Genomic DNA, 121896 nt, shown 5'->3' on the forward strand with positions numbered 1-121896 from the left:
ACTCTGGGGCCGTTTGAGCAGCACAGCCTGATAAACCCATCCAAACCTTCAGGAGTCTCGTTTTGTGCCTGTCCAAGGGACTGCCCCAGCCCATCAGATGGCGGAGAGCAGCCTGGAAACGTCCCCTGGGCTCTCTGCATCCTCCCCATCAGGGCAGAGCAATCCCACTGCTCCCAGCACATCCTGAACATCCTGGAAAACGGGGAGCACACATTGCACCAGCCTCACTAGAGCCCAGAGGGGTTTATATGTCAGATTTAAATCAAACACGTCCCAGCCTAGACCAGCAACAGGCAGCTCCAGTGTGGAGTTTGGGTGCCTGGAGCCTCTGTGGCAGGAGAGCAGGTAGGGAACATCCCAGAACTGGACCACCCAGAAAGACTACAGAGCACAAAGCACAGGTACCAGCTTATTTGCCTCACCCTTGTTTATTTACCTCCAGAGACAGAGCAGGAATGACAGAATTCGGTGCTAGAAACACCATCGCTGCTTTGGGGCTGGGAAGCGCCCCTGGATTCCCAAGCCAGCATGGGGCCAGGCGAAAACGATGTGATTCTGTTGGCTGGCTTGAGCAGGGAGCCAGGAGCAGAGAAAAATGGGCATCAGCCACAGTTTAAAAAAATCAGGAAGCATAAAATAGCTCTGAGCTGCTTGGAGCCGAACCCAAAAGCTGAGGGAGCGGATGGCATCTTTGTTTAATGAAGAACAGAAATTGCTCTTTTCTGCAAATCCAGGACAGCACCAGCAGGGCTGGATTTCAGCAGAATTCAAAGGGCAGCAGGCACGCTATTTTTAAATGATAAATAAAATGTAATAGCCCGGCCTCGGGAGCACAATCGTCTGTTTTCAACGCTCCCCTGTTCCTTTAATTCTTCTCCATCAGCGCAGATACATCGAACCGCCACAAATCCCTGCCGCCTCCCCATCTGCGTGGCACAGCCGGCAGCGCAGGACCTGCTCCGGGCTGCAGCCAGGTTGGGAAGCAAATCTCTCCCGGAGAGCAGCGGGGGAAGGACACGACTCTTTCCCCTGGGCGCTGTCTGTGATAAGAGGAGAATTAAGACCGCCAATCTATTTCTAATGGAGAGGTTACGACGGGGGCATTTTGGAAGCAATTGAAAGGTTGGTAAAGGGGCTCAGCCAGGAAATGTATGGAGTCTCATTACCTTTTATCTTCCGAGCGCATAAAGTTTGCAGAATCTCTGTTTAGGTTAGCGGGAAAGCTTGGAAGAATTATATGTGCTGCCCGCACTCTTATCGAGGCGAGCGAGCCGCGCTCTATCAGCCAGCTGTGGGGCTGGGCAGAGATAAAGATATCCCCCTGGCCAGCAGGGACTCGGGATAAATCATCCTGTCCTCGCCCTGCCATTAGGCCTTAACCTCTGCCTGGCCCCTCCCTCGCACCCCTGAGCCGCCAGAGCCGGGGCTGGGGATGTTTCCATCATCCTGGGGCTCTCCCTGCAGCCAGGGAGAGCAGGGAATGCCCGATGGACAGCGCAGCTGGGAGTGCCCTGCTCTACAGGGCCGCGGCTCACATAGGTGCACCAGGAGAAGCAGCCTTGGCATCAGCTGCTTTCCAGGCTGGATCGCCTGGCTGGAGTCCGAGGGGCAGCCGGGGACCGGGGGCTGGCTGGGCAGTACCCGTTTTTCTGCACCAGCTCCGTGGGTGTCACTGTCCCTTTCTGCCTTCACGCCGGCTGCCCTCAGGTCCCACGGATCCCACGTCCATCAGCTCCCCCAGCACCCGCTGCTGCTCCGCTGGAGCGCTGGACACCATGGAAACATTCGGCTCCACCATGCACACATTTCCCGCCAAGGCCTCTGACAGCCCCAGAGCCCCCGCGAGATGTGGGAAACCACACGGGCCAAATGATTGCGTGGGGAGGTTCAGGCTGGGTATTTGGGAAAACGTCTCCAGCACGGTCAGGCACGAGAACAAGCTGCCCAGGGAAGTGGTGGATTCACCATCTCTGGAAGTGTTCAAAAGATGAGTGCACGTGGCGCCTGGGGACATTGGCTGGCGGTGAACACGGTGGGGCTGAGGTGATCTTAGAGGGCTCGAACAGGCTGAACTCTTCTGTGGTTCCACGATCCTCCCCCACTGCTGTGGCAAAGAGGGTTTGCTCCAGCCCAAAGCCCTGCTGGCAGGGTTGGCACCGTGGGCACCGTGGAGAGGGGACAGCGGTGACCGCCCGTGCTGTCAGAGCAGCCCAGGCCCTGGTGGGAAACGTCACTGCCAGCACCTGGGGAACGTCACGGCCGTGAAGGCAGCACAGAGATGTCCTCAGGTGCCAGAACCTGCTGCAAATCTCAGGGTGTGCATACACAGACAGACAGCCACTGACTGCCTGCAGCACGTGTGACTCCGGAGCTGGGCACAGACTGCCCCCCACAAAAAAAACCCAAAAAATTCATTTTGAGATGAAAAAATAAATTCATTTGAGGCCACCCAGGGAAATCTGTCCCTTCCAATGGATCCAGCAGTGGCTCCGAGGCTGCTCAGGAGGCTCAGGCAGAGCTGGATGACCACAGCCACGTTGGGCTGCTGTTTTTGCCACCAGCCGGGGCCACCAAGGCGTGAAAAGTGGTGATGCACATAACCCACGTCCCAGAAGGCTCACTGGTTTGTTTAAGCACCGTATTTACGCCCGGGGAAGAAAACCGCCCGCGTGAAGGAGGACAAATTAAAATTCAATTTCGTCTATACCAAATAAACGCTCTCATCAGCGGGAGGATGGTAGAGATATATTGGTACTCACATAATTCCTCAGTGGATTTTATGGGCCAATTGATAAAAAATATTCTCACGAGAGCCATGCACATTATTTCTAGAGCTCCAGTATTTTACTAGCGAGGAAATGTAGAGATGTGTGATTTACACACTGCGTGCAGAGGGCTACCCCGGCACGGGCAGCACAAGCTCGAGAGCTCCCTGGGGAATTCTCCCCTGGAATCAGGGCACAACGCCTCTGTTTGGCCTGTGGAGAAATCCCAGCCTAAGCCAGGATTTTTGTGGGTGTCTGCCATGGGCTGAGGTGGCACACGGAGCGCACAAGTGACGTGGCCAAGTCACACCTCCGGTGCCCTTTCTGTGTGCACAGAGCCCTCCCTTAACTGTGGTCTCAAGGGCACGAACAGCTAAATAAAAGCAAACAAAAGTGATTTTTCTGAGCTCTGAGTTTCCCGTTTCTTTGAATCCACGAGTCCTGTCTGTGAGGAACAGAGCTCATTTAGTTAATTAGTGTCATCTGCATAGAAAAGAGCACTCTGAAGCCCAAACTCAGGAGCACAAACTTGAAACTCGCAGGAAATCTCCCCTGAAACTTGGAAATCGGGTGCTTGGCTGATAACAGCATTTTTGTATTTCACTACACCCCTGTTGTCTGCCCCTGCTCTGCTGCCTCTGGCAGATCAGCAAAGCCCAGGACTCCAAGGAAGCTTTGCTGTGGGATTCTCCTCACCCAGCTCAACCTCTCACCTCTGGAGCTGGGAAGAAGACACAGCTGTGACAGAGGGCTGTGCCAGGAAATATTTATTGGGGCTCAACATCCCCCTGTTTTGTTTGTTGTTTTTTTTTTTTTTTTGGGGGGGGGTGTATTTATTTATTTATTTGTGAAGCTTTGCATTAATATATATCATAGCTCAGCCAATGCTTTTTGGCATAAATTTATAATAAAACAGTTCAAGATGGTTAAAACCAAAACTGATTTCATTACTCCTGACTGTACCTGTCGCTGTGATCAACTTTGACGTGTTTTAGGCCACTCAGCAGATTTGTCTCTGCTCATCTGTACTGACACGTGTAGCTATTTTATTAAAAACCTAATCCAACTACAGAATAAATAAAAAAATCCAATAGTAATACTGAGGTCTAATTAAAGGTAAGAACCTGTTGCCATCCCTCTAGATTGAGCTGTCTTCGTTTTGCTTCACAGATTTTTACTCATGCCCATCAGCTCCTCAGGTTTTTCCAGGTGTGTGGACAATTCCAGGGGAGGGATGGGGGCCCTGGAAAGTCACCCCAGCAATGGTGACACAACCTGAGCACTGCTTGGGCAGCTTCTGGTAGAAATGCAGCATTTGATTTTGCTGTTTCCATCTTGGGTGGCTTGAATCAAATCCCACTTTCCAAAAGGCATCTCCGTGCCTTCAGGGCGCTCACCAGGGAGCAGGGATTTTTGGTATTTCTCGGGTATTTGCAGCAGCAGGAACGGCTGCTGCATCCCTCAGCCAGAGGTACCGAATTTAGAGTCTTGTGGGAGGCAGCTGGTCACGGTTTGCAGCGCTGCCTCGGGGGCTGCAGCCTCTGTGTCTGCCACGAGAGAGCCGAGGGTTTGCGAGCTGCTAACGTTTGGATCTGCCAAATCCCAACGGATTGTGCAGGTCCATGTGCAGAGCAGAGCCAGCAGATCAGACACCGAGGGTTTCCAGGCAGAACACTCGGTTTGAAATCAGATGTTGCTGCTCTATCAGCTTGGGTCACACCTTGTACTCTCCCCCTGGCCTCCCGTCCCTTCCTTTAAACTGCAGGAGGAGCTTCCCAGAGCCCCCAAACTGTGAGAAGACACAAGGATGTGACCAGGCACTCACAAATCGCTGCAGTGAGCAGAGACTGGAGCCTCCAGCGCCAGCACCACGTGGATTTGCACCAGCTCCCTCCAACACCGTGTGCCTGTGCTGCCTTGGGAGACTTGGGGGGCTTCTCTGGCTCCCCAAACTGCAACAAACACACATGAAAAGGCATCCCAATCAATAATTTATTACACTGAGATGGCAGCATAATTAAGTAACCGGGGGGCTTTGGGCGAATATCTGGTAGCATAAGGTGCGATGGGATTTTGGCACGGGTTTTATTTAAACACGTTGGATCGATTCGAATCAATCTGACATGTACACACTTCAGGGCATGGCTAGTTTCAAATCAATTAAACTCCTTATGACTTTATGATTAGAAAGCCGAGGTTAAAAACATTAATATAAAATGGCAGTTTGTAAAGTGAAAAGTAAAATCGCAGCGTAACGTTTCATGAAGATCGCAGGAATCGTTATATAAGCTTCATTAAACAAACAAGGTAAGAGTAATTAGGCTGTAAATTGAGCACAGTAGTTAAAAAAAGACGAGACTGTAATTAGGAGGGGACGGCCACTTAGCTAAAGATAAGGAAATATGGAGAACTGTGCAATTTCAAACAAAACCACAATTGATTTCCTCGTGGGATGGTGCCTGCAAACGAAGCCTTCCATGGCAGAAGATGGTTGGAGCCAACAGATGAGGACAAGCAAGCAAAGAACCTGGTGTGAAACTGGCCTGGAAAGAGATAAAAACCCCACATCAGGCAGCAAGGTACAGATAGTGCTGGTATAAAATAGTGAGTAAAATCCTGATTTCTATCACTGTGCTCTGAAGCTGTGATTCTGCAGAGGACTGAGAGGGTGCTCGGGTCTTCCCTGTGGGGAGAATGTTCATGTGAGTCCCAGTATCTTACACAGGACTAAAATGTGGCCATAATCGCCTGGAGGGGTGAGGAATGGGTTCAGTGTGGGAGTTTGGGAGCATTTCTAGGAGAAGACCTGCCAGCAGATTTTGCCTTCTTGTGCATTTAGTGTAGGAATTGCCAAATTCAAACACGCCACCCCCTGCTAAGACAGTTAACAAAAACCTCACAAGAGCAAAATCCATCTCGCAAGAACAAAATCCTTCCAATGAGCATTTAGAGCAAAGATGATTTTGCTGCTTCTCTGGCTTGGCACAAATGATCCAAACAGATCCAAACCGTCCCCAGCACAATCTGCGTCCTCATGCGGATTCAGGCCAGTGCAGCCTTCCAAACGCTGTGAGAGAGCCTGGAAGTGATCCTCCTTCAGAAATACAGATAATGACCTTGCATGAGCTTTATCTGCCCTACCCAAAACAAATCTGGGTAAAAAAACAAACAAACAAACAAACAAACAAACAAAAAAAAAAACCCAAAACCCAGAAATGGATGAGAACATGGAAGGGGCTTCCCAGCAGCTCCCTCTCTCACCTGCTGGGCATGAATCCCTTCTGAGGGCACTCAGCCACAAGTGCCAAAGGGCAGGGTCCAAAGTACTCGAAGTTATGAGAAGAACTCATCAGCCTCAGTGATCTTTGCACAGGGCCAGGTGCCAGCAGATCTTCACTCTTTACTTTAATGGGGTTGGACACGGGAAGCCCACGCACAGCTGTGGGAACTTCACCTTTGCTCACACCCTAATGGATGTTTCTGCGGAGATGTGGAGGCTCTGAAGAACGAAAATGCGAAATGTAGAATAAAAGGAGTCACTAGAAGGGTTAGAAGGGACCCTAGAGATCATCTAGGACAATCCTAATGGATTGCAGGCAGAAGAAGGACTTCCAGCAGACTTCCAGCCCAGGTCAGGTATTGTCCTCTGGGGTGGTGTCACAGGAAACCCAGTGTTCCCAGTGTGCCCAGTGTGCCCAGTGTGCCCAGTGTTCCCAGTGTGCCCAGTGTGCCCAGTCTCAGAGCCAGGTGAATAATAACCTCACATTGCAGCCCAGGTGTTTTCATCCTTCTCCTCGGAGAGCCCCTGCCACCCACCCGAGCCCACACAGCCCAGGGTGGGCTGTATGTCTGTCTGTCTGTCTGTGGCCAGATGGATTCACTTCACACATAAAGGCATCTGGTCTCCTCCTCCTCCTCTCTCCTCCAGGCTTGCTGGGGGCTGCAGCACCGGCTCAGGCATCATCCCCTGCCCGGAGCGGTCTGCAGCAAACACGGGACCTGTTTCCCAGCCACGCACCCAGCCAGGCCACCAGAGCCTCCCAAACCCCACCACGGCACCCCAACAGCTCGGAAGAGAAGGTAGCAAGGCTCGAAACAAACCCCAAATCTGCCACTTTGAACTTCTTGGCAACGCGTTCAGAGCCTTTGAAGCTGCATCCCGGTCGCACCTCCCTCCGGGTTCAAACGCCTCCCTCAGCTGGCCAGCACATCGGGACAGCACATGGATGGGAGGCTGGCAGACCACCAGCACCCCAGCAGACTCACCAGCACCCTAAAAAACCCACCAGCACCCCAGCAGACTCACCAGCACCCTAAAAAACCCACCAGCACCCCAGCAGACTCACCAGCACCCTAAAAAACCAACCAGCACGCCATGAGACCCAGCAGCACCCTAAAAAATCCCACCAGCACTTCAGCAGACACACCAACACCCTAAAAACCCCACCACCACCCCATGAGACCCACCAGCACCCTAAAAAACCCCCCACCAGCATTTCAGCAGACCCAGCAACACCCCAGCAGACGCACCAGCCCCCCAAGAGACCCCCGGGCACTCCATGAGCAAGGAGCTGTGCCTCGGGGGAGAAAGCTGCGGGGAAGGCAGCAGCCAGGGGTTATTGCAGGGAATTAATGAACAGAAAGAAGGGATGGGGCACTGTGGCGAGGCTGGAGGCCCCTGGGAACAGACCCCAAAGGTTGGGGTATCCGAGTCAGGCCCCACGGCCAGGTTCCACTCGCTGCCCGAGGCTCGGCTGCTTCCCTGCTGGGCTCTGGCTCGCTTTCCAGCGGTGGGATCCATCACTTCTCCACGCTTTTCCTCCTGCCCGGAAAGGTGAGAAACTGCTAAAACCCAGAGAAACCCCTGAAGCCGGTGATATTTCCTGTGGCTTTGCTGCAGGCGCCAGAAGCCGTCTGAGCCCCGGGGAAAGCGCTGCGTGCGCGCCAACGGGAGGAGGAAAACCGCTCGTGTCCCACGGGTGCCGTGGCCGCGGTGGCACTGTCCGGCCTCCCCACCACACAGGACAGGGCAGTGAGCCTAAAACACCACTTGGGGGGCTCACAGAGACCCCCCCGACCTGGCTGTGGCACCACAGGGACCTGGCGTGGGGAAGGGGAGCCAGCAAGGGAGGATTTTACGAGCTGGCACGGGGCAAGGGACGCCGGAGCGCTGGCCGGGAGCCAGCTCGACGCTCCTGCATTTATGAGGGGACCCGCTGGCTTGCCAGGAAATTACACAACAGTTAAATACTTTATACGCTGGACTAGTTTATTAAGGAACTGCCTGAGATTTTTTTTTTTTATATTTTTTTTTTCGCAGAGGAACGGGGATGCTGCGAGCAGGAGGCGCCGAGGTGCGGCGCAGGCCGTGACACAGGCTGAGGCTGGGTGACACGGGGCTGCTGTGCTGCTGCTCCCAGGGAAAGGGTTCCATAAAACACGAGATGTCTCCCGGGAGCCTGCAAACAAATCCAGAGGAGCAAATCCCAACAGGCAGCTAGAGTTACACATCAGCGAAGCCACGGCTGCAGCACGGGCTGGCAAACCCACGTGGGTTTTTAATCTGCGAGCGTGGGCAGCGGTGGGCAAAACCCACCGTGGGATAAATCCCACAGGGAATAAACGATTGCTCCGTGCCTGGAATGAGCACGTTCCCCCCAGGGCTCCCTGTCCCAGCACCCCCGCCCTGCTGGGCTCTCTGGAGATGGGATCAAATCCCACGGTGCCTTCTCAGGTCTCCACTGATTTTCCACGGATGCAAACCCAGCTGTGGCTGAGCCTGGCCTCGCACCAGGCAGGCTCCAGAGGCTGCCGGGACGGTAAATGCCAGCGCAGCAGCCGAGGAGGAACCATCCCTGCAGGTGAGGAGTGACTCAGGTGCAGACCCCGCGCTCGCAGGTGCCAAAGCCAACACGGATAAACGACAAACAGCAAACCCTGACACCAGAAACGAAACAACGCGCCCAGTGAGAAGGGCACGGTATGGACTGATCAGAAAAGTCATCAAGGATGTTGCAGATTAACAAAGAAAGGAGGGGAAAAAAAAAAATCCCCGCAGTTTCTAATGGCAGGGAAGGAGCGCTGGGCTCCGCTCCGACACGATGTGCCAGCGGCAGAGGGGTTTTGCAGAGGGGCATGAGCACAGCCAGGGGGTTGCACACTCGTCCCTACAACCCAGCCAGCCCCAGGGAACAGCCAGGTTTTGTTCAGCACCCTCAAGCACAGCATCAATTGTCTGCAGGGACGGGGAACCTGTTCTGATTAGGCAGGAAAATCAGGGAGCCTGTAACAGCCGGGGTGGCTCCGACTGGGAACTCCTCAAAGGAGGGCGTGAAAATCAATCTCAGATTGGATATTATGCAGGAAATTACCTGAGACTGGCTATTAGGAGAATGTTCCTCACTGGAAGGGTTGTCAAGCCCTGGAACAGGCTGCTCGGGGCAGTGGTGGAGTCGACATCCCTGGAGGGATTTGAAAGTCGGGGATGTGGCACTTGGCGACGTGGGATTTAAGGCACGTGGATGTGTCACTTGGAGTCTGGCACTGGCAGTGCTGGGTTAGCAGCTGGACTTGATGGTCTTAGAGGTCTTTTCCAACCTAAATGATTCCGTGATTCCATGAAAATTGTCCCTGCCGAGGCAAACCAGAAAGGCGGGAGGGGCGCAGCCGCCATCGAGGTAACGGGGCCGTTCTGCACCTCCCGGTGAGGAGCAGCAGAAAATGAGTTTTCCGTGGCCACAACAACTGTCAGCACAGTGTTTGCATCTCATCCATCACCTCTGGAGGAAACGGGGACGGAGAGCGCGCTGACCTTTCCAGGGAAGCACCGCGCACCCGCGGGCCGAGCGGGAGCGCACGGCTTGGCTGTCACCCCGAAAAAAAGGATTTGTCTCGCTCCCCCCGACCTCGAGGGCACAGGAATCACGTCCCTCCTGTACTGGAAGAATGGATTTCCCCTTGGTTTTGCCAAGGATTCAGTACCATGCTGCAGGAGGCCTTTTGCCAGCACCTGTGCTCCCGCTCCTTTCCCTCCCGGCTTTGAAGACGAGGCCGTGGAGCTCAGGGATGCTGTGCCTCAGCTCCCTCTGCTCCTGGACGCTCCAGGCACACACAGCCCGTGGGCGCTAGATCATGTACAACTGCTGCAGTGTCGCCAGCAAGGATGTGGCAAGCAGCAGCTACGGCCACTCACCCATGAAATGTAAATTTAATGTAACTATTTGCAATGTAAAGTGCTCCGCACTTTGAAAAATACGCTATTATTTGTGCCTTTTATCGGAGATAGGCGGGGGGAATATATTCAGAAACAGTCTCTTGTGCGTGTTTGGTCCTTTCTGCCTCCAGAGTTAGGGAGTTTATATTGAAATTTAGCAGCTGTGGGATCTGTGGACCGACAGTGCCATCACCACTAAATCATCTCTTATTTAGCTAATGCCCTTCATCGCTCTCACTCGCCTGCAAGAGCTACATCTAGAATAGAAAATTACCTGCCAGGCTCCCAGCACACTGGTCAGGAAAATTCCTCCTTCCTTCAGCTCCTCCAAAATGCATCATCCTAATAATACCAACAATGTATTTATAAATATTTCAGGACTACTGCGTTTACTTTTAGGCAGTTATAATATTTTCCTAAGAGACCTTTTTTTTTTTTTTTTGGTCCGGTTTTCATTCCCCTTACCAAAATATGTGCACCTCCAAACAGCAATACCCATTGTGAAGGAATAGATGCATTAAAGACTGATTAATCTACCACAGTCAAGATATTTTATTCTCTTTAATATTATGGACTTAACTTCCTAGTTAATATAATATTAGAGAGCTTTTTTTTTTTCTGCCTTTTTTTTTTTTAACTGTACCTCTGCAATTATTAGCAAAGCAAGGAAAAAAAAGTGTTCACAAAGAGAAATATTTCAGTTCATTCAAAATAACACGGGTTGGTTTTGTCATTTCCTGACTTTCAAATTGATAGAATAATAGAATTAGAGACTGGTTGGGGTTAGTGGGTACCTTAAAGGCCATCTAGATCCAGCTCTTGTGGCAGGTGGCTGCAAGGGACATCCATCAGGTGAGCTGCAGGAATTCCCTGCATCGGCCCCGTGGCACAGAAAATTGAAGATTGATGATGTCAAAGGAGGTTTGCATCAGTTTGTGAGGCAAGAGGCAGAGAGAAACACTCCTGGGGGCTGCAGGGCTGGGGGGAGTGGTCTTACACCTCGTTAAGTTTCCAGAAAGCTCCATCTGCCGTTGCTGAGGGCTGCACAAGGCGATGTGCGGTGGTTTCCCAGGGACGTGGCTCCAGAAGACAGCAAAACTTAACCCAAGCACTCCCTAGCCACAGCCTTAGTGATGACTAATAGAAAAAAAAAAAAAAAGAAGAAGATTAAAGGGAGAAGAGCAGAACGTGGGTCAGTAAAAGCTGCGCAGGTGGTTCCCCTCAATTTGCTGCGCCACAAAGGACAGTGGGAGACCCAGAGCAGAGAAACCCCAAAACCTTATTGCCAGATCTGGCATAGGAAACCAAGGAACACAGGGCAGGGCAGGGCAGCAGAGAGTTATTATCCATATAAAATAACATATATATATATATATACACCATCATTTTCTGGCTTAAACTGGTGGAAATTGGGAGTTACCAAGGTAAAGCCTAAAGTAACAACTAAGCAACAGAAATATCCACCCCAGAAAGGCAGATTGTGCTGAACTGACCCCAAACCTGAGGCTGTGGGCGCAGAGGTGACACATCTGCACCTGCAGGGGTTTGGGGCAGGGCAGGCTGGGCTTGGGGAGACCCCGCTCGTGGACCCACAGCCTTCATCCCAAATGCTGGGCTGTCGCTGCAGGGACCGCAGGATTCAGACCTCCAGGGCTCATGCAGGACCTTGCAAGTGCCCAGGGCAGCTGTCCCCAGGGATGACAGCGGCAGTGAATGGGGTCAGGCTTGGACTCGGCTCCCCTCACCCCACAGACCCCACAGAGCTGGGGCCAGCCGGTCCCAGCACATCCATCATCTCCTTCCCGAGCTTCTTTCCTGCCCGCTTTTCCTTCTCATTCAGCGCACACAGGGATGGGTTAAAACACAAAGCCATCGATAGTAATTATGCTGAAGGTTGTCCACAGATAATGCAGCAAATAACACTGGATTTGGGGGGGAAAAAAAATATCTCCACTCTTCGCTTTAATAAAAGCATTTCAAAGCCCTGGAAGGGTATTTATAGGGTGTGTAAATGTAACTGGAGGGGAGGCAGAGTGAAGGGAGTTCAAAGGGTGTCTGAGGAAAGAAAAAAAACCCACTGTGTTATTGACACTGCTTCCTGCTTTCTCACACTCGACAACCTTCTTAAAACAAACTAGAGGAAACAACAGCAACAACAACAAAAAAATCTACTGAGAGCTATTTGAGATTAAATAATACTTTTTGACAGCTGGTAGGAAAGGGACCGGTTCTGCATTCATGCTTACAGCAGCATGCTGCTCCCAACCCTTGCTGGCATTGTGGAAGCATCTGAAAGCCCAGAGGGAGCCGTGGGTTGGGGCTGGCAGGGACACAGGGATGGCAGGGACACAGGGATGGCAGGGACACAGGGATGGCAGGGACACAGGGATGGGAGGAATATGGGGACAGGGATGGGAGGGACACAGGGATGGCAGGGACACAGGGATGGCAGGGACACAGGGATGGCAGGGACACAGGAGTGGCAGGAAGATGGGGACAGGGATGACAGGGACACAGGGATGACAGGGACACAGGGATGACAGGAAGATGGGGACAGGGATGGCAGGGACACAGGGATGGCAGGGACACAGGGAGGACAGGAAGATGGGGACAAGGATGGCAGGGACACAGGGATGGCAGGGACACAGGAGTGGCAGGAAGATGGGGACAGGGATGACAGGGACACAGGGATGACAGGGACACAGGGATGACAGGAAGATGGGGACAGGGATGACAGGAAGATGGGGACAGGGATGACAGGGACACAGGGAGGACAGGGACACAGGCATGACAGGAGGATGGTGGCTGTGGGAAGAGCTGAGCTCTTCCCTGCAGCACCAGAGGGCTGAGGTGCTCCCACAGGGTTCTCCCTTGGACCATCATCGCCCAGAATCACCCACAGCTCCGGGGGTATCTTTGTAGGATAAGTGGTTTTCATTCCTCCAGGCTGAGCTCGCTGCTCTCCATCTCGTGAGGACCCCCATTATTTTGGGGTGCAGCTCTGGCCTCCCTGCCACACTCGCTGCCACTGGGCTTTGGTGGGAGACAGCAGCAGCTGCTGGGGCTGCCCACGCAGGCTCAGCTCAGGATACATGGGAGACATTTTCCTGGCAGAAACTCGGCTTTAGGCAAAAATAAAATCACGCAGTGCCATCGTTTCCTCACGGCTTTGGAGCATCCGTGGGCTGGGGAGGGTTTAGAGGAAGGCTGAGGTCTGCCCTGCAGCTCCCAGCTTCTCCAAGGAACCTTCCCACTCCTGAGCCCCGGCCATGCCTGGCCCTCAGGAAAAACACCCCCTGCACCCACAGAAAAGCCTCGGATTTCTCCTTCAGCAGACTCACCTGCAAATTCATCCACAGCATTTTCTCCGTCAGGATGTTTCCAAACCCAGGGGCTCACCCCTTTTCCTCTGGTCTGTCTGGGGAATGGCCTGAAGATCCTTGGCTGGCAAGAAGCTTAGGTGAGGTTGTAACAAATGTTCTCCATTGTAGCATTAAGGAAAAAGAAAAAAAAAAGAAGTGATGGAGCAGGAAGAGAGTTAAATTCCTTGCAAGAACCAGGGTGGGGAGGGAGGCACACCTGGATGAGGATGAGGACTTTATCCCTTCGGTTCATCCAGCCCCGAGAGGGAAAGGGAGGCAGGAGCCCTGCTGTGTCCTGAATTCCCACCTGGAAACCTGCCCTGATCCCCCAGAGCTGACCTTCCCACTCCCAAAACTTTTTGCACTGGGTGCAAATGAAGCGGGAGGACTGGAATCACTGGGCACCAAAGCTGCACAAACACAGATCCTGTCGAGCGTCGTCTTCATCTTTGGCCCTTCCCTTAAAGCACGAAGCGCTCAAACCCCAGCACCCTCGGAAGTGCTGAAGGAGCAGAGCGCCCCGGGGTGTGGGGCATGAATTCCAAACGAGGAAATCTCTGTGGCCAGCAGGACCAGCCCAGGCTCTGCCCATCAGCTCTTCCCACGCGCTTTGGGGGCAGAGACACCCTCGAGCAGAGCGGAGGAGGGCTTGGATGTGCTTGGCCGAGCAGAGCAGCTCAGAAAGGAGGGAAAACATCGGGATCTGAGGCATTTTGCAGAAGCCAGTGTGGAGCAGGAGAGCCATGGGCTGGTTCCCCTCCTGCTCCAGAAGAGCCAGCCGGCGTGTGGGACATTTATTCATCCATTTATTCATCCATTTATTCATCCATTCCAGGTTAACTATCTTCTCCGTTTCTGAAAGGCTCCAATTCTCCTGATGCCTCGGGGAATGGTTTATGAGGAAACAGAGCCTTGAGGGTGGACAGATGGAGAAAAATCTCCCTTCTCACCAAATTGATGGCTATAATCTTTCATCCGCTCGGCGCGGGCCTGGGCTGCTGGCGTGTGGAGGTGGCACAGCTTTACCTGTGGAGAGGAGAGGAGAGGGAGGGGAGAGGAGAGCAGAGGGAGAGGAGCCAGACTGGCAGCACAAACCCAGACCATTCCACCCGAGTGGAGGAAGGGGAAAGGAGATGGGGGGGTTCAGATCCAGAGTCCTGAGCAGCCTCAGGCTGTGCCCACAGCGAGCACGGACACAGATTTAATTGCTGCCCTTGCCCCCTCCCTCTGCTGCTGCTGTTCTGGGGCACGAAGGAGCTTCACATCACTGCTGCAAATAAGGAGGGAAGAGAAACCCGCTGTCCTTGTTGTTAAGTATTTGTGTAAGAACACATCCACACCACAGGCTGTAACCAAAACTAACAGCGCTGGCGGGGACACACTGTGAGATCTCCAGTGCTGGCAAAGCTCAGGAAGGGGTTGAATAAACAGTTTGTGGGAATGATTTTGACACAGATCAAAGTGCCTGAGGGCAGGAAAATAGACCTTGCAAAGTCTGTTCCCTTCTGGTATTCCCAGAGTTCTGGGGTTGCTGGAAACACGACCAGCTCAAGCAGGTGCCAGTGGAATAAACATCTTCCCTCAATGGGAAACACTGATTAGCTGGCATTGAGCAAAACAAATAAAAAAGGAACACGCAAGGAACCATCAGATACCCCAAATTCAACCAGGTCTATAAGGAAGAGGCTGAGCCTGCACCAACCTACATATGGTGCAATGCAAGTGCCTGCACCCAGACCGGGTGACTCGTTTGACCATCACCCTTCTGGACCCCAGACAGTTTCTCAATCCTCCTCCTCCTCGCTCAGGGCTCACTTGTCACTCCCAGGCTGTCCAAGCTGCTCAGGAGAGCAGCCCCAGCCCGCACAGCTGACCCCAACCTGCTCAGTGGTGGCGCCCAGGGTGGCAGGACAATGGCCCAGCCGTGTGGAGCTCTCTTGGCAGGATCTCCAGCAGCAAAAGTGAATCCAGACCTGGGGTAAACACATCCTTAGGAGGCCTGCTGGTCAAGCCATGGGCTGGGGCAGCCTTGAGCCAGCACCCAGGGAGATCCCCCACGTCCTCCCCTCCTTTGGCTCAAGCCGCTCCCACGACTCTCAATTAACATTTAAGATTTCACTGAATAGCTGGGTGATTTATTTCATTTCTAGGGCCAGTAATTTATGGAAACATATTCTTAAAAATCAAACAGAATGCACTTTGCTAATAGCTGGGCCATTCTCTGACATTTCGCAGAGTAAATGAGCATTTGTGCCCAGTGGCGCGCTGTCCCGTGACTGAGCCCCTAAAAAGGGCTTCAAAAATATCTATTAGCCAAGCTCGTTAGCTTAAATGTCATTAAAATAAATTATATTTCTCTACACATAGGCCCCAGAGTGAACACCACTTTCAGCGGTTACAGGTCAAACGCTCGCTTGCTCTAAGGACTCCGTGCTGAAAATAGAAAGGGTGTTAAAATTAGCTTACACATCTGCAGTGGTACAGAAATGATGTGCCCGTGCCTCACTGATCAGCTTAAAAGCGTTAACGTTGCATATGCAGAATCCTCTTTTCCAGAAAAATCAACTTAAAGATTTCCTGCTGGTCCTGTTAACATTGTAGAAGACCTTTACCTCCATCGCTCAGCTTTTTAGAGTTGTTCCTGTACCCATTTCCCCTGTTTGGAGACCCAGCTTTAGGGAGCAATTCAAAGCGGGTTTACTTTGGTGCAGCTCAGTTTCCCCCCGTTCCCGCTTTCAGTTCAGGGGGGTGGTTTGTTTATTTTCCCACTAACCAGGCACAAGACAAACAAAAGTAGCACCAGCTCCGTTGGAACCACACCAACTCCACGGGGCTGGTTTGAAGCACTCCCCATCAGCGGGGCTGATTTACGGCCCCGCTGTGCTCCACGCTCCTCTGCCTCCAAGGGACCCGCTGCCCATCTCGGCCCTTGTCCCCGGCCAGGAGGTGGCAAGGGGCTCCCTGGTGGCCCTCAAAGCACCACAAGCAAGAGAGACACACACAGAGAGACCTGGAGACGATGCAGCAGCAGGCGATGGAGCTTCAGCCCGTGGGGCAGGCAGGCGTTCCCCGGAGGAGCAGAGGCGGTGATTTCAGCTGCGGCGGCTTTGCTGAACCCAGGCTGCCAAAAGGGAGCTTGTCCTTCTGTTTCTTGTTATGCCTCAACGCCGAGCTGTTTCCACAACTCAAATCAGTTGCATTTGTGTGATTGTAAAGGCTTGAAAGGCTGGAGAGGATCTTTTCAAAAGGATTGTAGTGACAGCCTGAAGGAGAGAAGGTTTAGATTAGACACTAAGAAGAAATTCTTCCCTGTGAGGGTGCTGAGGCTCTGGCACAGCTGTGGCTGCCCCTGGATCCCTGGTTGGACACTGGGGCTTGGAGCAGCCTGGGACAGTGGAAGATGTCCCTGCCCTGGCAGCAGAGATAGAGTAGGATGGTTTTTAGGATCCCTCCCATCCCGTGAATCCACGATTTTTGTTGGAATATGGAATTTAGTAGGATGCAGTGCCCTCACCAAGGACATGACTGGGGGGTGTGATTGCAGAGAGGTCCCACAGCCCTGGCTGAATTTGCAGAAGCTCAAGTGCCTGGTGAACAATCTCGACACGGCACAGCGAGCACAGCAGCCCTCAGAGCGATTTTCACAGCCAGCTCCTGACAGGCGGAGGCAGCGAGACCTTTTGACCCCGAAGGAACATCCTCCCAAAACGCTGCTGGGGCCGGTTCCCGCACCCCAACCCCGCATCTCGCTCATCTCGGGAGAGAAAAGCAGCGTCATTACCAAAGCAAATCCGCCTGTTGCTGCTCTCGAAGCGTCCCGCGAGTTGTGTTCTCCTTGTTAGCGGCACTTCGAGAACATTGCTGGCAGTGGAAGAGAAACCCGGCGCCGAGGTTCCCCCCGTGTCCGGGCTGTGACAGATTGCTCGGAGAAACAACGCGGTGATTGAGGAGCCGGACTAATCACAGCAATTGATATAAATTACCGTGTCAGCTACACCGATGCCGCAGTCGGCAGGTTCACACCTCATTAAGCTTCCAAGTGCCAAATGAATCAACAGGGTTCAGCAGAAGCGTTCCTAATTAATTGTTGTAGCAATAGGGGAAAAGTAACGGGAAAAGGGAATCAGAGCTCCCGGCGCAGGCTTGCGCGGACCGAAACTCTGCTCCCATTGAGCGCTTGAGATTAAAGACGCCCACGGATTAATCTCAGCCAGCAAAGAATTGCCAGGGGCTGCTTTTGGACTAGGGCGGAGTGAAAATTCAGGCTGGCGACTCGCAGGCGTTTTTCCTCGAGTTGCGCGGCGTGTTTTGCATGGAGCTCTTCTGTCGCCTGTGAAATCTCCGGGTTTCCATTTCCCACCCCACCCACAGCGGGCAGAGACCACTGCTGGGCACCTCGGAGCCTCTTGGAGCCGATGGAAATTGCAATTCAGCAGCTTATTTTTAAGCCAGATGTGTCCTTTTTTTTTTTTTTTTTTTCCCTCTGTCTATACTCCCCAAAGCAAGATGCAAACTCCCCAGCGAGGGAAGAGGCCAGGAAAGCTGTGGTCTCACCTCTGGCCAAGCTCCCAGCCTCTTCCTCCACGGACTCCACCGTGCCAGGCTGCTGGAGGGACACAAAGCCAAGCTCGGGACAGAACAGCAGCAGCACAAGTGAGTTGGAAAAGCGAAGCACTCTCCAGTCACGATGTCCTCGTCCTCACAGGGGGCTTTCCTCCAGCACACGGCAGCGCCCACAAGTCCCATCAGAGCCTGGAAGTCCTGGAGCTCAGGGAATGCTGAGGAAAGGCCGGGCACAGCCTGCGGGTTCATGGCATCTCCTGTGGCTGAGCACAGAGCCAGCATCCACAGGCGCTCCTTGCGGCATCTTTAGCATGGATTCAAGTCTTCAAGCCAGCAGCATCATCCAGCCCCCCGAAGGGGAGCCACAGCAGCGCCCGCGGAGCGGATCCGGCGTGCGCGGCTCGGGATCTCCGGGGGAGGTTTGGATATCTCCTCCTGCCTTCCCTCACGCACGTTCCGCCAGCTTAAAGCCTCCCTGGAGCTCCCATCTGCTCACCACACAGCTTGTAATTGCGTGTGTAATGCGAGGGGCAGCTCAGCGCTCAAACCGCATTCCCAGCCTCGGATGTCTCCGGGTGTTTGCACTTTCCCCAGCGCTGCCACTCATCCCGCCCGTTCTCCCTGATCTATAAAACATCCAGCCAGTATCCATATCCCAGCAGGGCCCTGACGGCTGGTAGCTGTCACTGCTTTGCTCCAGCGCTCAGACCCAGTTCCTCTGCGCCGCTGATTAACCTGTAACCTCGGCGGCTTGCCAGCAAAAATGTAAATTGGAGAGAAAAGTAGAATATGAGCGCAGATTTCGCCTCTTTCGCGCTTGTGCCTGGGGAGCACCAGTGACTGGCAAAGGAGCTTTAGTGCTGGAATCCTAAGGGGTGTGGGGTGCCAGGAGTGTAAGGGAGGTGCCCACAGTCACTCAAGAAAACAGCGATGAGTCAGAATTACCCGTCCTCATCCCTCACGGTGCCTGGGGTGGGATCCAGTGGAAATACCCAGCCCATTTCAAGGAACTTGGGGCTGTTTTAAAGCAAAATTTTTAAAGCGGCCAGGAAAAGCTGATACCGCAGCTCCAGCCCTTTCTGCAGGGCCTGGTCGGGTCAGAGCCCGTGGAGAAGGAGGATGTGGATCCCTGAGCAGCCACACGCCCGGGGCTGGGCATTCCCAGCACAGAGCTGCATTCCCTCCTGCATTCCCAAGGACACGTGCACCAGGGGCTGCTCCGCATGATCAATGAAAATATCTCCCCGTGACTCGCCAAAATCCAACAGATTCTCCCAATGGACTGGTCGGTGACTTTCCTCACGTTGAACCCCTTCTCCTACTGAGCTAACACATCACTGTTTTCTTTAGCTTCTTTTTTCCCCATATAAATCTCTACTTAATTAATAAAGCAAACAATTTTTAAAGAAAAAAAATAATACCTAAACCATATTTCTGAGCCTCAGAATTACTGTTCTAGCAACTAGCAGTATTTAAAATATATATATTAATTGCAGTTTGAGAAAGAGGTTTTGATAAAGTTGGGTCCAGAAATACTTGCATTATAAATATTTACATCATAAATATTTTGTTCTCTTGCACTTAATACTGCAAACCGGCGGGGTAACATTTCTGCCCTTGTTTTATTTTAAGGGATTCAAGGTGCAAATTGGAGGATTAGCAATCCAAACAGCATAGCAAGAACGCAAGCAGGCTCCCAAGCCCAGGTGTAAAAAGCCAGTTGCCGAAGAGTCTGTGCTCTCAAGCGAGGAGCCCAACACGGGAAGGCAGGATCCTGTGTGCAAAGTCTCTTCACACCTTAATTACAGCTCCTGCCAACCACTTCAGCTCTGGAGTGGGATGTTTTCTCTGGTGAGAGGATACCATTAGCGCAAGGAGCAGCATCCAGGGAAATCACCTCGCAGGGGAAACTCCTCAGGCTTCTGTTTTCAGCCACTTTGAAAAGCAAATTGATTAACGCACACACACACACTCGTGTGGGCGCGCACACCCCGCCCGTGCCGGCTTTGCACTGACACCCAACAGCTTTGCAGTTTATAATCAAAGTGTGATTTAGGACATTAGGGTCATGAAGAGCGGGGTATTGAGGCTCCACAAGCTGTTTCAGCTATCAGAATCCTGGAATATCCCGAGCTGGAAGGGACCCGTAGAGCACATCCAAATGCAGCTGTCGCTGCCCAGGACACCCCGAGAGTCCCACCCTGTGCCTGAGAGCATCGCCCAAAGCTGCTGTGGAGCAAATAGATTCGGGAAAGGCGTAGCACTGCAATCACTCATGGCTCAAACCTTCAGGATTCCAGAGCACGATCGTGTCAGCTCGGGATAGAGACTTACCCCAATATTTAGGCAGTGTTATTCCCCTGCTCTCTGAGAACCTCCACCCCCGGGACTGAGGGGGCTTGTTGCCGGACATCTGAAGGCAAAAGGCAACTTTGCACTGGCGCCCCATGCCAAATCCTCGTCTAATCCTTCCCACCGTGGATAAAGGAGTGGAGCCCTGCCAGGCAGCTCGGTTCAGTTTCACAGCTCCTGCAGCTCTTTGATGCTGTGTGGATGCAGCTGGGACCCCCCCGCACGGCGCTGCGGGATCACCTGGGCACAGCCGAGCCTGCACAGACTCTGTGCGACTCCTCACACGCAGAAAAAAAGCGCTGAGGCAATTTAAAACACCGCGAGGAACACACCATGACTTTAACTTTGACAGTGTTCTCCCTCCGGGTTCGTTATTCCCGGGGTTTTACAGCCCCTGTGCGTGGCTCGTTTTTGTGGCACGCAACAGGTCCTGGGCGGTTTTTATCCCTCGGATATTTTCCAGTCGGGCTGCCAGCCTGATGTGCTGAGTTACCTGCTGGCAGCAGCAGGAGAAGGAGCAGCACATTACCCGATTGCCACCCCTGATCCATCACGGGCCCGGGAGCCTGACACGGAGAAGCAGCTGTGGAGGAACAAAGCTCCTTGCTCAGGACAGCAACTACTGACAGCTCAGCCCATCCTCTCCTGGTTCCCCCTGCTCCCACAGTCCTGAGCAACTGCTCAAATCCACAGCACAAAGCGTGGCACTTGCTTTTTTTTTTTTTTAATGTAATGTAATGTCATCACTGGAACCCAGATTCACAGCTCGGATGCTTTGACCTTGTCCGCTGCGCTCCTACGTTCGGATTTCGAAATTCATCATCTAATCCCAGGTAAGTGCTTTCAAATTCGGCCGAACGGGGCATGAATCTTGCCGGGTGGGAAGCGCAGGTCTCTGCAGCCAGATGGATGAAGCCCTGCTACGCTCCCCGATTTGTTTCAAGGCTTCAGCGGCAATTGCCTGCTCTAGTTCGAGAAGGGAAGGCTCGCTGTAGGGTAATTAAACACGTGGGGAGCTCAGGAGAGCCGCCTGCCAGCACCTGGCAGTGGGATTCCCCCTTCCAGAGGCACCTGCGCTAAATGGTAATTCCTTCCCTCCATTTCCCACCGCGCTCCCGACGCTTCTCCCGGCAGCTCGGAGGAACAGATGGAGCAATCACCCTCCTCCTCTCCCCGGCGCGGACCCCTGCTGCTACCCAGCGCCTAGCGCGGCTGTAATACACATAATTAGGCAAATCAATGGACAATGCAGCATATTAGAGGAGGTGGAGCCGCATCAAGGCGAAACGCGGATCCCTGTTTATTTACTGCGGGAAATGGGATGTTTCCGCGTGATTGCCAAGCGTCGCGGACGGGAGATGAAACGTAATCGCAGCCCTGGCAGGTAGGGAGCAGCCAGCAGCTCTCTCACCCGGATTGCTCGGAGCACAGCCGAGGGGAGCTCGGCCTCAGCTTGATATTCTGTTGATTTAAGCTTTAAACATCTCGTTTATGGAGCTACGCTCCCAAATCTCCTCGCGCGCCCGTAATTAGGGAGAGGGATGTTTGCAACCTCCAACCCACCGCTGAGTCCGGACCAAAAGCACAAAGTGAGGGCTGCACGATGCCGGCAGCCACCCCTGCCCTCGCTGGGGAGCCAAGGGCTGCACGGCAGAGGCCGAGCACACACAGCTGCTGTGCTTTTGCGTTATTTTTATGTGTATTTATGTTAGTGTATTAAGATAAAGAGCGGGCGTGCTGCGGGCAAGCATCCCCTGAGCAGCGACGGGAGCAGGGTAACTCTCAGCAAGGGCGGTTCTGCGTGCAGAAGAGGGGTACAAGAGCCAAATCATGAGTGAGAGAAGCTTTTACATTTCTGGCCTCTTCGAGGAAAGAGATCCTCCTGCCAGGAGGAAACATCAGGGATCTGTTTGCAGCTCTTGCACGCACCCAGGGGGTTTTATCCTGGGTTATGGGCTCAGCTGTGCCCCAGGAGTGCCTGAGGAAAGCACCTGTCCCAGAGGGCCACCAAAGTCTGGTCCAGGTGGTGCCGAGGCCTCCCAGGCGCCCTGGACAGGGGAATTGGAGGTGTTTTATGGAGGTACTGATACACCACGGAACAGAGGCCAAGCCTTCAGACACATTACATTTTTAAGAGGGTTTCTGGGATCAAATTTTGGCCAGTTTTGTCAAATTCCCAGGGATTTAGAGGAGCAGTGACTGCAGCTGGTGTGGGTGGGCACCACAGCTCCCAAGGCACCGCTGGCCTCGAGCCACTCGGATACTGACACCCAGCTATTTAGAATACACCAGAAATGGCAGATTTTAGCTTCTCGCCCTTGCTCTGCACAAGTCAGTGGCAGACAGAGAAACCTCCACTGCCAGATTTGACTTTTACTCCTTTTTCCTCTATTTCTGTGCTCCCTTTCCAGAGCCTGGCCCTTCCTGAGTTAGGCAGCACATCAACATTCAAGAGAGGGACTGACCACAGAGCTCCTGGGGTCCCTGCAGTAACAATATCACCAAGTGACCTTGCTGCTTTCTAGACCTGAAACTTTTTGTCCTTTCCCATGCTTATTGCTTCTCCCACAGCAATGAGCCGCTCTTGGGTCAGAGCTGTCCTTCACGGAGCTCTGCCAACCCCTCAGTTCTCACCTAAGGGATGCAGGTTGTGTTTTTGTCTCCAAGCATCCTCACAGTGCCGCCAGATGTGCTCAGTTGCTGCATTTAAATAAATGCAAACCAACATCACCGAGTGCATTTTGGATCTGATCTCAGTCAGGTCCCCAAATTCAGCATTTGTCAAAGCGGGACTGTTACTTCCCCAAAACCTAAGGAATATAAAAACAGCCTGATTTATGGGCACCACAGTATTACAAACCCAGAGCTGTGTCAATGCAAAATCGTGGCCTCACATGTGTCCCACAAACCATGGAAAAAGGGAGGAACAGATCCAGGACGGGCTCAGGAAACTCTTGGGAGACTCAGACAACTGACACTGACACTGTTTGTTTGTTTGTTTGTTTGCTATAAATATAAATATAATCCACTGCTGAAGTGTTTAGGAAGGCTCTGAGAGACATGAGACACCTCCCTGGTGCTCACCCTGCTCCCTGCAGACACCCCGGGCTGGGGGGACCCTCTTTGCTCCCCTTGCCACCGCCCAAGTGCCACCACAGCGGCTCCACATTCATTTTCTTCTCCCAGCTTATCTCCCCCCGGCTTTGGAGTGCATTCTTCCTTATCTCGGAGACAAACGGCCTCCACGGAGAGCTCTGAACAGCAGAGCAATTTATCTGCCTGACATGTGTTTCCCTGTTTGTTTTCTGCAGCCTTGAGCCATGGGCTGGGCTGTGACAACACTCAGCTGTGGCACCGGTGGAGGGTCACCCGGCCCACAGCTCAGGGCTGTGGATCAATGCCTTGGCCATATTTATCATTTATTGCAGTAAATCGGGGTCTAATCGATGCTTTATTGTTTTGGCGTGCCAGCAAAGCCTTTACGAGCTTTTCACAAATCTGTCTGGAATTAGCAAAAGCCAGGGGAAGAAAGGATATTTAATCGATTCAGCCGTAATTTTTAATATGGGGAAAGAGGAAAATGCAACACTGTTCCCATGAGAAAAAGGAATACAAATCAAAACCCGCCTCTGTTTAGCTCCTTCTGATGGTTTCCAGTATTTCACTTGTTGCTGTTAAGTTGTAAAGTACAAAACATCTCCATCCTGTTCCAGCCAGCTCTTGGATGCAAAGACCTCCCTCCCTCCCTCCCTCCTAAATAAATGTGACTTCAGGAGTTCCTTTTGTGTATGCGTGTTTGGGTTTTTTGGGGTTTTTTGGTTTTGTTTTCATTTGGTTGGTTTTCGTTTGTGTTTCTGTGTGCTTATTGTTTTGTTTTCCCAAGTGTTGATACTTCACCGACTCAGTAAGCCTCAGTGATTAAAGCTCCACTTTCCTCTCAGAAGTGTCTCTGCTCATCCTTCCCGGAGCAGCAAGGCTTCCTTTTCACACAGACTGCTCATCCTCAGCGCTCCACGTGTGCTGGGTACTTCAGCCTCAGGTGAAATTCCAATCACCCCACACGCAAAAACTTCACACCCCACCCCTACAGAGGTCACATTAAATTGCCATCAATCAATCAATCCACAGCAATCAACATCCCTTATCAGCCCCACGAGCAGAAAACACAGAATTTCCCAGAGCTTTCCCCAGGCCCTGCTCAGCTGCAGAAGCTCTGAGTTCACCCCTGGAATTTGGGGAGAGCAGGACCATCGCTCTTTTCTCCTGAAGTGCATTTCCCCCCCTTCTCTCAGACTCTGGCAGCTCCAGTGTGGATTTTATTGCTGGCATTTAGAAGAGTAAGTGCTCCCTGCCACACAGGATGGGAAAGGTTTCTCCTCCAGGGAACAGAACACAGAGACTGATTAAGCCACCAGCAGCTATTTAAGAACATAAAAAATATCGGCAGGTGAGGGTTGCAGCTCTCACTGAGCAGGAGCTGGGGCAGGAACACAGCTCACCTGCTGATTTCCAGCAGGGTACAGCACTGACGAAAAATAAGTCCTTTAGCTTAGGATTTTTATACGCTTTTAAATAGAAAAAAAGGTTGAAAAGTAATCAAAACTTGCTTCTCCGGAGGAGTCAAGCAGATGCTCCTGCTGAGCCAAGGGTGGTGGTCCACGCTCCACCTCCCCAAATCCTTCTGCAGAAATTAGCTAACAAAAGAGCAGATAATTGGGAGCAGCCACCTGAGTTCAGTAACATAAATTAGCTATCAAACTGCATTAAGCTGACTGGATTGTTTGAACATTTTAAAGGAAAAAAAAGCCGGGGGCCAGACTAACAAAGCCAGGACTACCCAGGCCAGGTTTGCTCTCAGTCCTGTCCCCAGATCCACAAACTGTTGTTCCTTCATCTGGTTAACGCTGCTGTGGTGGGACTGAGAGCATCAGCAGAAAAAAATTAAATCATGGGGATTTTTGTTCTTTAAACAGCAAGAGAAGTGACCACACAAAGAAACATTTCCAAAACAGCACAAAAGAATGAATACATGACAAAACAGCTGAAAGAACTTATGGAAGAACTGCAGAAACACAAAATTCTATCTCTTAGACATCAAAGACACAAACACAACCATTGGCTCTTGCATTGATGGCACAAGAATTTCCTTTATTCTGTACAAAAAATATAGAATTTATATAATTTAAAATAATTTGCCATCACTATTTAAACTTATAATTGTTATTTGAAGTGGTTTGCTACAAAGCATTGTAAGATAACAGTATAATGTCACAAACAACTTTGTACAAACATAATGAGGACATTTTTCAAGTAAATCACAACAGCTAAAGAAAATGAAAATGAGTCATTTCAGTTGTATTTGATTAGGACATCATTCTATCACTGAATAAGCTTAATGAAAACTGTTTCTAGAAGTTTATTGAAATTATACATTCTCACATCAAATATGAGACTCTGTTGGAGAAAAATAAAAATGTGTGAGAGCATCACACAGTCCGATCAATTCTTTTCAAAGCAGTCTTGTCCTCCAACCAAAAATAAAAACATCTTGTGCAGCACAGGACAGCCTTGGGAGAGCTCATTACAGAACAAGCTGGGAGCTTGTGGGGTCACACCATGCTCCTGCACAGTCCTTTAGTCTTCATCTTCATTTGTGCTGCAGAGAAAAAGCAATGGGTTTGGCTTGGGAGACACCTCCAAGAAATTTCCCTTCCCAGCAGCAGCTTCTGAAAATCTGTCAGGCTCGGGTACAGGGTTTTCTTCTTGTTCCTGTGAAACGCAGCCTGCGGTAGCCAATCCTTCAGGCTGCTCTGAAAGTCTCATTGCAGAGTGGATTTGCATTTCTAATTCCTCTACCAGCTTTCCAGGAGGAGTCGGAGATTGCAAGGAAACCTTTGATTTTCCATCACCGACCTCCGTCGCCGAAGCGTTTGTGCCCTGCCTCAATCCATTACAGTCAATAAGTGGAGCTGTCCTCTCCTCCTGGAGCATGCCTTGGAAAGGATTTATTTCCCCATCTTCGCTGGTCGAGGACTCCTGCTCATCTGAATCAGAGCCTTCTGTCTCAGATGATGAAGTGCTGCTGGATTCTTCAGAGTCACTTGTCTCCGACTCAGAGCAAAGCAGCTGTTGCTTGGAAACTGTGCCAGCAGCTTTTAACGCCTTCTCTTCCTCCTGTACCAGCACTGCTGCTGCTTCCAGCTCCTCCAGCTCCAGCCCCATGTGGGACTTGCTGAGCGTGGTTTTCTGCAAGGACTCACAGAGCGCAGCCAACTTTTTTGACCTTTAACAAAGAACAAGATATGTCACTGAACCTGACAGACAGAACTTTCCCATTCGATAACGAGAACACGAATCTTAAAACATTTCTTCCTTTTGGTTGGGACACAAACAACTTTCTTCTTCGACCCTGATTGCAAAAGAGGATGTTACAGGAGGAAAAAAACCAAACCAAAACAGAAGGATTCATAATTACAATTATTTAGGGTAACTTCTCCCACAAGGTTAGACAAGATGCCACTGAAAGGCTTTGAGGACACCTTCCTGAACGATCCTGCTGCTGGATGCTATGGCAGTGCACAGAGAGGGAGAAGAGATTTCAGAACAAACCTTTTCAGCTTTGCTGTCTCTAGCAGCACAGGGTTGGATGGCTGAAGTTTATGCGCAGCAAAACCGTTTTGGTTTCCTACCCTCCCAGACATATCTGGGAAATATGAACCAAGAGAACAGGGCTGGTTTGTGATCCACGCTCCTCCTGTCCCACGGTCACAGGAGGGGTTCACTAACTCTGGCTGCGGATGCACCTCACCCCTCACTTGGAATTCAGCTGAAATGTAATTCAGCAGGACTAACAGGACCATTTAGATAAATGCCCCTAATAAAGCAGACACACCACACTGGCTTCAAATCTCTGGTCCAGCCCCATCCATTTCCTCCAGAGCTGGAAGCCAGCACGTGCTTTACCAGAAAAGGGCACCATGGATTTATAAATAGAGACTAAAGAGCAAGAGAGCGCCTCGAAATGGAGGGGGGGTGAGGGCGGAGGGGGAAAATGGGCATAAAACCCCAAACATACATCCTGTTTCTTGTTGTGGAGCTCTGCCTCCGACTATCAATCAGCTTTTCACCACTTCCTGCAGCAGCAGGTCTGCTATAAATCCTGCAGTAACTGACTGGGTTTCATTTCCTCTGCCAGAGCTGTGAACCTGCAAGGCACGACACGCTGACACTGGAGCAAGGAGCTGGGGATGTAATACACGGCTCCTGCGAGGCAGAAGTTAAAGTGCTCCTTCTCTCACTTGAATGATTTTAAAGATCTTTATATTCTCTTTCCCAGGGGGCATAATTACTCAGTATAATATAGATGCTTCCACTTTTTTTTTTTTCCCTCCTAAAGGAATTGTATTTTTAAGTGGGGGAAGGGGAATTCAGTGCTGCTTCTTACACATTTTACAGAGAGTGCCACGCTTAAATGCTCCAAAAACTCTGAATAAAACACACTAGATTTCCTTAGTTCAACCCACAGACTAGGAAACTGAGAAATAACTTTCTCAGAGGTAAAACAACAGAAAACAATTTTATATTTCTAGAATTTTCAAATCTAAAGCTAAGAATTAAATGCAACATGATCCTACCAGCCTCTAATAAAATAAAGGGGCACTAAATTTAAAAAAAACTTATTAGAATCATGTTTTCTTTCTGGCAACTCTTTTTTTTTTTTTTTTTTTTTTTTTTTTTTTTTTTTTTTTTTGTCAAGGACTTGCATTTTTCTCAAAGCGTTATGGGGGATTTGAGAAATTGCCAACCTAATTGGGAACAAAGCAAGCATTCTCCCTGCTCCATCAGTAAAGAGAAAGGAAAAGCAGCCAAGTGATGCATGGAGAGGTTCATGGAGCCTTGCAGGTAGGTGGGAACAGAACAAGTGGCTGCAGGGAAATCTGCTTCCTGAGCACACGGGGGAGAAGCTGATTTATACCCCGAGTCACAGGAGTTTACATCCCTTTCAGAAAGCATTTTGCTTTGCTTTTCTTCCTTCCAACTCTGTGCACGTGCCCCCCTCCCTCCCCTGTGAGAGCTGCTCAGAACATGAAGCTGTTCAATTCCTTCTCCTCTCCTGTTCCTGGCACAGAACCCTGGTTTGGCCCATTTTAATTCCCTTTAATTTCACTGACACCGTGAGCAGCTCACCACACACCCTCTGGCACAACAATTTCCCCCCAGTTCCCACTGCCTGTCTCATCCCCCCATTTCACTGCTGCCATTAAAACAGAAAAGCAATTTTCAAAGTCCTGTTTCTCCCCACACTGTCATTGTATCTGTCAACTTGTTTCCTAATTCTAGATGTTTTGTGGTTTTTTTCCTTATTTTTGCCCATTTTTTCTACCTTTTCAGGCCTCTTTCCCCTGTTCCAGACTCTCATTCCTTTAAATTCTCTCCACCTCCTTTCACTACTCTCTTATAATGCAGTTTATATGGTAAGATACAGAAACATATCACAGAACTGCATCAAGCATTAAGGACCTACTGTGCTTTTCTGGCATTAGGTACTTTGCTGTGTCCAGGTTACTGAATGTCAAATGTTAAGGGATAAAATACACAGAGGTAAACTTGACTCAACACACATTATGCTACTAAATTCAAAGTGGTCCTGCTGACAGATAAAAGAATGATCTTCCTGAAGTTGATTGTTTAGCTCATGGCTACATCAGGTGTTTGATGTCCCTGCTCACTGCAGGGGAGTTGGACTAGGTGGCCTTTAAAGGTCCCCTCCAACCTACCTATTCTGACTCTACAGAAAAGTCTCATTTCAGTTCTCAAGTGCTTCTTCTCAACTTTCACTCTGCTCATCCAGTTTATCAGAATCTACAGAGCTCAACTTTTCAGTATGAGACAAACTCAAAACTGTCACCACTTAATTTTATACACAAACCCCAAAAAACTCCACTCCTCAACTCTGCAATCTTGTATTTAAAAAAAGCCAACAAAGAACACTTGAAGAACAGGGTCATTTCTTTTTTGCCCCTGTGCAAGGGACTAAGAGAATTACAATTAGCCATCAGTTCATCTCCTTTAAGGCAATTATCTAATTTGAAGGAGAACTGAGTTTCAGAAGTGCATTTCACATCAGCCTTAAGGAAAAGTGGCAGCGCTCCCTGGACAAAAAAAACAGGCAAACAGACTGAAAATCAGCATGGAAACGCTTTCAAAGGGAGAACACGGGTCTCTGAGCCGACGGTTTCCCAAGGTGAAAGATAAGCAACAATTCAGGAAAAGAAAAATGAGACACCAGAAACAAGATCTTGTGTATGAGAGACCTGCAGTAAACAGACCCTGCTGTTCCCAAAATCTTTCAAGTAGTGTTTGAGAGATTAGACAGCAAATACTTTAATTTTTCAAGTATGATTAATGGAATCCATGATTACTTTAAGACATGCTCATTCAGTATGCACATTTGTGGTAATGATATCTTATTATTATGGTAATAGTGTTCTTACATAAACATGCATAATAGGTTTTAAAGGTGCTACACATGATAATTATTAGTTATCACGATGTCAGTTGCTTAAGGAAAATGTTTAATTACAGGTTAAACTGATCAGATGCATGTTTTGTTTAATGCATAGCTTTGAGGAACAGATAAGAGAAGCATCTCGGGGCTTGTCCATGTAGTCTGGAATTAAAATTCCAAGACAGAACTACAGTAATCCTTGTCTAGGCACAGGAGAGTTTCTTCAGGTGCTAGAAGAAGAAAAAAAAAATCTTGTTCTACAGATCTGAGATTATAAAGGAGTGGAACCGGGCTGAAAAGAACAAAGAATCAAAGGAGATTTAGCAAATAAAGGGAGATGGTAGAACTCTGAGAAAAATGAAAAGAGGATTATGGCAACAGGAAAGGGAAATCATTAGAGCTTTACAGCAAAGGCCACCTGTGGCAGCATGAAGAGAAGAGATGGTGATGGCACTGACTGCAGGACACGAGTGACAAGCAGGGTGGGAGCAGAGCAGGACACGACTGCAGGTAAAGCCAAACTCCTACAAGCACCAATTCTGCTCTCTGTTCCAGGGAGTACAGAGAGCACTAGGATCTGAAGAGTCAAGACAGCTGTTATCTCCAGAACGTACAGCTATGAGGAAGAAGTCTCACTGCAGACAGACATCAGGGATTTGATTGTTTCCAAGGAACATTTCACATAAGGTGGAAGAGAGGACAAAAATCAACCCAGTCACTGACAGTAAAAAACAAATGCAGGACATGGGGTGGGGAGGGAGTTCATCCAGCCACAAAAATCTTCTCATTTTTCCCAAACGATGCAGGAAAAAAATAATTATGCTTCTGTATACTATGTCCATCAGTCAGCACCACGTAAGGAAAAAGGTTTAAAGAAAGGGTGTTAATAGCCCAGACCTTCCCATCTGCCTGGTGCCTCCCTTACATGCAGTACTCTTGTTTTAGCAGTTATGTTAAAAAGACCAAACAGCTCAAAGAGAACTTGAAAATATAAAAATCAGCAGTCTGCTCCTCATTCTGAATGCTGGTAGCACTGCATACTCAATCATGGCAGGGGAATTACAGATCTAAAACACTCCGCAAATTACTTGTAAAGATGGGAGCGAATGTCAATGCTCAGAGCAGCTGTGGCTGCCCCTGGATCCTGGCAGTGTCCAAGGCCAGGTTGGACAGGGCTTGGAGCACGATAGTGGAAGGTGTCACTGGTTGAAACTGGCTGATTGAAGGTCCCTTCCAACCCAAAGCATTCCACGTTTCTACAAAACATTCACACAGGCAGCACAGCCTCCCAAAGCTGGAGTCGGGAACATCCCGCTGCGGAATGGAAAGTGACTTTTCCTGCACAGGCACAAGCTCCAGCTTGCTTTTGTTGTTGTAAACAATAGGATTATTTCTACTGGCTCATCATCTGGCTTTGCATTCACCGTTGTACACAAACATCCCCTGTTCTGAAGTACTCCGTGTAAACGAGGTGTAAGACATGGCACAACCCAGGAGTCTCCCTGGTATCTCCCCAGGCTCAGTCCCGCCCAAGTGACGGCTCAGAGCTGCCAGGGCACATCAAGCTGCTCCTGCCCCAGCACAGCAGGAAAGGAACCGAGCACAGGAGCCTCAGGACCACAAACACTGACAGCAGCTCTGCTGGCCAGCCCGGTGTTTGAATGGGACCTAACTGATCTTGGAATTAACTAAAATTTACGTCGCTTGTGTCTGGTTAGGGCCCACTCAGTGTTCCAGTGGGAATGAGCCCTCCATGCTGGCAGCACTCAGCCCCACAGGGCTGACAAGCCATGTTTCAGAGTGTGAAACACTTTACATTAATTATCTTTAAGCCTTGCAGGCACGATAAACAAGTCTCAGAGGCAGCAGAGACATCAAGCACAGACGTGCCTTTGGAGCAGGCGGGGCCGTGTCCCTGCCAGCAGCCAGCCCTGCAGCTCCTCGGGATGCATTCACACACAACCCGGCGGCGTGCTGTGCCCCTCAGCAGGGCTGACACACACAGAAAGGGCAGTTATTTCACTTATCTCCACCCAGCAGGAGCTCTGGACACACAGGATCCATCTCGTAGCAAAGCTGCTGCATTAAGAGGCTTCCTGTCTGCTGCATCACAAGAGCTTTAATTTTATATCTTTAGCGTACCAGAAGTTACTGAGTTTAAAGAGAAAGTATCAGGCTATATTTACACTGCCTTTCGCCACAAGGCCTGGCAAAACTCACTTAGGAGAGAAAGTTCCACAGTCAGCCTCCTTCTTTGATAAAACAGATAAGATAGCAAGCAATACAACCAGACCAGTATCCCCACTTTAAACGTGTTCCAAATTACATACCTGGCAGCACTGCTTACAATTTCCCACAATTATTCATTTGGCCAGAGGCACTGCAAGTATTAAGACAGTTCTAGAGTTAATATTATCTCAGACATCACCAGATATTATCCCAGAGTCTCAGCAGTTCAGATACAGAGAGTGTGCAAATTTACTATCTGCGAGACATTGAAATGTCAGATAAACTGTGAGGGATAATGAAATTTTCTGCCTTGCCAGCAGACTGGTTGAGGACAGGCTGCAATAGGACATCACTGGTGTTTCTGCAGGGTCTGTCACCAGTGACCAAAAGGGCACCTGCAAAGGGACGGGCTCTCCACACCCTTCAGAGGGTCTCATTTTCCCCCTGCCCACAGTGGTTCTGGCTGGATTCCATCCAGCACTTCCAGCCCAAGCCTCATCTTTCCGGACGTCAGGGGTATGAAGAGACATTGTTCAACATCCAGTCTCCAAATAATGCCAAATGAACTTCCCACAGGAGCCCTGTCACAATCCTGATGGAAATTAATACCCCATGGCAGTAAGTCGACAGCCCAAATTCTCTCAAAGCAGAAGGCTCAACAAGTTACAGCCAAACACTAAAGCAGAAGGTAACAACGTGGGCTCATACAAGAATGACACAGCTGGCAAAGCACCCAACTAGTCCATCAAGGAAAAAATAAATTGTTCTTTGCTCTAAAATTCAGATGCAGCTTCTATCTAGTCCAGAACAGCTACTGGAGCAACCAAACTGGTGATCTTTGGGGAAAGCTTGAGGCTGATAACTGAGATCACCCTGGCCCCTGATCAGTGTATTCTGAGAGCCAGGGGCGGAGGATAAAGCAGAGGAAAGGCACATTCTCAAATGGCTGTAACAGAATGCAAACTTCAGGGGTTTAGCCCAAAAGTAGCGTGATTCCTTCAGAAAGGCAACCAACAATGAGAAACATCCCTCCACACCTGACATGCACTTTCAGGCAGCTTGAAAGGGGAAAAAAAAAAAAAAGATTGAATTCTTATGATACAGAATTGACAGACAATTTGATTTTAATAAAATATTCAAGACATGAAAGAGTCTAGGTTTGATCAGCCCTGACTGGTAAGACACAGGAGCAATAACGATGATGGCGTTGAATACTAAAGCAGAATTCATTAATGCAGAAACAGCTCGAGTCAACAGGCACAAAATCGCATAAACGGTCCAACAATGAGGTTAGAACACAAAACCCCCCCAGTCCAGGAAAAGAACCCTTACAAATGGACATTTAGGTGCAATAATAAGAAACTCATCACACTAAAGGCACCATCCATTTGCCCAAACCACTCTTTAAAAAGTGATGGGTTACAAAAGAACTTGAGCTTCAGAATCTGCCTGGAGACAAGAGAGTAAGGCTCAATTACACCTTTTAGAGTGTGTTTTATAGCAGCTCACATATTCCACCATTTATTATTTCACTTTCAAGGTTATTTATAATGAGGGCTTCAATTATACACTAGTCAGTGACCTCAAATCATTGTGAAATAGCTTTGAAAAAGCAAGTTCAGGAGCAGGCAACAAAAGTACTCCAAAAGAAGTTCTGAAGGAAATTCAGAGCAGAAAATAAACTTGGTAAGAGTTAATAGTGTCACCCACTCTGCCTGTCATGCACACTGCTCTATTACAGACCATGACAACAACTCACACTGTTTTTATTGCTGAAGTACCTCACTACACACTTTCACGCCAGTTCCTCACAAGTTTGGGCTATCTGTGCATGGATTTTATTTCATCCAGACCTGGGAACACGACTGTTCCTTTCAGGCTAAAATTTAAAGCACAACAATACTACCACGAAGTTCAGGGCATGAATTGAAACACACACCCAGCACCTGAACCCTTTTGTGGCAGCAAAAGGCCCTCACTCAGAAGAGCACAGAAAATACTTTATAATCATCAGACAGATAAATAAGTAACATCTACTAAATTTCTTTCCAGCTTTTATTAGCTGGTTAGCTCATCATACCCTACCCTGGCTTAAGATATCTGAAAGAATCACAGAAGAGGTCGTACAATTAACAGAGATAAAAAGAAACAGCACCATCCAACAGTTTCATGTGCTCAGTTTATTACACACTTTTATAGTAAGAGAGAGAAGCCATAAATAACTCTATTAAAATCACATTAGTTCTGATCAATGAGTACAGAAGATAATGGAAGAAGGTTAGCAAAGGAAAAACAGGACCATTTGCTTCAGGACTTAGGTAAAAATTGACCTAAACTTTAACTAATCTTCTCCCTTATCTGCAACGAAAGACAGATGAGTGTAAACAAAACAGCAAAACCACAACTTTTGTTCACAGGAATTAGTCCTGGATTAATCACTGTTTTCATAGGGAGGAAACAAACCATCTCCCCAACACATCAAAGACTACTTCATTTCTAAACTTTGAGTCAGTACTCAAAAAAAATAAGTGCCCAGCTTGTGCAAGATCTTTCATATGCAAATGCAGGTTTGAATTCATGCTTTCCATGTCTCAAGATGATGGACTCTGATTTTCAGCCTAAATAACCTAGCTTTCCACAGTTTACACTGTCCACGTCCATACTGACCGTTAATCATTTCCTTCCTAACAACTCCTGGAAACAGCAGGCAACTTCATCAAATTTCAGAGCAACGAGAATTTAAAGATCTTTCAATCCCTACATATTTCATGAAAATAAGTAGAGGGATGAATAATGAGCCTCCTGGGACAAGGCTGGCAGGACACAGCTATTGCACCTTCCTTCAGCTGGCAGGAGGCCAGGGCAGGAACCCACCAGCCAGCTGATCCACGCCAATTCCAGCTATGGATACGCCTCATGCCTGGTGGAGGTGTCAAGGGATGTGGGGAAGGGACAAGAGCATAAGGCTTGAGTTGGGAAGTTTATAAAGTTTTTTCTCCTCCTTTCCTCACAGACACGAGACAAAGCAGAGACTGGAAGAGCGTTCCCTGCACAGCAAATCTTCACTGCAAATGAGAAAACCATACTGGAAAATAAGTGCTGGGAAAAAGTGCCGGGAAAATAAGTGCTGGAAGATGCATCTCCCTGTGAGCAAGATGCCCCCACTTCAAACAGAGAGGAGCAGAAATGCAGCACCAAGAGGGTTCCCTGGACATGAGAAATGCCTCCCTTCTGTGCAGGTGACAAAACACAGCCCTGCCCCATAAACAACGGCTGATGGGGAGAATCCAGCGGGCTTAAGGGGAACATAAAATGCTTTAATCTTGGAATTCCGGCTTTCAAAGGGCATTATGTGGATTCTGAAACCAAGAGAGTGATGTACTTACACTGCAATCCAACTGGCAGTCTTGTAAACATGAACTGCTATCTACATAGCTTAAAGTATTACAGTTTGTTAACCATAAATCAAATAGAAAACATAGCACCATCGTTTCAATTTAAGTGACTTCTTTTATGTTAATAAGTCTGAATGCTTCAAGTGACTTTCCCCCCATATTTATTCTGAAATTCCACAGTGCTTCTTTCATAATGAATCTAAATACTGCATGAGCTGAACTTCACATTTATAAATATTTTAAAAAAAAGATGAAGCTTTCCAATATAACATCTTACTTTCATTACTCGGTCTTTTTGATAAGTTGAAACCAAACAGATCATGGATTATAAAAGAAATCAAGTACAGCTTACTTATGTAGATGATATTATGAAAATATTCATAAGAGAAAACAGACTTGGAATTAATATTGGACTATAAAAAGAAACTGAAGAGTATTTATACGTTTTAAGAATAGTTTAACGGAGCTCTGTTGCCAAAATAGCTCCAGTAAGTTGCAGCCAGTCCAAACATCCAACAATGGCACAGCTTCCAAAGTCATATAGGATAAACACAAATAATGAAAGATGAGCAGATAACTCACCACAAAACAGATGCAGAGAGAGATTTTATGAAATGATAGCAATATTGGCTGTGTTACAGAAAGGGAACACTGACATCTGCTCTGTACTGGCTCCACCTCCCTCAAGTTTCTTTGCTGCCATTACCTAGAAGTTGGTCTTCACCATCACTGCTGGTGATCTAGGAGAAAGCTCTTCTCATGCTGCAAATCAGCCAATTTGTGTTACAGTATGGGAATGAAAGGTACTCACACAGCAGGGCAGGAAATGTGAATTTTAGTGTCAGGATAATGCTAGCAAAGTCCTGTATCACAAAAATAACAACAATGGCAGGGAACAGGCTTAAAGGCACAATTACAAACATTACTCCAGCATGATCCTACCCCTTTACAATGGAATTTATCCACCAAACAACACAGTGGGGTTGATCAGAGTTTAACTCTCACTGCTCCACTGCTGCAGCTGACACCCAGAACACTGGAGGGGAAAACACCACCTGCAGCCTTCCAGCTCTCAGTCCATCCTCAACCCACACAGTCTGAACAGGAAAAGACACCAAACCCCAGCATCCTGCACATTCCTGGCAGGAAAGCAGATCTTTGCAAGGCCTGAAGTGAACAGCCTGCTGCCAGCTCCTCCCACATCCCCTGCTGTGTTCAGGCACCTGTTCCCAGCTGCTCTGGGGCACCACTGAGCAAGGGGATGGTTTGACACTGTAGCAGGGTCCAGTCAGCTCAAACAGAAGAACAGGTTTTAACAATGAGGGTGATAAAACACTGGAAATGGTTGCCCAGAGAAGCTGTGGCTGCCCCAGCCCTGGAAATATTCAAGGCTGGGCAGTGCTTAAAGCAACCTGACAGAGTTGAAGATGTCCCAGCTCATTGCAGGAAGGGGACCAGATACCTGTAAAGGTTGCTCCCAACCCAAACTGTTCCATGATTCCATGATCATACCTCATAGAAATAATTATGATTTCTAAGCCAGCTGCTGAGTAGGCTGGAAACAAAGCAGGGAGATTTTCCCAGCCTGGAGCGCAGCTTCTCCCTTGGACCAGAGCTTCACATTCCACCTTACTCAGAAAGGCAACGACTGCACCAGCTCATCCTTCCCCTCATCAAACCAGAAATCCACTGCCTGAAAAGACATGACACAGCTCACTGACCCTTCTGCAGGCACACAGGAACTGCCTCCCAACAACTTTGGAAAATCAAAGCAGTAGCCTGAGGGGGGGAAAAAATGGCTTTCTTCTTTGTCTTCTATGCCCACAGCAAGGTGCATTCAGACACAGCCTGAAGGAATCCGAGCTGCAGAAAAGTGATGGAATAAACAGGAAAAAACAACAGAGGGCACGAGAGCAAAAACATCAAAGGAAACTGCAGCTAGCAGCTGGAAGGAGAGATTAAATCCCTTGTTAAAAATCCATGTTTTTGCAGGGCTTGCTAAAACATACATGAAGGGGAATTTCTGGTATTCTACACACCTGTCTATCACCTTCCTGAGCCTTCAGGGCAGGTTTTTGCCTTAAGGCTCTTAAGGCAGTGTACTGTATTAGTTGGGTATTGTTATTTAGAAGTGCTCTGTGTGCACCTCCTGCTTTACAGTCACCTGAAGTGACAGCTCAGACCTTAAATAAGATGCAGGACCAAAGGAGAGGCACTGGCAGCAAACAAACAGAAAAACATGCATCAAAACACTGAAAGAGGAGACACATAGAATGTGCCTGCAAATTACTAGTTACTATTTTTAAATCCAAGAACTGGGATCTAAGGTGTAAGAGCAGATGACTTGGGATGAAAATAAATAAATTTGGGAGTTTTACTAACAGACAACGTACTCTGATAAACTGGTGAAGTCTTACCTAAGTTTTAAGGGAAATTATAGCATTTTCTGTTTCAGTAGCATAATAAATTGCTCAGAATCTCCAATACTTTCTGCATCAGACCCAGAGCTCAGGTTTGAACCAAAAGGTTTTATCTGAGCTGAGCAATTTTGATAGAAACAAGTAAGGCTGTACAGAATTACCCAACAACAGAGGGAGAATGAGTCAGCTCAATTACTCTTCACTAGGAAAATGTGAAAATTTATTGCTGTCTGAATTTTTCCTGTCCAAACAGACTGTGTGATTTATTTATTTTTTAATACAACTCAGTGGCTAAAACCTGAAATCTCTGTCCCACCATACTTGTAGACAAGTCCTAATCAACCTTTTAATTTTCTTACCAGTGCACTCCTGAGTTTATTTGACGTCTTGTCTTAACACAGGTCACCCAGACATTCACATTCATGACGTATTTTCGCCCCTAATCCTCTCCATTTTTCAACATCTTTTTGAACAAGCACTAGAATCAGTGTTTTAACACAGCCTTACAAATGATGCATTTTAAGGTCACGCCACTTCCTTCTTCTAAATGATACCACTCTGCTTCTTCAGCTGAAGTGCACTCGCCCTCTCACCTGCTCAGGTTCAAGCTGTTCTCAAGCATCACCCAACCTATTTTTCTGAGGCTGTTGCCCTCAACTGTCTTTTATTCTCCAATCCATAACTGTGCTCTACAAGCTTTTACAGAGCGTGTCATTTTAGACTCGCTCGTATTAAAAGGCACATTGTTCAAATAAGCACTTACGGCCAGTCTGGGGCAGCCTGTGCAATTCATTTTATACCTTCAAATAAATAACATTTAATGCCACACGGAAAAAAAAAATCTAACAAGGAGGCATTATGCATTTTCTTACAGATTTTTAAATATGCATTAAATTAATCTCAAAGACCATCTGAAGTAGCCACTCTCATTATTGGTAAGAGCAGCTGGGACAGCTCAAAGTTAATTCAAGCACTCCAGGCCACCAAGGAAGTGAATGGGAAGCAAACCCAGCACAGCACGAGTACTCCAAGCAGGCAGCAAACAGTGCTGCACACTGAACTGCCTGCCAGCAGCAGTAATGCCAGCTTGTAAAACCTGCTAAGAAGGAATTACAATAATTGGGGATTGCAGTCATGAGCTACAATAATTAGGGATTGTAGTCCTGAGCTACTGCAGCAGGTCCTCACAGGACAGTCAGGGTGCAGCCTGAGGAAGCCCAGGTGAGACCACGAGCAGCACCAAGGCTTTGGGGTTTGTCCTTGGACCTGCATGGCTCTTATCAAAGAGGAACAGCAAAGGAAAAATAGCCTTGAAATTAAAAATCTTCAAAACAGGAGGGGTTTTCTTTTGGAGGGAGTGGGAGCAGAGAATTACGTGGCTTCAGTGCGTCCACAATGACATTATCATAAAAAAGCTAGCATCAAAAATATAATCCTGTCACAACAAAACAGATCAAACCAGATCAAGTTAAGGGTTTTTGTGATGGGACTGTAACACTACCTGATAAGTGAACACAACTGGCTACAGCAGAACATAAGCCAAAACCACATGCTAATGGCAAAGCTGCTTTCAAAGCAGCACCATGAAAGCAATTTGACTTTTCTCTGCACCACACTCTCTGAAAACTGGAGTTTTTATCAAACCTGAAACTACTGCAGCCTCCACTAAACGAAGGCTGCCGTGGGCAGCAATGAAGGTGAAGTCAAACCCAAACCCAGGCAGAGCAGGGAACAGCTGCCCATGGCCCTGTAACACAGGTGAAACACAAAACACCATGAGGGGTGTTTTCCCTCACGCCTCAACTGGATGAAGCATTTTAAACGTGCTGTTCAAATCAGATTAATCCCACAGAGCCAAGAGGCAGGATTTTCATCCAGAATATATTACTGCTTGTGCCTTTGTTCTTTGGAACCACGGCTGCTGGAGATCCAGGAGGTTAACAGCTGAAAATTAGCATATTCCTCTAACATTTGAGAATGCTTTAAAGCAGCAATTCTTTTTTATTATGTGTTAACACATTCTGTCTTCCCCCCATCACAAATCAAAAATTTAACAAACTAACATTAGCAGTGCACCACTTGAGAACCTTTTAGGGCAGTTTTGCTCCTGAATGCTCCTATCTGAACTCAGCATTTTCACAGCAAAGGTGCCGAGGTGCCAGAAGAACAACTCCACTCACTCCTCGTTCAGTAGACAGTCCTGACTTTCAAAGGTCACAACTAAACCCTTCCTAGGAACATGAAACTGCCATAAAGGTGAAACAGGACTTCATGAGTATAGGCAGGTTTAGATGGGATATTGGGAATAAATTCCTCCCCGTGAGGGTGCTCAGACCCTGGCACAGGGTGCCCAGAGCAGCTGTGGCTGCCCCTGGATCCCTGGCAGTGCCCAAGGCCAGGTTGGACACTGGGGCCCAGAGCAGCCTGGGACAGTGGAAGGTGTCCCTGCCCTGATAGAGGGTGGAATGGGATGACCTTTAAGGCCCTTTTGAGCCCAAACCATTCCATTAATCTATGATAATCCACCCTACATGCACCAAAAAAGCAAATACCAAGACTTTTAAAAGCCTGGCTTTTGTCTTTTCAAAACCCCAAAGCACTTAAGAAAACAAAAATGCCAAGAAACAGCTGCAAGAGTGGCACAATCAAGATCTTTTCTGCATACTTTGAAACGTTTTTCAAAGTTTTCCAGACTTTAGCAAATAATAACCAAATCAAATTGCTTCAGTTTGCAGATAAATGATCCATTTCACAAATTATTTTAACACGCCATCGGAACGTATGTTAAAATTCTATTTACATTCACTGAAAGATTGTATTTGACTACAGAAGCTCAAGGATATTTATATGTTACAAAACATTTTCCCAAATCTAACAAAGGCCAAGGTAAAACCAACGCAATGGACTGAAACTGCAATACTTAAAAGTTGAATTCTTTATTCCTTGTGCACTTTAGGATCTGATGTGACACAGGCAGTAAAAACCCTGTATCTCACAAATCTTTTTTTCCCTCTCAAAGTCCTGGACTCCTTCATACGTTTGCAGCATCAGGCCTTAAACACTTCAGGGCAACATTACACTGTATTGATTAAACAAGGGATTCAGAAAACCTGGGGAAAAGAAAAGGGGGCCTGAACAATCACAGTCGATCTCATCACCTCCGTGACATGCTGTGAATGTAATTAATCCTACAGTTATTTAGGAGAAATTCACATCCTACACATCAAGCGGTAACTCCCTGCTGGCTTCAGACTGGGTAATTACAGTGTAACAAGGACAAGGCTTCGATTGTAAGGAAGAGATGAAAAGGAGAACAGACCTACGAGGCCAACCCACCTTTCAGGGGCCGTCTCACCTCCAAACCAGGAGAAGCAAATATGACACGCTCAGGAGCACCTGATTTTAATTTAGTTAGCTCCAGTAAAGACAGCAGCTTCTACAGAGAGTGTAAAAATGCCACCAGGAATCCTGGTTTTTACTTTAAATCGAGGAGTCCATGCTGGAGCTGGCACGTTACACCTACAGTCACCAAAATTAGCAACATCACATTTGTCTCAGGGTGCAGAGCACGTATTTGTGAAGGATAGCAAATCGAGTTGCAGATACAGTTCCACAGAACACAGCAAGGCGATTTAACAGCTCAGCTGTCTTAGCTCACAGCTCTCCTTCAATGCACGTGTTGAAGCTACTACAAAATACAACACAAACAATGGTCTTTATAATTTTATGCTAAGTTAAAAAGTAGAAAAATAGTGGTAACGAAAAATATACATGGGATCAAACGTTCTCCTGCACACCTCGTATCCATAAAACTATGAGAGCCAAACAACTGTACAACAGGCAGGCTGGATGGATGGAGGAGTAACCTGGTCAGGTGGAAGTGTCCCTGCCCAAAGGGTTGGTTGGAACTGGATGATCTTTACAGTCCCAGTCCAAACCATTCTGTGATTCTAGACTGAGCACTAAACCCTGGAGAACAGCCAGGAACACTCACAGCTTCACCTCCAATTCAGGAACACAGGAAATACACATTTACAAATATTAAAACGGTACACATATTTAAAGCTAAATATGCATGCAAATATTAGGCAAAAATACTTTAAATTGCATGGGCTGGAGCTGTTCCCTTAAACAGGGATGCAGAGAACTGCCTGTACTGCCTGCCTGGCCAAGGACTGGAGGAAGCTGCTCAGCCTCCCACCCATGTCATGGCCAGCAGGCATTTATGTACAACAGCAGCCAAAAACCACCATGTGAATAGAGCCTGGCACAAAGGGGAACACAAAACACTGGAGAAAGACATCAGGCCACACAAAGGAACCTCAGCACAGCAAAAGACCCAGGGTAAACTATTCTGACTTCTCTAAAGGACGCAGCTTCTGTGAGGTCACAGACTCCTGAGAGAAGGGAGAAAAAAGCTCTCCTACAGTAAATGCACACCTGGATTGCCCTGTCTTAGCTGCCCACATTGCAGCCATCAACCAACCAGTGGCTTCCCCAAAAATCCTTCTTCTGTCTCTCATCTCCTTCTGCTCAAGGCAGGTGTGAAAGATGGAGAAAACTCCAGACTCAGAACACAAACTCAGTTCTAATTTCACCTAGGAGGGGCGGCCATATGTATCAGAGTGCCTTGTAAAAGCTCGGACCTAAAGAACAAAAGCATGCAAACCAGGCAAATTAAATTTAATTTTATTATGGAAATGAAAGCAATAACAGAAGTGACAGCAGGGTGGATGATAAGCTCACTTAGCAGGGGGAATCAAATGAAGTGATGACATGTCATTATGACCTCAGGGGTTAAAGATGCAATTTTCCATCTGGCTGCATCTGGCTTTTCAACAGAAATGTTGACACCACCTGCTGAGATTTACCACAAGCTGCCTCCATAGGTCTTTGTCAAGCTTTTGTTACCCAGGTTAACGTTTACTTTTCCCTCTTTTCTGATAAGTTTGGCCGAGCAACATGCTCCCTCTTCTCAAAACCTAACAACACTCGGAGGGATTTACATGCCACTTTACACAATGGATAGAATTATTAATAGTCACTTCACAAGCAGCTTAAGGGAAATACTAGGAACCCAGAAAGCAAGGGAAACTGTCTTTAAAGATTGCAAGCAGAGAGATGAAATTTTAGCTACTCTTGCTAATATCTTCCATTGTCTAACACATTTGGGAATCTACTTTTCTCTCAGTAACAGGGACCCGAATAAAGCAACTTTTCTGAAAGAAAAAAACCACTAACCCTTAGAATTCCAGGCCAAGCTTGCACTCCCCATCCCCAATTGACTATTAGCCACCTGTGTGTGTTTTATTCAGCATCTTCATCATTTCCAATTCCGGATACACTGTGCTTAAAATAAATCAGCTTTTGCCAGCCCAGTGACACATTCACTTATTCATCTAATTTACCCACAGCCAAGCTATGATCTCAAACCACATTTGTAATCAGCTATTGACACACTGCTGGCTACAAGGATTTTGTTTCTACGTGGAATATTTAAAAGCTAGTACCTACCATGGGTGTTTCTCATCATCTGGAATGGGACAGTGTGCTCTCTTTCACTGGATATATCATCATGGTTTTGCCTGTGCCAAACTTTCTCCCTAAACCTAGAGATCTGTGTCAGCACAGGTGAGCTGAAGAGCTTGTTTCCAGCTGGTTTTAATGTGCCCAGATACTTCAGTAAAAAGAACCTATAGACTGTTTTAACTGTTTAAACAGAGGTCCCAGCCTCCACCAGGAGTTTGTTGCTTACAGAGAAAGAGGAGAAGAAAAGGAAAATCTTCCATGTATTTTGAGAGCATCCTCAGCCACAAAAGGACAGGAGGAAATGGGGACAAAGGAAGTTAATAAAGCTTTCTTAGAAAAAAATAGTTAAGAAACAAAACAGGGGAAGTATCCAGACTGCCTGGTGATGGAAATAACTACAACACTGAAAGACCACCACAATAACATCTATAAATACCTTCCCCTCCCAAAACTCTTCCACCACAACAGCAATCACAGAATGCTTTGAGTGGGAAGGGATCTTAAAGCTCATCTCAATCCATCCCCTCCCATGTGCAGGGACACCTTCCACTATCCCAGGCTGCTCCAAGCCCCATCCAACCCAGCCTTGGACACTTCAGGGACCCAGGGACAGCCACAGCTTCTCTGGGAAACTGTGCCAGTGCTTCAGAGGGAATTACCAGAGGGATGTCACATTTCTCCCCTGGAAGAGGCAGCACCCTCCTCTGCAGGTGCCTCACCGTGGGGAGCTGGGACCCCTTGCCTTGAACAGACAAATCACCGCCCTGTCAAGTTACGTCCTGAATGACAAGCGAGCTTAGCTGTTCCCTTCAACACAAAGGAACAAAACCAAGTGTTCCCATTCCCTTTGCACTTGCTGAACTTCAAACACTGCTGAAGTGCACAGCAATGACTGCAGCCATATGCTTAAATGCTGTCCTGATTCAGGCCTAAAAATAGGACTGGGTTCTGCAGCTCCTCTCCTAATGACAGCCAGCCATTGTGCCATGTCACTCTGACAATAAGATAGCTTAATTGCCCTCTTTCCAGCAGCTGTCAGTTCTGCTTAACTGGGACATAATGTGAGAGTCTGGGAGGAAATGTGTTAATCTATCAGTCACTTATAGCTGCTGTGCATTTTCCTGGGCTGGATTTAAAGAAAACTGGGTTTTATGACTGACTTGCTAGACATTATAGTCATTGATATGGGCAGCAGAGGTACTGCTGCTTAATGACTCATTTCTTTGTGAAAGGCCCATGAAATAACTTTCTCCTTTATTTACTGCACTTTTTCTACTCAACTTCAACCTGAATTTCCCCGTATCCGGTGAATTTCCCACACATTTAAGGTGAGGTTGGAAAAGGCCTCCTCAAATATGACAGTGTAAAATGAACTGGCTGTTTCAGGAATTAAGCAGGATTCAGGGATCAAAATGTTTGGAAACGCCTGTAATTGTTTTAAATTTTTTTATATATTGTTACCTATAGGAACAGAGCCACTGAAAGCACACAGAGAATAAAATAAAAATCAACATCTACAAACCATCATGAACAGCCATGAACTGAGGGTCTTCAATTCTCCAAGAAGTACTGCTAAGGTCACACCTAAGCGTAACAGCCTGTGCAGGCTGCTGCAATTCTGTCGCATTCCCCCTTCTGATCACAATTATTACCAAATCCCCTCTATATCCCTCCCTTAGGTGTCTTGTGCACTTCAGATATTTTATCTCCCACAGTCTCTTGTGAAATACAAAGACTATTTTAGCCACTGGTTTAGGAGGCTGCATTGCTGTACCAACAAATAAAACAATGACATTTTTTGTGTGTATATTAGTCATGCCTGTTCCAACTCACACCTTTTGTGAGCTTTCAGAGAAGGCTGTGAAGATATAAAAAGGAAGGAAAAATAATACAAAAGCTGCACGAAAAACAGAATAAATCTGACAAGAACAATATAAAGCTTAGTAAGATTTGAACATGCAGCTTGCTTTAATCATTTAATCCACTTCCCACTGTTTTCCTATTGATACTTTTGGTTTTAAGCCATTAAAACATGCTGGTATTCCAACCAGCCTGGCTGCAAACTAGTCAAAACTCTGGAAATAAGCCATGCTGACTCCATTAAAAGAACACAGGTGAGACACAGAAGTGCAGGGGTTTTGTCTGGAGGTGGCAGAGTCCCTCTTTCCTCTCAAGCAGGGAAAGCCAAAGCTTCCCACAGTGCCAGGGAGAGCTGCAGGGGCAGGAGCACAGAGCACATGGGGATTTGTGACACTTGTTCTGGTGTTAATAATCAATTGGTGCAACTGCTACAGCCCATAAATCAATGTTCCATGCAGCTGGGAATGCTTTGCATGAGCTGTCAGTTTTGAACTGGAAGCTCCTTCCAGACTTTATCCTGAAGTTACGTAAGTGCTACATAAACATTTCTATTCCTAAGGAAGATCGCAATACAATGAGTATTCCCCAGAGGCTGTTGCCCCAAGCCCCTATTAATATATTAATGAAAATTGACATTTTAATTTAAAATCCCATTCCTCCCTCCCACCTCCAATGGTGTCACTGCATTAAAAAATGCACTGAATGGTTTTGCTTCTGTATCAAGAATTGCTGGACAGTTACTAAATGAAAAAACTGATTCCCACACACAGGAGACAGAATTTATTTTACTGATATTTGTTCACAGATGAAGCATGCTAAAAACATCAGCAACTACTGAAGAACTTACTTGACTTTCTGGATCCAGATGCAATAATCTGTAATGAAGAGATCATTAAGGATGTAGGCAGGGTCACACTCCCTAAAAATCTTGTGAACATCCAGCAGACACTTCAAAACCGCAGCCTTCCCTGCAGGAAACAGATTTTTGTTTGTGTTATTCACAAGAAATCATAGCAGATGATCTCCATCATCTCACACCTGACGGTTTAATAACCACAGTATCTACGACCACCTTGGGAACTGGGGTTGATTCCCAGGCTGGGAACAGCAGCACTGTAACTCTGTCCTTCAGCATCCACATCCCTGGGGATGGGGAGCCTCTGGATTCAGCAGGAATCTCTGCAAGACCAAAGCCTGCAGGCCCAGCCAGGCGTGTAATTCTCCACAGCTGAAGCAGCCCCTTCCCCCAGCATCTCCACTGCTCCCAGCTCTGCTGGCCCAAACTCTGGCACAGACAGGCAGAGCAGCGTGCTTAAAAAGAAACAAATTTAGCTGAGAAGTAGCTCACAAATATCAAGGAGTTATGCCCCATCTTCCATCTTAAGAGGAGCGTTTTCCCCTTTATGCCTACACAAATACCAGTGCTGGGAAATGATAAGGTTGGGAACACACAGCTCACAGCAGGGCCAAGCACACGGAATTGTGCGAGGCAATGCAGTCATTACCTGTAACAGCAGATGAGGGCCTGGAATTAGGGAGAACTTTTCCTACTTTTCACAGAATGGTGTGGCAAAATGAAAGAAAAAGAGCTCACTTCAGGCTCAGGAAGGAGCCATTTGACACACAGTCAATAAATACAGTAAAAGATTAAAAATGTGTTCTCACTCTACAACCAGAAAACTTTCTGTTGTTAGCTTGACTTCTCCTTCACATTGCAGCATTCTAATTAGTTGGAATCTCCCCCCTTAGTTTTCTGATGACAGTTGCTAAAGGGTTAAGTGCTGGAACATTTAAAAAAATTATTTTCACCGTTTAATGGTGGAGGAAAAAACCCCACATTCAAATGAAAACAGCCACCACTGCAAATGGAATCTAATAACCTTCTCCCAAGAGGCTGGCTCCTCCTAGGCTATGAAACCTGAACAGGGATGAAATTACATTTTACAGATTTAGAGGAGAGGAGAGGGAAAAGAAAAAAAAAACAACAAAAAAACAGGAAACAAAAAAGATCACAACTCCCCCTGCTGTTCAAGCACAAAATTTGTTTATTTGCAAGTAATTCCATGCTGAAAAAATAGTCAGAGAATGAAAGTTAAGGGTGAGGAAGATGGCGATAAGGAGGAGGAGGAGGAGGAATGGGGAAAACGAAAAGCCATGGCAAACAGAACAGAAAAAAAACCACTGGGTTTGGAAACCAAGTCAGCAAAGAAAACCCAAAAACCCAAATACAACTAATAACTTAAATTGCATCCCCATCAATGCTTGTCAGACATCAGTATTTTGACTAAAAAGAAGTGTGCTCTTTTACAAAGAAATGATGTGTGGAATTAAAATTTTGCTGATTTTTTTGAGGTTCCAGCTGTCAAGCTGTCAGCCCAAACCATTTCCAACATCCACTCCCGTAACTCATCTGCCAAGTAACAATGCACATCAGTGAACGTTACACTAATTCACAACTAAAAACCTCTTTCTTCACAAATTAAAAGTTTTGGATTATAGTGGCTTAATGGGTCTCTAATGAGAGGCTGCAAATCTTGCCAGACTTGAAACAGGGAATCCTGCATCAGGCAAGCTATCAAATGTCTGCTTTTAGAACATGGGCCCGTGGGATTTAACAGTTTTTGCATAGTTACAGCTCTGCATTACACTGATCAATAGATAAACTGCTTTTTATGTGCAGATAATACCTCCTGATTACTCAAAAAACCCCACCAGTTGTGTTTAAAAGCACAAATAAAAAGAGCTTCTAATGCGTGCGACGAGAAAGTCAGAACTTTGTCTCTGCAGATCACCAGATCCTTCTGGAGTTCCTTGCTGAGAGAGCTGCCAGAAAACAGCTTGAAACCTGAATTTTACAGATTCAGAAACACAGTCCTCCTTCCACAGACTATTTCAAAATGAGGATAAAGTCTGACCCCAGCTCTGTACGCGCCATTTGATATGATAATCCGATTTTACACCGTTGTGAAATGCTACCAGCTTTCATCCTCTGTATTTGGAAGGAAAGTTTAAGTCACACATCTCTATTTTACATTTCTTTTCCCTGCAGACTTCTGTGTGTTTTTCCACATTTTCAAGGAGTATCCATCTAAAGATGAACTGAACTTTGTTGTTATTCCCTCTTTTTAATGGAACAGTATTCTGAGACACAGGAACTCTACAAACTTTTAAATTGAAACATCCTGGTAACAGCTTACCCAGTCAGGTAATACTTCAGTGGATGACTGAATGTTCACTGCAACACCATTCTCTACCACGACATTAAAAGAAAAGCAAATTTCTTACCTCTCATGTACTATCCTCCTCAGGAAAAAAACCCCATAGGCTGTCAGCACTGCATCACTGCCGTTTTGTTATCAGAATTTTCTTTTTCACACTTATGAGCAGCAACATAAGGCAGTGCAGATAAGTGAGGAGGGACAGCATCCATCTTCCCCTTAAAACTTCACTCCCTGACTGTTAGAACGTCAATGGGATTTTCAATCAGCAACAGTTTTTGGCAGCAGTAAAGATTAATATTGCCATTTATGTGGGTTTTTAATCCTGCAACTCACAAACATTTAAAATAAACCACTGAAGCACCACTTCTCAGTGATCCTTCTGTCCGAAAATTAAATCTAACGCTTTCCTCAAAGAGGTAACTCCTGCTAAAAAGAGAAGCTGCAGGTAACTTTAACAAGCCAAGGTATAAAGAGGGTTGTGTACAGCTTCCCTAAACACTCACCCAGCTGCAGAATCATGACTGTGTCACTGAAGGCACGTATCACCAGCTCAAAATGCCTGTACAGGGGATAGCACAGCACTCTTCTTCCAAAAGATACCAGGACATCATGGATGCTGGAGAAACTCTGTGTGCATCAGTAAAAAATCAGAGTTAGTCCGTGTGCTTGTTTGTTTTCCTTTAAGGAAAAAAAGTCATAGCAGAATGGGGGGAGGGGGAAGCACATTTTGATTTATTATGCCTCTAAAAATCTGTATTTGAATAGATATGGAAATGTACACATTAAATAGAAAAAAGACTGCACGTTGAGTTTGCATGGCAAGGTAACAGAAGTCCTGTACATTTTAGTGGTTTGGGATCAAAAAAAGAACGTGGAGAACATGGGAATAAAACATCTCACTCAAGACTTTGCCATCCTTTAGATTAAAGCAATAAATTACATCTGTCCCACATTATTATACATATTAAGGAGAAGCTATAAAAAGCCATTTAAGAATAAAGAAAAATTAAATCCAGATGATATTAACCAAATACATGTGTACATATAAGATCTTTAAAGATGATACATGACTCTGCTTTTCATGAAAATTCTAGATATTCAAGACAGGGATAAATACACCTGCCTGAGGAGAACAGTTCATTGTCCTCCCTCATGAGTGAGGAACACTTTTAATTTACTCAGGCCAAAGGCATTAAGGAGTTATTAAATACTTTCTTAAGAGTGATTTCCCTTCCGGCTTTCACTTTTCAAGACAAAATGCTCCATTTATTAATTAATTTAAAAAACCCTCCTATTTCATCTTGAACTCTCAATCTATTAAAATTAATAAAAGCACTTTGCTGACAGCCAGCACTTCTTTGCATTCTGTGACTACCAATGACCATTGTTCATTTTAATGGATCACCAGCAAGCATTTAAATCATTTATGGTTTGTGATTTAATATTTAGAGGCTAAGGTGTGTACATGTCATGGCCAGCAAAATGGCAGTCAGCTCCAACGAAGCAGAGCTGAGGCAATTTTTTTTTTGTACAGAATGATGAAAGACAAACCATCAGGGCTGGGAGTTAACAGAGATAGTTATCAACAGCTTGGTGCCAGGATTTTGAGTTTTCTAGGTGTGAAATACACTGTTGGCACAGGCTGCACCAAGAAGTGCTTTATCACAGGGTAAGCACATGCAGAAAACTCCTCCACTGTGTTAGATCATGGATCTGGAAAAAAAATAATCGTGAATTAAGGCAATCAGGGCATTTTAACTTGCCCTTTGTAACCTGCTACTGCAGAGCTCAAAAGAAAACTTGTTGCCACAGGACAAGTTATAACTGAATATAACATTCAACTCTACAGGAAAAGTTTGAACTGGACCCAAAAGTCCTGTCCAATTTCAGTTTTTATCCTGCAAAGTGAGACTTGGCTCAGTCATTTCAGGACAGTCCTTTCCACCTTCCTGCATTTTAAGAATTAATGGATTTGAGGGCAGGCCAAGCCCTTTCCACCTCCAGCTCTGTAACAATTTCTTCCCACAGCCCTGGGTGCTTCCAGTGAACAATCTGAGTATGGAGAGAATGGAATTCAGGGTTTCCTCTAATCTCTGTCAGTTCCAAAGGGTGAGCAGCAACTAAAACAGGGATGTGGTTTAATGGTGAACATGGTGATTGTGCTGGTAATGGCTGGACCTGAGGCTCTTAAAGATCTTTTCCAACCTTTATTATTCCAAGAATAAGGCTGAAAAGAAGGGGGCAGCAACACATGCCCACTTCATTCTGGAGCCCAGAAATCAATATCTGGTACCATTAAAAACAGGATACACAATTAATCTTCAATACTGAAAGAGCAAACTTGGCAAAGAAAAAACATAAAACACCAAAAAACCCCAAGTAATCCAGTAAAAACTGAACGCAAAACTTTACTTTCACCTTACCTCCAGCCAGCACAATGTTGCACTCAGTTTCCTGATGTTCCAAGATGATTCAACCTGATTTTAAGGGAAGACAGTAAAACAAGTATTATCTAACCCAACACTGCTGGCAATCTATTTAAGATAACATCCCAGCATCAATTTAAGAACCTTTGTGAGTAAGAAGCAGTAATTACAACATGTGCATTGAAATGGCCACAGGACAGCATTAAAAATTACATTGCAATGCAGATGTTGAATTACTGAGTTGGTTTTTATAGTAGGATGATCCAGCCCATGCACAGAATCTTTAAAATATAACAGCAGTACACAGAGAAATAGTATTTTACTGGAATTTTGTCCCTTTGCACAAAGCAACAGAGACTTGATTCAACAAAAGCGAAGCTTAAATGCCTTGTTTCATGAAAATAGCTCAAGACTTTTGGCTTGCAGAGAGGGTCCTGAAGCCAGCAGTACATGTAAAACGTCATTATTCTTAATATGTGACAGATTCATAGTATTTGAGTGGAAGTGTGGTCCAGTGGGATGACTGGGGCAAAAAGCCAGAAAGCCTTGATCTATAATCCTGGCTCTAGTAAAGATTTGTGTGGCCTGAATGTCTTGGTTTTCCTATTAAATAGGAATAAAAAAAAAAGGGCAGAGGGGGAAAGGAGAAAAAAACCTCAGTGTGTTTTCCACACACATAACACAGTTACTGCAAAACCAATAAAGAATTGTACAACTGTGGTCCTGGCAGATTGGCAATTCTGTGCTGATCTTACAACACAACAACAATCCCAGATTATTCTGGTGAATCAGCAGGTCTGGACATTTTGCTTGTCACTCTCCAGTCCACGCCCTGCGTGTCAGTCTGATGAAGCCAGAATGGGTTTGATTACATGTGTCAATATTTTGGTTATTTGGTGAAAAAATATCTCCTTGGTTGATATCAGAACAGTTGTATCTGGGAAGCAATTCTAAGAGGGCAACGTATCCACACAGAACAAAAAGAAAACAACTATTTTGTTAAAGTTGCATTTGCAACTTTAGATACGTGAATCAGAGCTACACAGGATTCTCTGGAATCTCCACGTCTCTCCTATTACAATGCTGCTGCAGAAGAACACAAGTATTTAGAAATCTTACTAATCCCCATGTGCACCTAATCTAGAGATATAAAGTCCTTCATTTTAACTTCATCATCTATGTTTAATGCCCGGGAGTTAGTTCACTTTAAAAGGTAAGCTCCCTAAATGGCAGTACAGGGTCCAGCACTAGGTGGACTAAAAAAATATCCTCTTTTTTACTTCTTTTAACTTACATTCTTCTCCCCTTCATTGACACAGATCTCGTAGCAATATGCCAGAAGAATATCAATTAATCCAAGATACACGTGGTGACGGCTCCTTTTATCCAGAAGGTAAGATTTATTTGTGAACTTCCTCATCTGCTCTCTCTCTTCCTCAGAGAAGACAACTATAAAAAGTAAAAGGATAATTGATTTTGAATTTAAAGCTGGCACATTCACTTTAATAGGTGGTAATACCACTTCAACAGTGTCTTTAAAAAGGAGCCTGTACCTAATCACAAGTCACCCATCACTCAAGAAAAAGCCTAAAATCATTCTCACTCTCCTTTTTAACTTTTATTAAGCTCTGGTATATTCGTGTCAATGTCAAGCTCCAGCACAGCACTGCACGTACACACTGATGATTTTGAACATCTCCAGCTGCCAAGGATTTCTGTGGATGCCTGGATATCTTATACAGGGATAAATGTACAATTAGGATCCGAGTAAAATGAGGATTCTTAAGCCCACATTGTACAGGACAAAAATCCAGAGGCAAGTGACAATTGAGAAAGACTGGCAGTTCTAACTCTGGTTTTTCTGTTCATGCAAAGCAGGTCAATATCACCCCTTGAACCACAACTATAGGTGATTTATCTCTGTTCTATCAGTAAAATTTCCTTACAAGTTGATTCTTCAAGGTAAACATGAACCACACTTCACTTTTAAACAACAAAAACTCCCAGAGAAATTCATGAAACATAGTTGTAAAGTTTCCTTCCTTTAAAATTCAAACTCAAAGTATCGTAACTTCTACAACTGGACCATAAACACAAAAATTCCAGGTCTATTAAGTAACAGCAAACAAGATGTAGACTGGAAAATTCCCAAAGGTAAATGTTACAAGATGTTCATTAAGTTGCTCCAAAGTGCCAGGTCTTCTAAATAAAATATCCTTCTCTGAGAAAATACTTCAATGTTTAAAAAAAAAATTCTATCCATTGCCTGAAGTTTTTGAACAATTAATTATCCAGGCCTGAAACTCATTGTTTACACGTCCAAACCACCACCTACTTTTTTTCCCCATTCAAAACTTCCAAGTACACAGTGTGAAATTATCAGAACAATTAAAATTGTAATTACATTTCTGCTGTACTAAGCCTGTACACTTCTGTACGCTTACACTGCCAAATTTTAGCTAACAATCTGTACCACAATCAGTATTAATCTAATGCAAAGCAGCACTTGCTGCTACTTACTTGGTAAGTTAAATGGTCAAGTTTTTTGTAACTTTAATTTTTTTTTGTGTGTATTTGCCAGTGGCAAAACCATGCCAGAGTATAAATGTATGTTAATATATTCACATCTAAAGGAGTCAGACATTCCTCACACAGTTTCTGACAGATGAGACTGCAGACATTACCTTTACATTTTAATCACCTCTTTCACTTGTTTTAAGCTGGCGATTCCTCATTTTAAAAAAAGAAGATACTTCAAATTGTCCTCCAGTAGCAGTGTCAGTGAAGCAGAGTTTAATCTCTGAGGGAAGGATGAGGTCTGACAGCCAGAGGGTGTTTTGTTACAGCCCTACTGCTATTTTACACTGTGATAACACCACTTAAATCACTGGGAGATCTGTATCTCAATACCACTATGACACTTGCAGCTCTCAGTGCGTTAGGGGCACTTAGATGAAATGTGCTGGACCCACACAGAGCTGACTCTGGTCAGGAAGCACCTCTGACAATCTGCTGGTGAGAGCAGTCTCAGTTTATGATAATGTCAAGCCAAGCTGTGAATCCCACAGCTCTCCCAAAGGGAATGAGCTGAGCACAACTGACCCCTCCCCCTGTTTTTCCTTTAAACTAAAATATTGCTTTACAATTTTAAGGTTTTTAAATGTGCGCCTGTATCCCTGTAGGTTTAAGGAATCGGCGACATCAGACGAAGGAGACTAGTCAGCAGAGAGCAGATTAGTCAGAATAAAGTTAGTTTTTGATATTAATTAGTAGCAAACAGGTTTCATTTCAAGCTCTTCCTAAGCCATCACAAGATGAAAGGCAGCACTACCCTGAATGGAGTCACCCAAAGACTGTGCAGGGTTCAGCATCTTCCTCCAGTGCTGGATACTGCCTTAAAAATAATAATAATAATGTAAACTTAAACAAGTAACTCAAGTAATAAAGCTGATTTTCTGTTAAATTGCTCGAATTTGTTGCAACCTGTTGAGGTATGAGAGGTCAGTGGAACTTCCCACTTCTTTGCTGTACAGACTCTGCCCCTCAAAATGCGGCACTGAAGTTTCAGCAAAAGCTGTTCCCCTCATTCATGAGGCCATTTTTGGAAAGCTGCAGATTGTGGTCATCTTTGAGACTCCCTAAAGCTCTGGCAGGTAGACTGCGACCAGAATAATCAGTTTTACAGGAAATGAGGCAGAAGTCCAAAAACCACAAATCTATCCCCTCTGCACACCCATATTCACAGTAACTACGGTCACTCCAGTCTGGTTTGCTCATCCCTCCCATCTTTGCAATCCTTCCATTCAAATTTTATCTCATCCACTTATCTTTTCTTCCCTCTCAAGCATCCAACTCTGTTACTTTGGTTTTTTTGAGTTTCTTTATTAGCTTTTTGATTTTCATAAATGGAGTCAGATCTTTTAGTTACTGTAGAATATTAGAGCAGGTTTTTTACCTTTCTCACAGAAGTAATATAAACAAATCTTTTGTTTTTTATTCTTTGTCCTTTGTTTGCATATTTTTAACCTGAAAACAATTGTAACTGAAAATTCATCTGGCCACTAAGGCTGAGGGGTGGAAACCCCAAAAAGCCAATCTTCTGCTAGACCCACAAATGTATAAAAGTAAAAGAATAAACAAAGGGGTCTCTTCTCTCCGCCCTTTCAGCTGGAAGCTGGATCAGAAGAACCTCTGCAGAAATCTCTTGTCTGCGTGTGATTTCTTTGTGTTTCACAGTAACACAAATCCACTTCTCAAACCAACATCTCCAGCACATTTCCTCCACATCACTTCTGACCTCCCTCCTCCAGGCATTCTCCACAGAATCACTGGACTTGGACAGCCTTAACTCATAATTTCCTTTATACTCGCTTTTCTTACTATTCTTTCAGGGATCCACAGTTCCTGCAAACATCTCAACACCATATATCATTCTTTCTTCCTACTGTTCTTGCCTTTTAAAACCTGAGATATTCTACAGTACAGGAGACCGATCACTAAGAGTTTTGCATGAATAAAAAGCAGAATTTCTTCACACAACAAAAACCTGCTCTGCAGCAGAGCAGTGCCAGGAAGGAACAAATGATGCAAAGCCCTGAAAACTCAGAAAAGCAGGTAGACAGCACAATTGCAGAAATTTGATGAAAAAAAGAAAAGTAATCCATCTTAAACTTATGAATGCACCAGTAATGGTATATATTTGAGCCAAGCCTTACTGAAAGGTGGAACTTTGAAAGGAAATTGCTTCTCCTTCTATAAAGAAATAAGAAAGAGAACAGTCACTGTAAGCATGAGAGGTTACCCTGAACAAAATAAGATATCCTTGGAGCATATAAATGTTAGATTAAATACATATGTCAGCCTGAGCCTTTGAAGATTATTGTGCCGCCTAAAGAGGAGTTTTTTACAGTTGTGCATTTGGAAGTAGAATAAAAATGAACTTTTAACCAAGGTGAATGTGGCTGTTAGAAAATACAAACCCTTTCATCTGGAATCTGTAGAAGCAAGATGCTAATGCAAACTTCAGCAGCGGCAGAAAGCAAGCTTTCCAAAAATCTTATCCCCTCCTGGGAAAGGCTGTGTAATTAATAATGGTTTATGAAGTATTTCTTCACTTGAATGAGACATTGTAAGTGTCAACGAAAAGGGCTGGAAGAGAATACACAGTAAGATGGACAAAAAGGACACAAGAAAGGAAAGACACTTGGGATGAGAAAAAAGTAATTTTAAAAATACAAAATACACAAACCATGCACACAAGATGGAGATAAAGTAAAAAGGTCAAATAAAAATAGATTCAAAGTAAGGACAGAAGAGAGATGAAAACTTTAAATGTTAATGAGACAAACCAAAAAGAGAAAAAAATTAGTAATGAGGCATTAGAAGAATCTGATGATGTAAAAACAAAGAGAAAATAACCAGGGATAAATATAAGAGCAGTAATCAACCAAAGAAAATCTTCAGTTAATTGCAATGTCATGCAAAAAATAAAAAAGGCCATCTGTACTTCTAATTACTTCTTGCAGCCAAAGACATTATAAAGACAAAAGTAATCAAGCTTTTGATTCCAAGAAACCAATGAAGATAACAACTGAAAAGACATCAGTGTAAGTCAAGAAAAGGAAGAAAAAATAATTCTCTTTATTCAGTGTTTCTGCTTAAAAAAAAATTTAAAGAATCTGCTAATTTTTAAGTCTCCTTCTGACCCTAAACTCACTTTTACATTTAGCTTGAGGAGCAACATGTCTTTATTGACAAACAAATCCTTCCTTCACACAGGACAGATGGGTATTCCTGATTATATGCACCATTCCTTTGGCTGGGTAAAGCAGCATAGAACCACAGGGGATAAATCCTGCTGAGGATCAGATTCCAGCCTGGAGCCACCTCCTGCCCTTCAGGATTTCCATTCACAGGAGACCTTCAAGTAGAACCTGTACTCCCTCTCATGGTGGTTTCCTTCAGCACAGCTCACTCCGGTTTAGGAACCCCCCCTCATTTCAGTCACTTATTCAAACAGCACAAGCGTTACCAAGAATGAGGTGTTTCCAAGGAAAAAGGGTTTGCTGTCATTAACATCACCCAAGCTCCAGAGTGCCTCTTATGTTACTTAAATTTCCCCAAGATTCACAAAACCGCATGAGCCTCTCCACTCAGCCCCATGAAGGTGAGATTTTTTGATCATTGTTATTAAATAGGTATCAGTTATAACAAATGGTTTGGAGCAAAGATGATCCTTTATAAAGCCCATTTTCTGTGTCATTTCCATTAGCAGGCTTGCCAGGCTTTTGAAGGGTTTTGTCTGTTGCTGCCCCTAAAACTCAGACATGGTTTTCCTCAGTATCTCAACTTTGGAGGAGAAACATTTCCTATCAATAAAATCATCCAGCAGCTCTTCAATGTATTTATATTCCTTAAGCCAAGCAAACAGGCATAGTATTTAATTTACTAAGGAGTGAATGGATTAAAAACAAACAAAGGAACCCTTCATTATTGTACTTTCAAGCCTCTTGTACCTTTGGCCAATGCTTTTTAAATCAAGTGTTTATGATGGACATAATTAACAATTTCTGGCTTCAGAGGCTGAAAAGACACCAGGAATGAAGATCAGATTAGATTCACAATAAAATACACAACGTCTACCCAAATTCTATTGTTCTCCCAGAGAAAATGTGGAAGTGCAGGTATTATCAGAACTTCTGGTGAAGGGATTATCATAATCTACTTTAAGAATATCAGATTTTCATATTACATAGGAAATGAACAAAGAACAATAGAAGAAAATGTACAACAGTAATTTGTAGTGGTTTCTGTAATCACTGTGTGCAGGAAGGCAGCCTCAGTTATCTGCTGGCAGTGCTCCCACAAGGTCACCCACTCACCCTGGAAACATCCCTCCAGCTTTCTAAATAGACAGTTTTCTTTGAAAAAAGCTCTCTGAGACCCATAAGGTATTAAATATTAAATGTATTAGAGTAATAAATTTCCTCTAAGAACAATAACCTCTAACACGACACCACAGCAACTATCATTCAAGCAACAGATGTGTATATATTTATTTTTATATACATATTCTCACCAAATGCAGGACTGTCATGTTCCTGATGACTTTCTCCCTGCAAGGCTGTCATCTTTTTATGAGCATCAATCCACCAGGGTTTGTACTTTAAAAGATGCTTAATAGCTTCATCTTCAAAAAAATCAGCCCTAGGGAAAAGAGAAAGAACTTTCATATGCTATTTATTTCAATTCATATTATACGTGGGTACATAGTAACACATCCATAGAATACATTTCACTTGGCCCCAGGTTATTTTCCATGTTAGAAATATGTTGTTTGACTTTAAAGCAGAAAATTATTAAAAAATCCCCAATATTCTCCTATCTTTCAGTATTCCTTCCTTAGTTCCTCCTCCTCTCCTGAGCCACCCAGAAGCCCAGGGAATTGATGCAGCATCACAGGAAGCTGAACCAACCTGATTTGTTCTGAATGCAGCTAAAGGAAAACAATCCAAAGGCTTCTCAGACAAATCACTTGATTTTATTGGGCAGTTCTCCCACTAAAGACCCAGGGAACTTGTGGGGAGGAAGTCAGGCAGCTGAAGGGTAAAAGTTGAAGCAGGGACAGACTTTAAGCAATGACATGCAGCAGCAATGTGGAAAAAGAAGAGTTGTACGTGAATTCTGGAAGAGATGTCACCTCCATCTCAGCACACAGCCACTGTGGTAAAAAAATCTCAGTCTAGTAATTCTGGGAGGATTGATCCTAAAGGATTCAAGTTCTCAGCCTACTCTTCCCATCTGAGCTTTTCCTTCAAGCCAAACAATGGAATAAATACTGAGGATTGAAAAAAAAACTTCTCTAATTTCTCAATACCTTCTTAATCACCACACAAAACCTGAACATAGAATGCAATCTGCTTCCCTCTCACACTGACAGAGTTTGGGTTTTGCCTCCCTTCAATGTCAAAGCAACTTAGAGATATCAGCCAGCATACATTTTCCTCAAGGCCACCAGAAGAGTTGTTTGCCCCCATTTCTACCAGACTTCTGCTCTCCTCAGGAAAACAGCTTTTGTTGAAGAAACTGGTATCATCTGTTCTGAAACAGCCAAGACACAGCCATTAAACTGAATGGCGTAGCTCTACCAGGCCAGAACACAGAGTCTAAAATTGAAACTTGAAATTACTGCAATTTGCATCCCATTAGAGGTTAGGAATTACTTCAGTTCTAGTGAAATGCAGTTCAAGAAAGCTCTTCTATTTCTTGTGTGTTACAGGAAGACATGAGGCTGCCTCTGAAACATCCAACTGAGGAAAAATTCCAGGTTTGAAAAGTTACTTTCTGAAACAACTGAAAATGGGTTAAACCTTCCTGTCCCCACAAAACACAGCACAGTACTAATTCTCCCCACTGCGAGATCCATCTGGCAGGAATCAATCTGTATCAATAAATCTCGTGCCTTTCATTTATTTTACTTATCTGAACCAAACTTGACCTGAAATACTCCAACCTCAAAGGTACAAAGAATCATTTTTACCTCACTGCATGGAATGAAGCACAAAAGAAATACAAAGTTTTGGTTTGGACTTTTTCCTCATTCTGCTGTAAAACAAGTTTCACATGATGAAGGCAAAAAAACAAAGTGGCCAAGACAAAATTTCATAGCTTCAAAACTCAAATTCCCCCCTCCTAGACAAGCGTGGTTTTTTTTACAAGGCAAAAACCAAGTTCTGACTTTGTCAACCCAAAATGCCAGCAAGGAGATGAAGTATTAAACAGCATTCTGCAGCAGCTGACAGCAGCCCCTTTAAACACAGACTTAAGCAGTAATTAAACAGTTGAGTAACCCCAAAACAGATGAGCGATGTTTTGTGTCAGTGTCATACTAAGACTACACACTAGGGCCTGCTCTGATGAGACAAAACCAGACCAAAGGTAAAGCTCTCCTTTCCAAAAGTGATCTTAAAACCAAACATTTGTGAAAAGGGCATGTGCTTCAGAGGCTTTTGCCAGGTGAAGTCAGTCAGTACTCACAGGTAATGATCAGGCTCAAACTTGGCAGCCTCAGCTGCCAAACGTTTCCTCCTACGTTCCTTTGCAGGAGTTTGGTCTGGATCCTTAATGTCAATAACATCACTGAGCTCATCCTGCAAAGAGGAACAAAATCACAGGACCAAGCCACTGCTACGGCACACAAGACTTATTCAGGAAGATTTTAAGAAGGATGCTTGTCAGCATTAAGCTGAAATCCCAAAAAAACCTTCCATCTCCCTTTCAAGTCCTAAAAAATTCACTATGCAAATAAAACATCAAAATTCCAAGGAAATGCGATTACTTAAAGCTCTTTATTGTCTTGATGTTATCAAGTCTATTCAGGCCACTTTATCATAAGGCAGGGAGGTTATGTTGCGTTATGATAAATCTGCAATGTTAAACAAAAGCACCAACCCCAACAAAGGCAAGATAAGAATCACACACCATTCTTGTGACTTTTGAGAATATTCTCACTCTCTGAAGTGGCTGTACATTAATTAATAGGCAACTGCAGTGCCCTTTTAAACATCAGTAAGTTATCTCCCATCCCATTAATGCGGATGGGAAATGTATTTCTTCACAAATTTCATGGCAATAAAGCAGCATCTACGTCCTAACAGAACGCAAATACTTCCTCCATAAAGAGCAATCCTGCTCCAAGACCTGTGAATGCTACAACTCATACAACAGTAAGTTAGAGAGACATCACTGAGCTGCACGTTTCAAAAGCTGCTGTCTTGTGAGCCTACACAGCAAGTCACCCAGAACTTCTAAGACAGAAGACAAAATGCACCTACCTGCAGCCTCTGGAACACCCCTGAGCGCAAATTCCCAAATCCATAGGGGTGCTGCAGCGGCGGAATGCTTTCTTCATAAGGAATCTGTTCCATTTCCCAGTCAAACTCTTCTTCATTCTCTTCAGACAGCTCAGCAGAGGCAGCTGTATTTATGGCGTGGTCAGAAAAAGGAACTTATTACATAGAAAAATACATATTTCCTTGAAACTGGGAAATACAGATCTGTAACCCACAGGTGCTCCGTTAAACTCCCCAACTTTCAAAAATGAACACCAGGAACCCTAAATTTAAAATGCACTCCCTCAGGCCAAAATACCTGTTTCACTGAATTCAACAAGATTAGCATCTGATGCTAAGACAACCCTGACAGAAATCAAGTGATGTTACCAATCATTTCAGGCAGGTATTAAAAAAATCAGAGACAAACATCTTTGTTCATTAAATACTGACATGAAGCAAGATATGCACTAGAACCTCTGGTTTTAATTAGCTTCTCACTTGAGCTAATAGTCCAGCTGTAGTTTGTAGAAAGCAGAAGACTCAACTGTGTGTGTGTTCTACAGCCACTAGAGGGGTACAAAGACCTACAGAGCATTAGCATATTTTTAAAGCATATTTTACACACATTTTGGAAAAATTTAAACATAACTGAACCTGTAAAGTCGACATGTGCATCATCTGCAGCATATTTCTACTCTTATCCATCCTTTGATTTATTCATGCCCTTCTCATACCTTGGACCAGTCAATAATAAAAACACTGTATTTTTCTGCATGTATCACTCTATAGATCTATAACTGTGTCATTACACACATCTATCATCTCGTATAAACAAGATTGATTTTGTCATACCCATCTCTTCTACCAAAGGTTTTGCTGATCTTGATTTCTTTGGTGCTAGAAGAGATGTCAGCAAGTCCAGCCCCTCAAAATATTGGCCAGGAACCTCCTTGGGCAACTGAATTGTAAAAGTACCTTAAAAGAAAGCAGGAATATAATTATTGCATTAAAATATCTGAGACAGACAGTTGTGCATTTTTCCTTTATGAGAAAGGCTCAGAGGAAGTAGGACACATGGAGGTAGCATTTTATTTTGCATTGATCCCTGTGCATGTTTTTAACCTTATTTCACAGCAATTCAGGACTTCAATGATAAAACATGAAAGAGAATATTTAACTACTTGGAGTCTCCTGACTTACATTGTATAAACACAAACCAGCAGAAGAAAGCAAGCTTTATTTAATTTTTAATCCCTCCACCAAACAACCCACAGAAGCTACGTTCGCCAATCTGATTGCTGTCTTGGTCATGTATTAAAAGTTCTGCAAGCAATAAATGTATTGCTTTTTTTTGTTTTTGTTTTTAAGTATAAACTACTGGAGATGGAAACATTTTTTAAGACACAGATATCAATAACTTCAAGCAATACCTTCGTCTGCATTATAAGATGCTTTTTCTCTGCCATCCTCTACAATTCTTCCAGGAAGTGTCAATCTGCAGGCAAAAAAAAATGAGATGCTTCACCGAAAGCCTGACTAATTCTGCAAGTTAATGTCTTTCTATAAAAATGTAAGGCACATTCCTAAAGCAGCACAAAGGACTTAACTACATGACTCCTCAGTAATGGAATCCATGCAGTTCAATCCCCCTGGATTGCTCCCAAGAAAAGACACACTCTACAAAATTTACACCCAGAGAGCTGTCTGGCCATTTAAATTAAAGAGACTTTGTACAGTAAATTCAGAAAAGTATTTATTTCAACTCCCTTTAACATGATTTAATGCCTAGGAACAAAGAGGCCAGACCCAAAACACCAAATCTTTGCGTGAACTGAGCTGTCTGTAGTCAACAGAATAAAAGCTGCAGATGAAAAACACTTCGAAGAGACCAAAATTAAGTTCATTTCCTACTATGAAGATCAGTTTTTGAAAACTTTTTCCACTACTTGCCTGAGAAAGTACGGCTTAGCATAAAATTTGAAATCTTCCCCTTCAAAATAAATGTCAAACTCTGAAGCTCTGGCATAAGGCACTCTGATTTTTACTGTAAGAAAATCTGGATCCTGGGTCAGTTCAAAAGCTGGAGTTATCATGATGAATCCAGCAGGAAAAGCAAACACTGGTAGTGTGGCCCTAGAGAAACAAGAAAAGAAAGAAAGTATTATTGTAGCTTCTGATTTCTGAGAGCCTCTTCAAAATTCTGTAAGAACATTTCAGATTCCCACATAATTATCCTCCATGTGCCCAAGAAGAAAACACTGATGACAACAGCAACAACATCAGAGTCATCAAAAACATGAGGGTACCACCCCTCTGCACCTTAATGAAACAACTCCACGTAGAGCTGGAGTACAGGAAATCACCTGGTACGTCCATGTGAAAAACACTAAAATTCAGTCCTAAAACTTTCCAGCTTTTCATAGCTAATTTATAATTTCACACATAGCAGACCTTAGACATTTGCAGTTCTCTAGTGAACTGAACACAAACCACTACTAAAAAAATCCTAAAAACAAGTGAAACTAATAAAACACAGCTCTATTTTTTCCAATTCACACACATATTAGCCAGAATATGAAAAACAGATTCAAGGACATTTTAGATAACATCCCTTAGAACCATATATATACTGGTAAGTGTATGTATTTAGCACAAGAAAAGGAATTTATATAGTACTATTCACCTAATATACAACTGTCTGACCTTTCAATAGCTTCTCATCTCAAGTTTAATTCAGAACCCAGCTATAGATTGTCTGGGGTTTGTTCTGGTTTTTTGTTTGTTTTGGAAGGTGTGTTTACAAAAGGTCACATGGTTTTGAAAACTAGCTTTTTCAACCAAAAGTATTTTAACAAATAAAACCAGAATAGAACTATTATTTAGGAAAGAACTACTTTTTAGTCACTTGCAGTTGTCTTTACGAAATATATCCCCATTCTGACAATTTCGTGAACAGCCAGAAGTCATTAACCATTAACAAGGTGAAATTAACAGATCACTCTTTTTCTCGTAGGGGTAATCAGACTAGTGCAAGATATAGGAAGAATATTAAAACACCCCATTTCATGTAATTCCAGGGGCAACATTCCCACCCACTCCAGACTGAGGAGCTGCCAGGTGTTTTATGGAATTGTGTCTCAATAGGAAACACCGGGCTTGTAGAACACCTGCACGCCATACACCTGATGCGCTTTCCTGTGGATTTTCTTCTTCTCTCAACACCAGAAGCACGACTAAGAGATACAAATAGCTCATTTGGACTCTTCAGGGATGACATGTCAGTGTGCATTTTTATTTTCCCTGGTCAGAGGTTCATAAATAAACAGCACCCCCAAAAGAAGCCTGCCAACCCCTCTTTGCCCAGCACTCAGAGCATCCCTGGCCCAAATTAATCACCCCAAACCCCTCTTGGGGGGTCCTACCCAAATCCTTGATATCTCACAGCTGAGAAACCACCGGGACACAACATTCAAAACCCAGCTATCCCAAATGATCGCGTTTCCCGGCCTCTCCTGTGCATTAGGGAAAGGCAGAGGGAGCAGGGCCAGGGATGAGGCATGAGATGCTCGGAGCTAAAACACAGAATCGCTGGGGTTGGGAAGGGGCTGGGGAAGCCTCCAAGGCAGTGTCACCTGCAGTAGGTAACACAGGAACCCCTGGAGGGCTGGGAATATCCTCAGAGAAGGATTCCACACTCCCCGGGCAGCCTGCTCAGTGCTCCGCCACTCGCCATGGAGAAAAGTTCTGCCTCATGGTGAGCCGAAACTTTCTGTGTTTCATTTTACGGCCACTGCTCCTCGTCCTGCCGCTGGGCATCCCTGAACAGAGTCTGGTCCCGTCCTCCGACACCTCTGAGCGATATTTTTGTGCATTAATAAGAGCTCCTCGCAGTTTTTCTCTTCTCCAGCCTAACCAGGCCCAGCTCCCGCAGTCTCTCCTCATGAGGGAGATATCCCGGACCCCTCATCACCTTTGCTCCCTCCGCTGGACCCTCTCCTTGCCCTTCCCGCACTGAGGAGCCCAGAACCGGACACAGCCTCCCGCCGCTGCCGTCACACCGGGCCGCGGGCCGACCTGCGGCCCTACCCTCCCCCCAGCCACCCGGCAGCGAGTCCTGCAAGGGGACAGAGCCCTCGCGGAAGGCGGCGGCCAGCGGGAGAATCCCGGGAAGAGCCCCGGCCGCGCCCGCCCGCACCACTCACTCAGCCCCACGCCGCTCCCGCCACGGCTTTCCACGCCCGCCCGCACCGGGGCGGAGCCGCACACGCGCGCTCGGGACGGCCCCGCCCCTGTGAAACCACGCCCTCACATGGCCGTCACGCCCCTCATGGCCGCCGGGCCCTGCATGGCCGCCACGCCCCTCACGGCCGCCACGCCCCTCATGGCCGCCCCTCAGCGATGCCCGCCCGGCCCTGCGGGCTGTGCCTCCGCTGTTCGCTGTTTATGGCTCTGCTTCTCTGCGGGAAACGGGCAGCGATTGAAAGATCCGCTGTAAATTCTTGCTGCCCGTGAATTTAGTGAACTTTCCTGATGTTTGCAGGAGTTGTTGGGAAGGGAGTGGTTGACAGTCGGTGCGGATGTGGGCAGCCTAACTGCGTAAAGCGAGGTCGTTGAGGGTGAAAATCATAACCCGTCGTCTGGACAAATAAAAAGAATGAATTGTTACCTGCGATTGCATAAAGCATCTTGCACGGACTGAGCGTATTTTTATTTCAGCAGCTGCTTTTCATAAAGATGCGTGGAAATTGGGCTTCAGTGTGTTGGGGGGATGGATTGTTTCTTTCCTGTGAAACCACTGGTTAATCCAGCACTAATTGCTGTGAACAAATGTGCTATTTCTGTTATGTTTACACTCATCTGGCTATTCCTTTGCTGCAGATAAGGTAGAAGATGAGTAAACAAAAGAGTGACCCCACAAGCACTGTCAGAGAAGGAATTCCCAATTACATAAAGCTCTTCTAAAATACTGGTTTAATGCAAACATTGACAGGGTGAACAGGAGACAGATCCTGATGGATCAAAACAAATACAGCATGAAGGAGAACAAGAAGATCCAAGAGCAGAAAACTTGGTTTAAAAGCTGTGATTTATTAAATATATCACCTAATGTAGAATTAATCTGTATTTTCTGCCTTTGCACCGTGAAAGGTATTCTGGTTCTAGATAATTCTCTACATTTTAAAACGCTACTGTCTTCCTCTTACTGCCCCCTCTGAAATGCATTCAAATATTTTTCCTGGAGGGGAAAAAGCATATTTATGTATCCTCTCCTAGTAAAGTTTTCTTAAAAAGCAAAGAAACAAACAAACAAACAAACAAAAGTAGATAAACAATCTTCCAGGCTGAAAATCCCCTGAACACTGAATATGACATCTCCTTTTGAGAAAACTTCTTTACTCTTGTACTGAACTGAACCAGCAGTTCAAGTACTGCACAAAAAATTGAACAATTTGCTTCAAAATAGATAGTTCTCCCCACTGATTTAAAATTGATGGGTGGTTTTAATATTCAGCCTAAACTTCCTTGTGTCCCAGTTTTTCACGTGCAGAAATTGAAGATGCATGGCATGTAAGAAGCTTTTTTTTCTTGTTAAGAAGTTAACGATGTCTAATTTCAGATGCTGATTTGCTTTGGACTGAGGCCTCAGTCATATCCTCAGAAACTTTTGATCCATTTCCAGAGAACTTCAGCACTAATTAACTTTTGGACCCTACAAAGTAATCTGTAATAAGTATGTTGGACAGGAAGCTGGATCATGGACCAGCAGGCACCATCTTCTCTAGATAAATTCAAATTTGCAGGACAAGCCTGTGAAAGATAAAGAAGTTTCATCTGGGAATTTATTCTTGTCTAACTGTCAATTTTCCAAGACTGCCTCAGAATTATTTTTTTTTGCAGCCTAAGAACTCCCAGCCTTTTTTTTTTTTTTTTTTCTTTTGTGCTAGTACTTTCCTTATAAAAGAACTATTTATATACTAATTTTAGTCAAGAAAGTGGTGCATCAGCCATTCTGCTTTTCCATCATGTGAAGGGTGAAGTAGCATCTCTAAGGAATGTGTGTTGCTTTCTTCTGTAAAGTACATACTGAATTTTTTTAGAACTGTAATGAAAAAGTTTTACTTGGATATGTACAAAGACTACATTTTTTGGTGCTTCTTTCTGATGAAGGGAATTTGGCTGGTATATATTTAATGAAATGCAGAAGAATTAAAATGCGTAATCTACAATGTTTTTGGCAAAGTAATTAGGACAAGTTGCTGTTTGCTTGAGAAATAGAAACATGAAGCTTTGCAACTGATAAGCACAATTGGCTCTACATCGTTAATAATGAGTAAATCTGGCAACCTTGGAAATGGTAATCCAAAACAAAATTACTAAGAGGGCTTAATTGACACATCTAGAGAAGAAAGTGATTGTATTGATGATACAAAAATCACACATTTGAACAGCTCGAGGATTTCAGCACTGGTACTCTTTCATTAAGTATAAAGTTTGGTAGGGTTTTATTATAGTGCATATATTCTTGAGAAAGAGCATATGTTTGTGCATTGTGGTTTTTCTGTAGTTTCTCATTTAGTATTGCTATTTTCTCTTGGCACAAAGTAATTTACATTTCCCTATCTGGCCACAACCCGAGTTGGATGAAACTCTTGAAGCACTAGTTGTTCATTGCATTTGGACTGACGCTAAGGGAAAGTACATTTTGGGATGCCACTGGTGAAGGCATGTGGTGCGAGCAGTGTAAAATGGACAGGCTGTACAGTTCCACTGCCAAGTGAATGCCTGTGTCACTTCCCGTGGCTCCAGGAGGGGCACATGAGGCTCCTCCAGGTCTCAGCTTGCGAGGCTCCACTTTCCCTTCTCACCATTTTCCAAAGTTTCTGTCTCAGTTCTTTGCACAGCTTGTCCTCCAGCTCCATGAGGCACCTAGAGCCTTTGTATTTCTGCCATTCTGTGCATTTCGAGGTCGTAAATCAGATTTATGACCCCAAGCAGGATTTACTTCTGTGAATATCAGTGTTGTGTGATTCCTGCTGATGGTCCACAGCAGTCTGGTTAGGATGGGTCACACGGGGACAAAGCCACCCACAAGTGAGTGAGCACCTTGTTCCTACAAGTATTGCACTCCATCGCTTACCTGCCTTCGGTGCAGATGGAATCAGGAGTGTGTACTGTCTGCAGGAGATAAACTGGGGCTGCAGGGCAGAGGGAGCCTTGGCTTCCCTGCCAGCACAGGCAGAGGAAGCACACTTCTGAGCTCCTCAGTTCAGGATGGACATTGAGTGCTGTGTCCAGCTCTGTCCCCTCAGTTCAGGATGGACATTGAGTGCTGTGTCCAGCTCTGGGAACTCAGTTTGGGATGGACATTGAGTGCTGTGTCCAGCTCTGTCCCCTCAGTTCAGGATGGACATTGAGTGCTGTGTCCAGCTCTGTCCCCTCAGTTCAGGATGGACACTGAGTGCTGTGTCCAGCTCTGTCCCCTCAGTTCAGGATGGACATTGAGTGCTGTGTCCAGCTCTGGGAACTCAGTTCAGGATGGACACTGAGTGCTGTGTCCAGCTCTGTCCCCTCAGTTTGGGATGGACATTGAGTGCTGTGTCCAGCTCTGTCCCCTCAGTTTAGGATGGACATTGAGTGCTGTGTCCAGCTCTGGCCCCTCAGTTCAGGATGGACATTGAGTGCTGTGTCCAGCTCTGTCCCCTCGGTTTAGGAAGGACGTTGAGATGCTTGGAACACAAACCCTGTGAGGAAGGGCTGAGGGAGCTGGGGTTGTTTATCCTGGAGAAATGGAGACTCAGGGGTGACCTTATCACTCTCTGCAACTCCCTGAAATGTGGCTGGATCAGCTGGGGTTGGTCTCTTTCTCCAGGCAGAAACTGACAGAATGAGAGGACACAGCCCCAGGCTGCGCCAAGGGGAATACAGGTTGGATATTAGGAAAAAGTCAGAAAGAGTGATGAAGTATTGGAATGGCCTGCCTGGGGAGGTGATGGAGTCACCATCCCTGGACGTGTTTAAAAAAAGACTGGATATGGCAGCGAGTTTAGTTTAGTTGAGGCGTTAAGGCTGGGTTGGACTCGATGATTCTGCCATCGTGCGATTCTGTCGAGACGAGCTTCCCCTTCTTCTCCTGATCACCTCGCTGTACACACTCACGCTCTCCCAGCGCTGCCCACCCGAGAAACCAAAGCCACCTCTGAGTATCGGCGGTCCGTGCCCGGCACTGCTCGCAGCACGCCGACACCCAGACCGCGTCCGGGCGGTGGCGGTGCCGGGCGGTGGCGGTGCCCGGCGGTGGCGGTGCCGGGCGGTGGCGGTGCCGGGCGGTGGCGGTGCCGGGCGGTGGCGGTGCCGGGCGGCTACTCCAGGCAGTACGGTAGGCGCGGCCCGCCCCGCCCCGTCCCGCCCCGCTCGGGCCGGGCCGTGCGGCCACGTCCCCGCTCGGGCCGGGCCGCGGCGATGCTGCCTGCGGGACGCTGCCGCGCGGCGCAGCTGGCCCGGCCGTGCCGCGGGGCGCACCCGGCCATGCGGCCGTGCTGAGCCGGCCATGCGGCGGCCCTGCAAGGTGGCGGCGGCCCTGCTGTGCCTGGCCGTGCTGCTGCTGCTCTATCTGCTGGCGGGCGGCGCGGCCCCGCCGCCCTCGCCCTCCGCGGCCGCCCGCCGCCCGCCGCGCCTCGGCCGGAGCCCCCCGAGGAGGAGCCCCGCGGGCGGCGGCGGCGCCAGGTAACGGGGGCGGCTCCGGCCCCGGCCCCTGCCCTCGGGAACCCCCCGCCGCCGTGGCCGTGCCCGGCCCCAGGCGTGTCCCGCCCGCCCCGCGGGGCCCCTCGGCGGTGTCGCTTCGGTGCCGCTTCTCTCTCCCAGATGTTCTTCCCCCGCCCGTGATGGGTGATGAGAGACCCCAGTGCGAGCCGCTGGGGTTCGCAAGTACGAACTTTTCCCTGCGTGTTTCCCCGGGGCAGCGTAGTTGGCGGAGATGCCACGAAAGGTTTTTTTTTTTCCCCCTGTGCCCGAGCCGGGGGGGTCCCTCCTCTGCGGGAGCAGGCTGTGGAATAGCGGCTTTTCCATTAGTTCTGGCCTTCTTTCGGAGGTGACGTGGGCACTGTGGTGCTCTCTGGAATGAGGGGCTGCTGTCACCTCGGGAGCTGCGCTCTGCGGTTTTTCCAGGGAAAAGGGAAGGCGGCGCGTCATTGCCTGTGGTGCCGGAGCGTTCCACACTGGCTAATTTTAAGCTTTCGAGCTTTTTGGTTGAAGGGTGTTTTTTGGTTTTTTTTTTTTTTTTTTTTTTAATGTAAATCAATTTATGTGTAAATTAGCAGAACTTTAAAGGTGTTTTTAAATTGCGGTGTGGTGTGTTTCCTCTCCCAGCATCTTATAGGCAGGGGATTTTTTAAAAAAACTTAATTAGTTGAGAAAGGGTAGCTTTCAGTTGGTGGGGGACTTGTTTTCCCCTTTGCATTCCAATTATATTATGGTCACTGTGACCTCATATATCTAATTAACTTGGTATGTCTTTGTGTCTCTGATTGGTGATTTCACAGAGATGTTCTGAATGAAGGACTATTCCTGTTTTTTGAGCTTTTACTCCTTAACTTATTAAAGCAGTTGGTTTCTCCCCAGCATTGTTACCCCACTGAATGCAGGAGATGTTTTCTGAGGCTGGGAGTGGGCCATGGGCAGAATTCAAATGCTGGTATTAAAGCAGGATTATTTCCATTAGCAACTGTACCTCCTGAAGTCATTTTTCTTTAAGGCATATCTCTGTGATTATCATGGAAATCAAGAACACTGAAGGAGGGAGCCCAGAAAGTATAGAACTGCCAGAGAGTGTAAACAACCATTCCACTTCAACGTGCTTTTCAGTGGCATCTTCATGTTTTACAATCTGACATTCTCTAACTTCTTGATTATTTGTTGACTTTGCAAGTCCTTTTTACAAGGTCTGCAGCACAACAGCAAAAAAAAAAAAAAAAGAAGAGGGAGGAATTTAGTATTCGGAGTGTGCATTTTCTTCAGAATTTTGTTTGTGGGGCTTGGTAGTTGGTTTTTTCCTCGTCATCCTGCACCATTTGCCCCAGCAGGAGTATATATGACTGAGAAACACAATTCTGTGGGTCCTGTTCAGCCATTTGCTGAAAGGTTCTGTGTTATGTTAGCTACTACTAAAATTTATTAAGGTGAGGGTATCCATAAAAAAATGTGGGGAGGGTGTGACCTCAGTGGTTCAGGTGGAGGCGATGCTTGCCTGGTTGGAAAGGAATCAGGTAGTGGGATCTGCTGGACTTAAAAAGCCTGAGCCAAGCTAAACTGAAAGCAGATTGTAAGAAACAGGCTATGATTATCATTTTAGTTCCTCCTTATGAGCAAAGGAACGTTATTTTTTTTTTTTAATTTGATGTGAGAGTTCCCACCTTATCTAACTGATTCATTCAGGATAATAACAAATCTGATTGGGACTGTTTAAGATCGTGTGAGGTGATTGCAGAGTAATGCTTGCACGAGGCTGCAGAATTGATTAACAGAACTTCAGTGAAGTTCTGTCTGTAAATGTAAAATGTTTAAATTCAGTTTTGTCAGGTTGGTTTGTCAGAGGATGCACGTTTTGGGCTCAGCGCAGAAACAAAGGCGTTACTTGGGATTTGTGTTTGCTTCATGAGAATCATGGTCTTGCAGGGAAGGTGAATTGTATTTTGGCTGGGATTTGTAATGTTGCTTTCTGTAGTCACATAATATCAGAAGACATCAGGTTTTAAGCTTTAAGAAGTGCAGAATTCTTTTAACATAAGATGATATACATAAAGCCTAGTGTAGGCACATGGCATTAGCTGGCCAGTGCTTCACAAACGTTAGCGACGGCATTCATGTGTCCTGCTTTGGTCATTAGATAGTTTTGACAAATCTAGGTAAGTTTCTGGTTGGCTTTGAAAACTTGATTTTTCATGGTGTTTTTATTGCTCGTTCCTGTTAGAAGTAGCAAGTCCTATGCCTTCACTAAGACGTTTTTATATAAAGAATTTAAATGCATGCCAAACCCATGTGTGGAAATTATGAAGAAGAAGGAGGATTGCTTTACATTTGAAGGGCAGATGCAACCATGCTCTCTATTAAACCAGCGTGGCAAGGCTGGGGAAGTGAAGCTTCACCAGCACATTTAGTTCCCTGAAAGTAACTTTTTCAATGCAAAGCGTCCCTTGCGTGGCAACCTGTCAAGATACGTTTTCTTTCTGTGCAGCCTGCGTGGACACACATGCAAGTTTGGCTTGAGTTTGATAAACGTGCTGAAACCCCAGGTATTTCATACTTGTTTCATAAGGAGCCCACCTCATAAAAGGAGAGAGAGACATCCGTTCTGGTTTTGAGTGGCTTTTTTTCCCTTTCTCTGCCTGGTAGGAGAAGGTTGAAACTTCAACCATTTTTGGATTGACAGCAGCTAAAGTTGGTTTTGTGCAACTGCTGCGAAGTGAGAAAGGTTGATTTAAAAACATCTGTATTTCAAAGCGTGCAAGAAAATGTGTTTCACATGACGGAGCTGTTGTCGGGAGGTTGACTCAGGGGTGGCTGTCAGGGAAGGAGCCTGTTCAGTGAATCACCAGTTTTGATACAACGCCTAAATCTACCCTTGTTTGTGCTGCACAAGTAAATGAGATCATAAGGGGAAGAAGGTTTCAAATATTAACAACTGTGTTGCATTTTGGAAGCGTCTGCATGCATTATCTTTCAGGAATAAATTTGAAGGCTTGAATAGATTAGCAGCCTCTGTAATGAGGTGGGAATGCATTATTTTGAATGGATTTGGATTGATTTAGACAGGTTTTGAGTTAATTATGTTTGAGACACTTTGGCTGTGACTAATAAGAAAATTACATGTCATCTAAACTTTAAGACCTAGGAATGCACACTGTTGTGCTTGAGCACTCAGGCTGCTCCTGATGTGTCAGTGCCTTTCTGAAAGAATTGTGTTCAGTAAATAAAATATGAGCGAGTAACTGGATGGGAGTTGCTCTGTATTGTTGGAAGGTCTTTGCTGTAAACATTTTATTGTGCTCCACCTTAGTGAGTTCAGTCTGCAGCCACTCCATGGGGATGTGTTCTGCAAGTATTTTGTGATGCCTTCTGGAGTGTTTAATCTTAGTTTGTGTATTTTTTCTTGTCAAATACATTAAACTTTAGGGCCCAGGTCTCTGCATTGCCTTCAGTGTGTTTAAACATTTCATTTAGGTTATAAAATCCAACTACAGACCGTTCATAACAGACAAGTTGAACTCTAAAGGCGTGAATGTAAATGTTAGGAAGAATTGGCTAACGATAATTGCATTACTCTGTGAATCTATGGGCTTTTTAATGTCTCGGGAGCCTCTTGAGGTAGGAAATCCTTAGAGCTGTAACAGCTGTTCCCATTTTTGAGGTAGGACAACTTGGCTGTGTCCTGCACGTCTTTAAGGGATGTCCTTTCGTGCAGCTGTTGTTCCTCCCTGTCCCTTGCATTCTCCTTGCCCTGGATGAGGTGCATGCATGAACAGGGCAGGGAAGGGCAGCTGGGATGTTCTTTGCCATCATCTGCTCGTTTGCCCCCCAGGCAGTTTGACTTTGCCTCTTCTACACCTGCCCCTTCTCAGGCTTCTGGATAATTGTTATTTTTTGAAGGCTAAGTTAAAATTGCAGTAAAGTGCATCCTGCTGTGGCACTGTTTTATTATTTCCCATTGCAGCTCACCTTTCTTTTCAGCTTCACCTTCTTTACGTACTTACAAAGAAGATGCAAAATATTGTGTCCCAAAATGCTTCTGTACCTCAGTGCTACTTCTCTCACTGGTTATTGCCCTCAGTGTCCCAGAGGAAGACTGATGTAGTTCAAATAGCTCCTTTTCCTGAGATTTTTATTCCAATTCAGGCCACCCCAGGCTGTTGAACCCCCTGCACTGTTGGCAGTTCCTCAGCTCTAAGGCTCAGCTTTGCCCTCCACGGTGTCTATGTTGGATGTCTGTTATTATCTCATCTCCTGTGGGCTTTCCAGGCATTCTGCTTTCACCAAGGATTCTGCTCAGTCTGTCCTTAGGAAGTGTTGTCTACACATTCTGGGTTTTTCACTGCAAAACAGCTGCATAACGCAGAGCTCACCGTGGCTAAAACTGCCCAGGAATGCTGAGTGCTTTGGTGGGGGGTTTTGAAACGTTACAATAAAGTGCAGGGTTTAGTCCCTCTCTCAGTGAATTCCATTGCCAGAAGCTGCATCAAAGCAGCTCCCAGCCTGTGCGTGGCTTGATTTAGAGACTCAGTTAAGGAGGAGCATTACACAGATAGGGAGAAGGGCGAAAAGGTGATCTGTGGGAGCAGCTAATTATTCACGGCAGTAATTCAGCGATTTTTACACTAATGGGTTGGAAAGTAAATACCACTTCACGTAGGTGTAATATTCCATTATTTATACACTGATGAAATTGGGGGTTAATTAAGACTACAGCAGAAGATTTTAAACCCTTAATGAAACGTGCTGCTTTGTATAGTCAGTGAAGTGCCTGGTGTTCCTTTACATACAGGTGGGTTACTCTGAAAGGTGCAACGCTTCTGTTACACAGAGCAGCGCTTCAGTGTCTGGGAAAAAACAATAACGGCTTAAAACTGTCATTTTTCTCTTTATTTAGAGCTTCTGTTTGTAGCATTAACTCCAGTGATTAATTGTGTGTAATTGTATGTGCTGAGCAGGGCTGGGATTGATGTCCTCTGCTCAGAGATATGTCCAGAGCAGGCAGTGATCTATGATTTGCCTTTTGAACTCTCCAGGAATGATTTTTGTGCCTGGGATTTAGTTGCTTGGTCAGCTCCATCCCATGTGATGGAGGTTAAGTGCCATCTGTGCTGGAATGTGGATACACCGTGGTGCAGGCATTCCTGGAGGATGCAATTTTTGCCTCTATTGCAGACGGGTAAAAAATGTTACAAAAGAAAGGTATTATAAAATACGAAATTAGGCCTTGCTCTGTTAAATTAATAGCTAGGCTGTCCCTTCTTTTAAGTGCAGCTAAGTAGTTTGCAAGTTCCCACGCAAAAACAATCTTGGGTATGAGGAGTTTAGCACCACAACCTATTCCTGGGTGAAAAACAGGAGCACCTGCAAAATATTAGATCTGTTCCATGAGAACCCACAAAGGAAAAATGTGAACGACCTGAATCTTAGCACGTACATACAAAGCACCTTATGACCAATAAATAAATAGTAAGAAAACTGCCTGGTGTTGCACATGAGGCCTGTGAAAACTGTACAAATTAAGTTATGTGAATAAAGAGTTGGCTTTTCCTGCATGAAGAAGATGGAGTCCCATATGATTTATTACGACATACCTCCACACTAAACACAGAACTAAAAGACTCTTTTCAAAAGGTCTTCAACTCCCCAGGAGAACCTGATTTTTCTGGCTAGCAGGAAGCTTCATTGTGCCTCTTACTGTGTTCCCTATATCTGGATGAAATGTATTTAAAGCCCACACAGGTGGGTGCTAAGTGAAAATCCCACACTTTGGCCCCTGGACTCTAGTCTGATTCATCTGGGATATGTGACTATATTTGTTTTCAAAATTCCCTATTTTAGCAAAACCTCAAGGATTCCATGGGGTGAAATGAAGAGCAGTCCTTTGAAACTCTGCCAGTGCCTTCAGGCCGGGATTAAGGCTTGCATCTTTAATAGCAAAATTAATTAACTGTTAGAACAGTTTACATATGGATGGAGTGTTGGTTTGTTTGTTTTTTTATAAAGTATGGATGTCTTCTTCCAGTCTAGCCATTATGGGCTTGGAAATGAAGTTGCTGGATGCAGTTGTGGGATCTGCATTGTGTTAGAAAGTTGGCTGGGTGGTTGTAACTCTGTTCTGGCTCACTGATCTCTGGGCTGGGGAAAGACCTGTTGTCTGGTTTAAAGTGCTGTGTGAAATTGGCTTTAACCGTGTCTGTAGCGCGGTGATTTTTGCAAACCCACAAACGTAGGAATAACAGAAAATAGCCTTTTTCTTTATGCTCTAATTTTATCACTATTGATCTGTACCATGGACAGAAATTACCATGCTATTTGCTTGTTCTGTAAATATCTAACCAGAAAACCCCCTGGTCTCTTACAAAATGGTGAAGAAAAAAACCCAACAACCCTGCTGCCTGTTAAAAAGGGATTCTTTTCATGTCTACCTCAGTAATTTTTTACATGCCTATCCCTGATTTTCCAGGAAGCCTGAAGAGCAGAAACATCCGAAGGAGCCCTCATCCTTGCAGTGCATGCATCTGGCAGTGGTGGCATGTGGGGACCGGCTGGAGGAGACGCTGATCATGCTGAAATCCGCGCTTCTCTTCAGCAACAGGAGGCTCTGCTTCCACATCTTTGCCGAGGATTCCCTTAAGCCTGGATTTGAGAAGAAGGTGAGTTTCTTTGTCATTTGGTAAATAAATAAATGAGTTAGTTACAAGTTGTAAATCTCTGAGAAGAGTGACGTTGACATCAACAAGTAGCAGCTGGGCACGTTGTTTACTGTGCACAGTTATAAATTCCTTATGCATGCATTTTATAACTGTGGTGTCTGATTTCCTCCCACCGTGTCTTTCAGTTAAAGGAGTGGCCTTCCTCATATACAAAGAAGTTTGAGTCCAACTTTTACCCAATAACCTTCTCAGTAGGAAATGCTCAGGAATGGAAAAAGTTATTCAAGCCATGTGCTGCCCAGCGCCTGTTTCTTCCGGTAAGGCACCTGGATTTCTGAGTAGGTTGCTTCAGGAAAAGGTTAATTCCACAGCAAGGAAGCTTTGCTGGTCTAATATTAAAACCGCTTTCAGGCTGAAACATCTGCTTAAAGATAATTTTAGTCTGTGCTTTAAGGCACTGTAAAAAAACAACACAGAAATCCAGCCTGGCTTTTTCCTGGCTAACAAAGGATGTGTGTTTCTGATTTGTTTCTGGTTCCACGAGCCTCTCAGGCTCTCCAGACTCCAGAGGGAGTGTGAGAGCTCTCTCCGGGCAGATCTTTTCGGGTAGATGCTGCGTGCTCTTTGTAAGTAACATTCTTGACAACGTGTTCTCTTTACCCACCATCTTCCTTTCCATATGTTAGCCCTTAAACTGATGCTCTCAGCATTCGCTTTTCCTTGAGTTTTACTTTTTTCCCAAGACTGTCAGAGTTGCCCTTAAGGTAATAACTCCAGTGTGTTTGAAGTTGGATTTCATACAAGAGCTTGGTGTATCCTGGACTTTTCAACTTCACTGAAATGTTGTATTATACTCAGTGTTGTAAACTTGGAGGGAAGGGAAGTGTTGATACCATTTTTGCATATCAGAAATGGAAAGGACGTTTGCATAAAGCAATTTCTGTGGAGCTGAGAACATCTATCAAAAAATATCTTGTGGGTTGCTGTTGATTGGGGTGACTCCAGTGAAGTGACAAGCCATTCACATGATCCAGATTTCTTCATCGCTGTCTTAGGAGTCGTGGGGAGGGATAAAGAAATCTTTCCCCTCTCAGATGGAAGCAATCAGGAGACAGCTGCATGTCCAGATACGTAGCCTGTGAATACATATGTGAGAAAATATGTGCTGTCAGCAGTTCTGCTGATCTGCCATTTCGGGGTGGACTATCAGCAGCACAAAGGCCAGATGGGCTGGAAGTAACTCCAGCTGCAGCAGGGATCCTCTCTCTCCTGACTAAATATCTGCATTACCTGGAAAATAATCCCTAAGCGTGAGCTTGTTCCATACAGAGTGTCAGGATCTCCTGGGTAAACGGAAATCTCCGTTCTTCTGTGATACTTTCTGTCATTTGGGGAGACTAATCATAGGAGTGAGTTAACTTTCATTTCTCTTCGCTGTTCTGATGACACAAGGGTTATGTGTTCATGCTGATTCCTTCAGGCTGGGCAGTGCTTTTACTGATTCCTTCTTGTCCCTCACACGTCACTCCAGTAACTTCTTTTAAGGAATATTAGCAGAATGAGGGGGCAGCTTGCACTGTAGATGCTTGTTCCTGCAGGGGCAGTTGCAAAATGCTGTGTGTGGCCAGGCTGAGCTTTATGGCTTTGTGTAGGAGGGGCTGTCCGAGAGGAGTTGCAGCTGACACGGAGTTGATGTGGGTACAATAAACAAGCTGTAGTCGTGGCTGAGGTGGCAAATGTCCTGTGGGACCCTCGAGCTTTTGTGCTCGAGTTCACAGGCTGACACAGCCTTGGGCTGTTTCTGGGTAATGCCAGCAATTTTGTTGGATTTTTGATGTTTGGTAACTGGGTTCTGATATTCCACTTGAACTGTCTGCACACAGTGGGAGCAGTGAGTTCCAAGTGTTACTATTTAGAGAGCTAGTTTGGCTTTTATTTTTAATAAATACCAGCAGAATATCAGTTGGGGTTTTTTAATCCTTCCCCATACTGAGTGGTTTTTCCCTGCAGCAGCATGAAATGTGCCTGGATTTAGAGAGGACCCCAGGAGAGCAGTGGTTATCATCTGTTTAGTTCTCAGTTGTGCAAATTGTCTTGCTCCTGATAATGCTAAGCCCGAGTGGAATGCGAGTCTTTGATTCACAAGTGCCTCTCCTGCCAAAGAAATCTCCTGTGCAGCACCAGCAGGCGTGTGAAAGTGGACAGGAGGGTCTGAGGAATGTGTTCGGGGAAAACTGGGTAAGAACCTTTCAGTGGTTTTACCCGGCGATGAAAGCAGGGCTGTGGGATGTGACCCTGCAATTTGCAGTACTGAACTGTTCTGTCAGGTTGAGGTGCACGCTCCCAACTTGTTGACTCTACTCAGGATGCTAAAGTATTAAGGAATCCTGCATTTTCAGAGGCATTCTGAGCCATCTGATCACATTTGCCGCTTAGATGCGAGGGATGTAGATGGAGCATCTGTGTGATCTCACAAGTCAATCTCTTGCTGCACTCTGCTGCAGTAAAACCATCCAGGGCATTTGCAGAGACACGGGGAGGAAGATGTCGATCTTTTTGTAAGCACAGAATGAAACTTTAAATGAAACTAGGAGGGCAGTGCTCTCAGCAGTCACTGGGAACCAGTTTGTGCTCCTGACATGGGTGTTAAGAGAGCAGGTGAGGAACATCCTCTGCTCCCAGGGATGTTGGTCCCTCAGGGCCGGCTGCAGCTGTCTCTGTGCTGCTCTTCTGGAGCTCTGAAAACAATCAGCTAAAGTATCCTGAAGTGCTTAAGGGATTTTTGGATGATTTTTGGATGAACATTTAGAGCCCTTCCCAAAACACTTAATCTACTTAAGAGCTTTTAATATAGATTAGCAACATCCCTGTGTTACAGCTTTCCTCTTGAGGGATGCTCAAGTATCCAGCCCAGTGGGAATAGATGCCAGGGCCTTATCTAGACAAAAGCCTCTGCTGTAACTTGAGTTAATCTCTTACTACAATGAGGTTTAGTAACTCAACTTTGTGGCACTGTTACTCTAGCATCAAGCTTAGTGATTTGTCCCTAATTTTGGATGAAGCTGTGCTAAGCTGCCACATGAGCCCTCACAAACCCTTAGGTAGCCCAGCTTCACAGTACACCAGCGTGTGTTTACTCAGGAGTGTGGTGTTCCTTGCCAACCTCGCTAACACAGGGAGAATCTATGGAGACAGAAGTTGTGAAATCAAATTAAAGATAATTGAGTATTTAAGTGAAGTGACAGGCTAAATATAGCCAGCTCTGTGCAGAACTTTTTGACAGATTTACTAAGAATACTCTGTATAGCTGCAGAAAAAAGGGGAAAAAAAATCACACTTTCAAGCTGTAAGTGCCTGCAGAGCAAGAGGAAGACAAGCAGAGCAAGCTCTGTTTATGGCCATCCCTTTCCAAAATCCCGGGCTGCCAGGTGTGTCTGCATGGTTTGTGTGAGCTCAGACCTCCAGACACAGCCTGGCAAAGCTCCTGCTCCAGGTCACTGCGTGTCAGCAGGTTCCTGCTCTGTGAGGAGCTCCTACAGCTGCAGTTGGTGAAATTAAATCCCCCCCTACCCAAGGCACAGCCAGGAGAGTTGTGAGCAATTCAAACTGACATCTGCAGCTTTTAAAGGAGTCTTAACACTCAACATATGAAAGTGGGAAGGGCTCAAAGGAGGTAGCACAGCTCTTTTTTTAGCCAGCTGGGTGTCACTGCAGGGCAACACCTTGGACACGGGAGAAAGAGGAATCTTTTAACCAGCAGAAAGGGGAGAGCATGTGAGTCCTGAGAGGAGGAGTAAAAGGTGGGGTCAGGTGCTGGTAGGCACCGCACAAAGAACTGAAATACCTGCTTGAATCTGTAGGAAAATTATTATAGTCCATAGACATCCACAGATTTTAATTTATTTGTGTGTTGAAAGCTGCTGAAAGATTCTATTTCTGCTGTCACTCCTGGCCAGGCTGTCACTTCTGCTTGGGAAGGGTGAGGAGGGTCTGTAGGCCCCTGTTAAACTTTCCCCTGAACTGGGGTAAGTTTTTCTTGCTGGAAAATGCCTCAAAAATCTTTAAAATCCCCCTTAAAAATCTTTCATGGTCTGCAGCGTGCTGTGGATCTACAGGCAAAGATCTAATAGCTTCTGCTCTGCTTGTATTCCAGTGCTACCTCCTGTGTCAGACTAAATTTGGGGGTGATTTTTCTCTTTTTAATGTCTTTTGATTTTATGTGACTTCATACAGCAGGTCCCTATGAATCAGGGCTCCTAGGTGCTGCAGAGTAATTAATACACAATACCCAGGCTATCATTAAACTTAAAACTTTTCTTCCTTTCAGACTGTCTTTCTGCTATTGATTTTATTTTATTCTTACAGTAGCTGTCTTTTTTTATTGGTTTGTTTTTTTAGTACTGGACTTGAGGATACGTAACATCTGCAAATATTTACTTTGTGCTCTTAGTGTAGTATTGAACTGGTTTTGTCACTTACTTACTGATACCTGCACAGGCAGGTTCGTGGGATTTTTGTGGGAAAGCGCTGTATTGCTATAATCCAGCAGAGAGATCTGGATTGTGTTGAATGTGTTTACTTAGAGTTTGTTGTAAGCATAAGTTTTGTTTAAAATGCAGAGACAGTTCCTTCTCCTGCTTGCCCTGTTCTGTAGGAAGAACATGTAGTTATCCTGTCAGAAATACAGGTCAGGGATTTGTTAAACTTGACTAAATGTCAGTCTGAATCCCAAAGTGTTCAGTCAGGTGAAAAATCTCATTTAAGTCTTTACTCACGGATTTGGCATCTGAGTGGATTCCTGTTGAGCATGCTTAGAGGTGATATTTTTCACCCACTTGTTGAAAATCCTAATGTTGGTTCACTCTATTTCACAGGCAGTCCTCAGTCACAATACATTAGAATTTACGTAAAACCCAATTTCTTTAGTAAAATTTCTTCTAACCTGCATAAATAGGGCAGTTTTTCATGAATGTCATTGCAGTTGGATGAGAGAGTGATTGTTGTGTTCCACATGGTGAAAATCCAAAGCCTTTTGGGTTTGATTTTCAAAGAAAGAGAGAGAAGTAAGTAGCGTTTTTGGCTAGACCGAAGTAAGAAAATTTCAGTCCTTCAGGAAATTTTGGACAGTTTTAGCAAATAATGAAGAAGAGCGACAAAACTGCATTTGCAAGTGGTGGTCTGCTGTAGGTAATGATCTTTATTACTTTACAAAAACTGAAGCACCAGGTCCTTTGTCCCACCGTGGATATTAATGAAGGAGTGTGTTAGGATTTGGGCAGCCACAAGGGGGAACCTGTGAAATGTCCTGGCTCTAATCTGCAGTTTACACCCTGACCTGACCGAGGGTACCGTCGTTGTTCCTCTCACAGGACCTGGTAACAGAGCTCAGAGTACGACCCGATAGGTTTTAATGTGATGTTTCTGTTTAACAACCCAATTTTGTTCTTCAGGGGAATGCACTTACGTTGGTAATCAATGGGGTTGTCTTAATTAATGTGAAACAGCTGCATATATTAATTATATATGAAGGTAAATCTAAATATTCTGGTCTCCTGGGTTACCCTTTCTGCCAGTGGAGAACACTGTATGCTTCACCCCTTATAGATCTTGAAAATAGCTCTGTACATTCATATTATTTGCATGTAATTTCTGAATAGGTACTAAGTAGTCCTTGTAGATATTTTTGGGAGCTTGGGGAATTGCTGCCTCATAAGGAGGTTACTGCAACCTCGGTGCTCTGGTAGCTGTTTTATTGTGCAGTTCTGAAAAAAAACCCAGAGCAAGCAACGAGCCCCTAATCTGATAACTGTTGCTCCTCTGTGTAATTACGTTTAGCTGATAAATCAATAACCTCCAAATTATCAGTTTAAAGTAAAAGTGCCTTTTGCTGACAATCTCCGTGTTTGCCGTCTCTCCGGTTTGTTTTCCATCCCGCTGCGCAAACCCCGAAGGTGATTTTAAAGGATGTGGATTCCCTGCTGTACGTGGACACTGATGTGCTCTTCCTGAGGCCCATCGATGACATCTGGCACCTCCTGCGAGAGTTCAACTCCACCCAGCTGGCTGCCATGGCCCCCGAGCACGAGATCCCCAAGATCGGCTGGTACAGCCGCTTCGCCCGTCACCCTTACTACGGCGCCACCGGCGTCAACTCCGGCGTGATGCTGATGAATTTGACACGGATCCGCAGCACTCAGTTCAAGGTGAGAACAGGAAGCTCAGGGTTGGCACTCAGGGTGTGTTTTTCACATCTGGGAAAGCCGAGCGTAAAATTGCATCAGGTTCGTAATACAGAGAGTCAGAGAAATACGGGATGTGTATAGTCGAATACTAAAAGCTGTTGTGAATGCGGTTATTAAAATAAATGAAATTTCCTCGAGGCTGGAGCAGTGAGAATTTGCAGCTGAAGCAGTCTGGTAGCAGTGTTAAAAATGGCTTCCCCAACTTCTTACATTTCCCTGAAAAGATACGTGAAAGAACAAACTCGAAGATCTTCAGTGTAGTCGCTGTGTTGTTTTTAAAATTGGAAAGCTTGATGTGAATGCCCAGAGGAACTGGTGATTTTTGAATCTGTTGTGAATAGACTTTTGCATCCTGCTGCAGATGAGTGACTCTGTGAACTGGTGTAAGTGAGAAGGGAACATTTTCACAGATCTGTGTCGTTGAGCACATATTCTGTAATCACTAAAACTTTGCTTACCCCAGGTGGCTCCTCAGGCAATGCCGGGGGTTTCCCTGCATTGTTAAGGAACAGCTGGAGGGAAAAAAAAAAAGCCCAAACATTCCTCTTACTACAGTAATTCCCAGGGAAGATGATCTTTAGTCTGTAATTTTCCTTGCTTTTATATCTTGGTTTTCAACTTGCCACTTTTTCGCTTTTTTCCCCTCGTGTTACTTGGAATAGGAAGATAGTGAATAGCAGGAGCTGGCATCAGAGCTGGGCCTGGGAGACTTTGTTTTCCTGTTTAGATAAACACAGTGGATTCTGCTGTTACAGCCCTGTCCAGGTCTAACATTTCCTGGCAGTTTTTCATTTTTCACCTGGGTGTCCAGCATGGCTTAGCAGAACTTAGAGATTTGAGTCAGATGCCTCAGCACTGATGATGATATTAACCCCTTGCTTCTGTTTTCCTGCCCTGCAGAACAGCTTGGTACCAGGTGGCTTGACTTGGGAGGAAATGTTATATCCCTTGTACCAGAAGTACAAAAATTACATCACGTGGGGAGACCAGGATTTGCTAAATATCATTTTTTACTTTAACCCAGGTAAGGAATGATTCTCAGAGTCATCGTTCTCTATGTTGAGAAAATACCTTGAGCTTGATTTCTTTTTTAAACTGCTATTTTTTATTTCTAATATGCATAAATACTCTGATGTGGAGTTACTGTGTAACTGCATCCTCAAAGGATTTATGACCTATGAAAATATTTCTGATGTTGCTGCAGGTAATGGGGCTTGGACTTGGTTCCATTGAATATGTAAATCTGTTTTCTGGAGATTTGAGAAAATATTGAGGTATAAAATTAATGAAGTGAAGGGATGAAGTTCATGTCATCTGTGTGCTTCAGGGTGTCACTGGACCAGGGTGTAGCTGCAAAAATGTTTCTGTTTCAGATATTTATCTGAATGTGAAAGTGCCAGACTTTCTGCAAAGCTAAGCCCCATTTTCTGAAATTCAGCTGGCTTGTGATACTTATGCAAATAAGTAACAAAGCTGATATAGGCAGAAAGTGCACACAGCCATTGGAATGTCTCATCTAAAGCAGCTTCCAGCCTCTGAGCTGAGTGACCCAGCCTCAGCAGGCATCAGATGATGTCATCGACGTCCTGCTGGTGAGAAATGCAGGGATTTAAACACTGGAGCATAGCACACGCTTCCCAGAGAAGCTGAGAACCTTATTTTATGCTTCTAACTGGATGCTGAGTATCCATCCCTACTGCTTCTGCTGGTTTCCTATGTGACCTCGTCACCTCCAGTGATCTTAAGAGTAAAACAAGTTTGGAATTATCCTTCTTTATTCTGCTCCCTTTTCTTTTTCTCTAAGGACTCCCATGGTAGGTAATTGGATATACCCAAATCCAGGCAGACTGCTGGAGTGAGGAGAAGCAAAGCAAACAGCAAACATGTGTTTATTGCAGACAGATGTCAAACATCAGTGTCACTGGGACACCACAGATTACCCCCAGTCCTAGGGAAAAATAGAATCAATATCCAAAAAGAAACAAATGTTATGGGAGTGTGGTCTCCTGGAGAAAGAAGAAGATGGAGCCAGATTAGTTGTGAAGTCAGACACAAGCTGTTCACTGAGGCGTGCAGCAAAAAACTAAAGGTTGCAAAAATACTTCAATATTGTGATGAGTGTTCTCTCTAAAAGCCACGTGTGGGGACTCTTCTGCTCCTCAGTGTGTCCTTTCCTCGGAGCTGGTAAAGGATTTTTATGAATTGCATAATATCAGACTGCTCAAGAAAAGAAAACAAAAGAACTGCATACAATTAACACAGAAAACTGGGCTTTCTGGGGTCTTAAGGTCCGGATTGTTGAGAATTGGCCAAGACTGCTGCAGGTGCCTTTTTACAGATGTGGGTTAAAAGCACAGAGAGCTGTTACCCAGGCCTGAGGAGCTGCTGCCTTTGCCTCTCTCCAAAGACTGCTCTTCCTTCCTGGAGAACTCTGCTTGAGAGGCCTTAGGGGAAGAAAAGGTCAGAAAGTTTTTCTCCTGCTTTTCAAGAATCACACGGCACCAGCTGCAGGCTTCCCAGGAAGCTGGGAAAAGCCAAGGGAAGAATTCAATCTTCAGTGCTTCTGCCATGCTCTGCTGGCACCAGCCCTGATTGATTGTTCCCCAGGGCCGAGGCAGAAAGGTTGCAGGGGCTGGAGTGATTTATGACAAGCAGATTGCAAGCACTGTGTGCACAGAGTTTAAAAAAAAAAAAATCACCAGGAGAAAGGGAATTATGGGCCTTTTTGAGAAATTAGGCTCATCTCTAAATAACCTAGACCTGTGAAATTAATGGATGTTGACTCTTTGGAGGGCTGTGGATAAAATACACCACCCCTTATGCTCTGCTGTGTAACAAATTGTCGTGACCTCTGTGACAGCTTCAGCAGCAAACACTGGATATACTCTGTGAGTTTTCCTATGCTGGCTCCAGGAGGAGTTGGGATTTTTCCTAACTCTGTGTGCTTCCCCTGTCGTTCCTGTCACTCCAAAAACTCCTTCCTATGGCAGAAGGCGCTGGACAGTGCCACCTGCTGTGTACTCTCTGGTTTGATTCTTCCTCTTCAGCTTTCTGAAGGGCTCCCTTGGGTTGTGCTGGGTCCCAGATTTTGTCTCCTCCTGTCTGTTCAGGACCAGCAGCTGGGGAGCGTGGTCACCCACCAGGGAGGGAGGCGTCTCTGTCGGGGACGCTTGCAAAAGATGTAACTGAATATTCCCTGATCAACAGCCCCAGGCTGGTTTAATTTGTTGTACCTCTTGTCTGACACGTCTCCTCTCCTTCCCCGTGCCCTGCTGGCGTGGGCAGAGTGTCTGTACGTGTTCCCCTGCCAGTGGAACTACCGGCCCGACCACTGCATGTACGGCAGCAACTGCAGGGGGGCGGAGGAGGAGGGGGTCTCCATCCTGCACGGCAACAGAGGAGTGTTCCACGATGACAAGCAGCCCACCTTCAAGGCCCTCTACGAGGTGATCCGGGATGTAAGTGCTCGTCGTGTCCCGGGGTGGATTCCTGCTTCACTTGGATTGCTCTGCTGGGGATCAGCCTGGGAAGTTGTGTTGGTATAAAACCCACCAGACGAAAAGGAATGTGGTTGTTTCGGCCTCTCGTGCGTTTGAGGTGGTTTAAGTGTTTCACCTTTGTGTTACAGTAATCAAAAAGGCTGATAAACTGCTTTTCTGTAATACTGAAGGTAGAAAAAAGATGCTGGAGTGGAGTTTGTCATGCTGGGGCTGCAGCTCTGGTCCATAAATTCCCAGGGAAAGTTTGTCCTCCCTCAGCACCTCAAGCCTCCAGGCACATGGAGGGCAGAAGCTTGTCTACAGACACAGATGCCTGTTTCCACTTGGGATGTGTGCACAGCTCTGCTTGCCAAAACCCTTACATTAATAAAGTTTCCTTACATTAATAAAGTTCCTGCCAGTGCACACTCTCAGGCAGGCAGGGTGTGAAGTGATGGGGTTGGTGGCACTTGGCAGGTGAGGGACAAGACATTCCCTACCTGTGGAAGGTTTTCTCTTACAGATTCCACAACCAGTGAAAACTAAAAATTCTTTTTTTTTCTTTTCCTTAGTTTCCATTTGAAGACAATCTCTTCCAGTCCTTGTACTACCCTCTGCAGTCGAAGTTTCTGGATACAGTGCACACTTTGTGTGGGAGAATTCCACAAGTATTTTTGAAGCAAATTGAGAAAACTATGAAGAAGGTGTATGAAAATCGTGTCATTGTGTACTTGGGGGCCAACCACAGATACTAGCTGTAGTTCTCTTCTTACACGGAAGTTTTAAGTCTTGTACTGCATTTCATGAAGGATATAAAGGAAGAATATGAACTCTTTTATTGAAACCCAGAATTAAAATACTTCATTTTCTAATAACCCTTGAAATTACAAGAAGCAGGAAATCCTAGAAGCCTAATGAGGTTGTTGCTGAGAACAGCAGGAGAATCCTTTCTTCGTGGAGTACAGCTGTGGCCTGCCTCCCCAGTCCCTTACAGTTTAGGAAGGTACTCTCTGGCTTGGTAATGTGAGTTGTATTAGGCACAGTCCAAGACTTTTGTCAATGAAGAGTACAAACCCAGGTACTGTTGATCCATTTTCCTCTTTAAGTGCTATTCCCTGCACAGTAACAGCAATATTCCGCTGCCAGTTTTCCATCCCTGCCTTGGGAGATGGCCAGTGCTGCCCCTCACTCCCTTCTCCTGCACAGAAATGTATTTCTGCCTGGCACTTCCATTTCTGGGATCACAGAACCACAGAATTCTAGAATGGTTTGGGTTGGAAGGGACCATCATGGATATCTTGTTCCACACCCTGCCATGGGCCAGGACACCTTCCACTAGACCAGTTTACTCCAGACCTGTCCAACCTGGCCTTGAACACTTCCAGGGATGGGGAAGTTGAGATCTTTATGGTGGGATCGTAATGAATAGCCTCAAAGTGGAAGAGGATACAAAATGGCTTTGATGTTTATTTAAAATACTTCATTTGGCTTAAATTCCAAAGCATGATCATCATCTCGTGATATGCACAAAGAGCTTATTTAAATTGCAGTAGCTGAAAGGTGCTTGGGAGCATTCCCTGGGGAACTGGAAGTGAGGACACTCCTACAGAGCAGCGATCCAAGAGCAGACTCACTCCTAAAGAGCAGTGATCCAGGAGCAGACTCCCAGAGGGCATTTTCTAGGTGTAAGCCCCAAGGGTGTGTGTAGGAGTGCTTCAAGGAAGCAGCAGAGAAAATGATCTCACTTTTCAAGTCTGTTCAGCAGAAGACATCAGCCGTGACTCGGAACTGCTCACTTTTGTATCTAACAGGCAAAGTAGGAGTGAGGTGAGCAGGGTGAGATAATGAAGCCTTCCCCTAATGAGAGGAAAAACTGGCACAGATGGGATACTCTGTACATGTATCATACATTTCTTAGAGAGACGAGGTTGGGGACTGTGGATGAGGGAAAGGTGTTCCCAAAGTTAAAACAGGATTTGTGAGGAGTTGCAGCTTAGGGCTTTCTCCCCTATCCAGTCAGGAATAATGCAGGGTTTCATAAGAAAACAGACTCCAGGAGCTTCCCTTTTATCTCGCACATTTCTCTCCTTGTGTGGCAGTTCCTGAGAGGAGGGAAAACATGACCAGGCTGCCAGATAAGAGCCTGTGCACGGGATGGAGTTTCAAGAAGCTCTTCCCAAACCCTGGAGCGTGAGAGTGTCTGTGACACAGTCTGGCAGAGAGAGCAGGGCTGCAGGCAAGGGAGTGGTGGGACAGGGACTTGGAGCAAGGGACAGCAGAACTTCCAAACCTTCCAGCATGACAGGAACAGAAACCCTGTTTGCCCCCCTGCTGCAAATCCTAATCACAGTTTGATTAAACAATGTGTTTTGAGTCCAGCCCTTATCTCGCAGTGTTTGCCACTTGAGTGTAAATTGACATCTGAAGGACAGAGGCAGCTTGACCGTGGTGATTGAAAGCCTGGGACCCAGTAAGTCATTTAAACTTGAGCAGAGATGCCTTTCCAAATTGCCTTAGGATTTTCTATTTCAGCTGAAGTTTCAGTTGCCAATTTAAACAAGAGTACACTTCTACTTACTGAGACAAGTTTGAAATGTAACCCAAATGAGCATTGAAGATTTCAGAACCAGAAGGCAGAGAAAAGAAGGTAAAGCTGCTGATTTAAAAAGTTTAAAACAATGTATGACAGGTAAACCTTTAGGCCAGCAGTTCTGAGAGCTTGTATAAAGTATTAGCTTGCTTTTGGTCTTTATTTTCAAGTATCAGGGTAAAGCTGACACGGGTCTAAGGAGGCTGGTGGAGCTGCATGCTGGGCAGGCTGAATTCCTGATTTCCATGGTGTCTCCAAGCCACAGAAGGCTGCAGAGCAAAGTCTTGCTGCCCAGACAGTTGCAGCCCCAGTGCTGAGGCTCTGGAGTCTCGGAGGCTGTGGTTGTGTAAGCTGTGATTCAGCAGAACCCTGCAACTATGGGCACATTCAAATGAAGGAGTGGAATTCATTACAAAACAAAGGCATTATTGCATATGAACTGATTAGAGATTAAAGCAGTGCTTTTTATGTTCACAGGAGGTGCTACGTTGTGTTTAGAAAGAACTGAGTTATGTTCTCAACAGCTATTAAATATATGAAGTATTTGCTTTAACATGAAGACTCTTGTTAATATAATATCAGCTGGCAGGAAAATTGGGGGAGGTTTTCCCCCCTGCTGGGGCTTTTTCTGAGGAAAAATAGCAATAATTTGAGCTCTCCAAAGTGTTTTAAAACAATTATGTAACTTTGTTTTTTGTTGTTGTTAGAATTCTTAATTTATATTTCACTACAGCTTCCAAGACCATGTTATATTTTAGTTTTAACAGTAGTTGATTGTAATATTCATCTTTGAAACCAGTTTTAATTCATTTCGTATTTCATACTTGTGGCTAATTCCATGTTAATTAGCCTTCATTTATCTTAATAATGGGATGTGTAAATACTTACAAAGACTTTATGTCCTCATTTCCCCTTCCTCTCCTGTGTTTTTAGTTATTTCCAATGGTATAAGGGATCGAGCTCACCAGCATTTTGCTTACAGGGGAAGGAAACTGCTCATGTGTGTGCGTGTGTGTGTAAAAAATGTCCCTTTTCTCTGTCACTGAATTGCTTGTGGATTTTTCTTTGACAAGTGCACTGATTGTTACAGCTCCCAAGGAGGCTGAGCAGTGCATTTCTGGGTTGAGGACGATCCTTTAGCTGTACAATACAAATAAATGACATTTTCAGCAAGCTCTGTAATTTGTTGGCTTTCTTTTAAATACAAGATTTTGTGCTGGTCTGGTCGGGATAGAGTTTTGTAGGTGTGATTTTATCGTGTGTGTACACAGGGTTTGACAGCAGGGAACACAGATAAATGTTCCTCTTTTACAGTTTTACTGTAGTCAGGAGTCTGATATTGGATATAAAGAGACAAACGCATTTAACTTTCCCCAAAGTGCTCGTGTGTCATGCTGCAGCTCCCGTTGTGTTACGGTGAGCATAGATCAGAACCTTCTCTCCAAGGAAACTGGAGTTTTATCTTTTACTCTTTACTGTTTCTCCGTTATGTTTCACTCCTTGGAGGTCATTTAGCATCATTTCCCCTCCCTCCTCCTTGTATGCATTTTTTGACATTCTTGTACGGTCACTGCTGTGCTGTCCTTGCTTGTGACATCTCTGTGTGACAGAAGCTCCTGGGCTGTCTCTTCAGCCAAACCCTGGTGCTGACACCGTTCCCAGCTGGGTGACGGGTTGGGCTCAGCCTCAGCTCTCTGAAGTCGAAATTAGAATAAGGCTGTCACTGACATGGGTGGGCAGAGGTGGGCCAGCTGTAAAACAGCAGCCTGTGTGTGGGTTCTGGGAAGGCTGTGAGTGTGTGGGGCGTGTTACACGCTCACTGTCACACTGCTCGGTGATCCAAAGTGGCAAACGTGGCTCCAGCCAGTATTGCTGTGGGGAGGAGAGACATTTCCCAAGCTGGGAATAAAATACCACTACCTGGAAAAAATAAATCTTGACACTTTATCGACTGTCAGAGAATCTTTTTGTCCTCTCCATCAGGTACAATAAAATGTGGTGGTAGGAAATTGTGAGCACCCCTCCAGAGGTCAGATGGGATGGGACAGTCACTAGGATCATCCTTGCAGAGGTTGGAAACGTTCCCCCACTTGTCTGGGGCAAGTGCTTGTGTGTGCTGGGATCAGGCGCTGGCACGAGATAATTAATTGCTATCTGAGCTTCAAAAGACACAGTAATGTTGGGAAAGTTTGCTTTCATTCTGGATCAGAATACAAACCAAACTGTCAACACTTCCTTTGAAATGAAAATGGAGACAAAACACCAAAATGAGACTCGGCATTGAAGATGAACAAAGCGCTTTGTTAATGTTTTCCTTTTGGAGGCAAAGTATTTTGATTTGACTTTCACATTTCTGTAAATGTTCCTTAATTGCTGCTGTTACTTTGTGAAACCTATAGCCCAAAGTGTGAATGTATAGTTTTGGTAATTAATACTGAAATAATGACACAGCTCTTTATTTTGAAGACCTGTTCGTGTAGATGCATCTTTTCCTGAATCCTCCTGAAAATGTTGATTCCCTCCTGTGAGGGTTAGAACTGTGCACAGCAGGTGCCTCCTCAGGGTTCACACCTTTGAGGAAAGATCTTCCCATTCTGCTCAGCACTTCCAAAGGGCACCGTGGTTCCTCACACCCGAGGCTCCAGGTGAGAAAACAAGGCTGGTTTTAGTCTTGACCGGTCTCATAGCTTGTGGAGTGATGTCAGGAAGCTCGTGTCTCAGGATTTACTGGGAGGGAGGTGTGAAATGCAGCTTGGAAAGAGAACTGTGCCAGCCAGTTTGCCACGGGCTCTTGGATTTACAGGAGACAATCGGTGGGGACTTGCTGGGGTCAGGGGCTGGGCCGGGTAAAACCTGGAATGTTTGTCACATCTGACTATTCCTTGGGATTTTTATAACTCCCATGGGTAGTCTTTCAAAAGAGACACCAACTCCCACAAACACCATTTTTCTGTTTTCAGCCTCTTTTTTTAAGGCACTGTGTGTGAGCTGTTCTCATCTTTCAATACTCCCAAGTCTTCCAGATTTTTTAAAAGCACAATAAAGATTTTTAGTCATTTTCTCAGAGGAGAAACATAGTTTGTCTCGAGATGGCTGTGATATACTTCAAAGAAAAAAAAAAAAAAACAAAAAACAACAACTTTCTTTCTCTGGATGGGTCAGAGATCCATGATTTTTAGTGTCAAGTTATTGTACCATACTCAGGTTTCTGCAGCTATAAATTTAAACAAACCAAACGCAATCTCTATGCTCCTTTTGTAAATCCTTTGATGTGTATCGATGTACAATATTTTCTGAAGACCTAAGAGGGTCCTGAAGTACAAGATTGTTCTCATTTTCTTATTGTTCTCACTGGATTCTGCTGCATCTCGCTTGCTTGAATGCTGTATTGAATTGCTACAGATTGTTTTAAAGCACAACAATCAATTTTAGTTCAAACTGGGTGGAAATACCTTACGAATTGCTGTCACACATCAGTGAAGGGAAACTGCTTTAAGTCAAACTGGGTCAGGGATCTCTAGATACCTAATCTAAGCTTCATTACTGAGAGCAGAAGTAGCTGCTGGCCTTACACCACAAATAATTTTAATTATTGATCCTTGCCTAGGAGTTGGACAGCCTACAACTCTCAAAAAGTATGTTTTTAAATCTAAAATGTAAATCTTAACAAGGCTTTGTGTAAGTTTAGTGCAAGGAAAAAAAAAAAAAAAAAGGCCTGGATTGTAAAACAGTTTCTCATTGTTCTTTAGTTAGATGTTTAAACCACCACATCTTCCGCAACAAGGTGATTGTTCTTATTGTTGGGTCTCAGTGAATACTCTGCAAGCAGGCTGGGAACTGACACAAAATGAAATCATCCTGTGTACATTTTTATTACAAGGTGTGTCAAATGCCTTACAAGGAGTAATTATCATTTATGTTTCATTAATGAACAAGCTCAGGTGTGATTGCCTCACCCATCTGCCCGAGATCGCACAACAAACCGATGATGAAACTACCTACAAGCTTTTTGTGTTCTAGGACTACGTTTAAATGTTTCAGCTTTGAAAATGGAAGGAAAAAGTGTTTTCTGTGAACTGAAATCTTTCCCAGTTAGTAGAGGGAGCTGGGCTAGAGCCTCTTCTCTGCTCTTTGCCTCACGGCGGGACCTTGGCCGGGAAGGAGTGACGGGTCTGCCGGGGCTTCACGTCCTCGGAGCCGAGTGCTGGCACGGCATGAGCGAGGGGATCATGCCGGGAGCACAGGGATGTGTGCCAGGGTGGGAGAGAGGCGGGAGGAGAGGCTCCGGGAGGAGTCTGAGGGGAGACATCGCTGCCATCTTCACCATCCTCCTGAGGGGGAGCGGAGGGGACAGGTGCCGATCTCTTCCCTCCCGTGACCAGTGACAGGGCTCGAGAGAATGGCAGGAGGCTGTCGGGGAGGTTGGGGCGGGATATTAAGAAAAGATTCGTCCCCTGAGAGGGTGGTGGGGCGCTGCCCAGGCTCCCCAGGGAATGGTCACGGCCCGAAGACTGCCGGAGCTCCAGGAGCATTTGGACAACGAGATACACAGGGTGGGATTGTTGGGGTGTCTGTGCAAGGTCAGGAGCTGGACTGGATGGTGGGCCCCTTCCACCTGGGGATCTTCTGTGATCTTCTTGAGAATAAAAAAGACAGGCACGTCCTTGCATAGACAGGGACTTTGGGTGGGTGAGGGCAGCGCGGTCACTCTCAGCCTGAGAGCGGGGAGGAAAGAAGAAGAGCTCTCTGGGGGGCCGGGGCGTGAAAGGGGGAAGGCTGCGCGTTCCCTCCCCCGAGGATCTGCACGGCGGGGCCAGCATGAGGAGGACGATGACCCGCGGCCAGAAAAGAAGACCAGAGCTGCCCTCAGACCGTCCCCACAGGGTCAGGCGGGAGGACGCCGCGGCCCACCCTTTCCCGCCGCCTTTCCCGCCCCGCCCTCACGGCCGCCCGGCCCCGCCCCTCCCGCGGCCCCGCCCCTCCCGCCCCGCCCACTGACCCCGCCCCCGGCGGGCGGGGCCGCGGGGCCGCGCACGGGCACGGCGCGGGCGCCATGTTGGAGCGTCGCTGAGCGCGGGGTCTCGCTGTGAGCGCGGCCCGGTCTGCGCGGGACTGGGGCGGGGGAGCCGCGCGGAGCCGCGGGGGAATCGCCCGGGCGGATCATGGACGTCGAGAGGCTGCAGGAGGCTCTGAAAGGTGGCGGCGAGGCTGGCGACGGGGGGTGGGCGAGCGGTGTCGCCGCGCTGAGGGGAAGGCTGAGGTCCCTCATACGCTGTGGGGGGAGCGCCCCTCGCTGAGGGTGACGGGTCCCGCGCTGTGGGGAGGGGGCTGCTCGTTGGGGGGGGCTCCCGCGGGGTGGGGAGAGCCCGGGGGTCGCTGTGGGCAAGTGGAGGGCAGAGCCCTCGATCTCCCCTACCCAACGACCCTCGGGGCTGCGTGAGGGGGGATCAGCGGCTCTCGGGTCTCCCCGGCTGCCGCCCTGGACTCCCCGGTCTGGCCGCCCCTTCCCCCGCATCCCGGCCCCTTCCCCCGCATCCCGGCCCAGCCCGGACCTGTCCCCTTCTCCCTCCCCAGCCCTCTCTGTTCTGGGCTCAGCTTGAGGAAATCGGCCTCTTTCTGTGCCGTGGCTGCTCAGAAGAAGTTGCAGATCAACTTTTGCTACTCTGGTGCGTGCGGTTTCTCCGCAGGAAAAATAAGAAGTGTTTCCCAGGGCTGGGAAGCTGGTGGAGTTCGTGGGAAGAGCCGGAGCATTGTAAAAGCACAGCAGTGTTTGTGTGGGAGCTGTACTGATAGTTGAAGCAAATCGCTAATTATTGTGAATTTTTGTTCTGTCCCGTCTTCTTTTACCATTCTTTTTGTGTCGTTCTCATGCCAACAGATTTTGAGAAGAGAGGAAAGAAGGAAGTGTGTCCAATACTGGATCAGTTTCTTTGTCATGTTGCTAAGACTGGAGAAACGATGTAAGTGTGTCTGTTTTTGGTGGTCCTCAGTTGTGACTTAAAATATTTCTTGCATTTTACGTCAGTGAGGTTCTACCAGGATTCTTTTTTTTTTTTTTCTTTTTGCCTGTAGGTTGCTTCAGTGAGCTAAATAAGCTTTCCTTAGTTCCCATTTAATTTCGTGTGGATTAATTTAGTTTGCTGATAGTTTGATCTAACGAGGGAAGACTTCTTACACAGGCATTGCTCAGGGTTGTCTGTCAGGTCTTACTGATCCTGCTCAGCACAATGAAAAACCTGTTGCTTTTCCTGGGTTTTTAAGAGAGATTTCAGGTTTTGTAAGTGGCGAGTTCAGCCTCTGTTGCAATGTCTGCTACACGCTGTTGTATAACCGTGTTTGCGGTATCTAATTGTGTTATTTACATAAAGAGATCGGTGCCTCGGATTGTTTCTTTCTGGGCTCTGTAACCATGCTGCGATCGCGTCTGAGCGCTGCTGCTGAAGGAGGGGACAATCCGGAGGTGCTTTTGCGGACGAGATGTGTGGGAAGCGCTCTGAGTTCCGTGGTTTTGCAGCTGGTGCGGGAGTTTCCCTTGTGCTGTGCCGGTTTCCCGGAGGGTTTCCCGGGAGGTGCGAGAAGGAGCCGCGCTCCTTCCAGGGATCGGTGCTGCTGACTTCCTTGGGGATCATTATTTGGCAGGAAGGGGAAAGGCTTCCCCGGCTGCGCTGCCGTAGATGTGCTCACTATCTGGCGCCCGGGCTGGCTCCTTGTTTTTGAGGCCTAGTGCCAGACTACGGCTCCAGCAGGGGAGGTGTGCTTTTACGAGTGTTTTGTCACCAACCAGTGACCGCACGGGCTTTGTTTGAGTTTCTAGAGTCCCTCGAACTTGTAAGGGGTTTTGTAAGGTTTGATGGGGTTTTTTTGTTTTTTTTTTTTTTGTAGCTTGCTAGTGCTGCTGCTTGGATAAATGGTTTAGAAAGAAAAACAAGTTCTGAAATGTACTTTGCTCTTTGAATAGAAGGCTCGTGCTCAGCAGACATACACAGCTGCAATGCTTAATGTTTTGGTAATATTTTGGTTTAGTGCTTATTATATAGAAGAAAATACACCACAGTAAGCCCATACTAAAATAGGTTTAAAATATTTTTCCCATTCTGAGATATTTTTTCAGGTTGTTTTTACTGTATCTGCCACTATCATGTATATTCCAAAGTAGTTTTAAAAAAGTGATTCTATAGGAGGCAGGTTCTTGGGAACATTATTTGTTCTCTGATGTTATTTTCATTTAGGAAATCTAGGTTTATTTTTTATTATTTTATCTTTACAAACTTAAACCTAAACTGGGATCTGTCATCTCATACACAGATCCTGCCTTCTAGGTTTCCAGGTTTGTGGGGTTTTTTGTTGTTTTTTTTTTTTTTTTTTTTGAGTTCTGTAGCTCTTTTCAACCTTCTTCAACCTTTCAGTTGCATTAAATTGTTTTTTAAAAAGTGTTGGATATGAACATCAGAAGTGTCTATTAGAATCTGGAGATAGACATGGAAATACTGTTTTATTATATTGAATTTGCTTCAGATTTTCTACCAGAGCCTGTATTTGTTCATCAGACATGCTTGTGTGTTCACTGATGTGTTGTATATCAAAATATCAGGGAAAAAAATGAATAAAATTTAAAATCTCCTGGGAATCACTCATATGAAGATTGATAATGTGCCTTTTAAGAATTTAATGTATTTTTAAGCTGGTATAGCTTGACCATTGTACAAGTATTTGGAATAGACAAACCTACCAAATACGTGAAAATTTGAAATTCTTTAGATAATCTTTATTTTCACCCATGCAAAAGTAACTATGTAATAGAATCTAAACCATTGATAAACAGCTACTTTGGAATGAGAAGATAAAATATTAGTTTGCAGTGGCATTTGTTAGGATTTTTACAAAGTTCAGAGTATAGTTTAAAAAAGCCAAGCAGCGAGGATGGTTTAGTCAGGGGTAATTACACCCATGGTTTGCAGACTTGATTATTGAAAAACAATGGATCTTAGTCAGTCACAGCCTGTTCCTAGTGTAACAAACAAAGTACTGAGGCAAATCAGGACAAGTGAAATGTGAAATACTTTTGCTTTCAGTTGTTAGTTCTAGGAGAGTTATGTGCTCTTCATGGGGGTTCTGTCGGCTTTTTAACTTCATCACGAATATTGATTTTTCGAGGATAAGCTGCCGTCTGGGGTAAATATTCTCATCCCCCAGATGTCTCCAGAGACAGTTGCAGCAGATCTTGGTGACTTAGTCAAATCAGTTTGAAAAGGTAGTAATGAAGTAAATTAAAGTGACCTTTTAGGTTCTCCTCAGAGCTTGATCGTGGCACACGTAGCTCTTTAACAGATGGAAAGCACAGGCTGGGGTGAGGCTGCTGCGTACCTCCCTGCCCCCGCTTGTTCCAAAGTGCTTATTCATCTGAGGGGGTTGGAGCAGGTAGGTGCAGGTTTAGCTGAGGCTCTGCTCTTCCTGGGATTTCTCTGGCAGCAGCTTTGGCTGGTGCAGCCCTTGGGTCACTGCTTCACTTGGGCTGTTGAGCTGCTTCTGCTGCTCCACGGGAGCCTGGGGCTGGAACTTGTGACAGTGCTGCTCTTCTGGACAAGGGTCAGTTCCCTGATCCACATGTAGCTGGTACTTCCAACTGTAGTGCAGCTGGGGAGGAACGAAGGGTGAGAGGTGGTGAAGCCACCACTGCAGCTGTGATAAGGCTCTTGGTATCTTTATTGTAATTAGAGGTCTTTTTCACTTACAAGGGAGGTGTGGAATAAAAACATTGCTAATTTTGGTTCTGTTATCAGTGTAAGCTTAGTTGTGTTATCGGTGCTGTGCAGTAAAACCCTGAATCATACAATAATGTGCATTCACTTCATCTTTTTGAAGTTGAAGTTTCCCTCTTGTGCAAAGTTAACCATTCACTTAATTGTTGGGGAGATTATGGCCTACGTTTACAAAAGCCAGTCTAAACTTCCTGTATTAGAGGTGACAGAAGCAAAAGTCTGATTGCTTGGCTGCTTTGAAATATTTTTGTTTCTTAACAGTTGCCATGGTAAGACTTAACCTTAGGTGAAGTATAATATAAAGTTTGTGGTTCAACCTTTTTTAAAGTTGTCTTGAATCTTAGGATTTTTTTTTTTTTTTTTTTTTTCAGAGGAGTAACATACTCTTCAATTAACCAGACTTTTTATTGAGATACTAACAGTCAATTTCTTAGTGAGACCAAGTGCAGTCAGGGAAGTTTGTTATAACCTCCTTGTCTCCAGTTTGTAACTGATCAATGTCACTTGCAACACTGAGGGAAGTGAAGAGAGAGGAAATTTGTTCATCCTAGTACTTCACTGTAGCTGAAAGACTTCTAGAAACAGGATGACTTTTTGTGCCCTTATTTTTTTTCATAAGAAATCCACTTACCTGTTTTTTCTGAAGTAGAAAGAGCTTTAAGGGATGGGATGGAAATCAGAGCATTGTAGTACTAGAAGTGAAATGCAACAGTGAAATTTTTTTGTTGTTTCTGAAGAATTCTTAAAAACAGATATGAAGATCACTTATCAGTTGTGATTTTGTGTCCTGTATTTAAAATGTTTTCTCTTGCCTCTTAGGAAATTCTCTTGGGTTTAGAGTCACTCTGTCCCTTTAATAGCAATAATATTTTGAAACAATTTAGGTACTTCACCAAGAAAATCCAATGTGTTGGACTGGAAAGGAAAACTAGATTTTTCTCAAGTGGAAAATAAAACTTAGAAAACTAAAGCAATCAAAAATTTTATGTTGGTTTTTTTATGCATTTCCCCCACTCCTGCCCTGGGGCAGGGAACCTATAAAGTGCAGTTTTAATGTCTTACTGTAGTGGAAAGTATAATGCAGAAGCTTACTGACAGTGAAGGAATCCAGAAAGTGATGAAGTACCAAAATCTGGAGCTATGCAGTTCATAGGCAGAAGTGATTAATTGTAAAATCCTTCTAGGCCTAAGCAGAGAACACTGTCCAGGATGTGATGCAGTTGCACCGGTTCCTCCCCTTTGTGCAGCATAAACAGCCATTAAAATACATTCTGCTTTTATTTCTTCCTGTAGTGAGATTCTTTTGGAAGCTCTGAAATATTAATTTGAACCTCATCTGAATCTGAAAACAGAAGTGTTTCATCACGTTTCCTTGAGGGCCAACGTGAGTTTAGTTAGTGTGGTTGTAGGGTGAATCTGGACTTCAGCACTATCATCATAGAATAGTTGGAGGGTGATCCAGACCCTGTGCTCAAGGGGAGCTAATTCCAAAGTTAAATGAAATTGATTAGGGCTTTATGCAGTATTTCTGAATCTCCAGTCATGGCAATTCCACAGGCTCAGTTTGGCTCTCTGTTTCACCATGTGCACTGGGAAGAGCATTTCCCTTGGGGCATCCTGTGCCCGGCGCCTCTCACCCTGCCCTTGTGCATCTCAGAAGGGAACCAGTTTCCATCTCCCTGGATGCAGTTAGCTCTTCACTGGTGGAAGTCAGCAGCTGCATTCCAACCCCAGAGCCTGTGTTCTGGAGGCAGCCGTGCAGCAGCCGTGCAGCAGCCTTGGTCACAGCACGGGCTGCCAGCGCTCAGCTTCCCCCTGCTGTGGGCTGTGAGCTCCAGTGTTTCTAACTGGGTGTGGTTGGACTTTGGATCCCTGGCACCACCAGCGCTGCAGTGCAAGCGCAGGCCGACGCTGCGCTGGGGCTGCAGCTTTGCCAGGGCACACCGTGCTGCTGTGCCTTGCTCAGGTTGAACTGCAGCGTGCTCTGGTCTTCCCTCCTCGGCAGGCAGTCAGGTGGATCAGGGACGATTTGCCTTTGGTGAATTACATAACTGTAAATGTAAGTTACATAACTGCAGCTCCACCAAAGATAATGGCAGAAATACTTTTGACCTTTTGATGCTGTTTCATGTCCCTTATGTAGCAGTGAACTTTTTTCTTACTATGCTTTTAAGCTCTTTTGAATCAGTTGAACTTTTCTATTAGTTTATTACGGCAGTGAAATAGTTTGTCAGCTGTAGGAGAGATAGATGATGGTACAGTAGCCATGAACTCCTACAAGAATAAGTTTGCATATCAGTTTAAGTATTTTAAACTATGTACCCTGAACGCTTGTATAATATCCTTTCTCCTGTTACAAATGTATAGGATTTTTTTGCCATATGTCCTCTGGCTTATTTCACATGCTTAAATTTAAATCTTTTTTTTTTTTTCCCTAAAGTATGTTCTCTGCTTTTATTCAACGAGCCATTTTCTTGCTCGACATGTGTGTGCTAACATTTTTTTTTTGTTTGAAGACAGCTTTCTGGAGATCTTTATGCCTGTTTGGGGAATGTAATTACTTACGATTTTTTTTAAAACATGAAATAAAACAATTCTCAAGTTTCTGCTGTAATAAGCAGGATCATATTTTTCTGAAAGAAGTTTGCATGCCTTTGATAGTGTAAGCCTCTTCCATTTCCATGTTCTCAGTAAAGCAAGAGATGTGAGTAAACTTCCTTGCGTTGTTGTTCACTGTTATTCCTCACTAACTCCATTCCATTCAGCATCTGGAATTACCCCCCATTAATTCCCATTCCACTGACACTGTTTTCTGTTTCATAATCCGCTGATGTTTCTAAAGGACAGGGGTCTTTGGTCACAAAGCCTGCTGATGTACCTATGTCAACACGAATTTAGCTTCCTTGCTCTTTTATAAACTGTTATAAACAAAATTTATATGTGTGTGAATTGTGTAGCCGTAGTACTTCAGAGCAGTCAGTGCAGATATCAATGAAATCACTTGCTGCTTTGGGAAACACACAGTTGTAGTGTTTTATTTTAAGTGCTGCCACTTCATATCTATTGGGAGTGGGGTTTACAGTGTAAAGGTCAGACTTTAACTGCCATTATAAAATGTGTGTGATGAACTGAACATAATAAGCATTACTCTCTCTGTGGAATACACGTGTAAGGAAAGGCAAAAGGCAAACTTTGATTGCAGCACTGAGGTTTTGGGGGTGATTGGACTGTTTTAATCACAAATGTAGCTCTTTTGCACTTTCAGGTTTGCAGTGTTAGTGTGGCTTCCTTCCCTGTTGCTATACACAGTTTGTTCTTGTAAACACATTTCCTGACAATCTTTTTGGCAGCCAGTCCATGGCATTTTTCAGAGAAAACCTCTCCACCATGTATTCTCTGGTAGTTAATGCAGTTCCGTGTGTTTCTGATGATCACTTTTACTTGTATTCCGTGGTCATCCTTCTCCTCAAGCTCAGTTCTCTCCCTGGCTTGATGGGATTTGTTGTCATCCTCAGAGTTTCTCTTGGTTTGTACCTTGACCTCTCAGTGATGTTGCTGTAGTGGCTGCCTCAGTGTGACCTCTGATATTTTCCAGGGGGCCTCAAATCTCTGTTCTATGGGGTTAGTGGGGTTCTGTGCTTATTAGTATTTCATCTGAAGAACTTTCCCAGGCGTTTGGGTATTGTTCACTCCATATTACACTTCTCAGTGCCAAGGATGTTTTTCCGTTTTGACTTTGTAATTGGTGAGCCTTAATCCCTCTTCCTGTCTGAAGCTTTAGGAAATGTTTGTGCCTGATGGCACGTGGGAGAAGGAACAAGGCAACACTGCACACAGAAGGAGGGACACAAAGCAGTCTGGTTGACTTGGGGAAGGTGGATTATCAATACATGGCCTGACAACTCCTTTAACAGTGACAGCTACACGTACCAGAGGAGCTGCAGCATTTCTTGTTTGGATTTGGTTATTCTGGGCAAACCAGAATACTGGTGTCCCGTATTGCTTTCTACTCTGCAATAAGGAAGTTAATTTTTGAATCATGAATGTTGTAATCTTGTATTTTTTTCTTCTGTGGTCAGTTTTTCACTTTAAAAGAAAATGAAAGGTATTTGCATTTGGTTTTAGAGAACTGTATTCACAAATGTACTTCCTAGAAAATTTTGGACTGAATTTTTTTTTCTGTTCCGTGGGACAGCTGTATTCTGTTAGAGTCAGCCGAATATTTATCAGCAGAGATCAGAATTAGTCCCTTGATGATTACAGATAGTGCTTTAATGTCTTCTTCAGCTGCCTGTTTCCATAACTAAGTCTTAATCTTTGTTGTTCCTGGCAAGAGCAGTAGTAATTTGCAAGCAGAGGTGAACACTCACACTACTGAAGTAAATGTAGTTCTAATGTCTGACAGTTTCCCTGGTTCTGGAATGAGCTCATTGTGCTCCCAAGGAGAGCAAAGACTGGATTTAGGCTGACAGCAATCAGCAAGTGAAAATGGAAAAACACCTCCTGTGCTTGTGGGAAATACCAGTTTTTCCTCCTTTGAACTCTTCAATATATTTTTAATTAAAGTGAAAGGTAACATGAGGTAAAATCCTACTGAAGATAAAATGTGAGAGTGTTTAATTTTACATGAGTTATCAGGTGAAAGAGAACAGGACGCTCCCCCAGGACGAGTGCTTTGCCAGTGTTTTCCTAACAGGAGCACACTCTGCAGCAAGGCACAGTGCCCCAGGAAATTGACCCTACCTGGAGCGCCTTAACTTTTAGAATGGATTGCTCATTTAGAAACACTCAGAAAGGATCCAGCAGAGCTTAAGGCTTTGATTTGATGTTAGGTTGAGGCATTTGTCTGCTTTCCAGAAGCATGTGAGACGCCAGTCTCCCTTGCTGTGCAGGGGATTTTACTGTGTGAATCTGTTGTCATTGTTTGGAGTTTCCCGTTTTACTCTGCACAGTGTGAATGGTGAAAATAGCAGCAGCATGCAAAATCATGACATCAAAATGAACTACATCAGAATACTGTTAAAATAAAGCACAGGAAATAGAAAAATAAGTTTAAAATACAAAGAATATTTGACACAAGAGTGGAATTAGGTGAGGTATTTTTTTTACCTGGTAAGTGAGTGCTGCTGCTTAAAGAAATGGCTCAGCTCCCTGCTAGTCACATCACACATCTTACTGTGCCTTATCTGCAGGGTTAATTTTGTGGTTAGATCAGTGATGTGCCTCACCTCCCTGTGTGGGATCACAAGAATGTATGGGAGCTGCAGGGCAGCCTTGCCCCTTTTGGTGTAGACCAAGGACAAGGTTAGGTGTGTGGTGGGCCAGCACCCTCCTGCACTGGAATGGGGTCCCTGTGGGAGCCTCAGCATGGCTCATCTCCCTCTTAGTGGGACTTCAGTGCTGCAGCTTTTTATCCCAGAAATTTTCAGAGCTATTTTCTGAAAAAAAATCAAAAGCGCACCTGTTTAAGAAGCAATCTGTTTATATCATAAATAATGAAATAATAATTCCTGTACGAAAGCTAACATATCAAATGGCAATAGGTTTGGCTTTTTTCATTTGCTGGTCTTAAAATGCTGGGAATCGTGTTTTACAGGCAGTTCTTAAGTTTTGACTTTTGGACCCCTTCTTTATAACTGTGTATGTCGATGTGTCCTTTTCTTTATTGCCACTGAAGAGATCTCAAATTTGTGTGTGCTGGATAAGGTAAGGATTGATACAAAACAGTGACAAAAAAGGTGGAGAGACATACCTGAGAGAAGAGCTGAGCGTGTCCTCGATCTCATTCTCCCACGGGGCTGCAGTCCATGGGTTTTCTGTGCAGCTGCAGCTCTGTTCGCTGCTGGAGAGAATCCCTGGGTGCTGCTCTGGGTGCTGAGGTGCTGCTGGGCAGGGGGACAGGACGGGCCGGACAGGGGGACGGGCCAGCCTGGGCAGGGGGACAGGACAGGACAGGCCGGGCAGGGGGACAGGACAGGACGGGCCGGGCAGGGGACAGGACGGGCCAGGCCAGGCAGGGGGACAGGACAGGACGGGCCGGGCAGGGGACAGGACAGGCCAGGCCAGGCAGGGGGACAGGACAGGACGGGCCGGGCAGGGGACAGGACAGGACAGGCTGGGCAGGGGACAGGACGGGACAGGCCAGGCAGGGGGACAGGACGGGCCAGGCCGGCAGGGGACAGGACAGGCAGGGGGACGGGACAGGGGGACAGGCCAGCCTGGGCAGGGGGACAGGACGGGCCGGGCAGGGGTCAGGACAGGCCGGGCAGGCTCCAGCACTGCCTCCCCATTGCTGCTCTTTGCACAGCCTGTGGGAAGGGAGCCACACTGGGGCTCCTCACGCCTGCCATGAGTTCTGTGCTCCCTGGTGGCAGACACCTTGGATTTGAGCAGGCATATTCCATCTAGTCCTCAGTATTCCTGTTGGGTACATCTTGCGTGGAGGCTGTGGAAGAGCGTGCTGGAAAGTTTGCTGCCTTGCCAGGGGTTTGAATTGGGTTTGTGATTGCAGAGGGCAATTCATTTCTCTGCCTTTTCACTTTCCGTATAGTTCTGGAGATCCCATTGATAGACCAGAATAGAAAAGGAATTAACTTGTTTTGGATGAAACTTTTATTTTGCCTTTGACAGCCTGGGGAAATTACTGTCTTAGAGTATGTCTTCATCTCCTAGGAGCTCTAGAACAAGGCACAAAAGAAAAGAAACAGTTACTAAAGTTGGCAAGTTACTTCTCTTCAAAACACCTGTTTCCTACTAGCAGGTCTCTGTGTGAGTGTCATGTAAGTCAGCAAAAATTGGGGGGGCAAAGGTAATACCAGTGACTGACTTTTTTTTGTTTTGTTTTGTTTTGCTTTGCTTTGTTTGTTTTTTTTTGTTTTTTTTTCCCTGCTTGTCAGAGAGACAATAGTAGGATAAGTGTGAAGAGGGAAATACTTCCTTTCACTAAGTTCTGATATTTCTTTTATGGCCTGTTCAATGAACAGAATCAATAGAAGATCTACTTTGGTTTCATTTTATGTTCTGTGTGGTATTCAGCATCTCTCCAAAACAGATGGCATCCTTTTAAAATTTAAATCAAGTAATTTTGTAATGAACTTAAACACTGTGAAATCTGAAGACAGACATCCCACCAGGACTCCTGGGACTCTTCATGTTTTAAGTACATATCTGGGTCTCTGGAAGCTTAACATCTCTTCAATATAATGTTTTTCTTAATTAAACCTGTAATCTGTAAGGCAATTCCAGAAAGATTGGAATAATTGCCGTACTTTCATTTCAGGAATTAGCCTTGTTTCAGGCACTCTGAATTCTTCCTCCAGTTCTTCAGTCAGCTTTAGGTTTTGTCGTGCTTTGGTTCAATGGGTTTTACTGGAGTTTGAGCCTTAAAATCTTTAGAGTTTGTCTAAAGTGTATGAGCCATATGCACTCCCTTAGGGTTTTTCTGATGTTTTATGACAGTTTTTAGAAAGGGAGATGAGTAAAGATGTAGTTATCCTCTGCACTTCTGGAGACTTGGCAGCCCAACTTCCACCTCGTGTCCAAGTCATGTGTTGGTATAGGGATGCTCTGTTACAGCAAAGCCTTGCAGTGCTAAATATGTGAGAGGGAAACATATCATTTGTTCAACATGGATAGTTTTCCCTTAAAAATAGTAGGGATTTTCCTCTTTGACAGGTCTTGCCCAGACAACTGTGTTAAATATTTTAGGCTTTTTGCTCTTCTCCTTGACACCTCCCAAAGTGACTCTACCAAGGGGCAAAAGAATCAAGGATGAAAACTTGTCCAGTGGTCAGAAGAAAATATCAGTTAATTCTCTGGCACACAATAGTGCAGATATTGAGCTGGTTCTTCTCCTCCTCAATAACCATTGGGGGGAGAGAGACAGCTGCTTTCACAGCTTCTTCAGGACAAGCATTTTGCATAAGCAGGAGATAAGGGAATGGGGGGATGTCTTTTGCACTCTGGGAATGATATGATTAGATTATTTCCATGTAAAATGCAATTTTGTTTGGAGGGATGAATCCTATGCAAATCATGTTGGTAGAGTTGCAGTCATTCCTTGCAAGCAACTTTGGGCTGCTAATTCTTTGAAATCAAAGCATTGCATCAGATTGCTTGTCCTGCTTTCTGTCTGGGGTGGCCTGTTCCCTGCCGAAGGTGCTGATCGTCGAGTAGAGTTGGTGTATTTCTAGACTTGGTTGGTGTTGCCTGGCAAATTCTGTTGATCTGTAGTAATGGATTTGTTCCAAGAGCAAATCATGTAATTCAAGTCCAGGTGTGAAATAGATTGATTGCTTTTATTAGAGAACAGAGCTATTTAGGATTGTGTTCTTCCGTGGCTCTGCTCTGACGACGTTAGATTGTGTCTAAATTAATCTCTCCTCTTTTTGTTGATGTTTTTTATTATTCTTCCCTGCACAGGGGAGGTGTTTTCACTGCTTCATAAACTCTCCGTGACTCACTGTGTTACTGTTGCACTGTGCTGACTGTGGAGTTCTCCATCCCTCCTCTGTGGCTTTCGTCTTAGAGTTTAAGTTTCTTATCTTCACGTGCTCATTTTGATCCCATTCTGGAGTTCTATGTAGTTCTCTGTGGGATTTTTTTTTTTTTTAATATTTTGTTAGCAATTTTTTTGCATAGTCTGTAATTTAATTTAATCTCTACTTGTTCATTTCATGTCTCATGCCCTCCCTCACCCTTTCCTAGCCTTTTGTCATGTCATCTCTCTAATTATATGTAAATCTTCTCAAAGGTTGCTGATGTTCCTTGTAGGATTGGCTGTTTGGTCAGGTGCTGTCTGCTTTCCTGATTGACTTTAAAAACACAACTGAGTGTCTTCAAACACTGAAATCTCTTCCATCCATTTTTCACTTACGTTTCTAATGTTTAATGAAATTGCAAGGTCGGGGACTGCACTGGGGTACAATATTAGGGTGTTAAATATCATCTCAAATACTGTTAGCGTGTATAAAATGTTGAAGTAAGGTAGAAAGACTGAATTGTTGGCTTCTCTATGTGTTTCCATCCTCTCATTTGTTGCTTGACTTTTAAAGGTGCTTTTTAAAAAACAATTAAATTTTTGCTTTAAACCACCAGCAGTTGTGTCTGTCCTGGGAAAATGTGAAATGTGTGGTGTTTATATGGATACAAGCTGTAATTCTGAACTGCTGTGATTGTTTGTCTTCAGCCATTCCTTTGCTTTTTTTTCTTGTAAGGCATTTTTTGCTTGAAATCAGTTTCTTCCTCTTGACTTTTTGTATGCCAGAGCAAATCATTTAGGTTGACAAAAGGGAAGGATGGTGCAGGAGCTGGTGGGAGGGAAGCAGAGGACTCTTATGTGGCATTTTTTTCCTAAATGATTTGGAGCATGTGTGGAACTCCAGGCTCATTAGCCCAGAGCTCTTTGTACAGGTACATTTACACAGGGTGACCCAGATACTGCAGTGAAAGGTGCCCTGATGTACAGAAGATGTACAGAACTACAAAGCCATCATTCTGAAATGAAAGTACACTGAACCAAAACATTTTGGGGTCAGCTGATTTTTTTTAGGATTATTTTTGAAGGTGTTTCAGAACATGCCGCATTCTCAGTAACTTTTTTCTTTGAGTGGCTCTAAAAACTCTCAAAGTTGCTGATACAAATTCCCAAGCTAGTGTAGTGGACAGGAAGAGCATGGTTTGGAAGAAAAGGCTGATTATGTGCAATCCTGAGTGGGAAGAACAAGTATTTATAAACAAGCCTGCTCTGAAAAAAGTATGAACAGTATTTTCTCCATGGAATTTCTTCAATTTGTTATTCTTACAGAACTTGAGATGTTTATCAGTTATTTTCCAGTGTATAAAACTTAATGAGCTTGTACATAAAGCAGAGTGTAGAAGAATTTTCTTTTGCTTCTATTTGGCTCTTGATCTAACTATAGGAGGTACTGACCGAACTTTTCTCTTGGTTTTTGGTTCTCACGTTGTGTAACAAAACAGAGAAAATAAAGGTCTTTCTCAGGAAGCTTGTGATACATGTGGAATATTTTTCTTTTCCTGAAAAACAGATATTTGGCAGTTGTTTGTCTCTTCTGTTGTCTTTCTAAGCAAGCAGTCTTTCAGTGAATGGTGATAACTTAAAATTTCTAGAGGTGTAGATAAAGATTGCTTTGACAGCTAGTAGGATATGTGACTTTTAATCTTCCTTTTGTATTGCCAAGGAGTTCTACCCATTGTTATGAAGGAACTGGTTTTCTCGATGGATGACCCACGTGAGTTTGTAAAGTTCAGCTGATGCCAACTTGTACATGTCATTTTCCTAGACTGGTAAAACAGGAAAGGTGGCTTGGCTCTTGTGACGCTCACTTTTGATCACTTCCACTAAATAAATGGGAACTGAGAAAATCTTACTGTCCCTGCAGAAATCATTTTGGGTTTTTTTTGGCCGGAAGTGAGTTCATTATTTTAACAACACTGATGTCAGGAGATGCACAGGACAGGTGTGTTTATTGTTGGAATTGCAGTTCTGTCTGAGGTTGCACTGAATGTAACAGTGGCCTTTGAGCAGTTCAACTTGCCTGCTGCTGCTACTGCAGCCCCAGCAGCAGGGAATCCAACAGTGCTGGAAAAAACTGCTGGAGAAACACAGTGGCTGTCTGAGCAGCAAGGCTGTGCTGAGCCCCTTCCTCCTGCTGTGGTTACACAGCTTCTAGCAGCAGCTTGCTGGGTTGATTCAGGCTGGTGTCGCTCTGGGTTAGCTGTGTCACCCTTGTGATTGCAGGATGAATTTATCCTCAAACTCAGCTGCCTCTGTGGAACCTGTCCTGTGTTACCTGCTCAGAGTGGTTTGGAATGCAGGTTGAGAGATGCTTTCTGTGTCAGTAGTTCAGTGTGTCGCATATGTAAGTTCCTTTTATAATGGGAGAAATACTAATTAAAATTTGTAGTTTAAACTCCAAGCGATAGCTTTCTCGACTTCTTGATATAGGCAAAATGTTACAATCTCTGCTTTCTGTAGTTTTAACATTGTAAAGGAGCTGTGGGTGCTGCTTTCAGGCAGTAATTGCCATTTTAAGCGTCATGTTGTTGATTTGTTTCAAACGCTGATGGGTTAATAGTGTGTGAAAAGATAAGTGTTAATAAGAAAAAAGTAAAACTTGAGCCATTCTTTGTTTTCACTGTTAAAGTGTGAAAATATATCCAAATGTGATTGTCAAAGAATGTTTAGAGTAATAGTGAAATCCCCTTTCACGAGGCAAGTAAAGCTCTTGGGATGCTCTGTGGGGAGTAACCCCACACTGTCATGGGGTTATTTACTGTGGTTATGCTGTGCTTATGTATTAAATCTGTGATTTGTTACTAACGCTTTGGTTTCATGGTGGTAACACCGCAGAATTGTACAGCTTTTTAATTCAACATTTGTAGTAGTAGTGGCTGATATTGTACAGTGGAACATTATAGAATTCTGCTTCGGGTGTAGAATGCTGATTGGAGACAACCCAGCGAGACTCAGTGGTGCTCTTCAATCCCTTTGGGGACCTTGATGTTCATTTATTTATTTATTAATTTTCATTAATATTATTCACTGAGTCATGTGATCCCTCCTGTTGTAAGGTGCCTAAAGGTCTCTTGTGAAGGAAAACAGAGGTTTGTTCTCCTCTTTGGAGTTCCCCTATTCTAGCAAATTTATCATTCCTAGTGAAAGACAGGGGCATTGTGTTTGGATCTCTATAGATAAACCTAAGCTGTATTTCCCCCCCTTTTTGGTCTCACAATTATTTCTTTGAGACAAAGGAGAAAATTAAGGCAAAGATGACATGGCCCTGCTTTTGTGGTGCAAGCAGGCTGATAGAGCTTTCTTGGGCTGTGCTTTGGGATTTGGTGGTGCTGGTGCTGGAGGAGCAAACATCAGCTGTAGTTCACAGCACAAACAGTCGGGTCAGCCCCACGTGGGTCAGAAATAGCCAGGGCAAAAGGCAGCCTGCAGAGATAGAGCCTTTGGCTGAATAGTTTTCTGTATGGTTTAATATTGCTTTGAGCAGGAGCTGAAGGGCTTTTCGGGGGCTCACATTTTACACTTGTTTGGTTTCAGCCTGCTCGTACCAGATCGTGTTTGTTACAGATAAATGCCAAAGATCATTTTCTCTCTTTCTTTATTGTTGGTTTGTTTGTTCCCTGCTTCTTCTTTTTCTCTGTCCTGGAGCTGTGCAAGCTCCTGCATCAACAGGAATAGAAACAAATCGATCCTGAGCTGAATCAGTTGTTTTCCCGTGGCTCCCTGTGCTGCTCAGACACGCACGGTCCCGAGGAGGCCCCGGATGGCTCCTGTGGCTGCTCTGTGGGGCCGTGGGTGTGCAAGGGCTGGCTCAGCACTTGTCTCTTGTACCCATTGAGAGGGACCTGTTTGCTTGAAAATTTTATAAATGGTGAAACTTGAAGCTATAAGGCAAGAGGTAATTTGGCAGCATCTTAATAGCTTACTGCTGTGGGAATGTTTATCAGGAGTCAGAGTTGTTTTGCTCAGTTGTTTGCCAACAAGTGCCGACTGTGATACAGAAAATGCTTGCTTTTTTGAGAAAAAGAGGCATCATGAAGTGTTTCTAAGGTGTGTGGAGTTACAAAAAGCCTTTGGTAAGGTTTTGTGTGGGAAGCAGATAATGCTGTGTACAGTTGTTCTATGGATTCTGAACTTGAAACACTTGGTGTTTTGGTGTGGTGGGTTTTTACTGGGGTGGGAGGAGTGTGTTTGTTTGTGTTTGGTTTGGTTTTGTTTGTTTTTCCCCTTCCACCTCTTACGAGCTCAGTGAAAACGACAGGCAGCACTGTAGGCTCCCTTCACATCGTATAGACACGTGTATGTTTCACATTTAGGTTTGCATTGTCAGTGGATATTGGTTCTTTACGGAAATGGCTTCCCCTGCTGTTAGTGGCAGTTGGTTTCTGTTACATTGTTCCAGTACAATTGTTGAAATACTTACCGTGCTTTAAATGCAGGAAGGGAGCACAGCTCTGCATTACTCCTCTCGTTTATCTTAGGACCGGCATACCAGGGTGAACGTTGTTATGCAAACATAAACTTACATTGTTGCTCTTTGGCTTTAGGGCTAACTTGCCTATGTCCAATGCTTGTGTTTTGTGCAGGGTTCAGTGGTCTCAGTTTAAAGGTTATTTTATTTTCAAACTGGAGAAAGTCATGGATGATTTCAGAACCTCAGCTCCTGAACCAAGAGGGCCACCCAATCCAAACGTGGAATATATTCCCTTTGAAGAGATGAAAGAAAGAATCCTGAAAATCGTCACTGGATTTAATGGGTATGTATCCTTTGTTTTCTAAAATCAGGATAACAAACATATTTCCCCAGTTTTTAACGTAGTAGTTTGTGCTGTATCTGTGACTTCATTTTGCTTCCTCGAATAGACGAGCAGAAGCAAAATATGCACCTTGGAAATACATTACAGTAATTTCTGAACTTTATTATGTGTCACTGAATGAGAAGTGTGACATGTGATATGCTATGTTGCCATGCATTTTGTTTTTTCAATATGTAGTTCATTTTTAAACAGTGCAGTTCAAAGAAGCATCATATTACTGTGTACATTTAAGAGGTGAAATAGACAGTAAAGTCAGATTTCTTTTAGTGCATTTTGAAATACCAAATGGAAAGAGGTCTTCTGGTGTTCAGTTCCTGACTGTTTTGTGGCAGTTCACTGGCTTTTGAAGAAACCATGCTGTGAGAAACAGGGTGTGACCAGGAGGCAAAGGCGTACCTGGGCTGGAATTACTAAATTATACCAGGTTCAAATTCATAGCTGAAGTGATACTGATGAGGGACACGGGGTGTTTGATGTGTTGCTGACAGTGTTCTAGATTGAAATGTATCTGTGCCCTTTGCTGGTTTCCTAATTTTAGAAGTTTTTGTTTCCTTTCAAATAAAGCTCCTGATGTTTTTGTCTTACTTGGTGTGTCCTTTTTACTAGCTTATGTGGTATTTTTGTTGTTTCTAGACTGGATGGACTAAATACTTGCCATAAGCTGAGTCATCGTGGTTGTGCTGCTCAGTACTTGCTAAGAGACTTTCAGCCTTTTTCTCAGCTTGTTGATAAATGAACATGTTCTAAATCTTGCCTTGCTGATACTCTGAAATTTCAGGTTCAGAGGTGCTCCTGACACATCCTTATATGTATTTGATGCTGTATTTATAATTCATACTGTCATTGTTCCATGCTACTTCATTTATCTGCAGTTTAGGAGTCTTAAGTCAGATCTCCTCTTCCCCCCACAATTGCTCTCATGTAGTAGACTTCTAAGAATGTGAAATTCAGCTTGTTCTCAGCTGCCCAATATTTATACCGGGCTGCTTCACTGCAGGAATTTAAAAACAAACCTATCCTTTATGCTCAAGTCTGCCTCTCTCCCGCCTCCCCCAGCTTTTTGTTAATGCTTCGTTGCCCACAAAATGGGTAATGTTCTCCCAGGGACAGCTAATGAATGGGCTGCTGTTATCTGCTGTTGTTCCCAAGTGCACTGAACAAACCTCTGGATGACGAGGCTGCAGCTTAGGCTGTGCCTGTGCTATTTTCATCCTTTGCTGTAACACTTCAGGGTGCTCAACTTCCTCATTCTTTGCAGTGAAACTCTCAGGCTTTGAAGAAGCAAACTGCATCATCCATTACTTACCTTAAAGGAAATAATGTCCGGGGATGTTTCAGGTTCTGGAATTGCAGAGGTTCATTTAGTAAATCCTGTAACCCCCACAGGGAGGATGTGATTGTAAAAGCTGAATCGTGTGGAGATCTGTCCAAAAAGCAGCAGCAGCAGGTTTTGGGTTGTGTGATTTGTATCTTCAAGCTTCTTTAGAGCTGTGGGTGTCATTTCAGGGCAGATGAGGAACCTTCTTGATGTGACTTTATTATCGGGATATTTTTATTAGTGTTTGTTTAAGAGAGCGGGAAAGAGCTCATTCCAAGTAGCAAATGACCCCTGTTTTGGGGTCTTTCTAGCTAAAGTGCCTTTTAAAGAAAGCACAACTTGGCCCTTTTAACCTGTCTGTGTCTTACTTGACATGGTGTCTGCACCGGTTTGCAGAGCCAGATTCTCTCTACAATTCTCTTACAATTTGCTTTGGAGTAAGAACTTCTGCCAATTTTTTTTTTTTATCCTTTTCTCCTTTGTTAGTGAAACAAGGAAGTTCCAAGGTAAATTATTGGGGATCTCTGATGACAGAGAAGTTTTCACAGCATGAATAAAATAGATTATAATCTAAATTTCATTTACGGGGGTTTTATTTAGCTACAATTTAATATAGCTGTTACAAGTAATTTTCCCAGATCCCTCTTCAGTCCTGTCCAAATGAATTTTTGGTTTGTAATTCACTCTGGGCTGTAGTGCTGCAAGTGCAGTTTTGAGTGTGTGAGTATAGAATTTGAAGTGGTTGCCTTAAGTGGGCAGATCAGGACTATTCATGCAACTCATGTGCTGAACTAATTAAATTTGTGAGCATTTACAATCAGCTCTCATACTGCTCACAAACTCTTCGTTGGTGATCCTTTATAGATTTCCACCAGTTTCAATTGCTTCTGTTTTAAATTCACATTGTTGAGTTTTTTTCACCAGAAAGAGTTCCTGAGGTGAAGTTAACTTTGGGTTTTTCCAGCTAAAAGCGTTTGTAAGTGTTGAAGGAGTTCCATGCACAGGGGTGATTGTGTGACACCGGGTGCCATCTGCTGCTCGATGAACGAAGTTCACTTTGCTGTGAAGAGGTTGGAGAGAAATGAGTTGGCTTTTGCCTTTTTCTTTTTAACTTGTTATAGCTGAGAGTAAAACAGAAACACAGTTTTTCCTTCTGGAGCTAGTTGCAGGCTGCACATTTCTTGAGCTTTCTGTCATACTTGGGGAATTAGCACTGTGTTAATTCCAAAGCAGTTCATGTTACAACATTCCAGGGGACCAGTTAAATACAGCTAAACCCAGGTGCTGATTCCCCTGGATGTCTTACAGATCTGGCTGATGGAAAATAATTTTAAAAATCTGCATGTTTTTGTTTCTGTTGAATAAATGGATTTTTGAATGGACTGTCTATTCTATTAAAAAAACAGCAAAATCTCTTAAATTAGGAATTTACAGCCCAAAACCAAAATGACCATCACAAGAAATAGTAAGATCAACTTAATGTTTTAACTATATGGAAAGATTAACAGATCAAGTAAATTCTTTGTGACTTAAAAGTTGGGAGTTTTGTTAAAAGAAGGCACTGTACAGAAGCTGAATATTGTGAGAATTGATTTGATCTTAAAAGTCTCTTCTATGCTTGATGATTTTATGAAGAAATCGGGTGTCAAAGATTGTTGATTGACCAGTGAAGAACAAGGGAAGAGAAATTAATAATGTCAGAACTATCCTATAAACTGAATTAGAAGGAACACTTGTATCTGTGGTCTTTCTGGTTTGTTGAGGATTAGGACTTCTCAGTAGCATAATGTACAGGCAGTTCTGAAAAACATCATGAAATTGTTGATATTAGTCACTCTCTGAGTGCTGCTGGCTTTTAGTTAAAGTGGGGTGTCATGTGGGACAATGAATTGGAGCTGTGCTGACCCCTTTGCCCTGAGCTGGGGAGAGCACATCTCTGCTGCGCTGTTCAGCTAATGAGCAAAGCTGGAGATCCAGGCTGTGTTAGCTCATGACACAGGCTGCAGATACCACGTGCTGACTTCCTCAGAAAAGTAAACGTGGAATTCGGACAAAAATTTACAGTATAGTATATATAGTATATATAAACACACATGCATGTCAGTCTGGATTGATGCTGCTCTGAATTTGGTGTCAGTTGTACTCCCAATCACAGAATGGTTCATCAATATTGTATTGTATCAAATATTCTTCTCAGATAACCTTTTAAATTCCTATGGCTTCAACTTAGTTAACTGTAAAAATGCATAGTACTTCATAATTTTACTGAAATATTTTTGGCGTAAATTTGTTAAAATGTGATACTGAACTTGGATTGAAAGTGTGAGATGCCTCAGGTAACGGGGAATTGTCTGTAAAGTGTTCCTTGTCTGAAAGGTCAGTTTCTCATTTCAGCAGGGATGAAACTGAGCACAGAATTGTCAAAAACAAAAATGTGTTTGTGTGGTTCCTATGGGCTTATACATCACTGATATTATTACTATTATTATTATTTTTTCCTGATCTGTTCCTTGATAGATGAGTACATTGTCCAGTTGTAGCAAAATAGATTATTTGTAACAGCTGAAGTATGATGGTTCTACTAATTCCGACATTTACTACTTTTTCTGTAACCATGTTTTGTAAAACCTGAAATAAACTACAAGTTGAGACTTTTTTAGCTCTAGTGTGTATGACTCAAATTTGTTTGGAATCCCTTGCAATTCCTCTTCTGTATATTGGAATAGAACAGTCAGAAAGTTTGCTGTTGATGATCTGATTTCATTGTTTAAATGAATCCTTTGAGTTGTGGGATGAAGGGTTTGAGATTCTACTTGGGTTTTGTGGTGGTGAGCACAGGAAACAGCTTTGAATATGATGGTAACAAATTTCAGTACTGGTTTTGTTCCACCTTCTCGCTAAGGGGGAGAAACCAATAATGTTGTTACTTCCTAACAGTCGTACGTATTAAAATAAAATTAAATTGTTATAAATTTATTTCATTGCAGCATCCCCTTCACTATCCAGCGACTCTGTGAGTTGCTGACAGATCCTAGGAGGAATTACACAGGAACAGACAAATTTCTAAGAGGTGTGGAAAAGGTATGTATTTGTCTGAGAGAGAACACAGCTCCAGTCACAACCACCACTTAATAACTTCCCAACTGCTCCCAAAGGTCTGCTGCTTTCCCTGGGGCTCAGAGCCACAGCTAGTGGCTGCTCTTAAGTGGCTGAGTTTGTTTCATACCTTTCAGCAGCAAAAAGTGGTTTTTAAATAACTGCAGACATAAAAATTAATCTCAGGGCTGCAACAGCTGTGTTTCCCAATCCTGTGCAGTATTCCACCTGTGGTTTGTGGAGGGTGTAGTGGCAGTTTTTGTATGGAGTCCTAGTTAGAAATTACCAGATGGAATACCCTGAAATTTCCTCCCACATTTGGTTTCAGAGTAGATCCAGAGGTGAAGAAGAAGGGAGGCCCCTTCCCTCCAGTGTCTTTTGTTTCATTATTTAAATCCTGTGGTATAGCAGAGTGTGCCTTCAGAGGAGCACTCAGGTGTTTTATAGCTTGTATCAGAATGTGGGATCCTTCAGAAGCCAGAGGGAGACTGAAAGTGTGGTTCCACAATAGGATACTTCAGCATTTCTGAACACTTTGTTCTCCAGAGATCCCTCAGTTCGAAATTACAGACAGCTTGGGCCTGAGGCTTAATGTGCTGGTCTCGTTAGGACAGTAACAAACTTATTGGAATCCTGACCTTGTAAGAGGGAGCAGAGGTATTTTAACAGATTGGACCAAAATCTTGTAACTCTTAAAAGTTCTGGGATGTTGTCAAGAGTTCTGAACTCCTGATATGTTTGTTTGTATATTACAGAATGTCATGGTTGTCAGCTGTGTATATCCATCTTCAGAGTGAGTATATTCCTCTTTTCCATGAAACTTCAAGCTTGTGTTAGTAATGGGGAAGATGCATGTGTGCGTCTGATATATCTCTCTTGCTGTTAGTAGTTGTATCTAAAAGCCAGACATGCAGAGTTCAGATTTTATTATCAATATTTCAATCAGCAGGGATGGTGTCTGCAAGTGTAATAATTTGGGAATAAATTAGAAGCCTGACAGTGGTAATACAGCTTTGTAGGTTTGGGATTGAGGAATTCTGTGCAGACAAGCTTAAAGTGATTTAAAGTTCCTTTATTCGTAACATTTTGTTGTTGTTTTGCTTGTTTGTTAGGAAAAATAATTCCAGTAGTTTAAATCGGATGAATGGTGTTATGTTCCCCGGAAATTCACCAGGGTACTCTGACAGGTGAGTTTAGTTCCAGGGGTTAACTTGGACTGGATAAAAGCAGTGGAGTTCTGGCAATAAGTACCCTTAAAGTTGAGGTGTGACACGGGATACTGGGGAATGGGGATACAGAAGGCATGAACATGTATGCCATGTACTCTGTATTTTGATCTCTCTCTAACCTCATGGTTGAGAATTTATTTGCTATTTAATTCTTTTAATTCAGTTTGCACATTGTAGGCGAGGGATGTTTTATTCAATATAAAACCGCAAAGCCCCTCATAGATTTATTTCATTTTGTTGATCTTTTAAAGGAATGGTATAACTACTTTATACCATTTATACCAGGAGCAAATTACTTAGCTGAAAGGCTGGATTAACTTTTCCTTATTAATTTTAAAGATCGAATGTGAATGGCCCTGGGACCCCCAGACCTGTGAGTCGGACGAAGGTTTCGTTGTCATCTCCCATGACAACCAACGGTTTGCCAGACAGCACGGAGCATAAAGAGCCCAGCTTGCAGCAAACAGAGGAGAAGAAACACAGGTGTGTATTTTCACCTTTTATTACTCTTGGGATTTTTTATTTATGTTTTTAAAACAGTTTAAAAAAGACTGGCCTTCTAAGGGATGCATAATGGAGTCTTAAATCAGGAGTGGTGACTTGGTGGTTCATTATGTAATATGTGAAGCAAATTCTATTGTTATCGCTTAATGTGTTTAAATCCAAGTAGTTGCTACTTTTTTTCTTAAAGTGTGACAAGGTACAGAATATTTGTCTTCAATAAAAGCTACGTCTGGTTTTGTTGCTTGTAGTGAATCACCAGCGTCTGAATCAGAAGGTGCTCAGAGCAGCCCGGTGAAAAATAAGCACTCTGAGGATGATCCTGCAGAAGCAGAGGGACATGAGGTAAAAAGACTTAAATTTGACAAGGAAGGGGAAGCCAGAGATGCACCAAACCAAACTGCCTCCAGTGAAGTCTCTTCAGGCATGGGGGAAGAGACAGAAGCATCCTCTACATCTCAGGAGAAAGAAAAAGATGCTACCTGTGCCAGACAGCACTGTACAGAGAAAGAGGAGGAAGGTATTTCAGATTTCACCGTCTTCTTTTACTTCCAAGGAGTTGGGATTTTCTTTGCTGGAGACCTCCAGCTGTGCTTAAAGTAGAGCTACTTCATGATTCAATTTTGCATAATTTAGCAGTTCTGTTATTTCTTTATCCTTGGTCCTGCACTCAATATGAAACTTAAGTACACTTTAAGTGTACTTAAAATCTTGTAAGGCCATGAATAAAATCAGATTGTTAAACCAAGAATTCAAGAATCCCTGCCTTAGGGTATTATCAGATGTTCTCATCCTTTCTCCAGAACAGGGATGGGTCATAGCTCTGTTTGACTGTCTTTATTAATGATGGAAATCATTTAAATATAGATACAAATTTGTGTTCTTTCACTGAGGAGACTGAGCAACAATATCTCCACATTCTATTAGAACAGTAAAAGTTATCTCACTGTGTAGGGCAGGCTCTGTACCTAAATTAAAAAAAAAAAGTAAATAACTGCAGTTAAGAGACTCATCTATTTTTTTACATATTCTTGGATGTTTCCTTTGAATTTTTTCTTGTGGCTCATGCATTTGTACAATGTTCCTGTAGATCATGATGGCTGGACACCTGAAGCAGCCATGGTTTCATAATTTCCAAAAAACTGCTTCTGAAGGCAAATGGAGGATGTGGGGAAGCCAGAAAAAGTTATTTCTTAAACTCTGTCTTTATCCAGTGAAGCTACCTGTTAAATAATTTTTAAAAAAAGAAAAATAAATTGTGTGTTGGCATAGTTTGGATATCCCAACAAACTATCAGGTGGCTCTAATTCTTTACATCTTCTAATAAAACTGAGGTTTGTCTGTTTTTCTTGTCCTTGTCTGCGCTGTGCAAGTTTTGCCCAGCATAGCTCGGAGTGGAAGGTAGCAGGATTAAGGAATGTTGGCAAATCCCTTGGTAATACTGTACTTCCTTTGTTCCTAGAGTCCTTCATGTCTCCCAGAAACGTTGGTCCGGACAGAAAAGACCAGGACAAAGACAGTGACTCCTCGAGTGTGGCTGAAGAGAGCTCTGAGGAGAGCAATCAGATGGAGGAGTCTGACCAGGCGCAGGCAGAGAAGGATTCGCACTCGGCTGACACTGACATCAGTGCATCTGCCACCGGCGGAGCTGAGAGCAGTGACGCGGGAGAGCTGGGGTCCTACGCCACTGAAACTCCAGAAGACTCCTCAGAGAGCCCCATGGAAAACAGTGATGAAGCCACAGAAGCTGCAGATGAACCTATGGAGCAAGACTAATTTAAATAAACTTAGAGGCAGTATTTTCCATAAGGCTCCGGTTTTACACTGTATAAATAATTTTATGTAATAAAGTGGACCTTTAGTTTTACAAAAAGAAGCAGGTTGTAAAATAAACTTCTCCATGGATTGAACCTTGAAAGAGTTGTACGTGATAAGAACTGTGAATACCAGCTCCTTCAGGTCCTGCTTACCGCTGAACTTTCGTTTGGTCAAATCAGTGGTTTGTGTATAGTTTTTTTTATTTAGAATAAAAGTTTTTAAACTGGAAGGTAATTATAATTTTGACAACTTTTTTGGAGATCACCACACCTAGTTGTATGTAAGCAAGAAAGCTTTTTGTCTTTGTCTTTTTCTGACAGCTCTAGCAGTTCCTTCATATTTTGGTTACAGTTTCAACATTTGACATGTGAAATTCGGGGTTTCAGGCTGGTTTCTGGATTTTTATTTAAATACACACCAAGAAACCTTCTGTTGTGTGTTTCAAATGCGTTCCATTTCACACACACGTCTCACACAGCATGCACACCTCCGTGTACCCTCGCTGTTCTAAGGGGGAAAGGGTATATTTTTCTGTTTCTATAAAAGATAAATACAGCAAATACTTTTTCTATAGGGAAAGACTGAGTTCACCTCTCAAGGCACTTTGCTTTGCCTCTGGAGAAACAAACCACATGAAATCTGGCCCGTATGAAACCCTGGAAGTACTACCATTGTTGAAAACACCAGAGTAAACACATTCCGAGAGAACTGTTCCAATGACAACATTTTTGTATACTTCTGAGGTGCCTGAGCGAAAGGAGTTCATTTATTTATGAGAAAATGTGCTTTTACCTTGAGAACGTTGTAATCAAAACGTTAGCTTGAACTTTCGTAGAAGAAATGTTTGAAAATAAAACACCTTGGAAGAAACGAGCGGGTGCTTGCCTTGTTGAGTGCTTCTTGGAGCTCGTGAATATTGTCCAGAAGTGTCAGAGTTCCTCCAAGGTTTGCAGGTGGCATCGGGCCCATCACAGCACTGCAGGGGAAGGATGGAGACGTGGCCCTGGTCACGTTCCTGAGCTCTACAAGGGTTAGGGGTGCAGAGGAATCACCACGATTTGTATAACATTTTGGAAGCGAACTAAGTATTTTTGAACGTGCTACTTTGACAGCCAGTGTTACATTTTTTTTCCAACCAGCTCAAAGCACAAACTACTGCTTTAAACTCGATGTTTTCCAGTTCCCATATTTAAAAGACATGCAAGCTGCAACCTCCCAGTCACGACTACTGGCTGCCAAATTTATACCTGTTTCTTCAACTGTACCTTTTTGATATTTAGGATTTTTAAATTTCTGTAAAGTAGATTTTTTGTAGATTGTAATGAGTGCTCACTGCCATTGTGAAACGGTATATAATTGTATAATTTCTGTGTGTAAACTGAATGCTTGGGCTTTCAATACAGTATTCATATAAAGCAATAAATATTAATGTTATGAAATATCTGAGTACATTTTTATCACACTTGTCCCTCTTTGGTTTTAAGTTCATGTACCTGAAGTACAAAAATGACCTCTAAAATGCATGCTGATAGTTTCTTGTACTACATGGTCTGCCTTGTATTGTTTTGGGGGAAATTTAGGTTTTGATTAATACCAGAATTAATTTGGCTCAGTTGGACTATTTATAAAGTTATTTCTTGCTGATGTTATCTATCACGTTGTGAGCAGACAGGATTCAGGGAGACGCTTGCAAAAAAAAAAAAAAAAACCAACAACAAAAAAACAATCTTGATTGAGATCCCCTTGCAGAAGAAAAATTGTACAATTGTACTTAGACTCATTGTGCTGAAGGGTTGGATGTGTGTTATCAAATTAAAGGACTGAACCAATATGTTGAAATTAGGAAAGTTTAAGAGCATAGTGACATCTTACACTTCTTTCTTCTTTTTTTTTTTCTTTCTTTTTTTTTTTTTTTTTTTTAAGATTTTGCCAATGAGTAAATTTTAAAATTTCTAAGTTTAGAGATTTCCGAAATTTTCTTTAGATTGTTTATTTGTGACGATATTGTCAATAAACTTGTTCTTTAAGCACCTGTGACCTTTCCAGATGTTTGTTTGAGCAGCGTTAGTGCCACTCCTGCAGAGACCTGCAGAGGGATTTTCAGGTATGGATCCATTTCTGTATCTGCAACTTGTTTTAAAGGCAAATAAAAATTGAAATAATGCTTCAACCTCACAGCAAAGACCTTAATCCTAAACGTGTACCCTACATTTAACAAAATCTGCTTTAAAATCCCCATTTACACACCCCAGAGGACGTGACTTGAAACTGAGAGTGGGTTTGGATTGGATATGGGGAAGAAAGTCCTGACTGATGGTGCTGAGGCTGCCCCTGGATCCCTGGAAGTGTTTGGAGCTCCCTGGGCTTTAGGATCCTCCCCACCCCAGACCGTTCTGTGACTCTGATCCTATTTGTGTACAGCCAAACGGAGCGTTCTGCTTCCTGAAGGAAACGTTGGGTTAAACCCCACAAAACCAGCAGCAGGTAGCTTGATAGCCTTTGTGGATGGGTTTCCCGTTAAAAATTACCTGGAACCAGAATATAAAGTGAAATGGAGATTATTTTCAAAGTACAAGATCAAAGTCAACACTTATTTCTGCTCTTGATTAAAAAAAAAAAATAAAAAGAAATTATTTCTTTATGGTATCCAAGGTTCTCTGTCAGGCTGGATTTCTAAACCTCAGGGAATACTTGAAAGCTTGCCCTGGGGAGAGCTTTCTAACTCAGCATGGATTTGGGGTTGTGGAGACTGGATTTGGACTTCAAATGTTCCAAAGAAGTCTTTGAGCCGAGTGAATGGAGCAGAATTTTCTGGATTTCAGGGTTAATTTATGGGCAGCAGCTTCTGCTGAGAGACCATGCAAGGGCACTGCTCCCGGTGGGAGAGGTTTGCTGTAAAGAGGACAAATAATTCCTGGAATCCTTTTGCCTGGAATCCTCTCGTGTCCCCAGAGGAGCTCAGGACAGCAGAGCCCGTGGATCTCTGGGGCTGTGTCCTTGCCTGCAGCAGCCTGAGGCAGCACAAGGCTTTGGGGCAGGGATTGTTGCTGCTTCCTGCATTGCTGACCAGCTCCAGGACTGGTTTTGAAAATCCTTTTGGGTCTGCTGTGGACTCGCACAAAGTGAAGGGTTTTTTTTAAATACAAAAATCGTGCTCTGGATGTTTCCAAGGCTGGGGCACTTCTGCAGCACCAAGTATTGCTTTTAAAGATTGCCGCAGGAAATACTTGTAGCTGGAGGAGTAAATTGGAATTGTGTTTCAGTTGGTGCCTGGCCTCGGGGATGTAGGAAATGGGCTAAAAAAATAATCTGCTTCAGCCTGTGAGTTGTGTGTGTGCTGTCCTTCGCTGGAGCAGGTCACTGAGAAGCTGCATCTCAGCTGTCCTGGTCCGCTGCCAGAGAATCAAGCTTTTATTTTTAGCTTCTTTGTTAATTGTATA

The 121896-nt window shown here is 44.7% G+C and overlaps 3 protein-coding genes across 4 annotated transcripts; 2 read left to right on the forward strand and 1 right to left on the reverse strand.

Annotated features, from left to right (window-relative positions):
• Nucleotides 1-25372: 25372 nt before the first annotated feature.
• SHQ1 (SHQ1, H/ACA ribonucleoprotein assembly factor) lies at nucleotides 25373-64953 on the reverse strand. 2 transcript variants are annotated; one of them, XM_040076724.1, is made up of 12 exons: nucleotides 64879-64953; nucleotides 62627-62809; nucleotides 62107-62171; nucleotides 61529-61651; nucleotides 60677-60819; nucleotides 59880-59992; nucleotides 57922-58049; nucleotides 52138-52292; nucleotides 50841-50894; nucleotides 48921-49044; nucleotides 46044-46164; nucleotides 25373-26538 (listed from the first exon to the last, which is right to left on the reverse strand). In XM_040076724.1, the coding sequence occupies exons 2-12, from the start codon at nucleotides 62767-62769 to the stop codon at nucleotides 25890-25892; spliced, it is 1818 nt and encodes a 605-aa protein (XP_039932658.1). In that variant the 5' UTR covers nucleotides 62770-62809; nucleotides 64879-64953; the 3' UTR covers nucleotides 25373-25889. The 2 variants fall into 2 exon arrangements, with proteins under 2 accessions (XP_039932658.1, XP_039932657.1); XM_040076723.1 differs by lacking the exon at nucleotides 64879-64953 and adding an exon at nucleotides 64647-64874.
• Nucleotides 64954-69224: 4271 nt separating this feature from the next.
• GXYLT2 (glucoside xylosyltransferase 2) lies at nucleotides 69225-89549 on the forward strand. Its single transcript, XM_040076582.2, has 7 exons — nucleotides 69225-69400; nucleotides 75885-76074; nucleotides 76260-76391; nucleotides 82026-82277; nucleotides 83217-83340; nucleotides 85602-85774; nucleotides 86368-89549. Exons 1-7 carry the CDS (start codon nucleotides 69225-69227, stop codon nucleotides 86548-86550), a joined length of 1230 nt encoding a protein of 409 aa, XP_039932516.1. The 3' UTR covers nucleotides 86551-89549.
• A 3883-nt stretch (nucleotides 89550-93432) lies between these two features.
• On the forward strand, nucleotides 93433-119895 carry PPP4R2 (protein phosphatase 4 regulatory subunit 2). Its single transcript, XM_040076182.2, has 9 exons — nucleotides 93433-93581; nucleotides 94264-94345; nucleotides 110264-110434; nucleotides 114800-114893; nucleotides 115664-115701; nucleotides 116021-116095; nucleotides 116477-116620; nucleotides 116890-117158; nucleotides 118101-119895. Exons 1-9 carry the CDS (start codon nucleotides 93548-93550, stop codon nucleotides 118412-118414), a joined length of 1221 nt encoding a protein of 406 aa, XP_039932116.1. The 5' UTR covers nucleotides 93433-93547; the 3' UTR covers nucleotides 118415-119895.
• Nucleotides 119896-121896: the final 2001 nt, after the last annotated feature.

This window comes from Hirundo rustica, chromosome 12 (assembly GCF_015227805.2).
Source record: "Hirundo rustica isolate bHirRus1 chromosome 12, bHirRus1.pri.v3, whole genome shotgun sequence".
NCBI classification, from domain to species: Eukaryota; Metazoa; Chordata; class Aves; order Passeriformes; family Hirundinidae; genus Hirundo; species Hirundo rustica.

Coding starts and splice junctions, on each gene's coding strand:
- PPP4R2 (XM_040076182.2), top strand. CDS start 93,548: ATGGACGTCGAGAGGCTGCAGGAGGCTCTGAAAG. Junction 110,435..114,799: donor ATCGTCACTGGATTTAATGG/GTATGTATCCTT, acceptor ATTTCATTGCAG/CATCCCCTTCACTATCCAGC. Junction 116,096..116,476: donor TCACCAGGGTACTCTGACAG/GTGAGTTTAGTT, acceptor TTAATTTTAAAG/ATCGAATGTGAATGGCCCTG.
- GXYLT2 (XM_040076582.2), top strand. CDS start 69,225: ATGCGGCGGCCCTGCAAGGTGGCGGCGGCCCTGCTGTGCCTGGCCGTG. Junction 69,401..75,884: donor GCGGGCGGCGGCGGCGCCAG/GTAACGGGGGCG, acceptor CTGATTTTCCAG/GAAGCCTGAAGAGCAGAAAC. Junction 83,341..85,601: donor CATTTTTTACTTTAACCCAG/GTAAGGAATGAT, acceptor TGGCGTGGGCAG/AGTGTCTGTACGTGTTCCCC.
- SHQ1 (XM_040076724.1), bottom strand. CDS start 62,769: ATGATAACTCCAGCTTTTGAACTGACCCAGGATCCAGATTTTCTTACA. Junction 46,165..48,920: donor AGTCATGATTCTGCAGCTGG/GTGAGTGTTTAG, acceptor TGTTTCCTGCAG/GGAAGGCTGCGGTTTTGAAG. Junction 26,539..46,043: donor ATCTGGATCCAGAAAGTCAA/GTAAGTTCTTCA, acceptor TCTTTGTTAAAG/GTCAAAAAAGTTGGCTGCGC.